The sequence below is a fragment of the Helianthus annuus genome, chromosome 15 (assembly GCF_002127325.2).
Source record: "Helianthus annuus cultivar XRQ/B chromosome 15, HanXRQr2.0-SUNRISE, whole genome shotgun sequence".
NCBI lineage: Eukaryota > Viridiplantae > Streptophyta > Magnoliopsida > Asterales > Asteraceae > Helianthus > Helianthus annuus.
In genome coordinates, this window is record NC_035447.2 from 62557322 (window position 1) to 62701500 (window position 144179).

The 144179-nt window shown below is 37.5% G+C and overlaps 2 protein-coding genes across 2 annotated transcripts; both read left to right on the top strand.

Annotated features, from left to right (window-relative positions):
• Positions 1–12880: 12880 nt before the first annotated feature.
• LOC110942772 lies at positions 12881–89287 on the top strand. The gene is made up of 15 exons (XM_035984344.1): positions 12881–13013; positions 25637–25885; positions 29227–29657; positions 29761–29820; positions 31148–31439; positions 47479–47891; positions 47995–48054; positions 49383–49674; positions 57148–57578; positions 57682–57741; positions 59077–59448; positions 65241–65528; positions 86957–87396; positions 87784–87933; positions 88819–89287. Exons 1-15 carry the CDS (start codon positions 12881–12883, stop codon positions 89285–89287), a joined length of 4140 nt encoding a protein of 1379 aa, XP_035840237.1.
• A 50650-nt stretch (positions 89288–139937) lies between these two features.
• On the top strand, positions 139938–140630 carry LOC110942773. The gene has a single exon (XM_022184538.1). It carries the CDS (start codon positions 139938–139940, stop codon positions 140628–140630), a length of 693 nt encoding a protein of 230 aa, XP_022040230.1.
• The last annotated feature ends 3549 nt before the right edge of the window (positions 140631–144179 follow it).

Below are 144179 nucleotides of genomic sequence, written 5' to 3' on the forward strand. Positions count from 1 at the left end.
AACGTTCGGTATCGCACCAAAATTACGACGACCCTACTCCCTACTACATAGGTCAGTTTAATCCAGCTGACTACATACAGGAACCTTCAGGTTTTGTTCCATTAGGGCCACAAGATCACTTCTCCGAAGACCATATGGATGAAGATACTGATCCAACTGAACCTGCCCGTGGTACGCCCACGCATCCGATAGAAGTCTCTGATGGGTCATCTTTCCATGGCACACCCTATCAAGGACCAGACAGTTTCCAAGCGATGTTTGACCGACATGAGTGGTACTACACGCCACCTCAACAGGAATCTCAACAACCGCGACATCCACAGGATCCCTCTGAGGATTCACGCTTTGAGGCAGTCACGCCACCACCTCCGCCACCGGCGCAACCAGTAATACCTGATCCGCCAAGGCGTAGGAGGACGAATGCTCGTATGTCTACACGAGGAGGAGGGGGTATCCACTTCAGCACTCCTCGACATTCTAGTAGTAGCCACTATCCGCCACTACAAGAAGAAGGACCTTCAAGTCCTATACAGGAGGCGAACTCCGCACCAGCTGCACGAAATTCGCCACCATTTGGGTATGACCAACCCATACCTGCTTACACGGGTCCAACAGCTTACAACCCGTTCGAACCATCACAAGCACAATACAACTACGGCTATGAGCGCGACCCATATGTGGTGTCGGCAAGATATAATGCGCGCTACCCTGACGGAGCACATGGAAACATGTGACCACCGGACTACTCAGCTCATGGGTATCCAATACCTCCCAGACCTCCAGTTCCGCATCAAGCGCCACAACCACGTTTCTCTCCTCCTGAACAGGAAGAAATACTCCATCGACTAGATCGTGTGGAGAGAGAGTTCGAAGAAGAGAAAAAGAGCCACCGAGGATTTCTCAAAGGCTTGGCGAACCTACTAAAGGGCAAAAAGAAGAAACGTGACCATTAGCCCTTAATAGTTGTACAATGTAATTTCTACTTTGAAATAAGTCCCTGCGTGGACACTTATCGTATTTCAGTCCCTACGTGGACTTATCTTTAGTCCTTGCATGGACATCTATCTTGTATTAGTCCCTGCGTGGACTTGTCACTTATTTTTAAACCTCTATGGAGGTATGTACTATTTGAAAAACCCGTTTAGGGCAATATGTAATTGTATTTGAGATTTTGGAATGTATGTTATGAGTTTTGTTTTAATATGTATAAATAAATCAAAACCATTCCTTTTATATTGATCTGCCTAGATAAAGAATCTTAAAAGGTGAAACCTAGCTTGGTGTCTTTTAAGATCCAGTCAAGATGGTACGACCTAATTGAAAAGATTCTGATTCCCTGTTAACCTCTGTACGCATGTTAACAATCATGGCAGATGTGATTCGTTAAAATCACGCACGTCATTCTTATACATTAATCCTTTAAGGATTTCAAAACCCCACTAAATGATTTATAAATCGTGGGTTAAATCACCAATGAAGGTGATCAATATTATTAAAACATCCATTAGTGATGTAGTGCCTACGGGCCAGTATTATAAAAACATCCATTAGTGATGTAGTGCCTACGGGCCAACCTTATTAAAACATCCATTAGAGATGTAGTGCCTACGGGCCAACCTTATAAAACATCCATTAGTGATGTAGTGCCTACGGGCCAGTATTATAAAAACATCCATTAGTGATGTAGTGCCTACAGGCCAGTATTATTAAAACATCCATTAGAGATGTAGTGCCTACGGGCCAACCTTATTAAAACATCCATTAGAGATGTAGTGCCTACGGGCCAACCATATTAAAACATCCATTAGAGGTGTAGTGCCTATGGGCCGTAATAATTGTCTTATAAAGACAAAAGGCAGTGGTAGTCTATGACTCTCTGTCAGAAAGAGATAAAATAACTACGGTTCAAATCTCTATGCCTTTGATTCTCAGAAATCTCGGCAAAAAAAAAATTATAAAACATCCTCGTGATTAGGCTTTATGCCGCCAATACTATTTATATAGCTGAAATAGGATATATTCAAATCCTAATATGTAATGAAGTAATAAGTTAACCAAATACGGTCTCTGTACCATGGTTGACAAATTGTCATAAAAGACAATTATATAATAATCTCCTAAATAAAATTTTGTTATCTTCTGTAACAGATTCAAGTTACAATGGCGGATCCCAACGGAGAGAATAGCCATACTAATGATAATGACTACGACAATACGCCAGTACAATTGACAGGCGCACAACTGAAGGCTCTGATTGACAATGCTGTTCAGGCAGCTCTTGATCGTCAATATACTGAGTCCCAAGGCAGAACCGTGTCAAAAGCCACCCTCTAAACCAAAGACACACTCCAAACCACCCTCTCAGCCCAAGAAAGATGACGACAAACACTCGTCCACTGAGAACAGCGTTCCATCGCGATAGAGAATATACTGATGCATCAAATGCTAAGGGTTGCACCTACAAATACTTTGTATCTTGTAAGCCCCGGGAATTTACAGGGGAGAAAGGTGCTGTTGATTGTATCACCTGGCTAGATGAGATGGACACTATTGTGGACATCAGCGGGTGTGCAGCGAGGGATGTGGTGAAGTATGTGTCCCAGTCTTTTAAAGGCGAGGCCCTGGCATGGTGGAGGGCGTTGGTACAGGCATCTGGTAAGTCTGCTTTGTACAAGATGACATGGGAGGAATTTATTGCTCTCATTAAGGAAAACTACTGCCCTCAGCATGAGGTTGAGAAGATCGAGGCTGACTTTGTGTCACTGGTGATGACGAACCTGGACTGCCAGGCATATTTGACGAGTTTCAATACAATGTCTCGTCTGGTCCCGTACCTTGTGACCCCAGAACCTCGAAGAATCGCCCGTTTTATTGGGGGCTTGGAGCCCGCAATAAAGGCGAGTGTAAAGGCCTCTCGGCCGACGACCTTCAGGTCAGTTACTGACCTCTCCTTGTCTCTCACCTTAGACGCTGCCCGTCTGAGGACACTAAGGAACAAGGAGGCTGAGAAGAGAAAACGTGAGGTTGATACCTCACGAAGATCAGGGAAGAAGCACCGTGGAAGCGGTGAAGGCAAAAGAGGGTCGGAGGCAAAGAAGGATGGGCAAACTGGTGAAAGGCCCAACTGCAAGATCTGCAAGAAACCCCACTCTGGGAAATGCAGATTTGCATCAAACTCACAGTCGCAATCAAAGACTCCTTCCTGTGGACTATGCAAGTCCAAGGATCATAAGACTGTGGAGTGCAAGAAAATCAAGGATGCAACCTGCTATGGTTGTAATGAAAAAGGGCACATCAAGAGTAACTGCCCAAAGTATGCCAAGAAGGCAGAAGAGACGAAAGAAGTCAAATGCGAGAGTTTTTCGCATGGATGCAAAGGAAGCGGTCCAGAACGACAATGTGCTTACAGGTACTTTCCTCGTAAATAATATATTTGCAAGAGTACTATTCGATTCTGGCGCCGATAAATCCTTTGTAGACCAGAAATTTTGTCAACTACTAAATATGCCTATCAAAACCCTCGATATGAAATACGAAGTAGAGTTAGCAGACGGCACGATAGAAACCGTCTCAACTGTTCTAGAAGGATGCGAAATGTCCATTAGGAACCATTCTTTTCCTTTATCTCTACTTCCCTTCAAATTAGCGGGTTTTGACATTGTGCTAGGCATGGACTGGTTATCCCATAACCAGGCCCAAATCATTTGCGGCAAAAGGCAGATAGTTTTAAAGACACCGAGTGGTGAATCGCTTACCATTCGAGGAGATACGCAGTACGGGTTACCCGAGGACGTATCTATGCTCAAAGCTTCAAGGTGTTTAAACAGAGGCTGTGTAATTTACATGGCCCAGGTGATAATAGAAGAACCTAAGCCGAAGATCGAGGATCTTCCTGTCATTTCTGAATATCCCGAGGTTTTTCCTGAAGAACTACCTTGTTTGCCACCAGATAGACAAGTGGAGTTCAGAATAGACATAATTCCTGGAGCAACTCCGATAGCAAGAGCACCTTACAGATTAGCTCCAACGGAAATGAAAGAACTGAGGACCCAGTTGGATGAACTGCTGGCGAAAGGTTTTATCAGACCTAGTTCATCTCCCTAGGGAGCACCAGTCCTATTTGTAAAGAAGAAGGACGGATCGGTGCGGTTGTGCATCGACTACCGAGAGCTAAATAAAGTTACCATAAAGAACAGATATCCTTTGCCGAGGATCGATGATCTGTTCGATCAGCTGCAAGGAGCGAGCTACTTCTCAAAGATCGACTTAAGGTCGGGCTATCATCAACTAAGGGTCAGAGATGAGGATGTACATAAGACAGCATTTAGGACTCGCTATGGTCATTACGAGTTCCTAGTGATGCCTTTTGGGCTCACAAATGCACCGGCTACGTTCATGGATCTCATGAATCGCGTCTGCAAGCCGTATTTGGACAAATTTGTCATAGTCTTCATCGACGATATCCTTATATATTCCAAGAACCAAGCAGACCACGAGAAGCATCTTCGTTGCATTCTCGAATTACTACAACATGAGAAACTCTATGCCAAGTTCTCGAAGTGTGAGTTTTGGCTACGAGAGGTTCAGTTTTTGGGTCACGTGGTGAGTGAGCGTGGTATCCAAGTGGATCCCGCTAAGGTAGAGGCGGTCATGAACTGGCAGGAGCCAAGGACGCCTACCGAAATCCGTAGCTTCCTGGGGTTAGCAGGATACTACCGGAGGTTTATTGAAAATTTTTCAAGGATTGCTGCGCCCTTGACTTCCTTGACCAAGAAGAAAGAAAAGTACATTTGGGGCCCAAAGCAACAAGAGTCCTTCGAAATCCTGAAGCAAAAGCTAAGCAACGCACCTGTGCTAACATTACCGGAAGGTACAGAGGAATTCGTGGTTTACTGCGATGCATCACACACGGGCATGGGGTGTGTTCTTATGCAGAAGGGCAAGGTGATTGCCTATGCTTCAAGGCAATTAAAGGTGCATGAAAAGAATTACACCACCCATGATTTGGAGTTGGGTGCCGTTGTATTTGCACTGAAATTATGGAGGCATTACCTTTATGGTATTAAATTTGTGATTTATTCTGATCACAAGAGCCTCCAGCACTTGTTCAACCAGAAAGAGTTGAACATGAGGCAACGCCGTTGGATGGAAACCCTGAATGACTATGACTGTGAGATCAGGTATCATCCCGGCAAGGCGAATGTAGTCGCCGATGCCTTGAGCAGAAAGGAAAGGGTAAAACCTATTCGAATCAATGCCAAGAGCATTGAGGTCAAGAACAATTTAATTGAAAGGATTTTGGCTGCACAGCGAGAGGCTGTGTTGGAAGCTAATTATCCTAATGAAAAGTTAGGAGTAACTGAGGAGCAGTTGACTCCTAGCAAGGATGGAATCCTTAGATTGAACGGACGTATATGACTCCTAGCGAGATGTTGTTCTCCAGGAAGCCCATAGTTCCAAATACTCAGTCCATCCTGGTGCAGACAAAATGTACCAAGACTTAAAGGCAAATTATTGGTGGATAGGCTTGAAAAAGTCTGTAGCCGCCCACGTAGCAAAGTGCTTGACTTGTGCTCAAGTCAAAGCCGAGCACCAAAAGCCGTCTGGCTTGCTACAACAGCCTGAACTTCCCGAGTGGAAGTGGGAATGCGTAACTATGGACTTCATAACCAAGTTACCCAAAACCAGGAAAGGAAACGATACAATATGGGTCATAGTTGATAGGCTGACGAAATCAGCTCATTTTCTACCCATCAAGGAGACATATAGCTCCGATATGTTAGCCCAACTTTATGTTGATAAGATTGTAGCCTTACACGGCATACCTGTGACTATTATCTCGGATAGGGATACCAGGTACACGTCTCACTTCTGGAAGAGTTTCCAGCAATCTTTGGGCACGCGTTTAAACTTTAGTACGGCTTACCATCCACAGACGGACGGTCAAAGTGAGCGTACTATCCAAACGCTAGAAGATATGCTTCGTGCATGTGCAATCGATTTAGGCGGTAACTGGGATAAGAATCTACCCCTAATCGAATTCTCTTACAATAATAGCTACCACACCAGCATAAAGGCTGCGTCTTTCGAGACATTATATGGTAGGAAATGCAGATCGCCTGTTTGTTGGGCGGAAGTAGGAGAGGTCCAATTATCAGGACCAGAGATTGTTTTCCAGACGACGGACAAGATTGTCCAGATCCGGGAACGTCTCAAGGCTGCCCGCGATAGGCAGAAAAGCTACGCTGATCCAAAACGTAAGGATCTTCACTTCGAAGTAGGTGAAAAAGTGTTGCTTAAGGTATCACCCTGGAAGGGGGTAATGCGTTTCGGCAAGAAAGGCAAACTGAGTCCGAGATACATAGGACCTTTTGAGGTCATTGAACGGGTCGGGTCAGTCGCCTATAAGTTGAACTTGCCTGAAGAGCTCAATGGAATTCACAATGTGTTCCACATCTGCAATCTCAAAAAGTGCTTCGCCGATGAATCGTTGGTGATTCCACACACAGATGTGCATATAGATGAGAGCTTAAAGTTTATAGAAAAACCTTTGTCGATTGAAGATCGACAGGTGAAGAAACTTCGAAGAAAGCACGTACCGATTGTAAAGGTAAAATGGGATGCTCGTAGAGGTCCCGAATATACGTGGGAAGTCGAAGAAACAATGAAAGAAAAGTACCCCTATTTATTTGAGTAAATCTAGGGTCGAGATTTATTTTAAGGGGGTGAGGATGTAACACCTCGAATTTTTGTGTCCAATGATGTGTTAACACGTGTCATTTGATTACACGTGGCATCCATAATAAATAAAGGACTAATTTTGACAAACCTTGAAAGTATATAAATTCGAGGATTATAAATGTCAACAAGGGTAAATATACTATACAATAACCCTGAATAAATGCTTGTACCTTCAAACGAATAAATCATAAATCGTACGGAAGCGAAACGCGGAAGAAAGTGAGAGATTACGAACTACAGGGGTTAACTGTGTCAACATGTTTAATTATACCTCTGAGTGACCCTTTAACGTTCCCAAGGCTTCGTAACAGTATTATACGCTCACTAGAATATACTGTATAAATTCCGCGAAGTTCCGTTTTAAAACGAGAAAGTTATACTCGAATTCGTATGAGAAGGGTTAAAAGCGTCAACAGTGAAAGTTAAGGCTTTCCAAATAATTAATAAACTAACCGGGGACTTAATAATGCGGGTAAATAACACGAGGCCCCTATCGGTAAATAACCGAGGGCCAAACCGCAAAGTTACCCCTTCAAACCCGAAAGGTCAGGTAAATCATTACGAAAGATTTCGTTATTAATTACCGGATTCTGATAATCATTACAAAAGATTTGAAATTTCTGGAAATCTGACCTCTCGCGACCCGCGTTGTGTTATGGGATAAGTTGAGGCGGGCCGCGAGCCTCCTCTATTACGCGTCTGTTATTTGAATCCCAGGCGACCCGCATTAAAATGGCATGGAACTTCCATGCGGGTCGCGTAAAGTGCCCAGATGCAGAAACTTTGTAGTTTCTTGCCTTTTGAGCATTGTGAACGATCAAACCTCAATAAATGAGGCATGGGCACCCTACACTTGACCCATATCACTTAGGGACACCTGCCCATGATCCATGATCAAATGTAGACTGAGTTGTGATGACCTTAGGTGCTTTCTTTGGCTATAAATAGCAAACTTATGTGCATAACATTCACACAACTCAAACATACATCTCTGATCATTCTAAGGAGCTCCCAAGCACCCTTCTCTGTTCTATAAGCAAGAACACACTTCTGTAAGTCGTTCACAACCATTTTGGTCTTACATTTCCATAGTTTTAGCCTATAAACACAACCGTCGTAACTAACGGTTGTCATTACAATAACTTGCAAATGGTTCAGTCTTATGACGGATCAAAAGTAGTTTTGAGTAGGTAATTATGTGGGTAATAAACCTCTAAAAGGGTTCCCCCTGATCACCACTCTAACTATGTCAAATATCGAGTCAAACGTGCGGTTAAAAAGTCAACAGAAAGCTATTTTAGCAATTTATGCATAATCTGTAATGTATATGCTATGAAACCTGTTTTGACACTCATAAAATATGATATTAAGTATATAAACTTGTTTGCGCTCGTTTGAATTGATCATTTGCTATATTGAACCGGTTCGGAGCCGAATGTCGCAAAACTTTGACTTTTGCATTGACTTCAGTTCTGACCCGTTTTAGTGAGGTATAGACATACCTTAGGACTCTCTTAGGACCAGGTTACATGATGGTATAAACCTCTGTAATCAGTTCATGAGTTATCCGAGTCTTTTACGTATTTCCGTCATTCGCCTAAAAGTTGACCGTAACGGCCTTTTTAAAATAAAACGAGTATTTCGGACATGTGAACCGACCATAACCTTGCTTATTAAATTATAAGCATGTCCTTAAAGTTTCACGTCAATCCGAGGTCTAGAATGAGAGTTATGCTAGAAAGCGCAATTTAAGTAAACTTTAGTAATTAACGGCGCAATTAGCATAACGACCATCTAAACCAAGATTTCGTCACAAAAACTTTTACCCACTGTATTAAAATAATATTTTGGGAATTTTAAAGATTTTTAATAATTTTTACCTTGCTCATAACCTGCGGTTATGGCTACGGTTCGGTAAATACCGAATATGCCCTTTTCGGCCAAAACATGAGTTCTACAAGGTCTTTTGACCCGATTCCAGTTGCTACTGATTTTAAATAATAAATAAAGTATTTTAAGCTTTATAAGCTGTTCGGGAAACTCAGATTTCCTGTAGAACTCGAAAAGCCCTTTAAAAGTCTTTAAAATGACCGAAAAACCCCTACGGGGCGTAATATTAACTTAAACTCGTTACGGGCATCACGGAAGGTATCCTACTGATACCACAACCTCTTTAAGGCATATTGACTTAGGAAATAAGCGTACGACTCTCATAGTTAACCGTTTCGCCTATTGCGCGCACGGTTCGGCTTATGAAACAAGTTTTCATAAATTAGCCGATACGGGTCAAATTATATTATTTGAACCCCAAAATCCAGAGTGTGAACCTTGAACCCATGTAAAACAAGTCTCTGAACTTGTTTGGGGCAGAATCACATTCCATTCTCGGTTTTCGCCTTTTCGCGCGATTAAACCATATCTATATATATCGGAACCAACCGGTCTGGGCTACGGCCATTATAAAGACTCGTTAGGATTCTAAGAGGTTAATTAAAACCTTCGTTCCAGATTAGGAGCCCCAGTAAAAGCTATCGGTGATTTAATCCAATTAAGGAAATATACTTGCAAAGGTAAATACTTTAACTTATTTCCCCTATATGGGCTTGGGTTACGGTATATTAATACCGCTTGATTAAGCATTGTATTCTTCCATCGCTTAGGTGGTTAATTAAATAATATGATCGGCTCATTTAAACAGTTTTGTTTCTTATAAGCCTTTGGGGGGTTTAATGACCGTTGTCCCGGATATCCTTGGCATCATTTTACGAAATGGCCACGACCATCGACATCCCGGTGTAGGCGTACACCCGGTATAAAGTGTCGACATTAAATTAAAAGACGTAGCCGTTGGTTTTTATACTACGGTTTTACGCAATGTGGTGTGTCTATAAATCTTTAACCCGGCACGACCCGGGCTACTGAACGCATAAAAGAACATGTAAAACGTTCACAAGATTTTATTATAATTTTCCCAAGTTATAAAAGAGTTTGTGCCTTGTGCATTCAAATCAATTTTAATAAACATTTTCAAATGTGTCAGTTGAATGTATTTACCAGTGTAAACTGACGTATTTTCCCCAAAAAGATTAAGTGCAGGTACTAGACGAAATTGGCTGGTATTAGCTGCCTAAGCATCACGAATAGTCTCGCAAACTCGATGCCGTATCTGAATGAACAATATTTATTTATTTTGATCCGCTGTGGATATATTCAACTTCTGTAATACATTTGATATTACAACCAGAGGTTGAAGTTTATATATTTATCTTAAGCTTCCGCTGTGCATTATATAATTGTGTGGTTTGACTATATTGTTGCCAACATCATCACGGTAATCCCCCACCGGGCCCACCGGTGAGACACGTGGAAATCGGGGTGTGACAGTCGTGGCCCGCGACAGGCTTGCTAGACCTGGTCGCGCCCTGCGAGAGCCTCAGATATTTGTTTTTGTTTGATTTTTATAAATATAAAGGTATTTTAAGGCCGTTTCTCGTATACGGGGTATATTTTAAGATGCTTAGGGTCTTTTCTAGGGTGTATTAGGAGGGTTGTTATAGCATTCGTGATTGTCACCGAAGCTTCTTGGACCTGGAAGCCAAAGTGAAGGAAAACAAGAAAGTAGTTGTGCATTCAGACAACACCGATCTCTTCACCCCTAGGGTCGAGATCCCAAAACCATCTCCATTCCTTGGCAAAAGAGAAGCACGAGCGATTGATGACTTCGTATGGGAGATAGAACAATACTTGGGTGGAGTGCAAATCAAGGACGATGCCACCAAAATCAAGACGGCCAGCATATACCTAAAAGACACGGCAGCACTATGGTGGAGACGTCGATACACGAACATCACCAACGGTATATGCACTATTAACACTTGGGATGAAATTGTCCAAGAACTAAAGAAACAATTTTACCTGGTCAATGCTGAGCACGAAGCTAGGAGCAAACTGAGAAAGCTCAAGTATACCGGAACCCTCAAGGACTATGTCAAAGAATTCACAACACTTGTCCTTGAAATCCCCGATCTATCGGAAAAGGATTCCCTTTTCTACTTTCTCGACGGGTTACAATATTGGGCTAGAACAGAAATGGATCGTCTCAACGTTCAAGATTTTGCTACTTCCATCGCCGTAGCTGAAGGCTTGATTGATCTTAAAGAAAAACTCCCTAATAAACCCGTAGTCATAGAGCCTGATGACAACATAGGTGGGGGGAGCAAAACTAAGTTACACCCGGAGGATTGAAGGACAAAGACCCCCACGAAAAAATAACCAACTCACAAGGAGAGGATGCTTCATTTGCGAGGGGACACACGATGCCCGTGATTGCCCAAAGAAGTCTAACTTAACGGCCCTCATCAGGACCAAGGATGATGAAGTCGAAGGTAGCGGGGAGGCTCGTTTAGGAGCATTGCAACTTCAAGTCCTTAATGCTTTAAGGACACAACAAACAAAGCCTTAAAAATAGCCCAGCATCTCCAGAGTAAGACCATGAAAAGTTATGCAGATGAGGAACCGAAAGGCCTTCGATTCATAACACTCGAGATTAATGGGCAACTTGCAAAAGCCTTAGTTGATACCGGAGCCAGTCACAATTTCATCACTAGGGACGAGGCCAAAAGACTTGGTTTACGGATTGGCACACAAGAGAGACTGATGATGAAGGCTGTTGATGGAGACCCCAAAGCAATCGAAGGAGTCACCTATAATGCTAAAGCTAAGGTCGGGACATGGAACGGCAAGATCACTTTCTCGATCGTTCCCATGGACGACTACAAGATCGTGCTCGGGATGGCCTTCTTCCGAAGGTCCAATGCCATTCCAGCAGCTTTTCTCAATACCATGTACATCATCAAGGGCAAAGAAGTTGACACGGCACCCATAGAGACGCATACAAAGTACCAGGGCAAATCCTTATCCGCCATGCAGATCGTGAGAACAAAGCATAGGTCACCCAAGTATCACGACGAGGGCGTCATAAATTTAGGTGGGGGAGAATGTCATGATCCGCCTAAATACACAAATTTTTTCGCGAGTTCTGGAAAGTTCTGAAACACTAAAGATGTGTCTAGGGCTGCCCGGAAGTTTCCGGAACAGCCTACAAGTTGCTGGAACATCTTGGCACCATCGGAAGACTTTAGATCAGCCAAGAACACTCTAGAATGACCATGAAAACACTTAGAAGTCATGGATATTTTGAAGAGTTAAATGCCCAGATAGTCCCTGTGGTTTGGCCTTTTTCATCTTTAGTCCCTAACTTTCTAAAATTACCTCTATAGTCCCCAACTTTTCAATTTTCGTTCCCGGATAGTCCCTGGCGTGGATGGGAGTTAGTTTTTGGTGTTAAGTGAGTGTGAAATTACCTAAATACCCTTTATATTAAAAACTAATAAATAAAACATTTAAAGATAAATTTAAACTTAAGTAGGCCCCACCTAAATCACCACCCACCTCTTCTTCATCCCAACACCACCTGCAACCATCCACCTTCACCATCATCTTCAACCAAGATCAATTGGCCCCATCGGAACTAAATATTTGCAATCTCTCCAGAGAATCCATCACCTGCAACTTCATGGCCCTTGTGCAGGGTCTAGATCTCCTTCGTTGTTGTGGTGTCGTTTGTTGCTCTTTTGGCTCTTACAGTGTTCTATTTCAATTATTGTTATGCAAGGCGTGGTGATGAATCGGCTAAGGTAATTGATCTGAACTGACAGCTAATGATTATTGTTATTCATATACAAGATTGATATACGGTGGTGAAGCTATGTCTTTGGGTGATGCTTGAGGTCAATTGTGATTATCTGAAAACACTTTGTATTAGAGTACCTTACCTTACCTTGTTACATTGAGTGAGTTTGACTTTATTGATTTTGGAGCAATGGAGTTGTTTTTCCTTATTTGTTTATTTAAGCCTATATGATAAGAACAAGAAATATAACATAAAATTGGTCAGGTTATATGTGCAACCGTGGTGAGGATTTCAAGAAGACGACAGCACTTTGGAAGTTCGAAACCGAACCAGAGGCAGAGCGATTTGGACTTTGTGTATGTGTTTAGAGAGTTGGGGTGGTGATTCTCACTGGAGTATCGCCGGAAAAACGATCCCGGTGACCATAATTAGGATGAAGAAGACATGATGGTGGATGGGCATGATTTGTTACACTGTTTGTGGGTTACAGTTAGAACGGTGATGGTGGCAGTGGATGAGGTTGAAGATGATGGTGGAGGTGGGTGGTTGCAGGGGTGTTGGGCTGAAGAAGAGGTGAGTGGTAAATTAGGTGGGGCCCACATGTATTTTTTAATCTTTGATGTTATGTTTTATTTGTTAATTTTTAATAGCAGGGTCATTATAGTCATTTCACACAACCTTAACTGAGAAAACTAACCCTCATTCGCACCAGGGACTATCCGGGAACGAAAACTGAAAAGTTGGTGACTATAGAGGTAATTTTAGAAAGTTAGGGACTAAAGGTGAAAAAATGCCAAACCATAGGGACTATTTGGGCATTTAACTCTATTTTGAAGGAACTCTCTAGAATTCAGCTCATAAATATCCTAGATACTTGTATGGAATTCTCTAGTTAAGAATTCTCTAGAACTAGTATGAACTAGTATAAATAGGTGATGAAGGTCTCATTTTGAGATCACCCAACACTTTAGCAAGTTTGTATACTTGTACTCATAGCTCACTCTTGTAAACCTTATTGTAATCAATACTAAGTTGTTTCTTTGTAAGCAACACTTGCAATCATCACTTGATTCCCACAAAACCTTATCATCGTTGGGCACAAAAGCTTAACTTAGATCAAGTCTAAGTCCCTACACGTGAGTCAGAAGTTACTCCGTGACATAAGGATGTTACATCTACCCTCCTCAGACCCTACCTTAGCTTTGCTATTGGTGAGATTTAATGAGTATGATGATGATGATGATTTTAAATTGAAAGGTCGGCAACCTTTCTGATTTGACAAAAGTCACCCCAACTTTTCTAAATTGACAAAATTCACCCCTCAAATTTATAACTTGATAAAAATCAACTTTTAACTGGAGAAAAATGACCCTCCTACTTTCTAACTTGACAAAAAAGACCCATATACTTTCTAACTTCTCTTTAACTCTCAAACTTTTGGCATATAACCCATTGTATCCTCAAACCTTGCTGTAAGGTCAAAGTTTATAACTAGATAAAATCAAACTTTTAACTGGACAAAAATGATCCTCCTACTTTCTAACTTGATAAAAAAGGCCCCTGTACTTTCTAACTTCTCTTTAACTCTCAAACTTTTGACATATAACCCATTCTATCCTCAAACCTTGCTGTAATGTCAAAGGTAACCCTCTAACGTTGTAAATGTCACTTTGATCCCCTTAAGTTTCTAAAGTTTCGAGCTTACCGTAAAACTAATTTCTTACGTTTTACTTTTTATGGACGTGTCGGTATAAGTTCGAGTTTGTCTACGCGATAACGTACTTTTTGTATGAAAATGAGTCGGGTCAATTACAAAATGTTTTTATGTACATTTTGCGTAAATTTTGTTTGAAAAAAAAATCAGGTAAAATGTAATACGGTTTGATTCAACCGTATAAATTTGAGTTATCATGCGTTTTGATGTAAATTTAGTTCGGAAATGAGTCTGGTCGATTGTAGTTTATACGTTATCATTTCGCATATGAAGCCGCCATAACGCGACGGGTAAAAAACTAGTATATAATATATATAACACACGCGCTCATAGATACATTACCTTGCTGATCGAAACAGACACTCATATCCGGCTTCCCAAGCCGGATGTTGTATGTAGTGACCATCTTCTAGCGGAAACTGATATCGAAACACTCGGCAGCCTCATGCAGGATCTTCCAGAAGGCTACAATAATTATAGGTTCAGGCTCGCAAACATAATTGCTCTATTTAGCAGAATAAACATTGACAAAATAATGAAAAAAATTACCTGGATCTCCACCAGAGGTTGGTACCGACCTCCAGAATCCGCGTCTCTGTTCATTAAGCTCGGTGGAAGTTAAGAATCCCTTATGTTTCCAAGGCTTTGGTGCAACAACGGTGTTACCACCTGCACACGTAAATTCGATTTCGATCATGAACTACAACTTAATGCTTTCTGTTTAATACTTACCATATTCATCATCATTTGTTGACCTCCCTGTGAGTTTCTTGAAAGCCTTCTTCACTGATTTCATCATCTTCGTTGATGAATAGAAAGAGTCTAAAGTTCAGCGTATTTACTATATACTTTCCAACATGATATAACAAAGTTCAATTAATTATAACATTCAAGGATTTTCAACTCTATAACATAGTTCATTTCATTCTAGCTTTCAAGGATTTTCAACACAAGAAAAACCAGCAAATTCTACAAGTATTGTAAACAAATAAACGAAATAGGTCATCAGAATAGCAGTTGTTCAATATAAAACCCTAGTTTAACTGACATGTTACTGCAAAATATCGAATGGAAGATACCTTTAGCGATGAACGATGAAGTTGATGAGAGAGAGAGGGGTTCACCGGGGTGTAGTGAGGAACATGCAAGAAAGAATATAATATTTTGAATTTACACAATCATGTCATTGGTGTGGTGTGGGATCAAAATGTAAATGACCAAATTGCCACTAATGAAATGATCGTAAATGAGCCTCTTGAGGGTGAGGTGTGAGGAGGGCATAATAGGAAATTTTTGGCAATTTATCTAAAACGTGTTAAGATATTTTGTTGATTAATTTGGGCAATTTGTTTTTCTAGACCAAGCAGAGTCCATTATGGTCATAACATGTCTTGACCTAAGCTATTTTTGACCCGCTCAATTTAGGAGGCTTAGCCTTTTCTAATCATGATCGTAAGTTGAATAATGATCATAATTTAATTATTATTGATAACTAGTTAGCATATTTCTAATAACGTTTGGCTTAAGTCTATGGTTGGCAATTTAACATTACGACATTACGTTAAAACACGTTTGGCTTAATTTAGGGCGCCATAAAACAGTTACGCGTGCTATCAAGATATATATGAGTTGTTTGGATATATATTTTTCTTAAAAAATGATTAAAATTTACAAAGTAGTTGTTAACGAGAACAGTTCACACTTTGAATAACGTACTCCTAATGATAAAATAACTTGGCATTAATAGTTATATATATATAGGGTAAGGATAGTGTAAAAAGGGCCTAAAGTGTGAGAAGTGTATTATAACACTATATATAACACTATATAACACCATATAAACACCATATAACACTATGTAACACCATATAACACAATATAACACTGTGTAACACTATATATCACTATATAACAATATATAACACTATACATCTATCTTAGACATGCTATCAGACAAACTATAGTGTTATATTTGTTATATAATGTTACATAGTGTTACATAGTGTTATATGGTATTATATGGTGTTATATATTGTTATATGGTGTTTATATGGTGTTATATAGTATTATATATAGTGTTATAATACACTTCTCACACTTTGGGCACTTTTTACATGATCCTCTACCTATATATATATATATATATATATATATATATATACTAATTCATAATAGTGATCTTTTTTTTTGTCTTTTTGTGATTTTGTCCTTTTTTTCATGTAAACTTTAACAATCTATACTTTCTATAAAAGAAGAAATCCAATAACATAAGAAAAGCTGAGGTGTTAGCAGGAGAGGCTGTCCAACAATGCTTTTCTTATGTCATTATTACATCATAAAGCCTAATATAAAATATCATTTAAAATTTTGTCTAAACATCTGCTCTCAAACTTCAACATATGTTAAAACCACTGCCCATTCAAAATTTAAAATCCTGCCCATTCAAAATTTAAAATCCTGGCTCCAAATTCAAAATTCAAACTACATATGAATCTGGCTCCCTATAAATAACATGTATTAGTTTGTTGCTCTACATTCAAATTTCAATATCATTGTTCCAGTATCATTGTCTGCGAGCGTATCTCTCTCTCTCAAATGCATAACTCTCATGATTAAGCATGTTAATTTCCGATTATCCTTCCAATATCATTGTTCCAGTATCATTGTTCCAATATTGTTGTTCCAACATCGTTGTTTCATTGAAGCTGTGTTTCACACATCTTTCAGACTAATCAGAGTTGTTTAAGATTCAAACAATCAGTTACAGGTTATTTTAGGTTTGTGGATTCTTTTAAACTGTTGATATATCTCTCTTACTCAAATGCATAGCTCTCATGATTAAGCCGGTTAATCTTCGATTATAGTTCTTTGTTCCAATATTATTGTTCCAACATCGTTATTTCATTGAAGCTCTGTTTCACAAACCAACTTTAAATCTATTTATACTTTCTCTTTTTATAGAAAGTATAGATAGATAGATTGTTACAGGATGCCAAATTTGTATATTCAGTCTGTTCATCTGCGATTATAGCTTTTTGTACTTCACGTTGATAATATTTTTGACAATATTAGGTTTGTGCATTCTTTTAAACTGTTGATATATGTTGATAATATTTATTTTAAGCTGTTGATAAATTTCAGCTTTGTTTTTCCAAGTTGAGCTGTGGGGAGTTCTTCTGCACTGTTTTTGAAGTCTGAAGTGCAGAAAGTGGAGTACTTCATGAAGCGTCGATGTTGTTCCAGGTTTTCTTGTATTTATTATCACTGATGATGTCCATTTTATATATTAGTTCTTCAATCAACCTAATCATCTATAACAACCCTCTTGAATTTTTCCGACACCCTAAAATATTTTAAAATATCCCAAAATGTCCTAAAATACACCCCGTATGTGAAAACCGAGCCCAAATACCTTTATTTTTATAAAAATTAATTAAAAACAAAAATTTTATGGGCGCTCGCGGGGCGCGTAGCCTTTGGCTACTGGTTACGCGGGCCGTGACAGCTACAAGATCAGGCGACTCCCGGTGCTGCCACGTGTCATCATCGTGCGGAGCTAGTGCGATGACTGGGCCAGGCTAGGGCCTACCCAGTCTACTACGCGGGCCGCGTAGCCCGTGGTCTCACCTTACGCGGGCCGCGAGGAAACCCGATTTTAGCTCCTATATAATGGGAGCTCGGGCCTTCAGTTTCCGCCGCTCAATTTCTCACTTTCTCTCTCGAATTACTATATAGTAGGCACTATACTCGGGTATAATATCCCCCTAAATAACGAAGTTCTGCTCCGTTGTAAGTATCATAACCCTGGATACGTATTAGATACGGTGCCCGATTGATCTAGGGTTCTGTAACGGCTGTCGTGGTTCTGCCCGACGTAGTCGTTGGAATGCCGTCTCGGGGAGGGTATTACTAATGTTAAAATGGGTTATTATACTAACATGTGTGCATTTGTGTAAATTATAGATAATCACCAGGAAACCCTTACAGAAAACATAAGACAGCAATGTGAGTAATCTCCTTTTTGTAAACTGCTTTTACAAAACCATAAATATTATACAATGTGATTAAGCAGTGATTGAGTCTTTGTAGTCTTCAATTACTGCCGGTATGTTGGAGTTTTGTATACAAAATGTGGAACACGATACCATTGGACGAAGAGTTAGCCAATGTGTAATATGACCCACAAGTCAGGATTGACAGTACTGAATGAGTAATTGTGTAGACATAAACATTGTAATCGCTCTCAATACTGTAAATGATAAAACTCTTCTTGATTAAACTGGGATTCACTCACCAGTATTTCCCATTGAAAAATATTTTTAAACGCGTTTCAGGTAACACAATGTGAAAGCCAATTAGAAGCCAGCTGGACAGCACTAAAGGCTTGGAAAAAGTGGTTATAAAAGTTACCTAAATAAAAGAAGATTAAGTGACAGGTACTGTACGTAATTGACTGGGAGCTCAGGGCGTTAATAAGGAATCTTGCAAGTTCTAAACGTCTAAAGTCTGTTGAACAGTGTTTATTTTTCTGTTTTAAAGATCCGCCTATGGACCCATATACAACCGTTGTGTAATACTTTATTATACTTTCGAATCGGTTTGTATTATTATTACTTTAGACTTCCGTTGTGCATTGAACTGTGATAATTTGACTTTGATGATATCAACTACATCACGATACTCCCACCGGGCCCACCGGTAATACGTGGAAATATCGGGTTGTGACAGTTATTCCCTATAAATCAGTTTGTAATAAAAACTTGGGTTTTATCCCAATATAATTATTTATATAAAATGTGGTGTTTTACTCTGATAAAATATTTCCTAACTACGGTCCTGATGTAATTTCCGCTGCCAAATTGATAAACACCGATACGCCTACACTAAGTTCGGCGGCCGCCCGTTCCCGGGACAGAGAGGGGGCGGGGGTTGCGACAGAAGGTGGTATCAGAGCTAAGCCACTGATTCAGCCATAGAAGTGTTCTGTTGACACCAAAATTTATCTAAATGTTGGGAAATAAATTATGAAAAAATACGTGCATAATTGTTTTTTATTGTTATGTGTTATTTAACTATTTGTTAGTTTACAGTATGAGCGACCAAGGACCATCCGACGCGTATCGTCAATTGTCCGATTCGCTTAGAAGCGAAGGTGCCTCTTCACAGCCTGCCCTCTCAGGGTACTCTGCTGATAATGAAGAAGGAATATTCGTGTTTAAGGCTCAGTTTGAAGAGCCATTCCCTTAGAAAAGAGAGGATGGTTCAGTAGGGGAGCATATGAGCGTAGGAAGCGAATGAAAAAGTTGCAAGAACAACGAGTGCTAGCAGCTGCTAAAAGAGAAACTGATGCCCATACCCAAGACATGCTCAATAGGGGTATAGCCAACATCCATATCTTAGCAACCACAGCAGCCGATCCTAACCTGGAACAACTGATAGCACCCCAACCATTACAGCCCATGGAAAATAGAAAACAACCCTGAAAATCAAGTAGAAATGCATGATTTCAACCTGGAAGAGATACCTAGGGTACCAGCACCTAATCCTTAGACCTAGATTATGACCCATGGTGGGATGACAATAGGGACTATGTGCAACGTTACCCGATATAAGAAGACATGCCCATGCCGAATCTAGGGAGCTTACCTAGGTTTGGACCCTCTAGATCCATACTATGATAACGATGTAATTCATTAGGGAAATTTTAGAGAATCCTTACCCATACCAGGCACCCACACCCCCATACCCTGAACCCATGCCCAAATTCCAAACCCAGTGCTAGAACCTGCACCCCCAATGAGTGCAGAAAATGTGCAAGAGCTCCGAACTTTCGGAGAAGAAATTTTAGAGAGTAGCGAGAGGAATGAGACAGGTAGGAGAGCGTCTCGTCTGGAAGTACGACGAGCGCAATATGGATTTCTGGATGAATCCATATCCGTGAAGGTGATGGTGGAGATGGTAATAATAATAAATAATAATAATAATAATAACAATAATAATAATAATATATAATATATAATATATAATATATAATAATATATAATATGTGTGTATGAAAAAAACTACTACGGGATGCCTACTACTAGTAGTGTAATTTTTATTTCAGTTGTATTGTAATTTTAATTTTCAGTTCTGGCTTGTACTAGATGCATATTATATAAAATAGAGTAAGTCGCATGATCGACGCTTTTGACCAAAATGCGTGTCATATGATTGGCTATATTAAATATTATTTTGTGATATTAATACGTGATAAATGTTTAAAATTCAGAATGGACAACGAGGTGAACAGGAAAACCAGAATGATAACAACCCGAATAACGATAATTTGAATAATGAGAATCCGAACAACAATAACAATGGAAACCAAGTGGATAATAGTGCCATCCAACACATAATAGCACAAGGAATTATAGATGCAATGCCATTTATTATTCAAACTGTTAAGGAAGCGGATAATAAAAGTAAACATAGCAGTAGCTACCAACTGAACCTGAACATAGTGTGAACAATGGACCTTTACTTCAAGCGCCCATTCCCAAAAGAAGAAGAACCATGCCTTATGGTTGTTCTTACAAAGAATTCTGGTCCTGCAAACCAATAGAATTCTCGGGCAATGAAGGACCCATTGCAACTCTACGCTGGATAGAAAAGACTGAGGCTGTCTTAAAAATAAGCAAGTGTGCGGAAGAGGATAAGATAATGTTTGCTTCCAATTTGTTTAAGAACTCAGCCTTAGAATGGTGGAACGCTATCCTTCAGTCTAGGGGAAGTGATAGAATTTACAATATGGAATGGGAGGAATTTAAAAATATGGTAGAAAGGAAATTCTGCCCTCCCAATAAAAAGGAACAGATAGCAAATAAGTTCCTAAACCTTAGAATGACTGGAGTGGATAGTAAGGGTTATACTACTACATTCTTTGAATATGCTAGAATAGTGCCAACCCTTGCATCACCAGAACCAGTATTAATCTCCCGTTACATCTGGGGATTAATCGGGGAGATTAGGCATGTAGTCAAGGCAGCTAGACCTCAAACCATAGAAGAAGCTGTAGAACTATCCAACACCTTGACAGATGAGTTAGTGCGTACACGGGAAGAGGATCAAAGGAAGAACCTAGCGCAAAGGCTTACCCAGGAATTTCATTCTGGAAATTCCAACCGTGGGAAAAATGTAGGTTCTACCTCTGCACCTTATTGCAAATATTGCAAAAGGAAGCATTCTGGAAGATGCTCCATATACTGCAATTTCTGCAAAATATCTGGACACAAAGAGGAAGACTGCAGGGGGAAAGCCAACAACAGGATATGCTACAACTGCGGAGAACAAGGCCACATCAAGCCAAACTATCCGAAACTAACTCCAGCTACAAACAGCAAGAACACTAAAAAGCTAGAGCATTTGTTTTGACGGCAGATGAAGCTAAGATGATTCCGGACGTGATAGCCAGTACGTTTTTAGTTAATGATGTTTTTGCCAAAGTATTATTTGACTCTGGTGCGAACCAAAGTTTTATAATACTTCGTTTTGCAAACTTCTTAATCAATCATTAACTAAACTCCCACAAGAGTGTCGAGTAGAGACAGCAAATGGAGAAACCGTTCGGATTTCTGAAATCTTGTAGGGAGCAAGAATGGAAATTTTAAACCAAAAGTTTATTGCAATCCTTTACCCAATGAATCTGGCAAGATTGGATGTTGTATTAGGGATGGATTGGTTAATAGCACATAAAGCCAGTATTTTATGTGATCAAAAGTCAATTCAAGTAGATTCACCAAGGGGTGAAAAGATCACAATTAAAGGAGATAAACCATCTAGATCCACAATATTCAACTCTGTCATGAAAACCGCAAGCTATATAAGAAAAAGGATCATTAGTGTATTTGATTTCTATAATCACTAACACTAAAGGAAGAGAATTGAAAGATATTCCAGTAGTATCCCAGTTTTCAGATGTGTTTCCAGAAGAATTGCCAGGATTACCGCCAGACAGAGAAGTCGAATTCAGAATCCATCTGCTACCAGGGACAGCACCAATTGCCAAGGCACCTTACCGTTTGGCACCAGCTGAAATGCAGGAACTGAAGAAACAATTAGACGAATTGTTGGAGAAAGGATTCATACAACTAAGTTCATCGCCGTGGGGAGCGCCAATTTTACTTGTTAAAAAGAAAGACGGGTCAATGCGAATGTGCATCGATTACCGTGAACTGAACAAGGTCATGATTAAGAATCGGTATCCATTAACAAGGATCGATGATCTGTTCGATCAATTGCAAGGAGCTTGATTTTTCTCAAAAATCGATTTAAGGTCAGGATATCATCAATTAAAGGTAGAGGAAGAGGACATTCCTAAGACCGCAGTTAGGACAAGGTATGGCCATTATGAATTTACTGTCACGCCATTTGGTTTAACCAATGCCCCAGCTGCATTTATGGACATGATGAACCGAATATGTAAGTGTTGGTGCATACGTTTGTTGACTTCGTCTTCGTTCGAGTCTTAGATTAATACTGAAAGATCAAGGCACGTTGTACGAGAAAACTGTCGAAATTAGGCTAGAAGTTAATTCCACATGAAATTACCAACAGGTAATTTCGCACGAAATTACCAGGTAATTTCGCTTGGAATGTTAATTTCGCATGAAGTGTAATTTCGCATGAGTCATGTTCAAGCGAAATTACCTGTCTATATATGTGTCTTGTCTTGTCATTTGGTACGAAATTACCAAGGTGTATTCCGGTAGCAAAGCTCTGCCGAAGTGTCTCCGTGCTGTAAATCTTTGTCAGATCAATAAACAAGACAGTTAATAGTGAATACTAGTTAAACGAAGACCGAATCAATGAATTCCGCCTCTGATTCTGTCTAAAAACTCTTCTGAAACGACTCGTTAAGATCGTTTCATGAACCTACATGTGGTATCAGAGCTCAGGAGGAAGAGTTCTTACTGTTTAGCTCGTTTTTCGCTGGAAAATTCTGATTTCTACACCTTCTTTTTCAAAATTAATCAAGTTTTCACGGTTAAAATGGACTGATTTTCACATATTATGTGTGAAACATTGAATTAACAAATCCTTAAAAGAATCAGACCTAAAATCGGCCTAGAACTTGATTAATTTGACAAAATTCAGTTCGACATGATGACATCAGCATAATTTCGCACGGAATTAGGACCTAATTTCGCACCAAATCGTCATTTCGCTTGAAAGTTCTCATACGAAATTACTAATTCCACACGAAATTAGCTAATTTTGCATCAAGTTGTATTTTCGTTTGAGTAATTTCACACGAAATTATAATTCCGTGTGAAAAGGTCACTTAATTTCATACGAAATTACCTATTTCGTTTGAAACCACGTATTTTCGTTTGGGAATTTCACACGAAATTACCTATTTCGTTTGAAAATCTTAATTTCGTTTGAACTAATTTCATGGGAAGTTGTCGTGTAGGTTATTTTGTTTGAACAGGGTAATTCCGCAAGAAAGTTGATTTCGTTTGAAAGTGACTCATATTGTGAAATTTGTTTAACATATGGAAAAAATGTTTGTTGAAAAAGAATATGATTATCTTGAAAGATTAAATAGTGGATGTGGTTGGTGTAGAGGAAGTATATATGAACAAGATGATAAGAAGGTTTGGATTATCTGACTTAAAGATTTTTTGTGTAAAAAGAATGAGACATTAGATGAGTTGGAAAGCAGATTTAATTATTTACTGGACAAATTGAAAACGTTTGATATTAGGTTGTCAGATGCTGAAAAAATATCAAAGTTTGCAGATGCGTTACCTGTGGAATAGAATGATATTTTGAAAAATATAAAAACAGATTCTGGGTTCTCAAAATTCCATTCATATGAGTTCATCAAGAAGCTTAAAACTCACAGTTATGAAATTATAAGAAGAAGAAAGATTTGATGGATGAAATTAAAAAGAATCTAGATGAAATGAGTTTGGATGTGATTATTGAAATAAATGATAGAATCAGAGTATGTTGTGCAGCAAAACATTTTTTTCAAATACGATATTAAGAGGGGTTGTTATATTGATGAAAATATGAATCCTCTTAATTTTGTAAATGTTTTTCTTGCAGGTACACTCAAGAAAAAGTCAATTCAAGAAGAATCAAGTTCTGAATCTGTGTGTTCTAATGTGATAAATTTGAAGCTTACAATGTCAAACTCTTGAAGGATGTGGAGAGTTTTACATTGGAAATCAAAAATTTGAAGGATAAGAAGAAAGATGATGACAAACAGATTCTTGAAATGCGTGTAAATTGTGAAAAATTGGAATTTGAAAATGTCAAACTCTTGAAGGAGGTTGAATGTCTGACATTGGAAAATAAAATTTTAAAAGAAAAGAAAAAGAATTTGAAAACAAAATAAAATCTTCAGAAAATGAAGATTTTTGGATAAAACTTGAGAATAAAAATTTAAAAGAAAATGAATCAAAATTTCAAGATCAAATAAAAGTTTTTGAAAATGAAAAACTTGTTTTTGAAAAGAATAAAGTTGAAAATGAAAAAGCAATAAATTCTCATCTTGAGAAAATCTCTCAGCTTGAAAATGAAGCTGAGAGTGTAAGAAATAAAATTGAAGAGCTTGAAAAGAAATTGAAAGGTTTTGTGACCTCGTCAGAATTTCTGAATCATCTTTGTCCAAAACCGATCAATGCAATTCCAATAAGTGACAATGTCACAAATTATGACAAAGTCATAATTGAGGATTGTGATGATAAAACTGATGATGAAAATGAGAAAAAGAAAATATTTTTGAAATTAAAAGAAAAATTTCAAGAAACTGTTTTACATTCTACTGAAAAGGTGAATGCTCAATGCAAAAACCTGTAAAGAAGAATGTGGAACAAAAACAAAATGTTAAAAAGCCAAAAAATCTTCAAAATTACAATAAAAACTCATCAGTTCAGTCATCCAATCATTATAAAAAATCCCAAAAGTTGAAAATCAAAACTCACAAAAAGTTGGTAATAAGTGGTGCAGGTTTGACCACGGTGCTCAAAAACCAAATCCAGCTTACAAGAGAAGAGATGACTACCACAAAGCCAAACAATGTTATGATTTAAGTGTGTGGTATGGAGGAGAAGAATGGTATGATAACAGAGTATGTTACACATGTGGTTTCCAAGGACATATTGCTGTTAACTGCCAAAGTCAGAGATTTGAGACGAGAAGATGCTTTGAATGCCATATCAAAGGTCACATTGCCAGAGATTGCCCAATGAGATCAAAGGGAAGATCGAGGACTGAATCTCATAAAAAGGCAAAGAAATCAGTCAAAGTCGAAGAAAAGCCCCAAAGAACATAAAGTTCTAGAACAGAAAGTAAAGCTTTCACAAGGGCAGAAAGACAGACTGAGGAAGAAAAGGAAGAAAGCGAGGGAGTATCTCGAAAAGATTTTGTCCTCAGATACAATCAGAAAATCAGATAACAGTTCTGATAAATTGTTTTGCTCTCCAAAGAATGTTCAGTCAAGCAAAATGAATTCATCAGATACAAATCTGAGGACAAACGGGATATTGAAGAAGAAAATGTGGTTAATCAAAAGAATAACAAAACAAAGAAAGTGAGATTTTCACTTCCTGGCGATGAATTTGTTTCTTCGGAAACAAAGGAGCTAGTTGTTAGCAATGAATCTGACTCATCAAAGTCAGACAAGCCACATTCGGGCAATGAATCTGGTTCGTCAAAGCAAGAAGAGCCATCTGTTGAAGTAAAAGGTGATAATTCCGTTAAGACAATGGATGATGCAAGTTTTCCATCATTGTCAAACAGAAAATTAAAACAAAAAGTTGAAATGAAACCGAGTGATGCCCACTCAAAAACACCCAAGGTTCGTCAGGCTTGGGTGGATCTATTCAAATGAAAAACCTGACTTGCCGGAACTCCCAGGTTGGTAATTGGGGAGTAGGAATCGACATCTTTCTTGAGAAATTCAAAGGTTGGTAACTGTGATATTTCGATCTTCAAGTGATCAATTAGGGACATTAAGTTGTACTTGATTTTCTACAAGTGATTGTGTTGTTAATCCCTAAAATAGTTAAAATTGTTCCAAGTGGTTGAAAGAACAATGTGATGAATTAACCCCTATCCTACAAGTGGTAACAACAAAACTAATATTTTCCGGAAAAACCATTTTGATTAAAACAAACTTAAGTGTTTTGAAATCATAATGGGAAAATAGTTTGTTGTAAGGGGGAGTTCTGATTGTTTATGTCGAGTGAATGGCGAATTGAAGCAATTCACAGCAGTTGTCAGTTTCTTGTACAGTTTGTTTTCAAATTTTCCCAGAAAATCAAAATTGAAATATATTTTGATTTTAGGGAGAGTAAAAATTTAAGAAAAAATTCAAAAATTTGAAAAATGTAAAAAAAAATTAAAAAAAATTAAAAAAAATTAAAAAAAATTAAAAAAGATTAAAAATTCAAAATGAGTTTTGTTGTGAAAAGGAAAAATGATAGTTAATCAGTTAGACAGTTGCAGTATGCTAAAGAAATGTAAACTCTTAAAGCATTAAGCAGTCTCGCTGATGATATGCCGATAGGTTCTTATACATTTAGTAAGTTTGATCGGGATATAAACCTAAATAATTACTTGCTTATTTCGTGGGTAACATCTCTCGGATATATAGGTAACCCCTGAAATCCTGTTTGAAAGACTCTATTTCTGACATACTAGGTCTTTGTATGTGATAATATCTGGGGTATTATACCAGGACTTCTGATTTTGCGGGAGCAATAGCCTAGTCCTTGTATAATACTTTGCAAATAGCTTTAATCTTAAAGCTCGCCCTTAGTGCAAAAATGATGAAACATTGAAAAATGCTAATCATGTGCTGTTGAAATAAAAGATCTCCTAAAGGGGACCCAACTAAAGTCGAGCCATCATCTCTCTGCACGAACGGAAGTTTTGACCTGAGCTCTCATCGTTTCGCATCTACCCCTTAACAGATATCATTAGTGTGCTCTCACTTGTAAGACTGAATATAGTTGTCTGGATACGGGAGTATATTCAGAGATGGTACACGCGTATAAGTTAAGATCTTAAAACACTAAAATGCGTATCCTGAACAAATTGAAATTTGTGTGAAAATTTAAGAGGATCAGTATATCGGCAATCTAAGCGAATTGTTTAATTCTGAATATGAAATCAAAAGCTTAACGGTACTTGTAACTTGTCAATAGTTGATATGATTCCCTAACACAAACTCATAAAAATATTGCTTGTATATATTTCTTTACAGCTTTCATTAAATTCAAAAATCCAAAAAGATTGTCTTTTAGCATTAAAATTTTGAAAAATTCAAAAAGATTTTCGACAACTGATGTTGAAGAGCTAATTTTCAAAATTTCGAAAGCTGAACATGATGAACAGGTTTGGGAGTGTGTGTTGAATAAAGAGAGTTGTTTTGAGAAAGAAGTTAGATTAGTTAATCAAGGTCATTAATTTGAACTTGATGTAACTATTATGATTGAGTGGTTTCTACCAGTAAGTTTTTCTTATTGATTTAAGTAAAAACTTATGTTTTGGGTAGAATTTATGCAGGAAATATTGAAAAAAGCAAGGTTTCAATTCCTGATGATTAATTCCAGGTTTTCGATTCTTAGCTACAGTTAAAGAGTTCCAGACTACGATCCCAGGTGAGTGAGAGGGGGAGTCTGAAGATGAAGAAGCTAGGTTTCTGATCCTGTTGCTACGAAGAGCCAGGAGATGTTTTCAGAATCTGTAGTGGTCTTAAACAGAGTTAAAGCCAGGGTTTGATCTCAAGGCGATAGCTAATTCCAGACAGCGATCCCAACTTAATGAAAAGGGGAGTCTGACGAGGTTAGAGCCAGAGATGGATCCTGGAACATGCTGAGAAAGAAAGAAGACCGATCAAGACCGAAGAGTTGACATGCTGAAGACTCGCCCTGAAGACTCGTCAACATCCGAGGGGGAGTCTGTTGGTGCATACGTCTGTCGACTTCGTCTTCGTTCCAGTCTTAGATTAATACTGAAAGATCAAGGCACGTTGTACGAGAAAACTGTCGAAATTAGGCTAGAAGTTAATTCCACATGAAATTACCAACAGGTAATTTCGCTTGGAATGTTAATTTCGCATGAAGTGTAATTTCGCATGAGTCATGTTCAAGTGAAATTACCTGTCTATATATGTGTCTTGTCTTGTCATTTGGTACGAAATTACCAAGGTGTATTCCGGTAGCAAAGCTCTGCCGAAGTGTCTCCGTGCTGTAAATCTTTGTCAGATCAATAAACAAGACAGTTAATAGTGAATACTAGCTAAACGAAGACCGAATCAATGAATTCCGCCTCTGATTCTATCTAAGAACTCTTCTGAACGACTCGTTAAGATCGTTTCATGATCCTACATGTGGTATCAGAGCTCAGGAGGAAGAGTTCTTACTGTTTAGCTCGTTTTCGCTGGAAAATTCTGATTTCTACACCTTCTTTTTCAAAATTAATCAAGTTTTCATGGTTAAAATGGACTGATTTTCACATATTATGTGTGAAACATTGAATTAACAAATCCTTAAAAGAATCAGACCTAAAATCGGCCCAGAACTTGATTAATTTGACAAAATTCAGTTCGACATGATGACATCAGCATAATTTCGCATGGAATTAGGACCTAATTTCGCACCAAATCGTTATTTCGCTTGAAAGTTCTCATACGAAATTACTAATTCCATACCAAATTAGCTAATTTTGCATCAAGTTGTATTTTCGTTTGAGTAATTTCACACGAAATTATAATTCCGTGTGAAAAGGTCACTTAATTTCATACGAAATTACCTATTTCGTTTGAAACCACGTATTTTCGTTTGAAAGTTCATACGAAATTAGTTAATTTCGTGCGAAACCATATTTCGTTTGGGAATTTCACACGAAATTACCTATTTCGTTTGAAAATCTTAATTTCGTTTGTACTAATTTCGTGGGAAGTTGTCGTGTAGGTTATTTTGTTTGAACAGGGTAATTCCGCAAGAAAGTTGATTTCGTTTGAAAGTGACTCATATTGTGAAATTTGTTTAACTTATGGAAAAAATGTTTGTTGAAAAAGAATATGATTATCTTGAAAGATTAAATAGTGGATGTGGTTGGTGTAGAGGAAGTATATATGAACAAGATGATAAGAAGGTTTGGATTATCCGACTTAAAGATTTTTTGTGTAAAAAGAATGAGACATTAGATGAGTTGGAAAGCAGATTTAATTATTTACTGGACAAATTGAAAACGTTTGATATTAGGTTGTCAGATGCTGAAAAAATATCAAAGTTTGCAGATGCGTTACCTGCGGAATGGAATGATATTTTGAAAAATATAAAAACAGATTCTGGGTTCTCAAAATTCCATTCATATGAGTTCATCAAGAAGCTTAAAACTCACAGTTATGAAAATTATAAGAAGAAGAAAGATTTGATGGATGAAATTAAAAAGAATCTATATGAAATGAGTTTGGATGTGATTATTGAAATAAATGATAGAATCAGAGTATGTTGTGTAGCAAAACATTTTTTCAAATACGATATTAAGAGGGGTTGTTATATTGATGAAAATATGAATCCTCTTAATTTTGTAAATGTTTTTCTTGCAGGTACACTCAAGAAAAAGTCAATTCAAGAAGAATCAAGTTCTGAATCTGTGTGTTCTAAATGTGATAAATCTGAAGCTTACAATGTCAAACTCTTGAAGGATGTGGAGAGTTTTACATTGGAAATCAAAAATTTGAAGGATAAGAAGAAAGATGATGACAAACAGATTCTTGAAATGCGTGTAAATTGCGAAAAATTGGAATTTGAAAATGTCAAACTCTTGAAGGAGGTTGAAAGTCTGACATTGGAAAATAAAATTTTAAAAGAAAAAGAAAAAGAATTTGAAAACAAAATAAAATCTTCAGAAAATGAAGATTTTTGGATAAAACTTGAGAATAAAAATTTAAAAGAAAATGAATAAAATTTCAAGATCAAATAAAAGTTTTTGAAAATGAAAAACTTGTTTTTGAAAAGAATAAAGTTGAAAATGAAAAAGCAATAAATTCTCATCTTGAGAATATCTCTCAGCTTGAAATGAAGCTGAGAGTGTAAGAAATAAAATTGAAGAGCTTGAAAAGAAAATGAAAGGTTTTGTGACCTCGTCAGAATTCCTGAATCATCTTTGTCCAAAACCGATCAATGCAATTCCAATAAGTGACAATGTCACAAATTATGACAAAGTCATAATTGAGGATTGTGATGATAAAACTGATGATGAAAATGAGAAAAAGAAAATATTTTTGAAATTAAAAGAAAAATTTCAAGAAACTGTTTTACATTCTACTGAAAAAGGTGAATGCTCAATGCAAAAACCTGTAAAGAAGAATGTGGAACAAAAACAAAATGTTAAAAAGCCAAAAAATCTTCAAAATTACAATAAAAACTCATCAGTTCAGTCATCCAATCATAATAAAAAAATCCCAAAAAGTTGAAAATCAAAACTCACAAAAAGTTGGTAATAAGTGGTGCAGGTTTGACCACGGTGCTCAAAAACCAAATCCAGCTTACAAGAGAAGTGATGACTACCACAAAGCCAAACAATGTTATGATTTAAGTGTGTGGTATGGAGGAGAAGAATGGTATGATAACAGAGTATGTTACACATGTGGTTTCCAAGGACATATTGCTGTTAACTGCCAAAGTCAGAGACTTGAGACGAGAAGATGCTTTGAATGCCATATCAAAGGTCACATTGCCAGAGATTGCCCAATGAGATCAAAGGGAAGATCGAGGACTGAATCTCATAAAAAGGCAAAGAAATCAGTCAAAGTCGAAGAAAAGCCCAAAGAACATAAAGTTCTAGAACAGAAAGTAAAGCTTTCACAAGGGCAGAAAGACAGACTGAGGAAGAAAAGGAATAAAGCGAGGGAGTATCTCGAAAAGATTTTGTCCTCAGATACAATCAGAAAATCAGATAACAGTTCTGATAAATTGTTTTGCTCTCCAAAGAATGTTCAGTCAAGCAAAATGAATTCATCAGATACAAATCTGAGGACAAACGGGATATTGAAGAAAGAAAATGTGGTTAATCAAAAGAATAACAAAACAAAGAAAGTGAGATTTTCACTTCCTGGCGATGAATTTGTTTCTTCGGAAACAAAGGAGCTAGTTGTTAGCAATGAATCTGACTCATCAAAGTCAGACAAGCCACATTCGGGCAATGAATCTGGTTCGTCAAAGCAAGAAGAGCCATCTGTTGAAGTAAAAGGTGATAATTCCGTTAAGACAATGGATGATGCAAGTTTTTCATCATTGTCAAACGGAAAATTAAAACAAAAAGTTGAAATGAAACCGAGTGATGCCCACTAAAAAACACCCAAGGTTCGTCAGGCTTGGGTGGATCTATTCAAATGAAAAACCTGACTTGCCGGAACTCCCAGGTTGGTAATTGGGGAGTAGGAATCGGCATCTTTCTTGAGAAATTCAAAGGTTGGTAACTGTGATATTTCGATCTTCAAGTGATCAATTAGGGACATTAAGTTGTACTTGATTTTCTACAAGTGATTGTGTTGATAATCCCTAAAATTGTTAAAATTGTTCCAAGTGGTTGAAAGAACAATGTGATGAATTAACCCCTATCCTACAAGTGGTAACAACAAAACTAATTATTTCCGGAAAAACCATTTTGATTAAAACAAACTTAAGTGTTTTGAAATCATAATAGGAAAATAGTTTGTTGTAAGGGGGAGTTCTGATTGTTTATGTCGAGTGAATGGCGAATTGAAGCAATTCACAGCAGTTGTCAGTTTCTTGTACAGTTTGTTTTCAAATTTTCCCAGAAAATCAAAATTAAAATATATTTTGATTTTAGGGGGAGTAAAAATTTAAAAGAAATTCAAAAATTTGAAAAATGTAAAAAAAAATTAAAAAAAATTAAAAAAGATTAAAAATTCAAAATGAGTTTTGTTGTGAAAAAGGGAAAATGATAGTTAATCAGTTAGACAGTTGCAGTATGCTAAAGAAATGTAAACTCTTAAAGCATTAAGCGGTCTCGCTGATGATATGCCGATAGGTTTTTATACATTTAGTAAGTTTGATCGGGATATAAACCTAAATAATTACTTGCTTATTTCGTGGGTAACATCTCTCGGATATATAGGTAACCCCTGAAATCCTGTTTGAAACACTCTATTTCTGACATACTAGGTCTTTGTATGTGATAATATCTGGGGTATTATACCAGGACTTCTGATTTTGCGGGAGCAATAGCCTAGTCCTTGTATAATACTTTGCAAATAGCTTTAATCTTAAAGCTCGCCCTTAGTGCAAAAATGATGAAACATTGAAAAATGCTAATCATGTGCTGTTGAAATAAAAGATCTCCTAAAGGGGACCCAACTAAAGTCGAGCCATCATCTCTCTGCACGAACGGAAGTTCTGACCTGAGCTCTCATCGTTTCGCATCTACCCCTTAACAGATATCATTAGTGTGCTCTCACTTGTAAGACTGAATATAGTTGTCTGGATACGGGAGTATATTCAGAGATGGTACACGCGTATAAGTTAAGTTCTTAAAACACTAAATGCGTATCCTGAACAAATTGAAATTTGTGTGAAAATTTAAGAGGATCAGTATATCGGCAATCTAAGCGAATTGTTTAATTCTGAATATGAAATCAAAAGCTTAACGGTACTTGTAACTTGCCAATAGTTGATATGATTCCCTAACACAAACTCATAAAAATATTGCTTGTATATATTTTTTACAGCTTTCATTAAATTCAAAAATCCAAAAAGATTGTCTTTTAGCATTAAAATTTTGAAAAAATTCAAAAAGATTTTCGACAACTGATGTTGAAGAGCTGATTTTCAAAATTCCGAAAGCTGAACATGATGAACAGGTTTGGGAGTGTGTGTTGAATAAAGAGAGTTGTTTTGAGAAAGAAGTTAGAATAGTTAATCAAGGTCATTAATTTGAACTTGATGTAAGTATTATGATTGAGTGGTTTCTACCAGTAAGTTTTTCTTATTCATTTAAGTAAAAACTTATGTTTTGGGTAGAATTTATGTAGGAAATATTGAAAAAGCAAGGTTTCAATTCCTGATGATTAATTCCAGGTTTTCGATTCTTAGCTACAGTTAAAGAGTTCCAGACTATGATCCCAGGTGAGTGAGAGGGGGAGTCTGAAGATGAAGAAGCTAGGTTTCTAATCCTGTTGCTACGATGAGCCAGGAGATGTTTTCAGAATCTGTAGTGGTCTTAAACAGAGTTAAAGCCAGGGTTTGATCTCAAGGCGATAGCTAATTCCAGACAGCGATCCCAACTTAATGAAAAGGGGAGTCTGACGAGGTTAGAGCCAGAGATGGATCCTGGAACATGCTGAGAAAGAAAGAAGACCGATCAAGACCGAAGAGTTGACATGCTGAAGAGTCGCACTGAAAACTCGTCAACATCCGAGGGGGAGTCTGTTGGTGCATACGTCTGTCGACTTCGTCTTCGTTCGAGTCTTAGATTAATACTGAAAGATCAAGGCACGTTGTACGAGAAAACTGTCGAAATTAGGCTAGAAGTTAATTCCACATGAAATTACCAACAGGTAATTTCGCTTGGAATGTTAATTTCGCATGAAGTGTAATTTCGCATGAGTCATGTTCAAGCGAAATTACCTGTCTATATATGTGTCTTGTCATGTCATTTGGTACGAAATTACCAAGGTGTATTCCGGTAGCAAAGCTCTGCCGAAGTGTCTCCGTGCTGTAAATCTTTGTCAGATCAATAAACAAGACAGTTAATAGTGAATACTAGCTAAACGAAGACCGAATCAATGAATTCCGCCTCTGATTCTGTCTTAGAACTCTTCTGAACGACTCGTTAAGATCGTTTCATGATCCTACATGTGGTATCAGAGCTCAGGAGGAAGAGTTCTTACTGTTTAGCTCGTTTTCGCTGGAAAAATTCTGATTTCTACACCTTCTTTTTCAAAATTAATCAAGTTTTCACAGTTAAAATGGACTGATTTTCACATATTATGTGTGAAACATTGAATTAACAAATCCTTAAAAGAATCAGACCTAAAATCGGCCTAGAACTTGATTAATTTGACAAAATTCAGTTCGACATGATGACATCAGCATAATTTCGCACGGAATTAGGACCTAATTTCGCACCAAATCGTTATTTCGCTTGAAAGTTCTCATACGAAATTACTAATTCCACACGAAATTAGCTAATTTTGCATCAAGTTGTATTTTCGTTTGAGTAATTTCACACGAAATTATAATTCCGTGTGAAAAGGTCACTTAATTTCATACGAAATTACCTATTTCGTTTGAAACCACGTATTTTCGTTTGAAAGTTCATACGAAATTAGTTAATTTCGTGCGAAACCATATTTCGTTTGGGAATTTCACACGAAATTACCTATTTCGTTTGAAAATCTTAAATTCGTTTGAACTAATTTCGTGGAAAGTTGTCGTGTAGGTTATTTTGTTTGAACAGGGTTAATTCCGCAAGAAAGTTGATTTCGTTTGAAAGTGACTCATATTGTGAAATTTGTTTAACATATGGAAAAAATGTTTGTTGAAAAGAATATGATTATCTTGAAAGATTAAATAGTGGATGTGTGTCACACCCCGACCACGTAAAACATCAAATCGTGGCGGAAACGTCGGGGAGTGTTGTAACAGAATTATTGTTCCACAACCAAGGTAATTTACATAATATTTTATTCATCACCCAAGGGTGGAATACATTGTTTCAAACGAGAACCCACAAGTTACATTGTCTTAAAATAAAAAGAATCAAAGTACATAACAAGTTTTAACTAGTCTAGATCCATTTTATCGTCACTAAGGCCCAAGTCCATCCTAGTGTATCACGATCATCCTATGCATTTGCTCCTGAAACACATGTGAAAATAGGTACGTCAGCATAAAAATGCCTGTGAGATACATAGGTTTTGTGAAAATAGGATCCATGACTTAGGTTTTAAAAAAAGTTTAATGAAATGTAGTCATGAACCTTGTTGATTGTATTGTTTGTAAATCATTTGAAAAACGATGGTAGATATGTATTTTTGAAAGAATAATGTATGGTTAAATGAATAACCAAGTAAAATAAGTTGTATAAAACAAGTTGTTTGTAAAACAATGTATTGTGAAAAATATGTTATATAGCTAAACTGAAATGATTTAAACAACGCTGCGATGCGTAATATCATACAAACACTTATATATAGGAAGTACCAGCGGCGTATCCACCATGTTTATATCATATTACACACGTCTCGTTACTTAAATCACTTACCCAAACAAACCACCAATGTAAATATGTTTATGTTTAACCAAATGTCAAAATGTTTATGCGAAAAACCATGTCTAACGTCAAGTGTAAATCATGTAATGTGTGTAATAATGTCAAAATGTCTATGTCAATGTCAATCATGTCATGTGTAAACAAAATGTCATGTATGGTAGTGAAATATGTATCAACTAAACCATAGGTGAAAAAATGCACAAAACAAAGTATTGAAGTAAAACTCAGTTTAAATCAACGTTATGTTTTGTGGAGATGCATGCTATACTGAATACAAACATTTATGCGGTATTGTGGAAAATGCATACATTCAAGCCTTGTGACTGTGGTGATAAACCTTTAAACAAATTAAAGGTCTATCGGTTTTTATGTTTAAATCGAATTCGGTCATTCCTTTCATCCAAACATACCCAGGACGTCACGAACGGGAGTTGTCAATTCCTATGGTACCACTACCTACTAACGAGCGGCGTGATCAAAGTTAATGAATGTATATTGTCCCACTTAAACAAACCAAATGTCATACCCAAAATATAAACATGTGAAAACAATGCACTAAGTATGTAATCAAATGTACACACATAGCGTGAAATATCATGTAAAACAAATGTACTAAGTATGATGAACATACATAGCATGAAAACGTCATGTAAAACAAGTGTACTAAGTATGATGAACATACATAGCATGAAAATGTCATGTAAAACAAGTGTACTAAGTATGATGAACATACATAGCATGAAAATGTCATGTAAAACAAGTGTACTAAGTATGATGAACATACATAGCATGAAATGTCATGTTAAACAATGTACTAATGAACATAGCAAGTATATAATGTGAAAACATGAAAGCATGAAAGTAACAAGTAGGCACATGTGTTTCACCCCAAAATGTTTGGAAAACAGTAAAAGAGGGGTACTATGTACTCACTTGAGATTGCTTAGAAGTCGTAGGATAACCACCAAGCAATGCTAGAAGATCACGGAATCAAGCGGCACCTATATAGGTATCTACATTAATAAACGGACCTATCGGAGGATCGGGTAGTACGAGGTTTCGTAAACCAAATAAGTGTGGGAACTTATGTAATATGGTCTAACAAAGCCTACGTACTAAAACGAAACCTATCCTAAGTGCTCTTGACCCGTTACGACCCGCTTAGGTAGCTTATGCTACTTTAACGCGTCGCTCGCGTAGAACGCGTTCGGAATGCCTAACTAGCCCTATGATAAACAAGATATGCCTTAACATGTTCAACATTGTTGTTAAATCAGTTTAGATACCAAAAATTATGTTACATAGGCTTAAAATGAATTTTGGCGTAGAAAGGGTATTTTGGTAATTTACCTAAGGCACATACGTTCCCGATCATACAACTAGTTAAACGATGTGACCATAAGGTATAACCTCGGAAGGTTATTCCTATACAATTATGGTCACTAAAGTGTTTGGTCGGATCCTAATGATCGACCAAAATGGGTCGGGTTCGTAAGCGTAAGCGATTGATTAGATCGCTTAACCTTACGACCCTTAGACAAGCACAAAACTAGTAGCGACGAGCTAAACATGCTAGAACATGTTTAGTGAAGTTAGAAAACAGGTTTGGTATTAAACAAACGGTTTTAATACCCTAGAGTAGTTTGGTTACAAAATACGCGAGAAAACGCATTTTGGCCGAAACTACGACTCGTCACTGAGCCTAGATAACGTGGTAATCAGTAGGTATAGTCACTAGGGACTATAACCATCGTGATTACGCTCACGTTATGAAGTCAAACGAACTTCGCGTTGACCATAAACTGGTCAATGCAGAAAGTCAAACACAGTTTGACTTAAACGCTAAAACGAACGAAAAACGCGAAAGAATACTTACAGAAGTCCCCGCAAATTGATTTCCGAGTATTTCTCAGGTATGAAGTGTTTATAACTCCAACTTAGAGAAAATCTCAGAATCAAGTGTGAAGGAAATGGGCAAGGCATGGGGGTATTTATAGATTTGGTAGAGCCGTTAAGATCGTTCCTCGTAATCCGAGCTTCAATCCTAGCCGTACACATCAAGCCCATAGTTTTAGAAAACCATGGGGGCACCTAAACTAGCCCATAGACTCAACAAAACCATGTGCAAGGGTGGGGTAACAGCTGGAAATGGCTGGAATGCAATTCTGCTGATCTGGGCATGGCTTACGGACCGTAAGCATACCCATACGGTCCGTAAGGACCCTGCAGACCAGTAGATTTTGCATTTTGGCAGTTTTGGTCCCTGTGCGCGTATAGTCGTATTCTGGCACTTCTAACACCCGTCAAACCCATTTTTGAGCTCTACAAGGATGTTAAAGTATAGGGAACATAAAAAATGCTCAAAAATATGTCGGATGTCGGTTCGTTTGGCCGTACGATTGCGTTGTTCGGTTAATTACGACGGAGTCGTAACGGACGCAAAAACGGTCCAAATTGCGCGACGAATGGATTTTTGACAAGCCAAACACTAAAACATAATATTTTAATGCTTACATAAATTTTTGGATGTCCGGAAGTATTCAGAACGTAAGTTATGCGCGAAAATGCAAACTTATGCACTTTTTGACACTTTTAGTCCCTGAATGACCCAAAAGTTTATTTTACCACACCGAACCCCTGAAAGCCTATTTCTAAGCTATGTAAAGGATATTTAAGGTGTGTTTAACTTATGATCATGTTCCGGAATGTTCGTTACAGTTCAAATCGGCATACTTTCGCAGTTTGTCAATTTTAGTCCCTGTAAGCGAATTAACTTGATTTTGCCATACCAAAGCCTTCAAAACTTATTTCTAAGTTATGTAAAGGTTATTTAAGGTATGTTAAGCATAATTGATGTTCCGGAGTATTTGTTGCTTTTAACTGATTACGTTTACGCACCAGTTTGTGTATAATTCTCCAGAAAGCGATATAGAGTTTGAAATCGAATAAAAGTCAAACATGAAAAACATCAAACATAAACAAACAAACATAGGGATCAAATAACTTTATTTCATTGATAATTGAACTGTTTACAATGATCACAAGCACAGATGTCACAGTCTCCCCTACTTGTGGAAATTTCGTCCCGAAATTTTGTTTAGAGGAAACTCGTGGGAAAAGATGTGGATATTTCGCCTTCATTTGATCTTCACGTTCCCAAGTAAACTCAGGTCCACGTTTAGATTCCCAGCGAACTTTAACCAACGGAATGCGCTTGCGTTTAAGCCATTTGACTTCACGATCCATAATTTCCACAGGTTTCTCAACAAAATGAGGTGTTTTATCGACACGGATTTCGTCAAGTGGTATATGGAGGTTCTCATCAGCTAAACACTTTCTGAGATTGGATACGTGGAAAGTTGGATGAACGTTTCCAAGTTCGGGAGGTAATGCAAGTCTGTAGGCTACCTTACCGATTCTTTCGACGATCTTGAATGGTCCAACGTATCTAGGTGCAAGTTTTCCTTTCTTTCCAAAATCTGATCACACCTTTCCAAGGTGAGACCTTAAGTAATACACGATCACCGACTTGGAATTCTAAGGGCTTGCGTCGTTGGTCCGCGTAACTCTTTTGACGGCTTCGAGCTACCTGTAAGTTATCACGAACTTTCTTAACCTTGTCAGTTGTCTTTAGAATGAGGTCAGGTCCAGTAAGCTGAGCCTCACCTATTTCATTCCAGCAGACTGGTGGAACGACATTTTCGACCATAGAGAGCCTCGAAAGGAGCCATGTTGATGCTGGAGTGATAACTATTGTTGTAGGAGAATTCAATCAATGGAAGATGTGAATCCCAACTACCACCAAAATCGATCACACAAGCTCTAAGCATATCCTCCAGAGTCTGGATTGTTCTTTCAGTTTGGCCATCTGTTTGTGGATGATATGCTGTGCTCAGATTGAGTTGGGTCCCCATAGCAGATTGCATGGTTCTCCAAAAACGAGAAGAGAAACAAGCATCTCTATCAGAAATAATGTTCAGGGGAACACCATGTCGAGATACGATTTCATCCACATAGATTTTAGCCAGATCTTCAACAGATAGATTCTCACGGATCGGCAGGAAATGCGCTGACTTTGTAAGACGATCAACAACTACCCAGATGGCATCATGACCTTTCTTAGTGCGCGGGAGTTTGGTAATGAGATCCATAGCAATGTTTTCCCATTTCCAAACTGGGATCTCAGGTTGTTCCAAAAGACCATAAGGATGCTGGTGTTCAGCCTTGACCTTGAGACACGTAAGGCATTTGGAAACGTACAAGGCAATGTCTTTCTTCATACCAGGCCACCAATACTGAGTACGAAGATCCTTATACATTTTATCTGAGCCAGGATGAATAGAATAACGAGACTTATGGGCTTCATCCATAAGAAAAGTGCGAAGATCATCTTGGCTTGGAACCCACAAACGGTCCATGAAATAATATGATCCATCTTCCTTCAGCACAAGATCAGGCTTAATGTGATAGGGTAATTCCTTACCCATCAAGTCTTGTGAAACACAAGCCTGTTGAGCCTGAGTAATGCGTGCTTGGATATCAGATCGAGCTTGAACAGCAGATTGAACACGAACACAATGAAGCATAGTACGTTCCTTACGACTTAATGCGTCAGCCACAACATTTGCTTTACCAGGATGGTAGCGAATTTCGCAATCATAGTTGTTTAGGAGTTCGACCCAACGTCTTTGCCTCATGTTGAGTTCTTTCTGATTGAAGATATGCTGAAGACTTTTGTGGTCAGTGAAAACCACGCATTTTGTACCGTACAAATAGTGTCTCCAGATTTTGAGAGCGAAGACAACTGCACCCGACTCAAGATCATGAGTGGTGTAGTTTCTCTCATGTATCTTCAATTGTCTAGATGCGTAGGCTATGACTTTATTCCTTTGCATCAGAACACAGCCAAGACCCAATTTCGACGCATCACAGTAGACAACAAAATCATCATTGCCTTCAGGCAAAGTTAGAATAGGTGCATCACAAAGCTTCTGCTTCAAGGTCTGAAATGCTTCTTCTTGCTTAGAACCCCATTCAAAGGGTTTATTCTTCTGAGTTAGAGCAGTTAGAGGAACTGCAATCTTTGAGAAGTTCTTGATGAAGCGGCGGTAATAACCCGCAAGACCAAGAAAAGAACGAACCTTAGTAGGAGTAGTAGGCGTGTCCCAATCCTTAATCGCACTGATCTTGGAGGGATCTACATGTATACCTTGTTCGTTGACAATATGACCCAAAAATTGAACTTCCTTAAGCCAAAATTCACACTTGGAGAACTTGGCAAAAAGTTGCTCTTTCTTTAGGAGTTCCAGAGTAAGACGAAGATGGCGCTCGTGATCAGCTTGCGTCTTAGAATAAATCAAGATGTCATCAATAAAAACGATGATGAACTTATCCAAATAAGGCTTACAAACCCTATTCATTAAGTCCATGAAAACAGCAGGAGCATTGGTCAAACCAAATGGCATGATTGTGAACTCATAATGCCCATATCGAGTGCGGAATGCTGTCTTGGGAATATCCTCTTCATGCACACGAAGTTGATGATACCCAGAACGAAGGTCAATCTTCGAGAAGCAAGTAGCACCCTGTAACTGGTCAAAGAGATCATCAATGCGAGGTAGGGGATATCGATTTTTGATGGTAAGCTTATTCAGCTCACGATAATTGATACACATTCTGAAGGATCCATCCTTCTTCTTGACAAAAACGACGGGATCACCCCAAGGTGAAAAGCTAGGATGAATAAAACCTTTGTCAGAAAGCTCTTGAAGCTGCTTAGACAGTTCTTGCATCTCAGATGGTGCAAGACGATATGGAGCTCTAGCAATAGGATTTGCACCAGGTACAAGATCAATACGGAACTCGACTTGGCGTGCTGGGGGTAGACCAGGTAACTCTTCAGGAAACAGCTCCGGATAATCCCGAACAACAGGGATATCTTGAATAGACTTACCTTGGTCTTTATCTGCCGTAACATGTGCCAGGAAGGCCACATAGTTCTTTCGCAGATACTTCCGAGCTTGAAAACAAGACATAAGCTTGAGGCTACCAGCAGGTTTTTCACCACGAACCTGTAGTATCTCACCTGACGAAAGCGGCACACGAACGATCTTCTCAAAACAAACTACCTCTGCGCGATGCTTGGCTAACCAATCCATACCCACAATAATGTCGAAGCTTCCAAGTTGCATAGGCGTGAGGTCAATAGGAAAAAGGTGGTTGTCAAGGTTCAACTGGCAGTTGCGAAGAACAGAATCAAGGACAATGAGTTCACCACTCGCAACTTCAACAGTCAAAGGCTTACCTAGTTTCGTTCTAGACACACGAAGCAAGGGCTCAAAAGATAACGACACAAAACTCTTATCGGCCCCTGAATAAAAAAGAACAGATGCAGGTTGATTATTAACTAAGAACGTACCGTTCACCACCTCGTTTTCTGCTTGCGCCTCAACAGCATTCATATTAAAAGCTCGTCCACGAGCCTGAGCCTGAACTGGATTTGCATTAACCAGCCTTGGACACTGGTTTTGATAATGGGTCAGGTCTCCGCAATTAAAGCACGAGCCAGGAGGATAGTGAGGTCGTGCAGCTTGTGCTTGCTGTTGAACAGGTAGTTGAGCTCCCTGTTGGGCTGGATTTCTAGCAGAACGACAAACCTCTGCAAGATGACCTGATTTTCCACAGTTGGTACAGAAACGACACGGGAGTTGCTGTTGATGGTGACTATTGCACCTATTGCACAAAGGTGCATTCCCTTCATACCGCTTCTTTGCGGGAGGCTGCGCTGGCTGATTAGGAGCCGCTTGGTTCTGTTGGGCAGTGATGATAAAATTTTGGGAAGCCTTTCGCTTCCTGGAGCCCTTTGATGAGCCAGAATCCTTCCCCTTCTTACCTTTCTTGTTATCCCCTTTGTCAGACGCCTGATTCTTGCCCTTGTCACCCTTCCTATGCAATTTACCCTTTCTGATCTGCGATTCTGTCAACGTTGCAGATAGTTCGATTGCCTGACGAACAGTGGTAGGTTTACTACCAGTAACGATGTCTTGCACAGAGTCAGGTAGACCATCGATGTATCTTTCGATAGCCTTATCAAGTGGGGTGACCATTGTTGGGCATAACAAACTCAACTCTTCATATCTATCAGTATACGCCCGGTGCTCACCACTAACCTGTTTCAGATAGTCAAACTCCCTTTCCAACTTTCGTAGCTCATGACGAGGACAAAACTCACTCATCATGAGAGTCCTCAATTCAGCCCATGTTTGCGCCAAAGCGACTTCAGCACCTCGATCTCTCACAACCCCGTTCCACCATGTTAACGCCCTCTTCTGAAAAACACTTGAAGCAAACTCAACTTTGCGATTATCAGGACACTGAACATGACGAAAAGTATTCTCAATGCTCTCAAACCACTGAAGGAGCCCAGTTGCCCCCTCAGTACCACTGAACTTGAGTGGTTTAGCCGAATTGAAGCTCTTGAAGTTACAAGGAGCGTTCTGATTGATGTTGGCTTAGTTAAACTGAGCATAAGATTTGGGAACGCAGCAGCCATATGCTGTGCGATGATTTCTGCCAGTTCGGCATTGGGTAGCTGATTTTCGCGTCGAGGAGGCATGCTAAAAAGAGGAAAACATGAGAGGAAACGAGTGAGATGATTAGATGAAAAGAACGAGACGAAACAAAATCAGCAAAGCAAGGATGGTGGTCATTTGTCCGTATCACAAAGCAAACAAACAACACACAGTGACTAATCAAAGTAAATGGGCTCATAAATAATGCTTAGCGAAGACATGCTCGCCTATAAGTGAACACTCACCCCAGGAGTTCCCAGGTAAGAGTGACTGGTCCGATTATGTGGATTTGTACGAACACTCTAGCCTTAGACAGAAAACCCAGGGTACAGGCATTCACTCTTCCAGTTTGCACGTGTTCACACTATTTAGAACCCAAAACTTTGACGAGATTTTGAAAACTTGGAAGGCACAAGGCCAAAAGAATCATTTAAAAACAAATGATAAAGTTTCAAAGTCAAATTGAAAAACCAAAAAGGGTTCGAAACCATATAATAAATCATTTGAAAACAGAAGATTGTTTTTCAAAAATCGTTTTTAGAAGACTGGGTTCTTGTTTTGGTGATCATCTAAGGATAGGTGAAATGCATGTTTTAAGATCTAAACACAAGATAACTTGTGTTGGGGTCCTAGAAAGGTTATAGTCTAGGTCAAAGCATTACTAATAACCTAATTCCCTATAACCATTGGCTCTGATACCAACTCTTCTGTCACACCCCGACCACGTAAAACATCAAATCGTGGCGGAAACGTCGGGGAGTGTTGTAACAGAATTATTGTTCCACAACCAAGGTAATTTAAATAATATTTTATTCATCACCCAAGGGTGGAATACATTGTTTCAAACGAGAACCCACAAGTTACATTGTCTTAAAATAAAAAGAAACAACGTACATAACAAGTTTTAACTAGTCTAGATCCATTTTATCGTCACTAAGGCCCAAGTCCATCCTAGTGTATCACGATCATCCTATGCATTTGCTCCTGAAACACATGTGAAAATAGGTACGTCAGCATAAAAATGCCTGTGAGATACATAGGTTTTGTGAAAATAGGATCCATGACTTAGGTTTTAAAAAAAAGTTTAATGAAATGTAGTCATGAACCTTGTTGATTGTATTGTTTGTAAATCATTTGAAAAACGATGGTAGATATGTATTTTTGAAAGAATAATGTATGGTTAAATGAATAACCAAGTAAAATAAGTTGTATAAAACAAGTTGTTTGTAAAACAATGTATTGTGAAAAATATGTTATATAGCTAAACTGAAATGATTTAAACAACGCTGCGATGCGTAATATCATACAAACACTTATATATAGGAAGTACCAGCGGCGTATCCACCATGTTTGTATCATATTACACACGCCTCGTTACTTAAATCACTTACCCAAACAAACCACCAATGTAAATATGTTTATGTTTAACCAAATGTCAAAATGTTTATGCGAAAAACCATGTCTAACGTCAAGTGTAAATCATGTAATGTGTGTAATAATGTCAAAATGTCTATGTCAATGTCAATCATGTCATGTGTAAACAAAATGTCATGTATGGTAAGTGAAATATGTATCAACTAAACCATAGGTGAAAAAAAATGCACAAAACAAAGTATTGAAGTAAAACTCAGTTTAAATCAACGTTATGTTTTATTGAGATGCATGCTATACTGAATACAAACATTTATGCGGTATTGTGAAAATGCATACATTCAAGCCTTGTGACAGTGGTGATAAACCTTTAAACAAATTAAAGGTCTATCGGTTTTTATGTTTAAATCGAATTCGGTCATTCCTTTCATCCAAACATACCCAGGACATCAGGAACGGGAGTTGTCAATTCCTATGGTACCACTACCTACTAACGAGCGGCGTGATCAAAGTTAATGAATGTATATTGTCCCACTTAAACAAACCAAATGTCATACCCAAAATATAAACATGTGAAAACAATGCACTAAGTATGTAATCAAATGTACACACATAGCGTGAAATATCATGTAAAACAAATGTACTAAGTATGATGAACATACATAGCATGAAAACGTCATGTAAAACAAGTGTACTAAGTATGATGAACATACATAGCATGAAAATTTCATGTAAAACAAGTGTACTAAGTATGATGAACATACATAGCATGAAAATGTCATGTAAAACAAGTGTACTAAGTATGATGAACATACATAGCATGAAAATGTCATGTTAAACAATGTACTAATGAACATAGCAAGTATATAATGCGAAAACATGAAAGCATGAAAGTAACAAGTAGGCACATGTGTTTCACCCCAAAATGTTTGGAAAACAGTAAAAGAGGGGTACTATGTAATCACTTGAGATTGCTTAGAAGTCGTAGGATAACCACCAAGCAATGCTAGAAGATCACGGAATCAAGCGACACCTATATAGGTATCTACATTAATAAACGGACTTATCGGAGGATCGGGTAGTACGAGGTTTCGTAAACCAAATAAGTGTGGGAACTTATGTAATATGGTCTAACAAAGCCTACGTACTAAAACGAAACCGATCCTAAGTGCTCTTGACCCGTTACGACCCGCTTAGGTAGCTTATGCTACTTTAACGCGTCGCTCGCGTAAAACGCGTTCGGAATGCCTAACTAGCCCTATGATAAACAAGATATGCCTTAACATGTTCAATATTGTTGTTAAATCAGTTTAGATACCAAAAATTATGTTACATAGGCTTAAAATGAATTTTGGCGTAGAAAGGGTATTTTGGTAATTTACCTAAGGCACATACGTTACCTATCATACAACTAGTTAAACGATGTGACCATAAGGTATAACCTCGGAAGGTTATTCCCTATACAATTATGGTCACCTAAAGTGTTTGGTCGGATCCTAATGATCGACCAAATGGGTCGGGTTCGTAAGCGTAAGCGATTGATTAGATCGCTTACCTTACGACCCTTAGACAAGCACAAAACTAGTAGCGACGAGCTAAACATGCTAGAACATGTTTAGTGAAGTTAGAAAACAGGTTTGGTATTAAAACAAACGGTTTTAATACCCTAGAGTAGTTTGGTTACAAAATACGCGAGAAAACGCATTTTGGCCGAAACTACGACTCGTCACTGAGCCTAGATAACGTGGTAATCAGTAGGTATAGTCACTAGGGACTATAACCATCGTGATTACTCTCACGTTATGAAGTTCAAACGAACTTCGCGTTGACCATAAACTGGTCAATGCAGAAAGTCAAACACAGTTTGACTTAAACGCTAAAACGAACGAAAAACGCGAAAGAATACTTACAGAAGGTCCCCGCAAGATTGATTTCCGAGTATTTCTCAGGTATGAAGTGTTTATAACTCCAATTAGAGAAAATCTCAGAATCAAGTGTGAGGGAAATGGGCAAGGCATCGGGGGTATTTATAGATTTGGTAGAGCCGTTAAGATCGTTCCTCGTAATCCGAGATTCAATCCTAGCCGTACACATCAAGCCCATAGTTTTAGAAAACCATGGGGGCCCCTAAACCAACCCATAGACTCAACAAAACCATGTGCAAGGGTGGGTAACAGCTGGAAATGGCTGGAATGCAATTCTGCTGATCTGGGCATGGCTTACGGACCGTAAGCATACCCATACGGCCCGTAAGGACCCTGCAGACCAACAGATTTTGCATTTTGGCAATTTTGGTCCCTGTGCGCGTATAGTCGTATTCTGGCACTTCTAACACCCGTCAAACCCATTTTTGAGCTCTACAAGGATGTTAAAGTATAGAGAACATAAAACATGCTCAAAAATATGTCGGATGTCGGTTCGTTTGGCCGTACGATTGCGTTGTTCGGTTAATTACGACGGAAGTCGTAACGGACGCAAAAACGGTCCAAATTGCGCGACGAATGGATTTTTGACAAGCCAAACACTAAAACATAATATTTTAATGCTTACATAAATTTTTGGATGTCTGGAAGTATTCAGAACGCAAGTTATGCGCGAAAATGCAAACTTATGCACTTTTTGACAGTTTTAGTCCCTGAATGACCCAAAAGTTTATTTTAGCACACCGAACCCATCAAAGCCTATTTCTAAGCTATGTAAAGGATATTTAAGGTGTGTTTAACTTATGATCGTGTTTCGGAATGTTCGTTACAGTTCAAATCGGCATACTTTCGCAGTTTGTCAATTTTAGTCCCTGTAAGCGAATTAACTTGATTTTGCCATACCAAAGCCTTCAAAACTTATTTCTAAGTTATGTAAAGGTTATTTAAGGTATGTTAAGCATAAATTGATGTTCCGGAGTATTTGTCACTTTTAACTGATTACGTTTACGCACCAGTTTGTGTATAATTCTCCAGAAAGCGATATAGAGTTTGAAATCGAATAAAAGTCAAAACATGAAAAACATCAAACATAAACAAACAAACATAGGGATCAAATAACTTTATTTCATTGATAATTGAACTGTTTACAATGATCACAAGCACAGATGTCACAATGTGGTTGGTGTAGAGGAAGTATATATGAACAAGATGATAAGAAGGTTTGGATTATCCGACTTAAAGATTTTTTGTGTAAAAAGAATGAGACATTAGATGAGTTGGAAAGCAGATTTAATTATTTACTGGACAAATTGAAAACGTTTGATATTAGGTTGTCAGATGCTGAAAAAATATCAAAGTTTGCAGATGCGTTACCTGCGGAATGGAATGACATTTTGAAAAATATAAAAACAGATTCTGGGTTCTCAAAATTCCATTCATATGAGTTCATCAAGAAGCTTAAAACTCACAGTTATGAAAATTATAAGAAGAAGAAAGATTTGATGGATGAAATTAAAAAGAATCTAGATGAAATGAGTTTGGATGTGATTATTGAAATAAATGATAGAATCAGAGTATGTTGTGCAGCAAAACATTTTTTCAAATACGATATTCAGTGGGGTTGTTATATTGATGAAAATATGAATCCTCTTAATTTTGTAAATGTTTTTCTTGCAGGTACACTCAAGAAAAAGTCAATTCAAGAAGAATCAAGTTCTGAATCTGTGTGTTCTAAATGTGATAAATCTGAAGCTTACAATGTCAAACTCTTGAAGGATGTGGAGAGTTTTACATTGGAAATCAAAAATTTGAAGGATAAGAAGAAAGATGATGACAAACAGATTCTTGAAATGCGTGTAAATTGTGAAAAATTGGAATTTGAAAATGTCAAACTCTTGAAGGAGGTTGAAAGTCTAACATTGGAAAATAAAATTTTAAAAGAAAAAGAAAAAGAATTTGAAAACAAAATAAAATCTTCAGAAAATGAAAATTTTTGGATAAAACTTGAGAAAAAAAATTTAAAAGAAAATGAATCAAAATTTCAAGATCAAATAAAAGTTTTTGAAAAGGAAAAACTTGTTTTTGAAAAGAATAAAGTTTAAAATGAAAAAGCAATAAATTCTCATCTTGAGAAAATCTCTCAGCTTGAAAATGAAGCTAAGAGTGTAAGAAATAAAATTGAAGAGCTTGAAAAGAAATTGAAAGGTTTTGTGACCTCGTCAGAATTTCTGAATCATCTTTGTCCAAAACCGATCAATGCAATTCCAATAAGTGACAATGTCACAAATTATGACAAAGTCATAATTGAGAATTGTGATGATAAAGCAGATGATGAAAATGAGAAAAAGAAAATATTTTTGAAATTAAAAGAAAAATTTCAAGAAACTGTTTTACATTCTACTGAAAAAGGTGAATGCTCAATGCAAAAACCTGTAAAGAAGAATGTGGAACAAAAACAAAATGTTAAAAAGCCAAAAAATCTTCAAAATTACAATAAAAACTCATCAGTTCAGTCATCCAATCATTATAAAAAATCCCAAAAAGTTGAAAATCAAAACTCACAAAAAGTTGGTAATAAGTGGTGCAGGTTTGACCACGGTGCTCAAAAACCAAATCCAGCTTACAAGAGAAGTGATGACTACCACAAAGCCAAACAATGTTATGATTTAAGTGTGTGGTATGGAGGAGAAGAATGGTATGATAACAGAGTATGTTACACATGTGGTTTCCAAGGACATATTGCTGTTAACTGCCAAAGTCAGAGATTTGAGACGAGAAGATGCTTTGAATGCCATATCAAAGGTCAGATTGCCAGAGATTGCCCAATGAGATCAAAGGGAAGATCGAGGACTGAATCTCATAAAAAGGCAAAGAAATCAGTCAAAGTCGAAGAAAAGCCCAAAGAACATAAAGTTCTAGAACAGAAAGTAAAGCTTTCACAAGGGCAGAAAGACAGACTGAGGAAGAAAAGGAAGAAAGCGAGGGAGTATCTCGAAAAGATTTTGTCCTCAGATACAATCAGAAAATCAGATAACAGTTCTGATAAATTGTTTTGCTCTCCAAAGAATGTTCAGTCAAGCAAAATGAATTCATCAGATACAAATCTGAGGACAAACGGGATATTGAAGAAAGAAAATGTGGTTAATCAAAAGAATAACAAAACAAAGAAAGTGAGATTTTCACTTCCTGGCGATGAATTTGTTTCTTCGGAAACAAAGGAGCTAGTTGTTAGCAATGAATCTGACTCATCAAAGTCAGACAAGCCACATTCGGGCAATGAATCTGGTTCGTCAAAGCAAGAAGAGCCATCTGTTGAAGTAAAAGGTGATAATTCCGTTAAGACAATGGATGATGCAAGTTTTCCATCATTGTCAAATGGAAAATTAAAACAAAAAGTTGAAATGAAACCGAGTGATGCCCACTCAAAAACACCCAAGGTTCGTCAGGCTTGGGTGGATCTATTCAAATGAAAAACCTGACTTGCCGGAACTCACAGGTTGGTAATTGGGGAGTAGGAATCGGCATCTTTCTTGAGAAATTCAAAGGTTGGTAACTGTGATATTTCGATCTTCAAGTGATCAATTAGGGACATTAAGTTGTACTTGATTTTCTACAAGTGATTGTGTTGATAATCCCTAAAATAGTTAAAATTGTTCCAAGTGGTTGAAAGAACAATGTGATGAATTAACCCCTATCCTACAAGTGGTAAAAACAAAACTAATATTTTCCGGAAAAACCATTTTGATTAAAACAAACTTAAGTGTTTTGAAATCATAATGGGAAAATAGTTTGTTGTAAGGGGGAGTTCTGATTGTTTATGTCGAGTGAATGGCGAATTGAAGCAATTCACAGCAGTTGTCAGTTTCTTGTACAGTTTGTTTTCAAATTTTCCCAGAAAATCAAAATTGAAATATATTTTGATTTTAGGGGGAGTAAAAATTTTAAAAAAATTCAAAAATTTGAAAAATGTAAAAAAAAATTAAAAAAATTAAAAAAGATTAAAAATTCAAAATGAGTTTTGTTGTGAAAAAGGGAAAACGATAGTTAATCAGTTAGACAGTTGCAGTATGCTAAAGAAATGTAAACTCTTAAAGCATTGAGCAGTCTCGCTGATGATATGCCGATAGGTTTTTATACATTTAGTAAGTTTGATCGGGATATAAACCTAAATAATTACTTGCTTATTTCGTGGGTAACATCTCTCGGATATATAGGTAACCCCTGAAATCCTGTTTGAAAGACTCTATTTCTGACATACTAGGTCTTTGTATGTGATAATATCTGGGGTATTATACCAGGACTTCTGATTTTGCGGGAGCAATAGCCTAGTCCTTGTATAATACTTTGCAAATAGCTTTAATCTTAAAGCTCGCCCTTAGTGCAAAAATGATGAAACATTGAAAAATGCTAATCATGTGCTGTTGAAATAAAAGATCTCCTAAAGGGGACCCAACTAAAGTCGAGCCATCATCTCTCTGCACGAACGGAAGTTCTGACCTGAGCTCTCATCATTTCGCATCTACCCCTTAATAGATATCATTAGTGTGCTCTCACATGTAAGACTGAATATAGTTGTCTGGATACGGGAGTATATTCAGAGATGGTACACGCGTATAAGTTAAGATCTTAAAACACTAAATGCGTATCCTGAACAAATTGAAATTTGTGTGAAAATTTAAGAGGATCAGTATATCGGCAATCTAAGCGAATTGTTTAATTCTGAATATGAAATCAAAAGCTTAACGGTACTTGTAACTTGTCAATAGTTGATATGATTCCCTAACACAAACTCATAAAAATATTGCTTGTATATATTTCTTTACAGCTTTCATTAAATTCAAAAATCCAAAAAGATTGTCTTTTAGCATTAAAAAATCCAAAAAGATTTTCGACAACTGATGTTGAAGAGCTGATTTTCAAAATTCCGAAAGCTGAACATGATGAACAGGTTTGGGAGTGTGTGTTGAATAAAGAGAGTTGTTTTGAGAAAGAAGTTAGATTAGTTAATCAAGGTCATTAATTTGAACTTGATGTAACTATTATGATTGAGTGGTTTCTACCCGTAAGTTTTTCTTATTGATTTAAGTAAAAACTTATGTTTTGGGTAGAATTTATGCAGGAAATATTGAAAAAGCAAGGTTTCAATTCCTGATGATTAATTCCAGGTTTTCGATTCTTAGCTACAGTTAAAGAGTTCCAGACTACGATCCCAGGTGAGTGAGAGGGGGAGTCTGAAGATGAAGAAGCTAGGTTTCTGATCCTGTTGCTACGATGAGCCAGGAGATGTTTTCAGAATTTGTAGTGGTCTTAAACAGAGTTAAAGCCTGGGTTTGATCTCAAGGCGATAGCTAATTCCAGACAGTGATCCCAACTTAATGAAAAGGGGAGTCTGACGAGGTTAGAGCCAGAGATGGATCCTGGAACATGCTGAGAAAAAAAGAAGACCGATCAAGACCGAAGAGTTGACATGCTGAAGACTCGCACTGAAAACTCGTCAACATCCGAGGGGGAGTCTGTTGGTGCATACGTCTGTCGACTTCGTCTTCGTTCGAGTCTTAGATTAATACTGAAAGATCAAGGCACGTTGTACGAGAAAATTGTCGAAATTAGGCTAGAAGTTAATTCCACATGAAACTACCAACAGGTAATTTCGCTTGGAATGTTAATTTCGCATGAAGTGTAATTTCGCATGAGTCATGTTCAAGCGAAATTACCTGTCTATATATGTGTCTTGTCATGTCATTTGGTACGAAATTACCAAGGTGTATTCCGGTAGCAAAGCTCTGCCGAAGTGTCTCCGTGCTGTAAATCTTTGTCAGATCAATAAACAAGACAGTTAATAGTGAATACTAGCTAAACGAAGACCGAATCAATGAATTCCGCCTCTGATTCTGTCTAAGAACTCTTCTGAACGACTCGTTAAGATCGTTTCATGATCCTACATGTGGTATCAGAGCTCAGGAGGAAGAGTTCTTACTGTTTAACTCGTTTTCGCTGGAAAATTCTGATTTCTACACCTTCTTTTTCAAAATTAATCAAGTTTTCATGGTTAAAATGGATGATTTTCACATATTATGTGTGAAACATTGAATTAACAAATCCTTAAAAGAATCAGACCTAAAATCGGCCTAGAACTTGATTAATTTGACAAAATTCAGTTCGACATGATGACATCAGCATAATTTCGCACGGAATTAGGACCTAATTTCGCACCAAATCGTTATTTCGCTTGAAAGTTCTCATACGAAATTACTAATTCCACACGAAATTAGCTAATTTTGCATCAAGTTGTATTTTCGTTTGAGTAATTTCACACGAAATTATAATTCCGTGTGAAAAGGTCACTTAATTTCATACGAAATTACCTATTTCGTTTGAAACCACGTATTTTCGTTTGAAAGTTCATACGAAATTAGTTAATTTCGTGCGAAACCATATTTCGTTTGGGAATTTCACACGAAATTACCTATTTCGTTTGAAAATCTTAATTTCGTTTGAACTAATTTCGTGGGAAGTTGTCGTGTAGGTTATTTTGTTTGAACAGGGTAATTCCGCAAGAAAGTTGATTTCGTTTGAAAGTGACTCATATTGTGAAATTTGTTTAACATATGGAAAAAATGTTTGTTGAAAAAGAATATGATTATCTTGAAAGATTAAATAGTGGATGTGTGTCACACCTCGACCACGTAAAACATCAAATCGTGGCGGAAACGTCGGGGAGTGTTGTAACAGAATTATTGTTCCACAACCAAGGTAATTTAAATAATATTTTATTCATCACCCAAGGGTGGAATACATTGTTTCAAACGAGAACCCACAAGTTACATTGTCTTAAAATAAAAAGAATCAAAGTACATAACAAGTTTTAACTAGTCTAGATCCATTTTATCGTCACTAAGGCCCAAGTCCATCCTAGTGTATCACGATCATCCTATGCATTTGCTCCTGAAATACATGTGAAAATAGGTACGTCAGCATAAAAATGCCTGTGAGATACATAGGTTTTGTGAAAATAGGATCCATGACTTAGGTTTTAAAAAAAAGTTTAATGAAATGTAGTCATGAACCTTGTTGATTGTATTGTTTGTAAATCATTTGAAAAACGATGGTAGATATGTATTTTTGAAAGAATAATGTATGGTTAAATGAATAACCAAGTAAAATAAGTTGTATAAAACAAGTTGTTTGTAAAACAATGTATTGTGAAAAATATGTTATATAGCTAAACTGAAATGATTTAAACAACGCTGCGATGCGTAATATCATACAAACACTTATATATAGGAAGTACCAGCGGCGTATCCACCATGTTTGTATCATATTACACACGCCTCGTTACTTAAATCACTTACCCAAACAAACCACCAATGTAAATATGTTTATGTTTAACCAAATGTCAAAATGTTTATGCGAAAAACCATGTCTAACGTCAAGTGTAAATCATGTAATGTGTGTAATAATGTCAAAATGTCTATGTCAATGTCAATCATGTCATGTGTAAACAAAATGTCATGTATGGTAAGTAAAATATGTATCAGCTAAACCATAGGTGAAAAAAAATGCACAAAACAAAGTATTGAAGTAAAACTCAGTTTAAATCAACGTTATGTTTTGTGGAGATGCATGCTATACTGAATACAAACATTTATGCGGTATTGTGAAAATGTATACATTCAAGCCTTGTGACTGTGGTGATAAACCTTTAAACAAATTAAAGGTCTATCGGTTTTTATGTTTAAATCGAATTCGGTCATTCCTTTCATCCAAACATACCCAGGACGTCAGGAACGGGAGTTGTCAATTCCTATGGTACCACTACCTACTAACGAGCGGCGTGATCAAAGTTAATGAATGTATATTGTCCCACTTAAACAAACCAAATGTCATACCCAAAATATAAACATGTGAAAACAATGCACTAAGTATGTAATCAAATGTACACACATAGCGTGAAATATCATGTAAAACAAATGTACTAAGTATGATGAACATACATAGCATGAAAACGTCATGTAAAACAAGTGTACTAAGTATGATGAACATACATAGCATGAAAATTTCATGTAAAACAAGTGTACTAAGTATGATGAACATACATAGCATGAAAATGTCATGTAAAACAAGTGTACTAAGTATGATGAACATACATAGCATGAAAATGTCATGTTAAACAATGTACTAATGAACATAGCAAGTATATAATGTGAAAACATGAAAGCATGAAAGTAACAAGTAGGCACATGTGTTTCACCCCAAAATGTTTGGAAAACAGTAAAAGAGGGGTACTATGTACTCACTTGAGATTGCTTAGAAGTCGTAGGATAACCACCAAGCAATGCTAGAAGATCACGGAATCAAGCGGCACCTATATAGGTATCTACATTAATAAACGGACCTATCGGAGGATCGGGTAGTACGAGGTTTCGTAAACCAAATAAGGGTGGGAACTTATGTAATATGGTCTAACAAAGCCTACGTACTAAAACGAAACCTATCCTAAGTGCTCTTGACCCGTTACGACCCGCTTAGGTAGCTTATGCTACTTTAACGCGTCGCTCGCGTAAAACGCGTTCGGAATGCCTAACTAGCCCTATGATAAACAAGATATGCCTTAACATGTTCAATATTGTTGTTAAATCAGTTTAGATACCAAAAATTATGTTACATAGGCTTAAAATGAATTTTGGCGTAGAAAGGGTATTTTGGTAATTTACCTAAGGCACATACGTTACCTATCATACAACTAGTTAAACGATGTGACCATAAGGTATAACCTCGGAAGGTTATTCCCTATACAATTATGGTCACCTAAAGTGTTTGGTCGGATCCTAATGATCGACCAAATGGGTCGGGTTCGTAAGTGTAAGCGATTGATTAGATCGCTTACCTTACGACCCTTAGACAAGCACAAAACCAGTAGCGACGAGCTAAACATGCTAGAACATGTTTAGTGAAGTTAGAAAACAGGTTTGGTATTAAAACAAACGGTTTTAATACCCTAGAGTAGTTTGGTTACAAAATACGCGAGAAAACGCATTTTGGCCGAAACTACGACTCGTCACTGAGCCTAGATAACGTGGTAATCAGTAGGTATAGTCACTAGGGACTATAACCATCGTGATTACGCTCACGTTATGAAGTTCAAACGAACTTCGCGTTGACCATAAACTGGTCAATGCAGAAAGTCAAACACAGTTGACTTAAACGCTAAAACGAACGAAAAACGCGAAAGAATACTTACAGAAGGTCCCCGCAAGATTGATTTCCGAGTATTTCTCAGGTATGAAGTGTTTATAATTCCAACTTAGAGAAAATCTCAGAATCAAGTGTGAGGGAAATGGGCAAGGCATGGGGGGTATTTATAGATTTGGTAGAGCCGTTAAGATCGTTCCTCGTAATCCGAGATTCAATCCTAGCCCATACACATCAAGCCCATAGTTTTTGAAAACCATGGGGGCCCCTAAACCAGCCCATAGACTCAACAAAACCATGTGCAAGGGTGGGTAACAGCTGGAAATGGCTGGAATGCAATTCTGCTGATCTAGGCATGGCTTACGGACCGTAAGCATACCCATACGGTCCGTAAGGACCCTGCAGACCAGCAGATTTTGCATTTTGGCAGTTTTGGTCCCTGTGCGCGTATAGTCGTATTCTGGCACTTCTAACACTCGTCAAACCCATTTTTGAGCTCTACAAGGATGTTAAAGTATAGGGAACATAAAACATGCTCAAAAATATGTCGGATGTCGGTTCGTTTGGCCGTACGATTGCGTTGTTCGGTTAATTACGACGGAAGTCGTAACGGACGCAAAAACGGTCCAAATTGCGCGACGAATGGATTTTTGACAAGCCAAACACTAAAACATAATATTTTAATGCTTACATAAATTTTTGGATGCCTGGAAGTATTCAGAACGCAAGTTATGCGCGAAAATGCAAACTTATGCACTTTTTGACACTTTTAGTTCCTGAATGACCCAAAAGTTTATTTTAGCACACCGAACCCCTCAAAGCCTTTTTCTAAGCTATGTAAAGGATATTTAAGGTGTGTTTAACTTATGATCATGTTTCGGAATGTTCGTTACAGTTCAAATCGGCATACTTTCGCAGTTTGTCAATTTTAGTCCCTATAAGCGAATTAACTTGATTTTGCCATACCAAAGCCTTCAAAACTTATTTCTAAGTTATGTAAAGGTTATTTAAGGTATGTTAAGCATAAATTGATGTTCCGAAGTATTTGTCGCTTTTAACTGATTACGTTTACGCACCAGTTTGTGTATAATTCTCCAGAAAGCGATATAGAGTTTGAAATCGAATAAAAGTCAAAACATGAAAAACATCAAACATAAACAAACAAACATAGGGTGATAATTGAACTGTTTACAATGATCACAAGCACAGATGTCACAATGTGGTTGGTGTAGAGGAAGTATATATGAACAAGATGTACTAATTCCACACGAAATAAGCTAATTTTGCATCAAGTTGTATTTTCGTTTGAGTAATTTCACACGAAATTATAATTCCGTGTGAAAAGGTCACTTAATTTCATACGAAATTACCTATTTCGTTTGAAACCACGTATTTTCGTTTGAAAGTTCATACGAAATTAGTTAATTTCGTGCGAAACCATATTTCGTTTGGGAATTTCACACGAAATTACCTATTTCGTTTGAAAATCTTAATTTCGTTTGAACTAATTTCGTGGGAAGTTGTCGTGTAGGTTATTTTGTTTGAACAGGGTAATTCCGCAAGAAGGTTGATTTCGTTTGAAAGTGACTCATATTGTGAAATTTGTTTAACATATGGAAAAAATGTTTGTTGAAAAAGAATATGATTATCTTGAAAGATTAAATAGTGGATATGGTTGGTGTAGAGGAAGTATATATGAACAAGATGATAAGAAGGTTTGGATTATCCGACTTAAAGATTTTTTGTGTAAAAAGAATGAGACATTAGATGAGTTGGAAAGCAGATTTAATTATTTACTGGACAAATTGAAAACGTTTGATATTAGGTTGTCAGATGCTGAAAAAATATCAAAGTTTGCAGATGCGTTACCTGCGGAATGGAATGATATTTTGAAAAATATAAAAACAGATTCTGGGTTCTCAAAATTCCATTCATATGAGTTCATCAAGAAGCTTAAAACTCACAGTTGTGAAAATTATAAGAAGAAGAAAGATTTGATGGATGAAATTAAAAAGAATCTAGATGAAATGAGTTTGGATGTGATTATTGAAATAAATGATAGAATCAGAGTATGTTGTGCAGCAAAACATTTTTTCAAATACGATATTAAGAGGGGTTGTTATATTGATGAAAATATGAATCCTCTTAATTTTGTAAATGTTTTTCTTGCAGGTACACTCAAGAAAAAGTCAATTCAAGAAGAATCAAGTTCTGAATCTGTGTGTTCTAAATGTGATAAATCTGAAGCTTACAATGTCAAACTCTTGAAGGATGTGGAGAGTTTTACATTGGAAATCAAAAATTTGAAGGATAAGAAGAAAGATGATGACAAACAGATTCTTGAAATGCGTGTAAATTGTGAAAAATTGGAATTTGAAAATGTCAAACTCTTGAAGGAGGTTGAAAGTCTGACATTGGAAAATAAAATTTTAAAAGAAAAAGAAAAAGAAAAAGAATTTGAAAACAAAATAAAATCTTCAGAAAATGAAGATTTTTGGATAAAACTTGAGAATAAAAATTTAAAAGAAAATGAATCAAAATTTCAAGATCAAATAAAAGTTTTTGAAAATGAAAAACTTGTTTTTGAAAAGAATAAAGTTGAAAATGAAAAAGCAATAAATTCTCATCTTGAGAAAATCTCTCAGCTTGAAAATGAAGCTGAGAGTGTAAGAAATAAAATTGAAGAGCTTGAAAAGAAATTGAAAGGTTTTGTGACCTCGTCAGAATTTCTGATTCATCTTTGTCCAAAACCGATCAATGCAATTCCAATAAGTGACAATGTCACAAATTATGACAAAGTCATAATTGAGAATTGTGATGATAAAACTGATGATGAAAATGAGAAAAAGAAAATATTTTTGAAATTAAAAGAAAAATTTCAAGAAACTGTTTTACATTCTACTGAAAAAGGTGAATGCTCAATGCAAAAACCTGTAAAGAAGAATGTGGAACAAAAACAAAATGTTAAAAAGCCAAAAAAATCTTCAAAATTACAATAAAAACTCATCAGTTCAGTCATCCAATCATTATAAAAAATCCCAAAAAGTTGAAAATCAAAACTCACAAAAAGTTGGTAATAAGTGGTGCAAGTTTGACCACGGTGCTCAAAAACCAAATCCAGCTTACAAGAGAAGTGATGACTACCACAAAGCCAAACAATGTTATGATTTAAGTGTGTGGTATGGAGGAGAAGAATGGTATGATAACAGAGTATGTTACACATGTGGTTTCCAAGGACATATTGCTGTTAACTGCCAAAGTCAGAGATTTGAGACGAGAAGATGCTTTGAATGCCATATCAAAGGTCACATTGCCAGAGATTGCCCAATGAGATCAAAGGGAAGATCGAGGACTGAATCTCATAAAAAGGCAAAGAAATCAGTCAAAGTCGAAGAAAAGCCCAAAGAACATAAAGTTCTAGAACAGAAAGTAAAGCTTTCACAAGGGCAGAAAGACAGACTGAGGAAGAAAAGGAAGAAAACGAGGGAGTATCTCGAAAAGATTTTGTCCTCAGATACAATCAGAAAATCAGATAACAGTTCTGATAAATTGTTTTGCTCTCCAAAGAATGTTCAGTCAAGCAAAATGAATTCATCAGATACAAATCTGAGGACAAACGGGATATTGAAGAAAGAAAATATGGTTAATCAAAAGAATAACAAAACAAAGAAAGTGAGATTTTCACTTCCTGGCGATGAATTTGTTTCTTCGGAAACAAAGGAGCTAGTTGTTAGCAATGAATCTGACTCATCAAAGTCAGACAAGCCACATTCGGGCAATGAATCTGGTTCGTCAAAGCAAGAAGAGCCATCTGTTGAAGTAAAAGGTGATAATTCCGTTAAGACAATGGATAATGCAAGTTTTCCATCATTGTCAAACGGAAAATTAAAACAAAAAGTTGAAATGAAACCGAGTGATGCCCACTCAAAAACACCCAAGGTTCGTCAGGCTTGGGTGGATCTATTCAAATGAAAAACCTGACTTGCCGGAACTCCCAGGTTGGTAATTGGGGAGTAGGTAGGGTTGTAAACGAACCGAACGTTCAACAAACAGTTCGTGAACCGTTCGGCGGGAAGTTCGTTTATGTTCGTTCGTTTAATAAACGAACAAACATGAACAAGAAATTTTGTTCGATTAGTTAAATGAACGAACATGAACAGAGGTCTTGTTCGTTCGATTGTGTTCGTGAACATTCGGTAAGGTGTTCGTGAACATTCGTTTTTGTTTGTATGTTTTTATTTTAATTAAAGATTTTTGTACTTTCATATATTTTATCTATACTTTTTATATTATTAATGTTTTATTAGTTTTATTACCCTAACAATTAAAGTAGGAAACCCTCTTTCACCTTGTTTATGCACCATTTCCCCTTCCTTTCTCCTTATTTACCAGCGAATACGATCAACCTTCATTCCACAATAAGAGATTCAATTTCCAGTGCTACTCTCTAGGCCATCTACCTTTATGCTTCGTCGCGTTCACCAAATTCGTTTGTGTTCGTGTGTGTTCGTGAACCGTTCGCGGACACGCCTATTTCCTTAATGAACGAACACGAACGTAAAATCTCGTTCCGAAAGTGTTCATGAACCGTTCGTGAACACATTTATTTCCTTAACGAACGAACACGAACAAGGCCTTGTTCATGTTCGTTCGGTTCATTTACAGCCCTAGGAGTAGGAATCGGCATCTTTCTTGAGAAATTCAAAGGTTGGTAACTGTGATATTTCGATCTTCAAGTGATCAATTAGGGACATTAAGTTGTACTTGATTTTCTACAAGTGATTGTGTTGATAATCCCTAAAATAGTTAAAATTGTTCCAAGTGGTTGAAAGAACAATGTGATGAGTTAACCCCTATCCTACAAGTGGTAACAACAAAACTAATATTTTCCAGAAAAACCATTTTGATTAAAACAAACTTAAGTGTTTTGAAATCATAATGGGAAAATAGTTTGTTGTAAGGGGGAGTTCTGATTGTTTATGTCGAGTGAATGGCGAATTGAAGCAATTCACAGCAGTTGTCAGTTTCTTGTACAGTTTGTTTTCAAATTTTCCCAGAAAATCAAAATGGAAATATATTTTGATTTTAGGGGGAGTAAAAATTTAAAAAAAATTCAAAAATTTGAAAAATGTAAAAAAAAAATTAAAAAAAATTAAAAAAGATTAAAAATTCAAAATGAGTTTGTTGTGAAAAAGGGAAAATGATAGTTAATCAGTTAGAAAGTTGCAGTATGCTAAAGAAATGTAAACTCTTAAAGCATTAAGCAGTCTCGCTGATGATATGCCGATAGGTTTTTATACATTTAGTATGTTTGATCGGATATAAACCTAAATAATTACTTGCTTATTTCGTGGGTAACATCTCTCGGATATATAGGTAACCCCTGAAATCCTGTTTGAAAGACTCTATTTCTGACATACTAGGTCTTTGTATGTGATAATATCTGGGGTATTATACCAGGACTTCTGATTTTGCGGGAGCAATAGCCTAGTCCTTGTATAATACTTTGCAAATAGCTTTATTCTTAAAGCTCGCCCTTAGTGCAAAAATGATGAAACATTGAAAAATGCTAATCATGTGCTGTTGAAATAAAAGATCTCCTAAAGGGGACCCACCTAAAGTCGAGCCATCATCTCTCTGCACGAACGGAAGTTCTGACCAGAGCTCTCATCGTTTCGCATCTACCCCTTAACAGATATCATTAGTGTGCTCTCACTTGTAAGACTGAATATAGTTGTCTGGATACGGGAGTATATTCATAGATGGTACACGCGTATAAGTTAAGATCTTAAAACACTAAATGCGTATCCTGAACAAATTGAAATTTGTGTGAAAATTTAAGAGGATCAGTATATCGGCAATCTAAGCGAATTGTTTAATTCTGAATATGAAATCAAAAGCTTAACGGTACTTGTAACTTGTCAATAGTTGATATGATTCCCTAACACAAACTCATAAAAATATTGCTTGTATATATTTCTTTACAGCTTTCATTAAATTAAAAAATCCAAAAAGATTGTCTTTTAGCATTAAAATTTTGAAAAATTCAAAAAGATTTTCGACAACTGATGTTGAAGAGCTGATTTTCAAAATTCCGAAAGCTGAACATGATGAACAGGTTTGGGAGTGTGTGTTGAATAAAGAGAGTTGTTTTGAGAAAGAAGTTAGATTAGTTAATCAAGGTCATTAATTTGAACTTGATGTAACTATTATGATTGAGTGGTTTCTACCAGTAATTTTTTCTTATTGATTTAAGTAAAAACTTATGTTTTGGGTAGAATTTATGCAGGAAATATTGAAAAAGCAAGGTTTCAATTCCTGATGATTAATTCCAGGTTTTCGATTCTTAGCTACAGTTAAAGAGTTCCAGACTACGATCCCAGGTGAGTAAGAGGGGGAGTCTAAAGATGAAGAAGCTAGATTTCTGATCCTGTTGCTACGAAGAGCCAGGAGATGTTTTCAGAATCTGTAGTGGTCTTAAACAGAGTTAAAGCCAGGGTTTGATCTCAAGGCGATAGCTAATTTCAGACAGCGATCCCAACTTAATGAAAAGGGGAGTCTGACGAGGTTAGAGCCAGAGATGGATCCTGGAACATGCTGAGAAAGAAAGAAGACCGATCAAGACCGAAGAGTTGACATGCTAAAGACTCGCTTTGAAAACTCGTCAACATCCGAGGGGGAGTCTGTTGGTGCATACGTCTGTCGACTTCATCTTCGTTCGAGTCTTAGATTAATACTGAAAGATCAAGGCACGTTGTACGAGAAAACTGTCGAATTTAGGCTAGAAGTTAATTCCACATGAAATTACCAACAGGTAATTTCGCTTGGAATGTTAATTTCGCATGAAGTGTAGTTTCGCATGAGTCATGTTCAAGCGAAATTACCTGTCTATATATGTGTCTTGTCTTGTCATTTGGTACGAAATTACCAAGGTGTATTCCGGTAGAAAAGCTCTGCCGAAGTGTCTCCGTGCTGTAAATCTTTGTCAGGTCAATAAACAAGACAGTTAATAGTGAATACTAGCTAAACGAAGACCGAATCAATGAATTCCGCCTCTGATTCTGTCTAAGAACTCTTCTGAACGACTCGTTAAGATCGTTTCATGATCCTACATGTGGCATCAGAGCTCAGGAGGAAGAGTTCTTACTGTTTAGCTCGTTTTCGCTAGAAAATTCTGATTTCTACACCTTCTTTTTCAAAATTAATCAAGTTTTCACGATTAAAAAGGACTGATTTTCACATATTATGTGTGAAACATTGAATTAACAAATCCTTAAAAGAATCAGACCTAAAATCGGCCTAGAACTTGATTAATTTGACAAAATTCAGTTCGACATGATGACATCAGCATAATTTCGCACGGAATTAGGACCTAATTTCGCACCAAATCGTTATTTCGCTTGAAAGTTCTCATACGAAATTACTAATTCCACACGAAATTAGCTAATTTTGCATCAAGTTGTATTTTCGTTTGAGTAATTTCACACGAAATTATAATTCCGTGTGAAAAGGTCACTTAATTTCATACGAAATTACCTATTTCGTTTGAAACCACGTATTTTCGTTTGAAAGTTCATACGAAATTAGTTAATTTCGTGCGAAACCATATTTCGTTTGGGAATTTCACACGAAATTACCTATTTCGTTTGAAAATCTTAATTTCGTTTGAACTAATTTCGTGGGAAGTTGTCGTGTAGGTTATTTTGTTTGAACAGGGTAATTCCGCAAGAAAGTTGATTTCGTTTGAAAGTGACTCATATTGTGAAATTTGTTTAACATATGGAAAAAATGTTTGTTGAAAAAGAATATGATTATCTTGAAAGATTAAATAGTGGATATGGTTGGTGTAGAGGAAGTATATATGAACAAGATGATAAGAAGGTTTGGATTATCCGACTTAAAGATTTTTTGTGTAAAAAGAATGAGACATTAGATGAGTTGGAAAGCAGATTTAATTATTTACTGGACAAATTGAAAACGTTTGATATTAGGTTGTCAGATGCTGAAAAAATATCAAAGTTTGCAGATGCGTTACCTGCGGAATGGAATGATATTTTGAAAAATATAAAAACAGATTCTGGGTTCTCAAAATTCCATTCATATGAGTTCATCAAGAAGCTTAAAACTCACAGTTATGAAAATTAAAGAAGAAGAAAGATTTGATGGATGAAATTAAAAAGAATCTAGATGAAATGAGTTTGGATGTGATTATTGAAATAAATGATAGAATCAGAGTATGTTGTGCAGCAAAACATTTTTTCAAATACGATATTAAGAGGGGTTGTTATATTGATGAAAATATGAATCCCCTTAATTTTGTAAATGTTTTTCTTGCATGTACACTCAAGAAAAAGTCAATTCAAGAAGAATCAAGTTCTGAATCTGTGTGTTCTAAATGTGATAAATCTGAAGCTTACAATGTCAAACTCTTGAAGGATGTGGAGAGTTTTACATTGGAAATCAAAAATTTGAAGGATAAGAAGAAAGATGATGACAAACAGATTCTTGAAATGCGTGTAAATTGTGAAAAATTGGAATTTGAAAATGTCAAACTCTTGAAGGAGGTTGAAAGTCTGACATTGGAAAATAAAATTTTAAAAGAAAAAGAAAAAGAAAAAGAATTTGAAAACAAAATAAAATCTTCAGAAAATGAAGATTTTTGGATAAAACTTGAGAATAAAAATTTAAAAGAAAATGAATCAAAATTTCAAGATCAAATAAAAGTTTTTGAAAATGAAAAACTTGTTTTTGAAAAGAATAAAGTTGAAAATGAAAAAGCAATAAATTCTCATCTTGAGAAAATCTCTCAGCTTGAAAATGAAGCTGAGAGTGTAAGAAATAAAATTGAAGAGCTTGAAAAGAAATTGAAAGGTTTTGGGACCTCGTCAGAATTTCTGAATCATCTTTGTCCAAAACCGATCAATGCAATTCCAATAAGTGACAATGTCACAAATTATGACAAAGTCATAATTGAGGATTGTGATGATAAAACTGATGATGAAAATGAGAAAAAGAAAATATTTTTGAAATTAAAAGAAAAATTTCAAGAAACTGTTTTACATTCTACTGAAAAAGGTGAATGCTCAATGCAAAAACCTGTAAAGAAGAATGTGGAACAAAAACAAAATGTTAAAAAGCCAAAAAATCTTCAAAATTACAATAAAAACTCATCAGTTCAGTCATCCAATCATTATAAAAAATCCCAAAAAGTTGAAAATCAAAACTCACAAAAAGTTGGTAATAAGTGGTGCAGGTTTGACCACGGTGCTCAAAAACCAAATCCAGCTTACAAGAGAAGTGATGACTACCACAAAGCCAAACAATGTTATGATTTAAGTGTGTGGTATGGAGGAGAAGAATGGTATGATAACAGAGTATGTTACACATTCGGTTTCCAAGGACATATTTCTGTTAACTGCCAAAGTCAGAGATTTGAGACGAGAAGATGCTTTGAATGCCATATCAAAGGTCACATTGCCAGAGATTGCCCAATGAGATCAAAGGGAAGATCGAGGACTGAATCTCATAAAAAGGCAAAGAAATCAGTGAAAGTCGAAGAAAAGCCCAAAGAACATAAAGTTCTAGAACAGAAAGTAAAGCTTTCACAAGGGCAGAAAGACAGACTGAGGAAGAAAAGGAAGAAAGCGAGGGAGTATCTCGAAAAGATTTTGTCCTCAGATACAATCAGAAAATCAGATAACAGTTCTGATAAATTGTTTTGCTCTCCAAAGAATGTTCAGTCAAGCAAAATGAATTCATCAGATACAAATCTGAGGACAAACGGGATATTGAAGAAAGAAAATGTGGTTAATCAAAAGAATAACAAAACAAAGAAAGTGAGATTTTCACTTCCTGGCGATGAATTTGTTTCTCCGGAAACAAAGGAGCTAGTTGTTAGCAATGAATCTGACTCATCAAAGTCAGACAAGCCACATTCGGGCAATGAATCTGGTTCGTCAAAGCAAGAAGAGCCATCTGTTGAAGTAAAAGGTGATAATTCCGTTAAGACAATGGATGATGCAAGTTTTCCATCATTGTCAAACGGAAAATTAAAACAAAAAGTTGAAATGAAACCGAGTGATGCCCACTCAAAAACCCCCAAGGTTCGTCAGGCTTGGGTGGATCTATTCAAATGAAAAACCTGACTTGCCGGAACTCCCAGGTTGGTAATTGGGGAGTAGGACTCGGCATCTTTCTTGAGAAATTCAAAGGTTGGTAACTGTGATATTTCGATCTTCAAGTGATCAATTAGGGACATTAAGCTGTACTTGATTTTCTACAAGTGATTGTTTTGATAATCCCTAAAATAGTTAAAATTGTTCCAAGTGGTTGAAAGAACAATGTGATGAATTAACCCCTATCCTACAAGTGGTAACAACAAAACTAATATTTTCCGGAAAAACCATTTTGATTAAAACAAACTTAAGTGTTTTGAAATCATAATGGGAAAATAGTTTGTTGTAAGGGGGAGTTCTGATTGTTTATGTCGAGTGAATGGCGAATTGAAGCAATTCACAGCAGTTATTAGTTTCTTGTACAGTTTGTTTTCAAATTTTCCCAGAAAATCAAAATTGAAATATATTTTGATTTTAGGGGGAGTAAAAATTTAAAAAAAATTCAAAAATTTGAAAAATGTAAAAAATTAAAAATTAAAAAAAATAAAAAAAAATTAAAAATTCAATATGAGTTTTGTTGTGAAAAAGGGAAAATGATAGTTAATCAGTTAGACAGTTGCAGTATGCTAAAGAAATGTAAACTCTTAAAGCATTAAGTAGTCTCGCTGATGATATGCCGATAGGTTTTTATACATTTAGTAAGTTTGATCGGGATATAAACCTAAATAATTACTTGCTTATTTCGTGGGTAACATCTCTCGGATATATAGGTAACCCCTGAAATCCTGTTTGAAAGACTCTATTTCTGACATACTAGGTCTTTGTATGTGATAATATCTGGGGTATTATACCAGGACTTCTGATTTTGCGGGAGCAATAGCCTAGTCCTTGTATAATACTTTGCAAATAGTTTTAATCTTAAAGCTCGCCCTTAGTGCAAAAATGATGAAACATTGAAAAATGCTAATCATGTGCTGTTGAAATAAAAGATCTCCTAAAGGGGACCCACCTAAAGTCGAGCCATCATCTCTCTGCACGAACGGAAGTTCTGACCTGAGCTCTCATCGTTTCGCATCTACCCCTTAACAGATATCATTAGTGTGCTCTCACTTGTAAGACTGAATATAGTTGTCTGGATACGGGAGTATATTCATAGATGGTACACGCGTATAAGTTAAGATCTTAAAACACTAAATGCGTATCCTGAACAAATTGAAATTTGTGTGAAAATTTAAGAGGATCAGTATATCGGCAATCTAAGCGAATTGTTTAATTCTGAATATGAAATCAAAAGCTTAAGGGTACTTGTAACTTGTCAATAGTTGATATGATTCCCTAACACAAACTCATAAAAATATTGCTTGTATATATTTCTTTACAGCTTTCATTAAATTCAAAAATCCAAAAAGATTGTCTTTTAGCATTAAAATTTTGAAAAATTCAAAAAGATTTTCGACAACTGATGTTGAAGAGCTGATTTTCAAAATTCCGAAAGCTGAACATGATGAACAGGTTTGGGAGTGTGTGTTGAATAAAGAGAGTTGTTTTGAGAAAGAAGTTAGATTAGTTAATCAAGGTCATTAATTTGAACTTGATGTAACTATTATGATTGAGTGGTTTCTACCAGTAAGTTTTTCTTATTGATTTAAGTAAAAACTTATGTTTTGGGTAGAATTTATGCAGGAAATATTGAAAAAGCAAGGTTTCAATTCCTGATGATTAATTCCAGGTTTTCGATTCCTAGCTACAGTTAAAGAGTTCCAGACTACGATCCCAGGTGAGTGAGAGGGGGAGTCTCAAGATGAAGAAGCTAGGTTTCTGATCCTGTTGCTACGAAGAGCCAGGAGATGTTTTCAGAATCTGTAGTGGTCTTAAACAGAGTTAAAGCCAGGGTTTGATCTCAAGGCGATAGCTAATTCCAGACAGCGATCCCAACTTAATGAAAAGGGGAGTCTGACGAGGTTAGAGCCAGAGATGGATCCTGGAACATGCTGAGAAAGAAAGAAGACCGATCAAGACCGAAGAGTTGACATGCTGAAGACTCGCACTGAAGACTCGTCAACATCCGAGGGGGAGTCTGTTGGTGCATACGTCTGTCGACTTCGTCTTCTTTCGAGTCTTAGATTAATACTGAAAGATCAAGGCACGTTGTACGAGAAAACTGTCGAAATTAGGCTAGAAGTTAATTCCACATGAAATTACCAACAGGTAATTTCGCTTGGAATGTTAATTTCGCATGAAGTGTAATTTCGCATGAGTCATGTTCAAGCGAAATTACCTGTCTATATATGTGTCTTGTCTTGTCATTTGGTACGAAATTACCAAGGTGTATTCCGGTAGCAAAGCTCTGCCGAAGTGTCTCCGTGCTGTAAATCTTTGTCAGATCAATAAACAAGACAGTTAATAGTGAATACTAGCTAAACGAAGACCGAATCAATGAATTCTGCCTCTGATTCTGTCTAAGAACTCTTCTGAACGACTCGTTAAGATCGTTTGACGATCCTACAGTAAGCCATATTTGGATAAATTCATAATTGTCTTCATAGATAATATTCTCATTTACTTTAAGAGTAAAGAAGAACATGCACAGCATTTGCACGCACTTCTAAGTTTATTGAGAAAGGAAAAGCTTTATGCTAAGTTTTCAAAGTGCGAGTTTTGGTTAGAACAGGTACAGTTTCTTGGACACTTAGTTGATCATAAAGGAATTCATGTGGATCCCACTAAGATCGAGGCAATTACTTAATGGAAAACCCCTGAATCACCAACCGAGGTTAGAAGTTTCTTGGGATTGGCCGGTTATTATAGAAGATTTATTCGAGATTTTTCTAGAATAGCCATTCCCTTAACAAAGTTAACCTGTAAATCTATTAAGTTTGAATGGGGACCAAAACAGGAAGAAGCATTTAGAACCTTTAAGCAAAGATTAACCAACGCACCCATACTAGCGTTACCAGAAGGAACTGAAGACTTTGTAGTCTATTGTGATGCTTCTAAGTTAGGTTATGGATATGTGTTGATGCAACGTCAAAAGGTTATAGCTTACGCATCTAGACAACTTAAGAATCATGAAGAGAATTATTCAACCCATAATTTGGAGTTAGGAGCCATAATTTTTGCCCTTAAAATTTGGAGACATTACCTTTATGGTAGTAAGTTTACCATTTTTACTGATCATAAGAGTTTAAGGTATGTTTTCGGGCAAAAGGAGTTAAATATGAGACAAAGACGCTGGATGGAGATACTTAGTGATTATGATTGTAATATCCAATATCATGCAGGAAAGGCAAATGTAGTGGCTGATGCTTTAAGCCGAAAGTATCATGAAAAGCCAAAAAGGGTACGTTCACTTAAGTTAAATCTACAGGTAGATTTAAATGAACAAATTAGAGAAGCTCAAGAATCAGTAATCAAGGAAGATACTGAAAAGTTAAAAAGGAATGATTAAAGAATTAGAACAAGGGACAGATGGAATTTGGAGATTCCATAAGAAAAGAATGTGGATACCTAAATTAGGAAACCTGCGTCATCGTATATTAGAAGAAGCCCATAAGTCTAAGTATACGATGCATCCAGGAAGCGATAAAATTTATCAGGATTTTAGAAAGAATTTCTGGTGGATAGGAATGAAAAAGGACATAGCAGCTTATATTTCTAAGTGTTTAACCTGTTCACAAGTCAAAGCTGAACATCAGAAACCCTCAGGATTGCTGCAACAGTTAGAAATGCCCGTATGGAAATGGGAATTAATAACAATGGATCTTGTTACCAAATTATCCAAAACAAGGAAAGGCAATGATACAATCTGGGTGATTGTAGACAGGCTAACTAAGTCAGCTCATTTCCTACCCATGAAGGAAACTTTTAGTATGGAACAGTTAGCTAAATTATATGTAAATGAAATAGTTTCATTACATGGAATTCCTTTATCAATTGTTTCTGATAGGGATAGCCGTTTTACCTCTCATTTTTGGGCAAGTTTCCAAGAAGCCATGGGAACCAAGCTCAATCTAAGCACAGCTTATCAACCTCAAACGGACGGACAAAGCGAAAGGACAATTCAGACAATGGAGGACATGCTTAGAGCTTGTGTAATTGATTTCGGAGGTAATTGGGACGATCACTTACCATGAATAGAATTTTCTTATAATAACAGTTACCACACAAGTATCAACGTTGCACCATTCGAAACACTTTATGGACAAACGTGCCGAACCCCAGTCTGTTGGGCAGAAATTGGGGAAAAGCAACTATCTGGACCTAAGATAGTGCAAGAAACAACCGATAAGATCATTCAAGTCAAGGAACGACTGAAAGCAGCACGTGATCAACAAAAGAGCTATGCTGACAACAGGCGAAAGCCATTGGAATTTCAGGTAGGAGATAAAGTATTATTAAAAGTCTCTCCTTGGAAAGGAGTAGTTAGATTCATCAAAATGGGAAAGCAAAGTCCCAGGTATGTTGGACCTTTTGAGATTATTAGAAGAATAGGACCTGTAGCCTATCTGCTACAACTGCCAGAGGAAATGGCAGGGATACATGACGTATTTCATGTATCTAATCTCAAGAAATGCTTAGCCGATGAATCACTGGTAGTACCTCTTAAGGATATAGAGGTAAATGAACAACTTAAATTTGTAGAAAGACCTCTACAGATTGAAGACAGGAAAATTAAGAACCTCAAGCACAAGAGATTAGTTCTGGTCAAAGTGAAATGTGACTCCAAAAGAGGACCAGAATACACATGGGAGCTTGAATCAGAAATGCAAAGGAAATACCCGCACTTATTCCAGTAGATCTCGAGGACGAGCTCTAAAATAAGGAGGGGAGGATATAACAACCCTCCTGAATTTTTCTGACACCCTAAAATATTTTAAAATATCCCAAAATGTCCTAAAATACACCCCGTATGTGAAAACCGAGCCCAAATACCTTTATTTTTATAAAAATTAATTAAAAACTGTAGGATCGTATTGCTGACCCGAACGAGTCGTTCAGAGGTAATCTCTTGCATTTCAGATGCGGAATAATAAGAAATACAAGTAGAAGTAGCTTGTTCTCCTTTCTAACAGCTTGTTTTATTGATATCAAACGTTTTACAGCTCGATCGTCACACCGGCAAAGCTTCGGAGTGGAATTTCACATACATGTTCTGAGGATCGCCCTAACAACACCTATATATAGTGGTTTGGGTCCGCTTATGTGACACATGTCCATAAGAGCGGACCAGGTATGTCCACAAAAGTGGTCCACACTTGACAAATAAGCGGTCCAGACACCCTAAGACCCTATGAGCGATCCTAGCCTATAAAACCTATACAGACTCCCGTTTTCTCGTATTTCGCGCCCTATGCTATACAATACGATATAAGACCTGATCCTAGACACTTAGACGTAATCAACAGATGTAGTGCACTAACAGACTCCCCCTCAGATGTTGATGGAGTCGCCAACACACCTTGACTGTAAAACTGTGTCTTCACTTCTGCAGTCTAGATCAGTCTCTGGGCTTTCTCTTTCCCTCTATCTTTAGACTCCTCCTCTCGATTTCAGGATCTTTGTCTGATCTTCACAGGCTTTCAGAATCAAATAATCTGGCTCTAAAAATACTTTAATTCTCTTGATCAGATCTCTTGATTCCTTAAATTCATTAGCATCAACAATAAACGTGACTCTAATCATTCTTTCAGGATCGATCAGCCTGACTCTAACAGATCTTCAGGAATCGAAACTTGGCTACCTGTACACTCTCAACCCCAAAATAAGACTTCTTTCATACCAACACTTGACTCCCCTCAACTATCTATGATGAACCACTTAAAGAAGGTTAGATTTAACGAAAACCGTTAGATTTACACAATCACTCCCCCTCAAATTCTGTTCATTATGTTTAGCACTCGGAATTTTGAAAATCAGTTTTTCAACATCAGTTGTTGAAAATCTTTTAGACTTTTTCAAAAAATATGCTAAAACACACACAAAATCTTTTTGGATTTTCTGGGAGATATTATCTGACACCACTTGAAAATACAAACATATAGAAATGTAATATTTACAATCAATATTTTTGTGAGTTCGTGCAAGAGGATCATATCAGCTAATGAGACAAATCACCAACACCGTTAAGCTAGATTTCATTTTAAGTTTTAAACAATTTACCTAGATTGTCAGTATGTTTGTCCTCTTAAATTCTCAACACAAATTTCAATCGATTCGAGATACGATATTAATGTTTTAGAGACTTAAACTTAATTGTGTATCACTCCACTTGAATATACTCCTGTATCCAGATCCCAAATATTCAGTCTTACAGGTGAGTATACCACAGCTGATATCTGTAAAGGGGTTAGGTGCGAAACCGTGAGAGCTCAGGTCAGAACTTCCGTTCAGCAGAGAGATGACGGCTCGACTTTTGGTGGGTCCCCTTTAGAGGATCTTTTTGCATTTCAACAGCAGCGACTATCAATTTTATTGTTTCATCAGCATGCTGAGGGCGAAGCTTATGTTTCAAAGCTTTAGCAGAAAGTATTATCCGGAGACTAGGTCAGTACTTCCATACAGCAGAAGTCCCGGGATAATACCCCAGATATCACTGAGTATAAAGACCTAGTATCTCAGAATATGGGACCTTTCAAACAAGATTTCGGGGGTTACCCATATATTCAAGAATAGTTACCCACGAATCAAGCAAGTTTGAATTTAGGTTTATATCTCGTTTCAATTTACTAAATGTGCGAAAATCTACTAACACATCCGCAGTAAGATAGTTTAACACTTTTTAGACTTTTCAATTCTTTAGCGTGCCGTGATAGTCCACTGATGTACTATCATTTCTTCTTTTTCGCAACAAAACTCATTTTAGAATTTTATCATGTTTTTGGCTTTTTCAAATTTTCAAATGTTTTTGGATTTTCATTTTCTGAAATTTCCTTACTCCCCCTAAAATGCAAACACATTTTAAAGAAAATTTGAAAACTTCTAGACTCTAAACTTCACTAGAAACATAAAAAAAACGAACTGTACAGAATTTTGACAACTGACACTGAATCACATCAAATCGCCATTCACTAGGCATAAACAATCTGAACTCCCCCTATCACAAACCATTTTCTCATTTAGATTTCAAAACACTTAAGTTTGTTTTAATCAAAATGATTTTTTCCGGAAAATGAATTTGTGTTGATAACAACCACTTGTAGGTCTATCTTTTAAAAACGGGGATGTGGTTCATCATCTTGTCTATCTTTTGCCATGAATAGTAAATCAAGTACAATTTAATGTCCCTGATTTACCATTTTTCATTTAAGAACCTTCTGTACCACTTGTGAATGTAACCTCTTCAAAGTATACAAACATCTCAAAATTTAACCACAAATACCACTTGTGGGATCACGATTACCACTTGTAGATACCCAATCAAGATGCCACCACTTATAGGAATGTTACGTCTACATCACCACTTTATCAATCAGGATGCCGATTCCTGCTTCGCAACTACCAACCTGGAAGCTCCGGCGTAGTCCTTCAACCTGCAAAACATTCAAACATTAATCACAATCATTCAAACAAATACGTCAAAAACTAGAATGATGCCGATTCCTGATCCACAATATAAACTTGGGATCTCCGGCATAGTCCTTTGACTATCATGGGAAGCAGACTTCCAACCAAGTCTTCTCAGACTTGATGGCTTTCAGTTCTTGAGCTGTAGGGTTGTATGTTGCCTTTTTAGTAGCATAAAAATCTTTAACCCCTTTAGCTCTCCCACTCAACATCTTCCCAAATATCTTCTTAACATTCCCGTTGAATGTTTTCTCGACATCAAATTCATTCTTTTCTTTGTAAAACTGATTAGAAATCTCAGTTTTTCCCACTTTCTTCTTTACTTCCTCAAACTTCAATGATGGAAAATCCTCATCATTCACTGAAATCTTCTTCTTCATCTGTGGCTCTTCTGGCTTTGTGGAACCAGATTCATCGCCGACATTTACTTCACTTTTCTTCGCAACCCACACCTGGTTGTCTTTTCCTTTATTTTTGTAAAAATTCTTTGAACACTCACCGACCTCGAATTTCAAATTTTCAAAAATTTTAGCTCCATTGGTTAGTGTGTCAACATCAATAACTTTCTCTTTTAACTTCTGAGAAACTCCCTGTTTTGATTGTGCATTTTTTGAGCAATTCCATGCAATGTGACCAGCTTCATTGCATTTGTAACAGGTTCTAGTTTCTCTTAGATAACATATATCATCTCCATTCTTCTTTCTCTCAGCAAGAAACTCTTTATTAGACTGTCTCCAGAATGGTTTCTGTTGTTCCTCCTCAGCACTTCCACCTGACACAAATTCAGATTTTATTTTAGAATTTTTCATATTTTTATCATTTTCTGGTGGAATAAAACCAAGTCCTTTCTTTTTGTAGCTACAATTCTGACTAGGTTTCTTTGGAAAACCAGGACCAGAGTTGTAACCTTTTTTCTTGTTTAAACGTTGCTGAACTCTAGAAGTATATTTTTTAGATTTTTCAAAACTTTTCAAAACTTTTAATTCTGGAATATTCACCTCTATAAGTTTGAAAGTTTTGTTTATTAGTTCCGTTTTAATACTCATTATTGGGAACTCCTTATTGTAATATAATTTGTCCGAACCATTCAAAGTATACACAATTTCGAATGTTTCATCATTCAAATCTGCCTTTGACAATAAAAATTCTTTACTATAAGACCGTTTTTCCGACGAATTTTGACTGTTGACTGACGACTTTGACTCTCCAGACCCAGATTTCAACTCAGACTCCTCATCAGTATCCAACACCTGATCTACCACCTTTTTGATTAGAACAGACTCATGATCAGTATCAGACGAGGTAAACGTGACATCAATGTTGTCTGGTAAAACGTCAGTTGTGTCGGTTTTTAACTTTATATTGACTGCTTTCTCAAGTTGCTCCTCATTTGGTTTCCTAGGAGAATACCCATCCCAAATTGGAGGCGGACACTTGTTATAGCTAACAGTCGGTTTCTTACCACAGTCTTTCTTCTTCTTTGGCTTCTCGTCTTGAAAAGCTTCCAAACCTGCAACAGTTAGGTAAACACGATCAATGAGATAATCAGAAGTAGTATAGCTTAACAATAATCGTCTAATTCTCTCATTTTCGATCTTTTCAGTTTCCAACTCTTGCTTCCATTTGGCACTCTCTTCAATGTAGAAATTTATAGCTTTTTGCTTTGACATCAAAGTTGCATTCATCATTGTCAGCGCCTGTTCTCTTTCTGAGTTTGTCGTTTGGAGACCAGTTACTGTTTTGTTCAACACGTCGTACGATTCCTTCACATAATTGAGATTGAACAGTAACTGCTCCTTCTTTTTCTCGTACTCAGCTATGATGTCATCTTTTGATGCACAATTCTTACAAGCTTCCAAGCACTTCTCACATGGCTTGACGACTTCAACAATCTTCTCCACTTCGATTGTTTTAATAACTTCTACCACTTTTTCTACCTCAATCACCTTTCCTTCTTCTTTCACAACCTCAGTAATCTTCTCAGCAACATTCTCAGCGTTTTAAATATCACCTTCAGATTCAGCTTGTTGTTCCCTAGCAGCTTGTTTCTCTATCAGTTTCTCCATTTGTTCTGCAAAGTAGAAATGAAAACTTTTAGGAGAAAGATGAGATTTAGCAACATTCATATGTTTTTCTTCCTCAACATCACTGCTACTATCAACTGGTGATTGATCAAACTGTACAGATTTTTCAGAATCATCATCAGAAACACCAGAATCAGACGGTGTTTTATCAAACTCAACTGCTTTTTCTGAAACAATTTCATTCTGTACACTCTCATCGGAACTTGATAAACTCTCATCTAAACCCTGTAAAACTTCATCTGAACTTTCAGAAACATCCCCAGAATGTTCTGAAAGTTTATCAATACTGTCTGAACTTTCAGATGACACAGACTTTTCATCTTCACTAGACACACTCACACCAATCGATTTCATCCAAGTAGCAAACAAATCTGGCTCTCGGACGATTTTGCCAATGAAGGCTTTAAACTCTCCCTTCTTATCCACAAACATGTCCCAACTGAAACCTTCTGGTAGTTTTTCATCATCTTGATCGATAAGCGTGCTGCTGTGGCTTCAGATGATATGTAATCACTCCAGCTGAAATCTACCAAACATGCTCTCTTGGGATCTTCAATCTTTCTCCCATGAGCTGTCTGTGGTTCTTGGGATTGGCCGACTTGCTGATAGATAGCTTTACGATAGTAGTCATCTTTCCCGAATGGATTCTGTGCTCCGCTAGCTTCTCTTCCTTTGCACTCCCGCTTGAAATGGCCTTTTTCCCTGCATCGAAAACAAGTAACTTTAGATTTATCAAAACCTAAAGTAGATACATGAGCATCAAGAAAGTCATTTCTCCCGGTAATGGTTTTGAATTTCTCAGCTCGACGAAGAACACTTGCAAGACACCATTTGATATCCATTAGTTCCATTTCCTCAGCGTCTATTTGATCGTAATCCTCTTTGGTGAGCATAGGATTTCCGATCCGACCAGCAACAAGACCTTCATAAGATAACAGAACAGAACCCAGAAGTGCCATATGGTCTTTTGCAGTGTCTTTAGAGAAGCTTTGACCTTCTGGAAGGTTGAGAGCTATGTTGCACTGAATTATGTATCCATTTCCGGTTTTTGTACTCTGAGACTGAAAACTAGTGTTAGTCTCTTTCGGATTCACACTTGGAAACGAAGAAAACCCGCTGCTACTCTTATTTGAACCCTGATCAGCTTTTTCTGATGAATCTCCAGCACTGAAAGCGGTTTGAATCTTTGGACTTCTTTCAGCTTCAGAAACTGGAATACTACCTTTATAATACATCTTTACATGTTGTTGACCACTCGGGTTATTCATCCTGGCTATCTTTTGTTGTTCCAAATCCTGTCCCTCTAACTTCTCAATAAACTGTCTGATTGTCAGTCTGTCATAAACACCCGTGTTTTTCAGTATCATCAAATATGTTCCCCACTCTTTCTGAGGTAACGCATCAGCCAACTTATCAACATATTCTTCACGAGCTTTATCAACACCCAACATCGACAATGATCGCACTAAATGACAGTATCTCTCGATCAACTTCTTAGTGTCCTCTCCTGGCAAACTACAGAACACATCAAATTCTTTCTTAAGCAATGCCTTCTTGCTTTTGATCATACTTTCACTACCCTCGAATTTTACTTTAAGAGCATCCCAAATTGACTTAGCAGTTTTGTCGTGCTGTAGCAAAATGAATATGTCTTCTTTAATCGCCTGCTGTAACAGACTGATCATCATTTTCTCTGCTCTGTACATTGCACGTTCTTGTTCTGAGAATTTGGATATTTGTTTAACAACTTGCAATTCTGTTCGAGGCAATGTGTACTTTTCCAATATGCATTCCCACGATCTGAGATGATTTGCCTGAACCCAGTTTTCAAAACGATCCTTCCACCCGTAATATTCTTCAATACTCATCAGTTTAGGGGGTTTCTGGGTGGTTCCCGTCTCGTTTTCAAGATTCATGGCTTGAGCAATCGCGGCTGGTGATGACGGTGTTGCAAACGCATTGTAGAACTAAGAATCCATACTGACTTATAAGCGGACAAACAGATGACAGATAAGCGGTTCAGATAAGTGTTCGTTCGAGCGAACCAGCTTCACTCGACCGAATAAGCGGATCAGAGAGCAAGGTGTCAAATAAGCGGTCCAAGTACTGTCCGTTCGAGTGGTTCAAGCTTGTTCGAATGAGCGGTCCAGAAAGTAATATTTGGAGCGGTCCAGAAGTAAAATTGTACACTAGAGCGGTTCAAACTTATCAATTTGGAGCGGTTCAACCTTAAATGTGTACGGATGAGCGATCCAAAATGTGATCTAAAAGCGGTTCATGATGACGTCACTATGAGCGGTCCACATTACGAACATGATTTAACCCATAAAAACTTCGAATTTTGACTTCAAACTTTCCAGGATTTGTCTCGATACTATTGTGCACAAGCTGTGAAAATTTGAGCGAATTCCGACCGTGAAATCTTCCCGAATCAGAAAAAGAAGGTGTAGAAGTAAGAAGAAATGATGATAAACAGCTACAATCTGCAGAAAACCTCCTCCCAAGCTCTGATACCACTTGTAGGATCGTATTGCTGACCCGAACGAGTCATTCAGAGGTAATCTCTTGCGTTTCAGATGCGGAATAATAAGAAATACAAGTAGAAGTAGCTTGTTCTCCTTTCTAACAGCTTGATTTATTGATATCAAACGTTTTACAGCTCGATCGTCACACCGGCAAAGCTTCGGCGTGGAATTTCACATACATGTTCTGAGGATCGCCCTAACAACACCTATATATAGTGGTTTGGGTCCGCTTATGTGACACATGTCCATAAGAGCGGACCAGGTATGTCCACAAAAGCGGTCCACACTTGACAAATAAGCGGTCCAGACACCCTAAGACCCTATGAGCGATCCTAGCCTATAAAACCTATGCAGACTCCCGTTTTCTCGTATTTCGCGCCCTATGCTATACAATACGATATGAGACCTGATCCTAGACACTTAGACGTAATCAACAGATGTAGTGCACTAACAAAAACAAAATTTTATGGGCGCTACTTGTTACGCGGGCCGCAACAGCTACAAGATCAGGCGACTCCCGGTGCTGCCACGTGTTATCATCGTGGCAGAGCTAGTGCGATGACTGGGCCAGGCTAGGGCCTACCCAGTCTATTACGCGTGCCGCATAGCCCGTGGTCTCACCTTACTCGGGCCGCGAGAAACCCGATTTAAGTTCCTATATAATGGGAGCTCGGGCCTTCAGTTTCCGTCGCTCAATTCTCACTTTCTCTCTCGAATTACTATATAGTAGGCACTATACTCGGGTATAATATCCCCCTAAATAACGAAGTTCTTCTCCTTTGTAAGTATCATAACCCCTGGATACGTATTAGATACGCTGTCCGATTGATCTAGGGTTCCGTAACGGCTGTCGTGGTTCTGCCCGACGTAGTCGTTGGAATGCCATCTCGGGGAGGGTATTACTAATGTTAAAATGGGTTATTATACTAACACGTGTGCATTTGTGTAAATTATAGATAATCACAAGGAAACCCTTACAGAAAACATAAGACAGCAATGTAAGTAATCTCCTTTTTGTAAACTGCTTTTAGAAAACCTTAAATATTTTACAATGTGATTAAGCAGTGATTGAGTCTTTGTAGTCTTCAATTACTGCCGGTATGTTGGGGTTTTGTATACAAAACGAGTTGACGCCAACCCGCGCGTTGCGGCGGAACGTTGGTTATACACAATCAAATAACCTTTGATTGCTAATTTCGATTTTTTGAATATCGTTGAAGATGAAGAGGTTGCTTAATAGCTTTATTAATTTTGAAGCGATTTACATAACTAAAAACCCTTACCAATAATTTAACTCACACAATAATAATCAAATATCAGCATTCAAATGGTTTTTTATATACAAAGTGTTATAACACTTGAGTTTGAATATATTATTGAATATATAAAATTAAAGTTGATGGTTTACACCTAAAAATTAAAACTTCATATAAATGAACGAAAACAATACTTAAAGTAATTTTATAAAACTGAGATAACTTATTTCCATATAGAATCTCTAAAATATTTACTTCTAACTACAGTTTTACATCCTAGTAAATGACGTAAATTTTTGAATTACAATATTACAATGTATGGTTATAAGTTATATTATAACCATGTAGATATTTATATGTGTTACCTCCTAGTTATAAATTATGTTAACATTTTACATCCAAGAAAAATATAAGTTAACTTTTTTAAAATTAATGTATTAATTTTTGAAAATACATCAAAATTAATCACCTAATAGACTAAACAATAAAAGATATTTCCCCTGGTTTTTATTTTGCCAAACAAAACCATCTTTCCCACTCAAAACTCTCTTATGGTTCACCACCTTTTCACCTTCACCCATTCCTCCGTAAAGGTTATTGGGAATGAAAAGGAATTACTTTATATGAAATATAAATTGCAGCTGCTTGTTTTGCATTCACTATTACATACTTCAAATACTAATTATTATTTTTTCTTATTTTGCTAAATGTAAGTTTTTTTTTATTAATGATTCATATAAAATAATTTGAGTATGCATATACATAAACATCATAGGCTGTTTTGGTCTATCCATTAAAAAAAATACTAATTTTGTTATTTATGTAAAAAAAATTGAAGTAAAAGAAATATAAATTTTGACCAAATTTTAATTTATTAAATATGGATTTCATATGGTATTACTTAAATTATTAATTTAAGATTGATAAAAATATAAGTTAGAGAATCACTAACATGAATAAATCACTAATTAATAGTTATTTAATAAATTGGAAGTCATCCAATGAGACAAGGAGTGAGAAACAAATAAATATTTTCAAGAAAACACCACTTTGGTAAATAATTTTTTAACAACACAATTTTGGTAAATATTTTTTCCACCAACACTAGTTTAGGAAAAAACTCCCCTTCACGCCCCATCTATAGCAATATCCCGTGCCGATCTTCCACCAATTTCGCCCTCTTCAACATCTCCGCTTCGACGCAGCCCGTGCCAACAGCAAGTCGGTCTTTTTTTCTTTCGATTTAGATGATGTTGTGCGACTTTTTGATCTGACTCAGATCGTTTATACTTTGGATTTGATTACTGCTTTTTATACGATTGAAATGTCGGAGTATTACAAAAGGAAAATTCCACCGGTTATAAGACTTACGTTGCTTCGCATATGGTTCACAACGGAAAAAGCTTGGGCCACTTTGCAATTTGACGTGTTCGTTCCTATATTTAAGTTAATTTTTGTATAGCAACATAATAAATATTATGTAATCTAATCCAATATGCAATAAATAGATTGTATACGATTTGTTATATTAAATGAGTTATATTCGGTTTTTAATAAACCAAGCATGATCAGGAACGGAATACAATTTGCAGTTTTGCCGATTGTGTTTGGGGGTTAGCGACAACACAGAGGTATCGATCGGTTTTTCTTTCTTGATGCTTTGATACCAGTCTGATGGTCCAGGATACAGGATCATTGATGATTAAACAATGATTCAAATGTAAACTATCTATTGAGTGTATTGTAATTCCAAAGCGAATATATACGTGAATACAAAACTGACGCGTTCGTTGAAAGAAGCGGTGCAGCCCTAGATTAAACAGACACGTTGATTAAACAACCATTGTCTTAATGGTGCACCCTATTTTAAAGAGACATGTTTGATTAAACAAACCATTGTGTCGGTGCCATTAATTATACGAAACGGTGGCAGGCATATATTGGAAACAGTTTGAAAAGGTATGTGTGTGCATGGCACCCTAAGTTAGTAATTGTATAAGAGTATAATGTGGAACACGTTACCATTGGACGAAGAGTTAGCCAATGTGTAATATGACCCACCAGTCAGGATTGACAGTATTGAATGAGTAATTGTGTAGACATAAACATTGTAATCGCTCTCAATACTGTAAATGATAAAACTTTTCTTGATTAAACTGGGATTAACTCACCAGTATTTCCCACTGACAAAATATTTTTAAACGCCTTTCAGGTAACACAATATGAAATCCAATTAGAAGCCAGCTGGACAGCACTGAAGGCTTGGAAAAAGTGGCTATAAAAGTTACCTAAATAAAAGAAGATGTTTTATTTCAATAAAATGGGGTTATTGTAAAACCTCGTAAAATCACGTCCAATGATGTATTGACACGTGTAAATAACCCTAATAAAGTCAAACGTTGAATTTAGGAGACTAATTTTTTCGAAAAATCGAAAACTTTTAAAGTGAAAGGACTAAAAGTGTCAACGTGCTTAGTATAAGCCTTCGAATGACGTCACACGGTGTTCCTATTCACATATAAGCCACTTGTTGATCAAGAGTAGTCGTTTGCGTAATTAATTGAAAGTTTGCGCGATGAAGGGTTAAAAGCGTCAACATGTTAATTCTTACATCTGATTGACCTTTTAACAAACCGGGAGCTTCATGATATTTGATTATACTCTTGGGAATGCCAATTATTGGCCGTCTAAGGCTTTTATGCCTTTAAGTTACGTTACGCGCAACTTTGCAAGTTTAAAGGGTTAAAAGCGTCAATATGTTTAATTATACCTCTGAATGACCTTTTTGCAAACCCGAAGCATCGTGATGCTTAATAATACTCTCAAGAATTCCTAATATGGATTAGATAAGGCTTCGATGCTATTAAATGATGATATGCGCAAGTTTACGCATTAGAGGGACTATTGCGTCAAACTGCAGAAGTCTGCCGATTCGTATGGTATCGAACCTTCCGGAATATGATCATAAGTTAAACATGCCCTAAATATCCTTTACATAGCTTAGAAATAATCTTAGAGGTGTTTGGTGCGAAAAAATAAACTTATTTGATCAACATGGACTAAAAGCGTCAAAAAGTGCATAAGTTTGCATTTTCGCGCATATCTTACGTTCTGAACATATTTGGACATCCAAACATTTATGTAATCATTAAAATATTTTATTTTAGTGATTAGCATGATAAAATTCCATTCGTCGTGTAATTTAGATCGTTTTTCACGTTCGTTCGTGTTTCGTCGTAATTAACCGAATAACGTGATCGTACGACCAAACGAACTGACATCCGACATGTTTTTGAGCATGTTTTATGTTCCCTATACTATAAATTTATTTTGGAGCCTTGAAATGAGGTTAACGGGCCTTAAACGTGTCAAAAATGGCATTTAGCATGTGCAGGGACTGTTTCTGTAAATTATTAAACTTTTGCTGATATGGGGATAGGTGGCGGGCCACGTAAGATTGCCATGACTCTTACGCGGGGCGCGAGATCTTGTTAGATCAGAAAAACCATTTTTTTTGAAACAGCAGCCTAGTTCTGGGTTTATGGACATTGTTTTATCAAACTAGGAGCTGGTTTTTAGGCACCCATAGATTGCTAAATCAGTGGGTATTACATGTACGGCCAAGATTCAAGCTCATTTAATGAGGAACGATCCTAACGGTTGTCCGAAATCTATATAAACCCATGATTTTTCATTCTCAACTTGCATAATCTGCTCTTGCTATCATTCTAAGAGGATCCGGATCAACTTGGGAACCTCCTTCAGTCCTAAGGACCACTCGTAAGTGTTCCTTTCGTGCTTAGTTAAATTGTTTGGCTCTTAAAGCCGAAAAGTCAAGCATTCGCGATAAACGCTTTGACTTTTAAACGATCGAGCCATTGTTCGCAACGAACATGGCTACGTGATTGTAATAAGGTAGGTATTAAACCCTCAAAAGGGCACCTCCTAATTACCACGTTTGCTTAGTAAATTGTCGGGTCAAAGTAATTAAAATAAAAGTCAAACAAGTCGATTTTTAAATAAAATTCATAACTAATAATGTAAAGGCAATAAAATCAGTTTTGTCACTTTAATAACTTGGTAAGTATTAATTGAACATTTCTAGGCATGTTCAACCCGACAATTCTAAGTTTAGGCTCGGTTCGGAACCGAAAGTCGCAAAAGTAGACTTTTGCTTTGACTTTCAGTCCTGACCCGATTTAACTTAGTTTAGTTATGCCTTAGGATTCCTTTAGGACCACATTATATGTTACTATAAACCTCCAAGGTTATACAACATGGTTCCATAGAAATCCTAGTTCATTGCATATTTCCGTTAAATACTTAAAAGTTGACCATTATGCCCTTTTGATATAAAACGAGATTTTTGAAAATGTGAGAGGACAGAAACCTTTATTACTGATTTATAAAATGTCCTAAAAATTTGACATCAGTTTGAGGTCTAAATTAGGAGTTATGCTCAATATCGTAAATTGAAGCCTTTTATTAATTAAACAACATTTTTGGCATAAAACCTATTTAAACCCAAATTTTGACACCAAAATTTCTACCCACTGATGTAAGATAATATTTAGGGATTTTTAGAAATTTTTGTTAAATTTTAAACTGATCATAACATAGAGTTCTTGCATAGACTTTGTAATTGACGATAATGCCCTTTTCGCTAATAAAATGAGTTTTACACATCCTTTACATACCAAACCTTTTTCTACTGATTTTATATATTAAATAAGTTCTTTTAAACAAGTAAAGGCTGATCAAAATCTCAAATTTCCTTAACCAACCCGAATATCGTCAAATACCGACCTTTTATGCGATTTAGGCGCATAGTATGGTTTAAAACCATATTTGGCACCTAAGGCTTGTTACCTACTGATGTTATGAATCAATTTTTATACTTAAACAGTAAGAAAAATTTTTAAACTCAGAATTCCAAATTTGTCCCTTAAAACATATGTGAAATGACCAAAATGCCCTTTTGGTGCATAGTTTGGTCATAAAAGATAAATTTCACATATATATGATATCTTACTGATATAACTTGCAAAAATAAATATTCTTACTGATCATTTTAGACCAGAACCTCAGATTGTTATTTAACCTCTTTTATAATCTTTAAAATGACCAAAATACCCCTACGGGGTTTAAATTGATTTTAAATTCATTTTGGGCATAATGGAAGGTATCCTACTGATACCCCAACATATTAAAAGCATATTAACTTGTGGAACTTGATCATGATTCATTGGTTACCCGTCATGCATTTTCCCGTTCGGTACAGTTTATGTAACTAGTTTGCATAAATTAACCGAAACGGGTCAAACCTTATCATTTTTACTTCAAAATCCAGAATGTGTTTAGTTTACCCATATTATACAAGTCTTCATACTTGTCGGGTCTAAATCACATTCTAATCCGGTCTTCGCTTAATCTTGCGTTTCGAAACGTAAACCTTTCCTTAAAACTAACCGGTCTAAGTTACAACTTAAATAAGACCCGTCAAAAATCTAATAGGTTAATAAAACCTTCGTTCCAGATTTGAAGCCCCAGTAGAGGTACTTGTGCTTGCTGATTTGAATATACGACTGAGAATAAAATTACATTTTAGCTCAGGTAAATACTTTTAACTTATTTTCCCTATACGGGCTTGGGTTACAGTATTATAATAATACCGCTTGGTCGGGTATCGAATGTTTAATCGATTAGTGGTTAAATTATTGAGGTAACCCGTTTTAATCTGTCTTATTTGAAACAAAGCCTTTGGGGGTTAATGACCATGTCCCGGATATCCTTGGCATCATTTATTAAGAAATGACCACGTCTTAATCACGGGGTGTAGGCATACACCTGACAGTTGCGTAGGAAAAACAGTATCTCACTCTCTTGTGGGCCTATACTTGTGGTGTGTCTGTTAATCTTGACTCGGTTTCTATATCGGGCACTGAATGTATAACGAACATATAAATCTGTATACAAGATTATTTTAATATAATTATCCCAAGTTATAAAAGGATATTTGTGGCTTGTGCATTTAAATCAATTTTCATAAATGTTTTCAAAAGAGTCAGTTAATTGTATTTACCAGTGTAAACTAATGTATTTTCCAAAAAGATTAAGTGACAGGTACTGTACGTAATTGTTGGGAGCTCAGGGCGTTAATAAGGAATCTTGCAAGTTCTAAACGTCTAAAGTCTGTTAAACAGTGTTTATTTTTCTGTTTTAAAGATCCGCCTGTGGATCTATATACAACCGTTGTGTAATACTTTATTATACTTTCGAATCGGTTTGTATTATTATTACTTTAGACTTCCGCTGTGCATTGAACTGTGATAATTTAACTTTGATGATATCAACTACGTCACGATACTCCCCACCGGGCCCACCGGTAATACGTGGAAATATCAGGGTGTAACAGGTTGGTATCAGAGCCAACATTGAGTGAATTAAACACTAGCCTTTTTTTTGTGTTTAATCTCAATGACATAGTAGCACATTCCTTGACTTCCGAGTCTAGACATGAACTAGGAATGATCTCATCCCTGTTATATGTATACATTGTTTTCGATATTTATGCATCTCAGGATCGTATCGCCGAGCAAAGCTGCCATTGGTGGAAACTCTCCAAACCTGAAGTCTTAGAATGTTAAGCTTCGTACTACAGCTCGAATAAGCGTATGACCAGCATGGAGAAAGGACCTTTTTGACCCATACCCAAAAGTCTAACCAGTTGAAACCATTAACCATATTTCAAATTCTGTACCCAAGACTTTTGAAACTTCAAATGAGAAGCCAACATCGGAGGAGTTCATACCAGCTGTCCCTGAAGCTCCCGCTCCAAAGATAATACCTATGGACCCAAAGGACCCATATTTCTTACCTCCAAGTCTTGGAATCCCAAACTTGGAATTATACCTGTCCTGACCTTATTCGTGGTCCGTATTATTCATTAACCATATAATCCTTGGATTCCACTTTTGCAAACATTCCTAATATAGAAGATTTGGACTACCCACAAAAACCTTCAGTATTTGTACCGCACACAGAGAACCAAGGAGAAAATTTCTAGAAATAAAGTGAAGAAGAAACTCTTTTTTTTTTGTTGCATTTCATTTCTTTAATAGTCCTTATAAGGACATATTTATCTTTTAGTCCCTATGTGGACAAATTCTTGTTTAAAATTCCCGTTTAGGGCATCTATGTATTTTTTTCCATTTAATGGAATGTTTGAATTTAAAGTTTCGTTTGTCCTTATATGTATGAATATAACATATAAAATAAATCAAAATATCATTCCTTTTTGCAATTGATCTGCCATTGAATATTGAAAGAAAATCTTGAAGGTATAACCTAGCCTATATGTCATTTAGACATGGCCTAGATGGTAAAACCTTTTTAAGATTTAAACCCATGTTAACATCTGAAAACATGTTAGCACTTCTGGCAAATGTGATTCGATAAAATCACACAAGTCATCCTTATATTGGATTCTTCCAATTTCTTATCTAGCCTAGTGATTTAGAAATCATGGCTCAATTCATCAGATAAGATGATCATATCATAAACATCCCTTAGTGATGAAATGCCTACGGGCTATATCTATTGTCCTAAAAGACAAAAGACAGTTGTAGCCTTTAACTCTCTATCAAGAAAGGTAATGAACTGTGTTCAAACCTTAATGCCTCGATCCTATAAGGTCATGGCTTATAAATTCAAAACTGTCCTCGTGATAAGGCCTTTTGTGCCATTTCAATATCCTTAATAGTTTATAACTGGGATAAAATATAATAAAAATTTAAATAAATTAAATTAACCAATATGGCTTAAAATTTCCATGGTTAATGAATTGCCATAAATGACAATTCCATAATAGACTTCTGAATAAATCATTATCAATATTTATAAAGCAATCAAGCTACATGGCTGGATCAGATGAGGTTAACAACCACCTAAGGGAGAATAATGATATTACCAGAGTTAATATAGCTGGTGCAGAACTGCAGGCATTAATAGATAATGCCGTTACTCGAGCTCTGGACAGACAGTATAATGAATCAAGTGGTACACGCACCAAGACCCAGTCTGTACCTCATACAAATCCACCTTCCCAAACGCATGTATCTCATAAGGACGATTCTCATCACTCATCAAATCAGAGGAGTGTTCCGTATAAACAGGTTATGCTTAATCAAGAGCCACGTGTTAAAACCTGTTCATATAAATATTTTGTCTCCTGCAAGCCCAGAGATTTCATAGGAGAAAAGGGAGCCATCAATTGCATGACGTGGCTCGATGAGATGGACACCGTTGTTGATATTAGTGGATGGGTAGAGCAAGACATTGTGAAGTTTGTTTCACAATCTTTTAAAGGAAAAGCTCTAGCTTGGTGGAGGTCACTAATCCAAGCTACAGGGAAGATCCCGTTGTACAACTTGACTTGGGATCAGTTTGTTGCTCTTATCAAAGAAAATTTTTGTCCTCAACATGAATTTGAGAAAATTGAGACTGATTTCTTGATATTGGTCATGAAGAACTTAGATTGTCAGACATATCTTACAAGTTTCAATACCATGTCTCGATTGGTTCCTTACTTGATCACACCGGAACCGAAGCGTATAGCTCGTTTTATTGGGGGTCTAGCCCCAGAAATCAAGGCAAGTGTGAAAGCATCGAGACATACCACGTTCAGGTCAGCGACAGATCTGTCACTATCTCTCACACTTGATGTGGTCAGAAACAAGGTTGCCAAAGCTTCTGATGATGGAAAGCGTAAGAGGGAGGATGAGAATTCTCATCGCTCTGATAAGAAGAAAAAGGGGAACTCGGATCATAAGAAGAGTTCCGAGTTTAAGAAGGACAACCAACAGTCGGGTGAAAAGACCACGTGCAAAACCTGTAGGAAATACCACCTCGGGAAATGCAGATTTGAATCTCAACCTCTACCTTGTGGGATCTGCAAGTCTAAGGAACATAAAACCTTGGATTGCAAGAAGTTGAAAGATGCAACCTGTTATGGTTGCAACGAGAAGGGGCATATCAAGACTAACTGCCCTAAGAATCAGAAAAAGCCTGAAGAGGCCAAGAAAACAAATGCGTGAGTCTTCCAGATGAACACCCAGGAGGCAGTACAGAAAGATAACATCATAACAGGTACCTTTCCTTATCAATGATGTTTATGCGGGAATTTGTTTGATTCTGGCGCAGATAAGTCTATTGTGGACAATAAATGTTGTAAACTGTTGTATCCGCCTGTTAGGACTCTAGACATATAACGCGAGGTAGAACTGGCCGATGATACTTTAGAGACTACTTCAACAATTTTAGATGGATGCTTTATATCCATTAGGAATCACTCTTTTCCAAATCCTTATGGCAAGCTTTCAAGCTATCCAAAATCATCAATATGATCAAGACAGATGTGACATTTTGATCCTCTGTCAAAAAGGTGATGGACTAGGTCCAAACCTTAAATGCCATTGATGGTCTTTTTATGGCCTAGGCTAAATATAATTGATATTCATTAGGAATGTTGGTACTATATTAGCCTGTATGATACCATGGTTTACGTTAGGTGATCAGGATGATGAATAGCTGTTGTAGTGCAACTAAGTAATTGTTTCATTTGGTGTTAGGGACCAAGTCTCGAGTATGACAAACTCGGATAAGACAACCGTAGATCGCATCATTGATGATGCGACACATGCTAATGATGCTACAATTGTGAACCTCAGAATTAACAAAGATGTTCTCCAAGCTATGATTGACGCAGCGTTGGAAAGGCTGTGAGAAAGGTCGTGAAAAAGTTCAAAGAACCCAATGCTACTTGCTCCAAATCCCAATTAAAACCACACTTCCTTACTCACGAGAAGGATCTTGTTTATGCCTCGGATGCGAATAATGAACTAAAAAGGAAAAGGGAGAAAGATAACTCCCATACTTCTAAGAAAAAGGGTAAGCTTGAGCTTAAGGAGGACAAACAAAAGTCCAACAAGAAACCTGTATGCAAGACCTATAAGAAGTGCCATCTAGGGAAGTGCATGTTCGAATCAAAATCCCAATCGCAGCCTAGGGCTTGTGGGATCTGCAAATCAAGTGAGCATAAAACGTTGGATTGCAAGGACATAAAGGATGCAGTCTGCTTCGGCTGTAACGAGAAAGGCCACATCAAGACTACATGCCCTAAATCTGTCAAGGGAGGTACGGCTAAGGATAGAAAGCCTAAGAATGAAAGCGTTTAAACTCTCCTGGTGGATGCCAGAGGTAGTTCATATCAATAATGACACCAGGTCATTCCTTATCATTTATCAGTAGTATAAATGCTAAGAGTTCTGTTTTGATTCGGATACCAATAAATCCTTCATAAATTGTAAGTATAGCAAACTTTTAAAATCTTCCATAAGAATCTCAAAGATTAAGTGTAAGGTAAAACTTACAGACGAAAATCATTGGAACCATTTCTTTTGTACCTGTCAGAAATCTTCAGTCATAAAATTCTAAGAGTACTCTCTCTCCAAATGGAGTACGTCGGTATATGTTAGTTTGATATCTCTTTGATTTTTATCAATTGCGAATACCAGACTATATGATGAAAGTGCCATATGAGGATTGGTGTATCTTAATATGTTCCATAGATTGCTTCCATGCCTGATCAGTATGGAGGTTTAATGCATGGAACCACTGAGATATTCCAATGGTCATATTGTATTAGAGTCATCTAATGGTATTCAAAGAAGATATCCAGAAGGGAAATGTCCAAATAAGTGTCACTGAATAAGGTATCCATGGATTTGTAAAGTAAATGTGTCACTTATCTGACACAGGCAATGATAGATGAACCGAAGTTTGAGATTTAGGATATCTTTGTAATCTCCTTGTGTCTTGATTGTCTTCTCCAAAGAAGTACCCTGTTTACCTCTGAAGACTAGTAGAGTTAAGATTAATACCTCGCTTAGAGTTGCATCTATTGAAAAGCCCCATATCGGTTAGTACCAACGGAATGGGATAACTAAGAGTCAATCAGAAAAGCTTCTAGAGAGGATTTCATAAAAGCCTAAATCATAATTCTGGGAGCTCCAGTATTATTAAATTAGAAAGACGGTTCATTTTGCTTATGCATTGATTACTGCAACCCTATTTAGGCAACAATTAAGAATCGCCATCAGCTGCCCAGCATCGTCGATTTGTTCAACTAACTGTAAGGATTAGCTATTCCTTAAGATTGGTTTTAGGCAGTAGTTGGAATAACCATCTCACCTTAAATAAGTTATTTTATAACTAATAGTCGATATATAAGTATCAAGGCTGCTCCTTTGGAGACCTTGTATAGATGGAATGTCAAACGTCCGTTTGATGGACGGGACTTTGGTAAGTCCAATTATCAGGTTCTGAAAGTTTCCTTGGAAACAACGCATAAGATCATACAAATTCGTAATCGTCTGAAAGTTGCCAGTAATCGGCGGAAAATCAAGGATTGATGAAAGTCGCAACCCTCTTAAGTCCTTAATAAGGAATAAGGTTCAATTGAAGGTATCACCCTCAGAAGGGTGTGCTGAATTTTTAATTTATCGGGCTAGTTAAGTTCTGATATATAGAATCATTCTAGGAAATTGAATATATCAAGATTGGTAACCTATAAGCTAAAACTTACCCGAGGAGCTTGATGGAAATCAATGTGACCCACACTAGTGATTCAAGGATATGTTTCGCCGATAAGTAAAGAAGCATTATCACATAATGATATGCAGATTCATGGTTGTTTAGAAACCCGTATCTATTAAAGATCGACAAGTTAAGAAGCTCTGAAAGAAAGTATGTACCTATTATATAGGTCAACTGAGATGCCCTTAGGGGCCAAATATGCTATGGAGGTTAAGTCCATGATACGTCAGAAAGTACTTCCATTATTTTAGTAAATCTCGAGGTCGAGATTTCTTTTAAGGGGGTGAGGATGTAACACCTCGTAAAATCACGTCCAATGATGTATTGACACGTGTAAATAACCCTAATAAAGTCAAACGTTGAATTTAAGGGACTAATTTTTTCGAAAAAATCGAAAACTTTTAATGCGAAAGGACTAAAAGTGTCAACGTGCTTAGTATAAGCCTTCGAATGACGTTACACGGTGTTCCTATTCACATATAAGCCACTTGTTGATCAAGAGTAGTCGTTTGCGTAATTAATTGAAAGTTTGCGCGATGAAGGGTTAAAAGCGTCAACATGTTAATTCTTACCTCTGAGTGACCTTTTAACAAACTGGGAGCTTCATGATATTTGATTATACTCTCAGGAATGCTAATTATTGGCCGTCTAAGGCTTTTATGCCTTTAAGTGACGTTACGCGCAACTTTGCAAGTTTAAGGGGTTAAACGCGTCAATATGTTTAATTATACCTCTGAATGACCTTTTTACGAACCCGAAGCATCATGATGTTTAATAATACTCTCAAGAATGCCTAATATGGATTAGATAAGGCTTCGATGCTATTAAATGATGATATGCGCAAGTTTACGCATTAGAGGGACTATTGCGTCAAACTGCAGAAGTCTGCCGATTCGTATGGTATCGAACCTTCCGGAATATGATCGTAAGTTAAACATGCCCTAAATATCCTTTACATAACTTAGAAATAAGCTTAGAGGTGTTTGGTGCGCAAAAATAAACTTATTTGATCAACAGGGACTAAAAGCGTCAAAAAGTGCATAAGTTTGCATTTTCGCGCATATCTTACGTTCTGAACATATCTGGACATCCAAACATTTATGTAATCATTAATATTTTTTATTTTAGTGATTGGCATGATAAAATTCCATTCGTCGTGTAATTTGGATCGTTTTTCGTGTCCGTTCGTGTTTCGTCGTAATTAACCGAATAACGTGATCGTACGACCAAACGAACTGACATCCGACATGTTTTTGAGTATGTTTTATATTCCCTATACTATAAATTCATTTTGGAGCCTTGAAATGAGGTTAACGGGCCTTAAACGTGTCAAAAATGGCATTTAGCATGTGCAGGGACTGTTTCTGTAAATTATTAAACTTTTGATGATATGGGGATAGGTGGCGGGCCGCGTAAGATTGCCCTGACTCTTACGCGGGGCGCGAGAGCCTGTTAGATTAGCAAAACCATTTTTTTGAAATAGCAGCCTAGTTCTGGGTTTATGGACATTGTTTTATCAAACTAGGAGCTGGTTTTTAGGCACCCATAGATTGCTAAATCAGTGGGTATTACATGTACGGCCAAGATTCAAGCTCCTTTAATGAGGAACGATCCTAACGGTTGTCCGAAATCTATATAAACCCCATGATTTTTCATTCTCAACTTGCACAATCTGCTCTTGCTCTCATTCTAAGAGGATCCTGATCAACTTGGGAACCTCCTTCAGTCCTAAGGAGCACTCGTAAGTGTTCCTTTCGTGCTTAGTTAAATTGTTTGGCTCTTAAAGCCGAAAAGTCAAGCGTTCACGATAAACGCTTTGACTTTTAAATGATCGAGCCATTGTTCGCAACGAACATGGCTACGTGATCGTAATTAGGACCACATTATATGTTAGTATAACCCTCCAAGGTTATACAACATGGTTCCATAGAAATCCTAGTTGATTGCATATTTCCGTTAAATACTTAAAAGTTGACCATTATGCCCTTTTGATATTAAAACAAGATTTTTGAAAATGTGAGAGGACAGAAACCTTTATTACTGATTTATAAACATGTCCTAAAAATTTGACATCAGTTTGAGGTTTAAATTAGGAGTTATGCTCAATATCGTAAATTGAAGCCCTTTTATTAATTAAACAACATTTTTGGCATAAAGCCTATGTAAACCCAAATTTTGACACCAAACTTTCTACCCACTGATGTAAGATAATATTTAGGGATTTTTGGAAATTTTTGTTAAATTTTAAACTGATCATAACATAGAGTTCTTGCATAGACTCGGTAATTGACGATAATGCCCTTTTCGCCAATAAAATGAGTTTTACACATCCTTTACATACCAAACCTTTTTCTACTGATTTTATATATTAAATAAGTTATTTTAAACAAGTAAAGGCTGATCAAAATCTCAGATTTCCTTAACCAACCCGAATATCGTCAAATACCGACTTTTACGCGATGTAGGCGCATAGTATGGTTTAAAACCATATTTGGCACCTAAGGCTTGTTACCTACTGATGTTATAAATAAATTTTTATACTTAAACAGTAAGTAAAAGTTTTAAACTCAGAATTCCAAATTTGACCCTTAAAACATATGTGAAATGACCAAAATGCCCTTTCGGTGCATAGTTTGGTCATAAAAGATAAATTTCACATATATATGATATCTTACTGATATAACTTGCAAAAATAAATATTCTTACTGATCATTTTAGACCAGAACCTCAGATTGTTATTTAACCTCTTTTATAATCTTTAAAATGATCAAAATACTCCTACGGGGTTTAAATTGATTTTAAATTCGTTTTGGGCATAATGCAAGGTATCCTACTGATAGCCCAACATATTAAAAGCATATTAACTTGTGGAACTTGCTCATGATTCATTGGTTACCCGTCATGCATTTTCGCGTTTGGTACAGTTTATGTAACTAGTTTGCATAAATTAACCGAAACGGGTCAAACCTTATCATTTTTACTTCAAAATCCAGAATATGTTTAGTTTACCCATATTATACAAATCTTCATACTTGTCGGGTCTAAATCACATTCTAATCCGGTCTTCGCTTAATCTTGTGTTTCGAACCGTAAACCTTTCCTTAAAACTAACCGGTCTAAGTTACAACTTAAATAAGACCCGTTAGGAATCTAATAGGTTAATAAAACCTTTGTTCCAGATTGAGAGCCCCAGTAGAGGTACTTGTGCTTGCTAATTTGAATATACGGCTGAGAATAAAATTACATTTTAGCTCAGGTAAATACTTTTCACTTATTTTCCCCATGCGGGCTTGAGTTACGGTATTATAATAAGACCGCTTGGTCGGGTATCGAATGTTTAATCGATTAGTGGTTAAATTATTGAGGTAACCCGTTTTAATTTGTCTTGTTTGAAACAAAGCCTTTGGGGGTTCATGACCATGTCCCGGATATCCTTGGCATCATTTATTAAGAAATAACCACGTCTTAAGCACGAGGTGTAGGCATACACCTGACATTTGCGTAGGAAAAACGGTATCTCACTCTCTTGTGGGCCTATACTTGTGGTGTGTCTGTTAATCTTAACTCGGTTTCTATATCAGGCCCTGAATGTATATGTTCTTAAATCTGTATACAAGATTATTTTTATATAATTGTCCCAAGTTATAAAAGGATATTTGTGCCTTGAGCATTTAAATCAATTTTCATAAATGTTTTCAAAAGAGTCAGTTAATTGTATTTACCAATGTAAACTGACGTATTTTCCAAAAAGATTAAGTGACAGGTACTTTACGTAATTGGCTGGGAGCTCAGGGCGTTAATAAGAAATCTTGCAAGTTCTAAACGTCTAAAGTCTGTTGAACAGTGTTTATTTTTCTGTTTTAAGGATCCGCCTGTGGATCCATATACAACTGTTGTGTAATACTTTATTATACTTTCGAATCGGTTTGTATTATTATTAATTTAGACTTCCACTGTGCATTGAACTATGATAATTTGACTTTGATGATATCAACTACGTCATGATACTTCCCACCGGGCCCACCGGTAATACGTGGAAATATCAGGGTGTGACAGTTATTCCCTATAAATCAGTTTGTAATAAAAACTTGGGTTTTATCCCAATATAATTATTTATATAAAATGTGGTGTTTTACTCTGATAAAATATTTCCTAACTATGGTCCTGATGTAATTTCCGCTGCCAAATTGATAAACACCGATACCACGGACACTGAGTTTGCGGCCGCTCGTTCCCGGGACAGATAGGGGGCGGGGGATGCGACATCATCGGCCTTTTATAGTGTTTAAAATGTACACATTTTTGCCTCTTGGATTAGTTTAATGGTGCGGTGAAATTAAGTCTGACCTTTGGGCTGTTAGCTATTTCACTATATAGTATGATTGTCAGTTCAGAAGCTTTTCATCACGTTGTACTACCATTATATCCTTCTTTTATATGAGACTTGAAGAAATATACAAGTTAAAAATGTCATCATACTCTTCTGTAGGTTCTTATGATTTAAAGTATCGCTTTATCAAGCAAGTTAAGGATCAAGTATATGCGGATAGGGCTACTGTTCAATAGCTGAAGAGGTGTTTTGATGGACTGCATCTTGGTCTGTTTACGAGAGGCCAAGTGTCCAGAAACCTGATGGTGATGTCTTTCTGCACTTCAGACTCCAAAAACAGTGCAGAAGCTTTTCATCACGTTTTACTACCATTATATCTGTTAGTGCACTACATCTGTTGATTACGTCTAGGTGTCTAGGATCAGGTCTTATATCGTATTGTATAGCATAGGGCACGAAATACGAGAAAACAGGAGTCTGTATAGGTTTTATATGTTAGGGTCGCTCATAGGGTCATAGAAGTCTTGGGTCGCTTATTAGTCATGTGTGGGTCGCTTATATGAACTTGTCTGGTTCGCTCTTACGGACATGTGTCAGATGAGCGGACCTAGTGGCCTATATATAGTTGTTGTCTGAGCGATCCTAAGTGGTCAGAAGTTGAATTCCACGCCGAAGCTCTGCCGGTGTGACGATCGAGCTGTAAAACGTTTGATATCAATAAAACGGGCAGTTAGAAAGGAGAACAAGCTACTTCAACTTGTATTTCTTATTATTCCGCATCTGAAACACAAGTGATAACCTCTGAACGACTCGTTCGGGTCAACAAACGATCCTACAAGTGGTATCAGAGCTTGGGAGGAGGTTTTCTGCAGATTGTAGTTGTTTTTCATCGTTTCTTCTCACTTCTACACCTTATTTTCTCATTTCCGGGAAATTTCACGGTTGAATTTCGTTCAAAACTCACAGACTGTGTATAATCATACTTAGACAAACCCTTGAAAGATTCAGGCCGAAATACAGCTTAAAAACAGATCAAAACATGTTCGATATGTGGATCGCTCGAAGTGACATCATCGTGAATCGTTCTTAGATCACGTTTTGGACCGCTTATTCGTACAATTTTTGTTCTGGTTCGCTCCAAATTTGCAGTTGGACCGCTCGTAAGACAGTTTCTGGACCGCTCGAATGTACATTTCTGGACCGCTCCAAAGACATCTTGGATCGCTCATTTGGATCATCTTGGACCGCTCTTAAGACATTTATTTCTCTGGATCGCTCATTCGAACAACTTTGGTCCGCTCAAACGAACAACTTTGGTCCGCTCGAACGATCTTTAAGTTTGGACCGCTCCAAAGGACATTTCTGGTTCGCTGTTCTGTCATCTTCATTGAAAAACGTGTTAAGACAGTATGGATTCCGAGTTTTACAACGCGTTTGCTACATCGACTACTCCAGCCGCAATTGCTCAAGCAATGAATTTGGAAAATGAGACGGGAACGACTCAAAAGCCTCCTAGATTGATGAGCATTGAGGAGTATTATGGGTGGAAGGATCGGTTTGAAAACTGGGTTCAGGCAAATCATCTTAGATCGTGGGAGTGCATATTGAAGAAGTACACTTTGCCTAGAACAGAGTTGCAAGTTGTTAAAGAGATATCTGAGTTTACTGAGCAAGAACGAGCAATGTATAGAGCCGAGAAAATGATGATCAGTTTGTTGCAGCAGGCTATAAAGGAAGATATATTCATCCTGTTACAGCACGACAAAACTGCTAAGTCAATATGGGATGCTCTTAAGGTTAAATTCGAGGGAAGTGAAAACATGATCAAGAGCAAGAAAGCACTGTTAAAGAAAGAATTCGATCTATTTAGTAGTTTGCCAGGAGAGGATACTAAAAAACTAATCGAGAGATACTGTCACTTGGTGCGATCGTTATCGATGTTGGGAGTTGAAAAAGGTCGTGAGGAATGGGTGGATAAATTGGCTGACGCGTTACCTCAAAAAGAGTGGGGAACATATTTGATGATTTTAAAGAATACTGGTGTGTATGATGGGCTGACTATTTCACAATTCATTGAGAAAATAGAGAGTCAGGATCTTGAGCAGCAAAAGATTGCTAGAATGAATAGTCCAAGTGGTCAACAGGATGTTAAGATGTACTACCGGGGTAGTGTTCTAGTTACTGAATCTGAAAGAAATCCGAAGATACAAACTGCTTTCAGTGCTGGTGATTCATCTGAAAAAGCTGATCAGGGTTCGAACAAGAGTAGCAGCGGGTTTTCATCGTTTCCGAGTGTGAATCCGAAAGAGACTAACACTAGTTTTCAGTCTCAGAGTACAAAAACCGGAAATGGATACATAATTCAGTGCAACATAGCTCTCAACCTTCCAGAAGGTCAAAGCTTCTCTGAAGACACTGCTAAATACCACATGGCACTTTTAGGTTCAGTTCTGTTATCCTATGAAGGTCTTGTTGCTGGTCGGATCGGAAATCCTATGCTCACCAAAGAGGATTACGATCAAATAGATGCCGAGGAAATGGAACTAATGGATATCAAATGGTGTCTTGCGAGTGTTCTTCGTCGAGCTGAGAAATTCAAAACCATTACCGGGAGAAATGACTTTCTAGATGCTCATGTATCTACTTTAGGTTTTGATAAATCTAAAGTTACTTGTTTTCGATGCAGGGAGAAAGGCCATTTCAAGCGGGAGTGCAAAGGAAGAGAAGCTAGCGGAGCACAAAATCCATTCGGGAAAGATGACTACTATCGCAAAGCTATCTATCAGCAAGTCGGCCAGTCCCAAGAACCTCAAACAGCTCATGGGAGAAAGATTGAAGATCCCAAAAGAGCATGTTTGGTAGATTTCAGCTGGAGTAATTACATATCATCTGAAGCCACAGCAGCACGCATTTTCGATCAAGATGATGAGAAACTACCAGAAGGTTTCAGTTGGGATATGTTTGTGGATAAAAAGGGAGAGTTCAAAGCTTTCATTGCCAAGATCGTCCGAGAGCCAGATTTGTTTGCTACTTGGAGAGACTGTGAAAAGTGAAGATGTAAAGTCTGTGTCATGTGATGAAAGTTCAGACAGTACTGATAAACTTTCAGAACATTCTAGGAGTGTTTCAGAAAGTTCAGATGAAGGTTTACAAGGCTCAGATGAAGATTTACAGAGTTTTGATGAAAATGTACAAAATGAAAATGTTCCAGAAAAGGATGTTGTTTTTGATAAAACACCGACTGATTCTGATGTATCGGATGGTGATTCTGATAAGTCTGTGAAATTTGATACAATCACCAGATCACAGTAGCAGTGATGATGAGGAAGAAAAACATATAAATATTGCAAAAACTCATCTATCTCCTGAAAGTTTTCATTTTTATTTTGCAGAAAGAATGGAGAAATTGAAGGAGAAACGAACTGCTAAAGAACAACAATCCGAATCTAAAGGTGATACTCAAAACAATGATAATGTTGCTGAGAAGATTACTGAGGTTGTGAAAGAAGAAGAAAAGGTGGTTGAAGTTGTTAAAACAATCGAAGTTGAAAAGATTGTTGAAGTCGTCAAGCCGTGTGAGAAGTGCTTGGAAGGTTGCAAGGATTGTGCAGCTAAAGACGACATCATAGCTGAGTATGAGAAGAAGAAGGAGCAGTTACTGTTCAACCTCAACTATGTGAAAGAATCTTACGATGTTTTGAATAAAACAGTGACTGGTCTTCAAAAGACAAACTCAGAGAGAGAACAAGCACTGACGATGTTGAATGCAGTTTTAATGACAAAACAAAAAGCAATAAACTTCTACATCGAAGAGAGTGCTAAGTGGAAGCAAGAGTTGGAGACAGAAAAAATAGAGAATGAGAGAATTAGATGCTTATTGCAAAGTTATTCTAGTTCTGATTATCTCATTGACCGTATTTACCCAACTGTTGCAGGTATGGAAGCTTTCAAAGATGAGAAGCTAAAAGACAAGAAAGACTGTGGTAAGAAATCGATTGTTAGTTACAACAAATGTCCGCCTCCAATTTGGGATGGTTATTCACCTAGGAGACCAAATGAGGAGCAATTGGAAAAAGCAGTCAATATAAAGCTTAAAACCGACACAACTTATGGTTTACCAGATAACATAGATATCACGTATACCTCATCCGATACTGATCATGAGTCTGTTCTAATCAAAAAGGTGGTCGATCAGGTGTTGGATACTGATGAGGAGTCTGAGTTGAAATCTGGGTCTGGAAAGTCAAAGTCGTCAGTCAACAGTCAAAATTCGTCGGAAAAACAGTCTTATAGTAAAGAATTTTATTGTCAAAGGCAGATTTGAATGAGGAAACATTCGAAGTTGTGTATACTTTGAATGGTTCAGACAAATTATATTACAATAAGGAGTTTCCAATAATGAGTATTAAAACGGAACTAATAAACAAAACTTTCAAACTTATAGAGGTGAATATTCCAGAATTAAAAGTTTTGAAAAGTTTTGAAAAATCTAAAAAATATACTTCTAGAGTTCAGCAACGTTTAAACAAGAAAAAAGGTTACAACTCTGGTCCTGGTTTTCCAAAGAAACCTAATCAGAATCGTAGCTACAAAAAGAAAGGTCTTGGTTTTATTCCACCAGAAAATGATAAAAATATGAAAAATTCTAAAACAAAATCTGAATTTGTTTAAGGGGAAGTGCTGAGGAGGAACAGCAGAAACCGTTCTGGAGACAGTCTAATAAAGAGTTTCTTGCTGAGAGAAATAAGACTGGAGCTAATATATGTTATCTAAGAGAGACTAGAACCTGTTATAGATGCAATGAAGCTGGTCACATTGCATGGAATTGCTCAAAAAGTGTTCAATCAAAACAGGAAGTTTCTCAGAAGTTGAAAGAGAAAGTTGTTGATGTTGACACACCAACCAATAGACCTAAAATTTTTGAGAATTCAAAATTCGAGGTTGGTGAGTGTTCAAAGAATAGGTATGAGAAGAAAGGAAAAGACAACCAGGTGTGGGTTGCGAAGAAAGGTGAAGTGAATGTCGGCGATGAATCTGGTTCCACAAAGCCAGAAGAGCCACAGGTTGAAAAGAAGATTTCAGTGAATGATGAGGAGTTTCCATCATTGAAGTTTGAAGAAGTGAAAAAGAAAGTTGGAAAAACTGATATTTCAAATCAGTTCTACAAAGAAAAGAATGATTTTGATGTCGAGAAAACATTCAACGGGAATGTTAAAAAGATATTTGGGAAAATGTTGAGTGGGAGAGCTAAAGGGGTTAAAGATTTTTATGCCACGAAAAAGGCGACATACAACCCTACAGCTCAAGAGCTGAAAGCCACAAGTCTGAAAAGACTTGGATGGAAGTTTGTTTCCCATGATAGTCGAAGGACTACGCCGGAGATCCCAAGTTTATATCGTGGATCAGGACTCGGCATCTTTCTAATGTTTGAAGAGATTGTTTGAAAGATTTTGAATAATGTTGTTAATGTTTTGCAGGAGAAAGGACTACGCCGGAGCTTCCAGGTTGGTAATTGCGAAGCAGGAATCGGCATCCTGATTGGTAAAATGGTGATGTAGACGTAACATTCCTACAAGTGGTAATCTTGATCCCACAAGTGGTATTTGTGGTTAAATTTTGAGATGTTTGTATACTTTGAAAAGGTTACATTTACAAGTGGTACAGAAGGTTCTTAAATGAAAATGATAAATCAGGGACATTAAATTGTACTTGATTTATTATCCATGGCAAAAGATAGACAAAATGATGAACCACATCCCCGTTTTTAAAAAGATAGACCTACAAGTGGTTGTTATCAACACAAATTCATTTTCCGGAAAAGTCATTTTGATTAAAACAAACTTAAGTGTTTTGAAATCTAAATGAGAAAATGTTTTGTGATAGGGGGAGTTCAGATTGTTTATGCCTAGTGAATGGCGATTTGATGTGATTCAGTGTCAGTTGTCAAGTTTTTTTTTGTACAGTTTGTTTTGCATTTTATGTTTCTAGTGGGTCAAGAGTCTAGAAGTTTTCAAATTTTTCTTTAAAATGTGTTTGCATTTTAGGGGGAGTAGGGAAATTTCAGAAAATCCAAAAACATTTGAAAAAGCCAAAAACATTTGAAAATTTAAAAATGAGTTTTGTTGCGAAAAAGAGGAAATGATAGTACATCAGTGGACTATCACGGCACGCTAAAGAATTGAAAAGTCTAAAAAGTGTTAAACAATCTTACTGCGGATGTGTCAGTAGATTTTCGCACATTTAGTAAATTGAAACGAGATATAAGCCTAATTCAAACTTGCTTGATTCGTGGGTAACTATTCTTGGATATATGGGTAACCCCCGAAATCTTGTTTGAAATGTCCCATATTCTGAGATACTAGGTCTTTATGCTCAGTGATATCTGGGGTATTATCCCGGGACTTCTGCTGTATGGAAATACTGACCTAGTCCCCGAATAATACTTTCTGCAAATGCTTGAAAAAGCACCGCCCTCAGCAATCTGATTAAACAATAAAATTGATAGTCATTGCTGTTGTAATTCAAAAGATCCTCTAAAGGGGACCCACCAAAAGTCGAGCCGTCATCTCTCTGCTGAACGGAAGTTCTGACCTGAGCTCTCACGGTTTCGCACCTAACCCCTTTACAGATATCAGTTGTGGTATACTCACATGTAAGACTGAATATTTGGGATCTGGATACAGGAGTATATTCAAGTGGAGTGATACACAATTAAGTTTAAGTCTCGAAAACATTAATATCGTATCTCGAATCGATTGAAATTTGTGTTGAGAATTTAAGAGGACAAACATACTGACAATCTAGGTAAATTGTTTAAAGTTTAAAAATGAAATCAAGCTTAACGGTGTTGGTGATTTGTCTCATAAACTGATATGATCCTCTTGCACGAACTCACAAAAATATTGTTTGTGAATATTATATTTCTGTATGTTTTTTTGTTTACTAGGAGTGTCAGGTAATATCTCTCAGAAAATTTAAAAAGATTTTGTGTGTGTTTTAGCATAATTTTTGGAAAAAGTCAAAAAGATTTTCGACAACTGATGTATTTCAAAATTCCGAGTGCTAAACATGATGAACAGCATTTGAGGGGGAGTGTTTGTGTAAACCTAACTGTTTTCGTTAAATCTAACCTTCTTTAAGTGGTTCATCATAGATAGTTAAGAGAGAGTCATGTGATGGTACAAAATTGTTTGAAATATTTGTGAAAGAAATTTATTTCGGGGTTGAGATTGTACAGGTAGCCAAGTTTCGATTCCTGAAGATCTGTTAGAGCCAGGCTGATCGATCCTGAAAGAATGAGTAGAGACAGATTCTGATCCTGAAGATCACGTTGATTGTTGATGCTAATGAATTTAAGGAATCAAGAGATCTGATCAAGAGAATTAAAGTGTTGTTAGAGCCAGGTTATTCGATTCTGAAAGCCTGTGAAGATCAGACAACGATCCTGAAGATGTTACTGAAGAACAAAAGAATGCCAGTAAATCGAGAGGGGGAGTCTGAAGATTGAAAGAAGAGAAAAGCCCAGAGACTGATCTAGTCTGAAGATGTGAAGACACAGTTTTACAGTCAAGGTGTGTTGGCGACTCCATCAACATTTGAGGGGGAGTCTGTTAGTGCACTACATCTGTTGATTACGTCTAGGTGTCTAGGATCAGGTCTTATATCGTATTGTATAGCATAGGGCACGAAATACGAGAAAACAGGAGTCTGTATAGGTTTTATATGTTAGGGTCGCTCATAGGGTCATAGAAGTCTTGGGTCGCTTATTAGTCATGTGTGGGTCGCTTATATGAACTTGTCTGGTTCGCTCTTACGACATGTGTCAGATGAGCGGACCTAGTGGCCTATATATAGTTGTTGTCTGAGCGATCCTAAGTGGTCAGAAGTTGAATTCCACGCCGAAGCTCTGCCGGTGTGACGATCGAGCTGTAAAACGTTTGATATCAATAAAACGAGCAGTTAGAAAGGAGAACAAGCTACTTCTACTTGTATTTCTTATTATTCCGCATCTGAAACACAAGTGATAACCTCTGAACGACTCGTTCGGGTCAACAAACGATCCTACAATATCCTTCTTTTATATCAGACTTGAAGAAATATACAAGTTAAAAATGTTATCATATGCTTCTGTAGGTTCTTATGATTTAAAGTATCGCTTTATCAAGCAAGTTGAGGATCAAGTATATGAGGATAGGGCTACTGTTCAAGAGCTGAAGATTATTAAATTTCGTTGTTCAGTTCTCAATGAAATTGTTGATCTATGTAAATTTTAATTCTATTAATCTTTGTAGAGCATTTTATTGTAAATGTTGAGTTGCTTCTGTTGCTAACATCTGTTATTCCCAACAGTAGTTATCAAAGAATTGTCAACTATTAACATAATAGAAGTTCTGAACATTCTTAAAAAATAGGTATTTTGAAAAAATTTGACAAAAATCTTTAAAAGTCTGTTGAAAACAGCTGTTTTTAAAACATCTGTTTGGCAAAAGATTCATCCACTGTTTAAGGGTATTGTCTGTTCTCATTATTTCTGTTTTTTGTAATGACTGTTGAGTTGCTACTGTTGCCAACATCTGTTATTCCCAACAGCAGTTTCCAAAGAATTGTCAACGATTAACACAATATAAGTTCTGAACATCTGTTATTGCTCAACAGATCTTTGTAAAATGTCTTCAGAACATCAACACTCCATTCTTAAAAAATAGCTATTTTTTTTAAATATTGGAAAAAAATCTCAAAAATAGCTATTTTTGGAAATATTGGAAAACTCCATCAACAATGCTTTTTTAAGTCAAAATTTGTCCTTTCATTTTCTTGATATTTAATTTTATAGTTTTCCGATGAAAATTTATTTTTTAAATGTTTTGCATTAAATGGCTGGTGATATTTAATATCAATTTATTTGTTTATATTAAATTAAAAGTCAGATGAAAACAACTGTTTTCCAAACCTGTGTTTGACTAAGGATTGCTGACTTACTATTGTTGCATAAGATCTGTTGTTGGCCAACAGTGGTTTCCAAACACTGCTGAAGGGTATTGTCTGTTCTCATAGGTTCTGTTTAATCTAAGGACTACTGAGTTACTAATGTTGCCTAACATCTGTTGTTGGTCAACAGTGGTTTCCAAACACTGCTGAAGGGTATTGTCTGTTCTCATAGGTTCTGTTTAATCTAAGGACTGCTGAGTTACTAATGTTGCATAACATCTGTTGTTGGCCAACAGTGGTTTTCAAACAACTGTCATCCATTATCAGAGCAGAGGTTCTGACGTGGACAGATGTTAGCCATCAGATCTTTGTAACTTCTGACAAGTCAGCATTCACTTTTTCACTTTATAAACCCCAGTTTAATCCCTAAACAGAGGTTTTACTTTCGTCTCGAGTTTAAAATTCATCAGAGCGGTTTAAACCTTCTTCTTCAACACTTCTTCGTCAACCTCTCGCAACTTTCAATTCCGGTCATGACTTTGATGATGAAAAATTCGCATAACTACCTAGCTATTTTTGAGAAAACCAAGAACAATACTCTCTATCATTCAATGATTGATGTTCTTACATCATCAAAATATAAGGTCATTCTTACCGCCGACACACCCATTTACCAAGAGACGCTTTGCGATTTTTGGGCAAATGCGAATATTGAAGAACAAAACAATGTGGCTGCAAGTATAACTTCAAAAGTCGGAGGTGAATCGGTTGCTATTACCCCCAGTACCATATCAACAACATTTGAGGTAAACGACTTGGCAGGTAAGACCTCTTTGCCGAAAAACGAGATTTAAACATACTTGATTGGGAGGGGATATGATGGACAGTTGAATCAGGCAACTATGTTTAAACGTAATTTTCCACCACCAATGAAATTCCTGTTCCATACTCTCATATGCTGTCTCTCAAACAAAAGTACTTCTTTTAATGAAATACCTATGAAAATTCAGTCATTGGGGTATACAATTTTGACAAATACTGATTTTAACTACTCCCATGCACTCTTTGTTGATTTGGTTGAAAATTTAAAAAACATTAAAAAGGGGAAAACTGCTGCTATTAAAAAGGGAAAATTGCTACTATTAAAAAGGGGAAAACTGCTGGTTTTCTCACGTTTCCTAGACTATTAAGCTACTACCTGCAAAAACATGTTTCTCAAAAAGCTTTTGAAAAAGGTAAAGCTATTAAAATGAATAGTCTAACATCTGAAACATTTACTCGCCTTATGGCTAAAGAGTCGGATGTTTCCAAAACTGAAGCAGACGGGAATGAGGAAATTTTAGATGAGTCCACAACTGCTCCTCAAACCTCTGTTGCTGAGCCCACTGCTCTTGGTGATCACAGCACTACAACCGCTGCTGTGAAACCCCCACCAACAAAATTCAAAAAGACCAAAATAAAATCCAAAAAGCCCACCGAAACCAGCAAAACGGGTCCTCTGGAAGATGAGATCCCATAGGTTAACCATGTAACAACACAGATGTCACTACAAACCACTGTTGCTACTTCCTCACAACATGTGGAAAGATCTCAACCCATAAACCAAACTCCTCATGATTCCTCACAAAAGGAACATGTTGTATTCACAGGAACACCACAATATGATGTCATACCCTCATATGAGAGTATACTTAAAAGCCCTTCTCCCGGGGCAATGTCTCTTTCGACAGCAATCCCTTCATCTTCTATTCCACCAAAGTTTGTAACACTGCTTCAAGCTATTGACATTCAGACACATAGCAGTCCCTCTCATGAACACTTTACTAAGAGTTTAACTTCAACAATAGCTGTGTCTGAACCTGTTCAATTAGCTAACCCAGAAACAGTTGAGGAGGCTATACCTCTTGAATTTTAGCAAATTCTTGATGGTATTTTAATTGGAGCAGCTACTACAAATGTCAAATCCACTGATTTACATTTGGACAGTAGTTTCATTAGTCAGACTCCCTTGAAGGCAACCACTGCTGTGTCTACCAAGGTATCTACTGGTGAGTTCAAGTTAACCACTGGTGAGATTACTAAGGTAACCACTGATGCAGAGGGAAGTTGTAACACCCATCTTATTATCACTTGAATTTAATAAAATTCCATACGATTTATATAAAAAAATGTCTAAATTAAAACATAGTTACCAAAACAAAGTTTTAAGTAATCAAAACTAGTCAACAACCAACTAGCTAGAACATTCATGACCGGATTAGTGAATTGTTTACATTCAAAAGAAATAGACACATAGTTTATCAAAGTTATGAAATCGCGGAAGCTTCAAAAGTTGTGTTCGGTTCTTCAAAAACTTGCTTGACCGCCATCCGTATTCTAGCAATACCTGAAACTGGAAATATTTAACAGAAATTAGTATTAGAATTCTTGGAATTATTGCTTAATCGAAACTGCTCTTAGAAATGGATTCGATTAGCTATAATATGCAAAATTTAACAAAACTTTCCAGGCTCTACCGTAACTTACGGTATCTACCGCAAGTTACGGTATCTACCGTAAGTTACGGTAGTCTTTTGATGATTCTGGTCTACCGTAAATCAGTAGTAAACCATCGTAAAACTTCTTATCCCTACCGTAAATTACGGTGGATACCGTAATTAACGGTAGTCACTGCAAGTTTATGTTTTGACTGTTTTATTGGTTTTGCCCCGAACCCAATTCTCGGATTTCTCATTCTAGCAACCAACATACTGATTTCTTGTATGCTAATATGTCTTTTATGAACAATAACAAAGACCAAGTAACCATACTACCATGCATTAACCACGTATCATTGATTATTCGACCCGTTTGGCTCATCTAAGGAATCCTCCATTATGATGACTACCAACGAGATCTAACAAATCCTTTACCTATTATTCAATATAGCGAACATTATCGCTTTAATTCAACTCAACTTTTATTCTACAATTCAACTACACATATGCTAATTATCAAAATTACCCAATGTAACAAATCAAGTTACATACCTTTAGTGCACGCCCTTCAAACGCAAGTCGCCACCGGCTTGTCCGCTTGGAGCTCCGGTATCCTTTCCTATAGAGTTCAACCAAGACATGTTTAGAACTCTTTTCAATTCATAGTTCGCATATTTTGCCTAAACTTCACAATCACGCGGTTTAACTCAAATTTTCAGATTTAAGCCTTCTTTGAGGCATTTATGCGAACACTTTAAGGGCAGAATTTTATATCATTTATATTCTAGTTCTTGGCTTGTCTCTTAGCCTAGTTTAGCATAAATTGAGCTATCATATATAGAATTAAACATCGTATTTTTTCAGAATTCAGTTTCTATGAATCAATTTACACTAGAATAGCCTTCTAAACCCTAGTGTTCATCATTTTCTCACAAAACCCATGAACCACCTTCAATGTGTTCATGAAATTTCCTGAATTTAGACATGATTTCACATACTGTTGTCTAGGTTTTGCTCCTAGACACTATATCATTCCTATTCTACCCAAGTAACGAACATGCATCATCAAATTTCTGGTTTTCCCAAATTCATGAGAATTTCAAGTAGAGAATTCTCATCAAATTTTACATACCTTATAACCCTCTTGCAATGAGGATCACGAATCTCAACTCGGATTTCGTTTTGGATCAGATTTGAACCTTCAATTTATAAGATTAGTGAATATTAGGGTTTTGGAGAAGCTTGGTCGCCCCCCCTGCTTCTGGTCGATCCTCTGTACTCAATTTTTTTGAGTTTATGTTTTAAGAAAAAGTTTTTATTATAACTATTTTCAAGTTTAACACTTTTAGTCCCTCTAGTTTCTTTTATTTTATTTCAATATCTTTAACTACTCATAAGTGATAAACTAACTAGGTTAGTGTCATTACTAAATAGATTATTTTACTGATTTATTTGCAACTTAATTGCAAATTTAAGAATTTGTATTTTCGGGTTGTTACAAGTCCACCCCCTTAAAAGGGTTTCGTCCCCGAAACCAGAGCACGTACCGAATAATGTGGGTAGAGACGTCGCATCTCCTCTTCGGACTCCCACGTAGTATCCGAACCTTTCCTATGCTCCCACTTGATCTTAACTTGATCGATTTGTTTATTTCGCAAGTGCTTAACCTTTCGATCTAAAATCTCCAACGGCCTTACCACATAATTCAGGCTATCATCCACCTCGATGTCGTCGTAATGGATATAGGCCGTTTCCTCCGCTAGACATTTTCGTAGCTGTGACACATGAAATGTGCCATGTATTCCGCTCAACTCTTCCGGTAGCTCGAGGCGATAAGCCACCTTGCCAACCCGTTCGATGAATTTAAACGGCCCGATAAACCTCGGGCTTAGTTTCCCCCTTTTTCTGAATCTGATCACACCCTTCCATGGGGAAACCTTCAACATAACCATGTCGCCTACTTGAAATTCAACCGGCCTCTGTCTTTTATCGGCATATGATTTCTGCCTATCTTGAGCTGCTTTCAAATGGGCTCGTACTACTTCAATTTTCTCATTGGTAGCCTGGATTATGTCTGTATGTGCCAATTCACGTGGTCCCACTTCACCCCAACACACCAGGGTTCTACATTTTCTGCCATATAGCATCTCGTAAGGTGCCATGCCGATACTCGATTGATAACTATTGTTATAGGAAAATTCGGCCAAAGGTAGATAAATATCCCAACTTCCACCGAAGTCGATGATACATGCCCGCAACATATCCTCCAGCGTCTGTATTGTTCTTTCACTCTGCCCATCCGTCTGAGGATGGTAGGCGGTGCTAATGAAGAGTTTCGTTCCCATCTGTTCTTGAAAATTTTCTCCAAAAATTTGAAGTAAACCGGGTATCTCTGTCGGACACGATGGATACCGGTACTCCATGGCATGCTATTATCTCATTAGTGTAAACTTCTGACATCTTTTCTGACGTATAAGTCTCACGAATCAGAATGAAGTGAGCACTTTTCATCAATCTATCCACCACTACCCATATGGCATCGAAACCGCGGTTTGTCTTTGGTAGTTTCGTTAATAGGTCCATCGTAATATGTTCCCATTTCCAAACCGGGATCTCCAAAGGTTACAGTTTCCCATAAGGTTTCTGGTGTTCTGCCTTGACTTGTAAGCAAGTCAAGCACTTCTCCACATATTTCACTGCATCCCTCTTCATTCCGGGCCACCAATAGTTTTGTTTCAGATCATTATACATCTTGGTCGCACCCGGATGGATAGAGTATCGGGATTTATGAGATTCATCAAGTAAAAGTGTCTTCACCCCACAAATATTTGGAACCCATATTCTCCCGGATCGAGTCTTCAACCCGGTAGCTCCATCCGACAAATCCTTTATCTGGCCGATTATTCTTTCCTTCTTCTAGTTCTCCTCTTTTAATGCTTCAACTTGCGCTTCTCGGATACGTTCAAGTATACCCGAGGTCACCACAAGTTGCATGGACCTTACTCGTATTGGGACATAGTCCGCTTTTCTGCTCAGAGCATCTGCCACCACATTTGCCCTTCCGGGGTGGTAGTGTATTTCGCAGTCGTAATCCTTCACCGTTTCTAGCCATCGTCTCTGGCGCATATTTAACTCCTTCGGATCGAAGAAGTATTTTAGGATTTTATGATCGGTGAATATGGTGCACTTTACCCCATACAAATAGTGCCTCCATATTTTTAACGCAAATACCACCGCAGCTAATTCAAGATCATGCGTTGGATATTTCTTTTCGTGTACTTTCAATTGCCTCGAGGCATAAGCTATGACTTTGCCCCGTTGCATCAAAACGCATCCAAGCCCTGATAATGACGCATCAGAATAGACTACCAAGTCTTCGACTCCGTCCGGCAACGTTAATACTGGAGCTTGGGTTAATCTCTCTTTTAGCGCTTGAAACGCCCTTTCTTGTTCAACACCCCAAATGAACTTTTCCTCCTTCCGAGTTAACTTTGTTAGTGGCGACGCAATCTTGGAGAAATCTTGAATGAATCTCCTATAGTATCCCGCAAGCCCTAAGAAGCTTCTAATTTCCGAAGGGTTCTTCGGGGGATCCCATTTCGACACGGCCTCAACTTTTGATGGATCCACCAATATTCCATCGGCACTTATTATGTGGCCGAGGAATTGCACCTCTCGTAACCAAAAGGCGCACTTCGAGAATTTCGCATATAACCTTTCTCATCTAAGTGTCTCCAACACCTCTTGTAAGTGGTGTGCATGCTCAGCTTCACTTTTCGAATACACCAAAATATCATCGATGAACACGATGACCGACTTGTCCAACATTGGCTTGCAAACCCGGTTCATGAGGTCCATGAAAGCCGCAGGTGCATTTGTCAGCCCAAATGACATTACGAGGAAATCGTAATGTCCATATCGCGTGCAAAAAGCCGTCTTCGGTACATCTTCTTCCTTGACCTTTAGTTGGTGATACCCTGATCTAAGGTCAATCTTTGAAAACCAATTCGCACCTTGTTAGTGATCGAATAAATCATCTATTCGATTCCGTGAGTTTGTTTAACTCCCGGTAATCGATATACATGCGCATGCTTCTGTCCTTCTTTTTCACGAATAGTACCGGTGCGCCCTAAGGAGACATACTCCGTCTTATGAATCCTTTGTCAAGCAAGTCTTGAATCTGGGACATCAACTCTTGTAATTCCGACGGCGCGAGTCGGTATGGTGCTTTAGCTACGGGTTTCGCGCCCGGAATTAATTCGATTCCGAACTCTACTTCCTGTTCTGGCGGTATTCCCGGTAAATCTTCCGGAAACACATCTTCGTAGTCTCTTACTACCGGTACATCTTCAATCATCAGTGACTCTTTCTCAGGCTCATTTGCGTATATCATAAATGCCTTGCATCCTTGCTTCATAAGCTTGTGAGCTTCATAAGCTTGTGAGCTTTCAACATTGAACATTATCGCTTTAATTCAACTCAACTTTTATTCTACAATTCAACTACACATATGCTAATTATCAAAATTACCTAATGTAACGAATCAAGTTACATACCTTTAGTGCACGCCCTTCAAACGCAAGTCGCCACCGGCTTGTCCGCTTGGAGCTCCGATATCCTTTCCTATAGAGTTCAACCAAGACATGTTCAGAACTCTTTTCAATTCATAGTTCGCATATTTTGCCTAAACTTCACAATCACGCGGTTTAACTCAAATTTTCAGATTTAAGCCTTCTTCGAGGCATTTATGCGAACACTTTAAGGGCATAATTTTATATCATTTATATTCTAGTTCTTGGCTTGTCTCTTAGCCTAGTTTAGCATAAATTGAGCTATCATATATAGAATTGAACATCGTATTTTTCAGAATTCAGTTTCTATGAATCAATTTACACTAGAATAGCCTTCTAAACCCTAGTGTTCATCATTTTCTCACAAAACCCATGAACCACCTTCAATGTGTTCATGAAATTTCCTGAATTTAGACATGATTTCACATACTGTTGTCTAGGTTTTGCTCCTAGACACTACATCATTTCTATTCTACCCAAGTAATGAACATGCATCATCAAATTTCAGGTTTTCCCAAATTCATGAGAATTTCAAGTAGAGAATTCTCATCAAATTTTACATACCTTATAACCCTCTTGCAATGAGGATCACGAATCTCAACTCGGATTTCATTTTGGATCAGATTTGAACCTTCAATTTATAAGATTAGTGAATATTAGGGTTTTGGAGAAGCTTGGTCGCCTCCCCTGCTTCTGGTCGATCCTCTGTACTCAATTTTTTTGAGTTTATGTTTTAAGAAAAAGTTTTTATTAAAACTATTTTCAAGTTTAACACTTTTGGTCCCTCTAGTTTCTTTTATTTTATTTCAATGTCTTTAACTACTCATAAGTGATAAACTAACTAGGTTAGTGTCATTACTAAGTAGATTATTTTACTAATTTATTTGTAACTTAATTGAAAATTTAAGAATTTGTATTTTCGGGATGTTACAGAAGTCCCCAGAACCAAGAACAAGGGGCATCTGCTAATGAAAATTTAGAGATACCTCCTCTTTTAAAAGCAGATACAACCACCTCTGGTGGGAATTCAGATGATCCTATTAAGTTAGGTGATGGATTAAAATACCAGAATTTGACGGAGAGGATATCCAACTTGGAAACAACTGTTGCTGATATGAAAGATCAATTGAATCAGTTGGTGGATGCTTTCAAAAGTCGACCTTCTCATCAGCAGTTATGCCAAGAGCTTTAAATTCGGTACAACCCATTCTTGCAGCTCAAAAGGAACTGGCTGAGATTCAACTTAATTCCCACATGAAGCTAATTAGAGTTATGGGGTTGAAGCAAGATACAAAGACAAACAGGCTGACATCAAGGGTATAAAAGAATGCACTGCAAAGTTAACTGGTACTACCCCTGCACCTGTGTTTGAAAAAGATGATAAAGATGATGCTGAAAAGAGGGAAAATGATTCCATGAAAAAATTTGGCAAACTAACACCAAGGAATCAGCCAAAACAAAATACAAAGCCTACCAAGCAAACTTCTGCAAAATCTCCTGGAAACTCTGATACTGGTAAGAAAAATGGAATTGATGATACCGTTAACAAACAGACAGATAAGGGGATTGAACGAAAGCAGAAGAGGAAGCATACAAAAGAGGAAGATGAAGTGCTCAACATTGGAACGTCAAATAGAAGAAAATCACACAAACACAACGAATCTCCTATTGTTATGTTTCCTAAACCAATATCACCACCAGAAAAACCAACCACTATTGCGAAACTTAAAAGCACTTCTGAACCTAAAAGCCAGATTCTGATACACCTAAAACAAAACTCTCACCAGAAGAACCACCTGTCAAAAAGCAGAATACAAAATCCTCATCACCACTACCAACCTCCACTGAAACAATTGTTGATGCAACAAATGTTTCAACACATGTTAAGACAACAGCGGTTGAGACACCAGTTGTTTCAATAGTTGTTAGTCAATCCATTGATTCTACCCAATTTCAATTCCCATCACAATCAACCCTTACACTCATAGCACCTTTTTCTTCCCTAACTCCTCCTTCTTCAAAATCTGTTTACACAAGAAAAAGAAAATTCATGGTGCATGAAGAAGAGAAGGAAGAAAAAGATATACCCGCACCAATTCCGTTATCAGCTACTCCATTCATTCAAACTTCACCCAAACCATTCGTCCCACCTCCATCAACAAAGATTAACCCATTGGCAGATGAAATGACTCAATTTTACACAGAGGATGATCCATCCAAAAGAACCTTCCCATCTCTTCATGGATTTGAAACTCCAAAAGAATATTTATGAATATCTGAAGCTAAAGGGCAAACAAGCAGAAGATAAGGCAAAAGAAGAGTGTAAAGGGCTAGGAGACATTAAGTTATCAGCTCGCATGCAACATTGGCTTGGTGAAGTCATGAAGTTGGAAGATTTTGCTAGAGACCTGAGAAAGAATATGTCAAATCTGTCACCAAATGCTGAGCTACAAAAGACATTAAGGAATGATTTCTTGAACACTATCATGGATACCAAGCCCTACGAAGCCTACAGGTCTGATTTCAAAGACTGGCCCCTTGAAGCTCTTAATGAGGAAGTTAATAGAATTGAAAAGATGAATAAAGATCCTGAAATGCAAAAATCTGCTCCCAACTGGAAACAATACAAGAGGATTGAAGTGGATGAAGTGTTGAAGTACAAGAGAATGAAGGCAGAACTTGTAGCAGCTAAGTTTGGGACTGCTAGACAAATTGGAAAATGGTCTAGGCAGTATATTGATCAAGCTTACAATAAGTTAGAAGAGCGAAGAAAGATAGATCCATCCCTTCCTAAAAAGCCAGTATACAAAGATGAAACCACTGTTAGACGTCGGCAGACCATTACTTCTAAAAAGCTGTTCTCATCAGCAGATGTATCCATCACTGTCTTAAACCAAAGAAAAAGACATTAACTGATGAATGAGGAAGATGAAAATAGGTATGCTGAGTACAGAAAAGAGTTTATCAGAAATCAGTTACGATATGGATTGGATGATGCGTCGTTGCAATTACAAGCTCAATTTGGTCAAGCACTTCAGTAGTTGGCAAGCAGGCCTCAATCGCCAAACTCCTCTCAAATAAAACTTCTCCCAAGAAACCCATCAGATCCAAAAATAGTAAAGTGGAAGTCTGACAAACAGACCCATGAATTGACTTTGATCAAGTCTGATGGTAGTGTTGAAAAGATATTAAGGGAGAATGCACTTGGTCTGAATCCAGTTGACCTCCAAGATCTTTTTAACCTTCAGCTTGATAGGGATGAAGATGATACTGATTCCTTGGATTTTGAGCTCCAATTCAAAGGGCAAATCTGGAAAATGTTGATGAGAGAATAAAGATCTGCTGATTTCTAAAGTCTGTTGATTCCCTGATTTAGTTTTGCTGAAAGTTGTTGAGGCAGGTGATTATGTGTTTGTAGTTAACGTTTGTTGAACCTTAAGTTGTATTCAAATTCTATTAAGTACCTATGTCTATAAACAGTTTATATTGTCTTTTTTGGGTAAACAGTTAAATTGTATGTAACTGATATATTAACCGATAATCTATGTTTATAGTTGTCTTTTAGCTATAATAGATAACACGTTTTGGTACAATATCTATACACGTATCTATATGTTTTATTATATGTGTTATGCATGGTTGTCTAAGAAACGACCCGTGTTTGCAGCTCTCATTTTTAATGAGAGTACTAAATTCTTTGTTAATAACATTATTCTCTTAACATCTGTTTACTAACTTTTGTAATTTCTGTTGACTGACCTTTTTAACATGGGTTGACTAACATCTGATACTTTCTATCTATCCATCTGGCAAGCTCTGTTGGAGATAATGGATAACAGTTTTTAGGAAAGTCTGTTGGAAAGGAACAGAGGTTTTTAACAGTTAATAGACAACAGTGGTTTGTTATCAACATAATGGAATTGCTGTTGAATAAACCTATTGACCATTAGTTTATATCAATTTTGTAACTCTTCACTAATTATTTTTTTACTCTCTGTCAATATGTGTTATGCATAGTTTTCTAAGAAATGACCCGTGTTTACACACAGGTCTTACCGCTAGTATTTTATAATAATAAAAATAATGGATACCTCATGGTATCCACCCATTGGTTTACAAAATTCATTAATTAATTCAAACACTAAAAAATAGTAGTAAAACCTCATCTCATAAACTTATTTGGTAAATTATAGATGGTTAATCTTTGTTTTTTTTTAATTATTTTTCCACAAAACTTAAATGCCTTTATTTTTTTTGTTAGTTTTGTTTTACGTTTTTTTTTTTGAATTTGTCGTCGTTTAGTTGCTACTTAGCAGGCTTTTTGCTGGTTACATTTGCTCTCTCAAGTTTTTTTACCCCCTCGCCTACCTAATACGGGTCAGTATAAATTCAACTTCGTATACGTTTTACGTCACGTGAGCCACTTGGTGTTAGAAATTCGCGTTTATGTTTTACCTTTTTTCTCGGATTTGGTCGTCGTTCGATTGCTACTTAACATGGATTTACGCCATCCCTGCAACGTTGGTAGCATGGTTTTAAAAATCCTCACCGCAACGTGGGAAGGACTAGTTTAGATTAATGTTAAATTATCCGTTTTTCTCACATATCACTTTATCATTAGGGTTTTTAGGGTGAAGGGGGTGCACCCCTAATTAGGTGAGTGAAATTTTTTTTTAACCCAATCATACGTTGCCATGTCATTTCCCCTCTATAACTCCCCTCTTGTCCAAAAACGTACGGGGTGCACCCCTCTTAGGGGAGTTGTTTTTTTATTAAAAAAAAAACAAAACAAAAACAAAAAATTGATTGGTTGTTACAAGCCATGGGGCCCACCATCTCTCTCTCTCTTGTTCGGTGACTAATCCCCCCAACCACCTCACCGATTTGCTGTCCCGCATGGTTGGCGGTGTCTTACCGCTCGGCAAATGTTGTCACCGAAGGGGTCCCCGAAGGGTGCCCCGATCACCCTTATACAATATACATAACATAAAAATATATAGTCACTATTTTAACATCTAATTCTAACAAGAAGTCGAAGGTTTGAATCTCGTAGTAGACAGTGATGTTGAACTAGAAGTAGATTAGTTTGTTGTTAACAAAACAAACAAAATTATAACATATATAAAAGTGTTGCATATCCTTATACTCTTACTAATAACATTTACGGTTTTTACACACGTAACCGATGGCGGTAAGGATCTGAGCCCCGATGGGTTTACAATCAAGTTCGTGAAGCGTTTTTGGGAGTTGTTAAAACCTAGGATTATGAAGATGATGCAATCAGTTTTATGTGTCGGGCAAGCTTAATCATGGATGCAATTCATCTTTCTTTTCCCTAATCCCCAAAGTCCAAGATCCTTAATGTTTGGAAGACTCTAGTCCCATTTCTCTCATTGCAGTTGAGTATAGAATCATTGCCAAGACTCCGGCGAATCGTCTCAAAGGGGTTATGAACTCGGTGTCTTCACCTACGCAATCGGCGTTTGTGGACAAAAGGAATATTTCCGACAGGCCTCTTATTGTTAGTGAAGTTGTTGCTTGGGTTAAAAGACAAAAGTTGGAGATTTTCATCTTCGAAGTGGACTTTGATTAGGCATACGATTTGGTAAATTGGGAGTTCCTTTTGAAAAATCTCAAAATGATGGGTTTCCCAAGAGGTGGAGAAGTTGGATACGCTCTTGTCTTTTGACAAGCAAGGCGTCGGTTTTGATTAACGATTCCCCGTCGAAAGAATTCTATCTCAAAAGAGGTCTTCGCCAAGGAGACCCGCTTTCTACATTTTTGTTTGTTCTTGTGCTAGAGGTCCTTGAAGTCTTTATGAAAAAAAGGTGAGAGTGGGGTTGTTTGAGGCATTCAACTTCCAAATGGCGAGCCGGTTTTGACACATCTTTGCTATGCGGATGACAGGTAGTCGGGTATTGTTTTTGGAAACGTGGTCTAAAAGGAATGTGCAGAATCTTAGGTAGCATTGTTTCTTGTTTATTGAAGAAAAACGACCAAGTAGAAGAAGATTGATAGCAAATGTGGGGCTAGCCCACTTGGTAGAGACTCTTTTCTCTTAAGGGGAGGTCTTGGGATCAATCCCAAGCAATGAGTACTTTAGAATTAAATTTAGTGTAAATTAGGGGTGAGTAATCATTGTTATTAAAAAATATAGAAGAAGATTGATAATGTAAGAACAATAAATTATTAACAAAATTACGTCAAGAATAAGGGGGGAGTGGGTGGTCATCACTTGCAAAAATTCAATCACTCACAACACCCAATCAAGTTGCGCCATATCATCAACCATTATTTCATCACTCACAACCTTTTTTAGTGCCAATGGTCATCACTCACAACAACCAACAATAAACCCTCACACTCTCTCACATCCATTTATCACTCACAGCCCATCACTCGTTGATTTTATCACGCCAAACCTTCATCACTCGTTGAAAATCTTGGTGGCGGTGGGAATCTCACCAAGTTCCACGCGTGGAACTTTTCATCACGGACAAAATAGCCCACCACCCCCAGTCCCCTAATAAATAGTTTACTTATTTCATCACTAGTAATAATTACTTGATATTTATCTCATCACTGGTAATAATTAGTTCTATACCCGTCCGGTGAACGAGCGTAGGTATAATTACATAAGAATAAAACGGGTTCACAGTCATACGAAAAATTCTTATTAAGCAAAGCTTAGATTATTACCATCTTTCATACCATCACCAAACATAACTTTAAATAGAAAATGAATAAGAAAGCTTTTACCTGGTCCAAATATTTTTATTAATACTAAGAAAATTGCATGTTTTAATTGAGCACACCCGTGTTAAAATGCACTAGCTTTGAATGTAATAGTAAAAACCTCATCAAGTTGGATGTAACCAATTGGTAAATTGGGATCACTTTTATCAATCATCCGATCTAAGACCACCTGTAGTGGGAGTTTTTTGACGTTTTCCCCTCAAAAAATGCCCAACCAAGCCCCGTAACCACCCCCGGGAGTTTTTTTTCAAAAAAAAAAAAAAATCCCCTAGGCGTTTGTTTAAAAAACGCTGGTCCCTTGTTTCTTTGGCCAATCAGATTGTTTCAAATCAAATATCATTAGTTTTAAATTAAAAAAAAACAAAAAAAATAATAATTGGGTAATGATTGGTTGGGGCATTATGGGGCTTTATTCCACTACGCTCATTTTAGAAAAACGCCCAATAAAGCTCCCTTGCTGACTGGACTGTCAGATGACGCAAAACACCCAAGGGTGAGGGCTTAAGAAAATCATTTTTCATACCATCGCGGAACCATCCCCATTTTCTTTTTGAATATCTTCAAAAGGTAATTCAAATGTACTTTTGTTCATCATTTCCTCTTTTGATGTATTCTACTTTCATGAAGAAACGCATGAGCAGGCTCCACATGCACTTCATTGTATTCTTCTACATAAAATACAAGATTCAAAGTAAATGATAACTTAAATGCTAGATATCATTTTTAAACATAAAATAAGTTTGATATACCCTCTTGCTAGCCATAACAATGTCTTGTGTTAATAGGGATGAGCAATTGGTATAAAATACCGTCCCGATCCTGATCTCGATCCCGAAATCCCGATCCTGAATTTTTTCGGCACCGGAAACGGTATCCATTTTTTGCCATATTCGGTATCGGTACGATACGGTATTGGTAAAATACCAAATTTTACCCTTAAAATACCGATACCGTACCGTACTGACATATTTCGGTATCGATACCAAGTTTACACAAAATTCGGGATCGGTATTTTTCAGGATTAGGACGGTATCGGTATTTGGTCATCCCTAGTTGATACTGGTCTAAAGACCACCCAATAACTCTCCTTTACACTTTAGAGGTCATTACCATTTACCGCATGCTTTCAATAAAAGTAAGGCGATGTTAATTTAATAAAAAAAAAAAGAACACTTAATGTACATTACACTAACCATTTCTGCGAGGCGGTTGCCTAGAAGTCCGATGACTGTAATCGCAGAAAGCCCAGGATGTTACAGTTTCTACCTACATTAAACTCAAGTTCAACATATTAACACCTACTAATATGTCAAACTAAATACCATTGAATTTCAATCTTTTATTTTTATCATTCAAATCAAGTTTCTTAGTTTGTTGATTGACTTGATTCTTACCTCTTCACAATATATATTTCCTCCACTTCTGATTTGCAATTATGCACCCAATGAGCCATAAATTACCATGATCGTTTATCCACCCTATATAATGAGAATCAATTATCTCTCCACAAATATGGCAACCAACCACATATCACTCCTCAATCAACGACAATCCTTGGTCTGATTTCCCGAACATAATTTTAGGCTTAATTCCATCTTTCATCTTGTATTTATATTCTGCATCTTCTTTGTTTTGACATGATCACTCAATTGAAGGTTGTCTCTACTTTGAATTATCATAATGAAAATTATTATGGTATCAGAGCAATCTTAAAAAAAAAATCACAACATATCAAAGAATCTAATGGCAGGAACAAAGAAGGTCGTGAACGAGGCTTCGGCTTTTCAAGCGCACGTTTCCGCAAAACAAACTTACAAACCGAAACACAAGAAGACCTCCGGTGAACCTGATGTGAGCCGATGTACCCTCTGTGGCAAAGACGGTCATGTCAAGGACGGTTGCTTCAAACTCATCAGGTATCCCGATTGGTGGCCAGGTAAGGGTAAGCAAGAGAGACCGAAGCCAAAGGCGGCTCTTGCAGAAGTTGAGGAAAGCCCGATACCGGGAATGACCGCTGTCCAGTACCAACAATTCATCCAGTTCTTTGGAAAGAAAGAAGGTGTGGATAAAGAAGACACTACACCTATGGCTAATATGGCAGGTAACATCGGCGAGGAAGGTGATTGGGTTGTCGATTCCGGTGCAACAGAACATATATCATATGATGAAGCCATACTCAAAAACAAAAGAAAAGGGAGATATGAACCACATGTCACTATACCAAATGGTGAAGCCGTAGCCGTAAAGGGTAGAGGAGATTACACTCTACCTAACGGAATGACGTTTAATGAAGTTCTCCATGTTCCTAATTTTAAATGCAACTTACTGTCAGTTAGTAGACTTTCACAAGATTTACAATGTGCCATAACATTCTTTCCAAAATTTTGTGTTATGTAGGGCTTGCATTCGAGGAAATTGATTGGAGTGGGTGATTGTCAAGGTGGTCTATACAGGATGGGAATGGTGAGAGCCAAGAGACAAGCAATGGTGACTACTTACAGCACATGGCATAAGAGATTGGGCCACCCATCCAACTCTAAGGTTCCTTATTTTCTCAAAAATGTCTCCATGAACTCTAAAGATTTTTGTGATTCTTGTGTTAAAGCAAAGTTTACAAGATTGCCGTTTCCCGTTAGTACCACAAAAACCCATGCTTGTTTCGATCTTATACATTGTGATGTATGGGGCAAATACCGAACCCCCTCCCTCACACGTGCAAACTATTTTTTGACCATCGTAGATGACTTTAGTCGTGCCGTTTGGGTGTTTCTCCTTAAACATAAGGATGAGGCAAGCACATACCTTTTGTATTTTCACAAAATGGTCCAAACTCAATTCGAGAAAAACATTAAAAGGGTAAGATGTGACAACGGAGGAGAATTCACATCGAACCGCATGCTCGAATTTTATGCAAATGAGGGAATAGTTCTCGAAACAACTTGCCCCCACACACCACAACAAAATGGTGTAGTTAAGCGGAAGCACCGGCATTTGTTAGAAACGGCACGAGCATTGAGATTTGAACAAAATTGCCAACAAGGTTTTGGGGTGAGTGTGTTTTAACGGCCACTCATGTCATTAACCGAATACCCTCCGCCGTCATCAACAACAAAACACCTTATGAGGTGTTGTACAATCAAGAACCCGATTATGACTTCATGAGGGTTTTTGGTTGTCTCGCCTATTACAAAAATACCGAAACCAAAGGAGAAAAACTCGAAGTGAGAGGGAGACCGGGAATCTTCTTGGGTTACCCACCAAGAACAAAGGGGTACAAAATATATGATACCCAACATCGTAAAATTGTCATCTCAAGAGACGTCAAATTTTTCGAAGACATCTTCCCTTTTGCAAATCTTAAGTTTGAAAAGGAGGAAATCATTGTCCCACCATCAAAGTGGGATTACTGTGAAGAAACTATAACCAACCAAAGCCCCCTTGATCATTCTTGGGATAACCAACCAGAAACCCAACAACCTCAGACACCCCCACATGCTAATGAGCCCACCTCTAATTCACAGCCCACACCGAGCCCACCTTCGAGTTCTGTTGAGCCCACTTCCGATTCACAGCCCACAACAAGCCCACATCTGAATCATGTTGAGCCCGATTTTGAAGTTGGTCTAGAAAACATTGAAGAAGAAACTGGGCCTGATCCCGAACACATGTCCGAGCCCAGACCAAAACGGACCAGGATCCAACCACGGCATCTTCAAGATTTCGACGTTCAACTCCCACCATCTATAGACCACACGCAACCCACTTCAAATCAAGAGTCCTCGACGGTACACCCTTTAGCGCATTATATTTCTTATGAAAAGTTTACTAATATGCATAAAGCTTTCTTGTCGGCCATTACCTCGCGTAATGAGCCAAAACACTATAAGCAGGCAGTGCAAGACCCACAATGGATAGAAGCTATGAAGCAAGAGATTAAAGCCCTTGAAGAAAACAAGACTTGGGTTCTTGAGAGTTTGCCGGAAGGTAAACAAGCGATCGACTCTAAGTGGGTGTACAAAATCAAATACAAGTTGAATGGGGACGTGGAAAGATACAAAGCGCGGCTCGTTGCTAAAGGTTATACACAAATGGAAGGGGTAGATTTCCACGAGACTTTTGCTTCGGTGGCAAAATTAGTGACGGTTCGAACACTTCTAACCGTTGCTGTCAAACAAAGATGGCATATGCATCAACTTGATGTAAACAACGCCTTCTTACATGGTGATTTGCACGAAGACGTCTACATGAAAATACCTCAAGGTTTTTCTAAACCGGGTGATAATAGAGTTTGTAAGCTAAGGAAGTCTCTTTATGGTCTCAAACAAGCCTTGAGGAATTGGTATCAAAAGTTTACCAACTCGCTCGTGGGAATTGGTTTCAAGCAAACAGGGGCAGACCACTCCTTATTCACCTTGAAAAGTGATGGTGTTTTTCTCGCTGCTCTAATTTATGTAGATGATGTCATTATTGTTGGCAATGATTTGAAAAGAATTGAAGAAGTCAAGGTTTTTCTCAATGACAAGTTCAGCATCAAAGATCTTGGCATTTTAAAGTTCTTTCTTGGTATTGAAGTGGCACGAATCAAGGAAGGAATGGTGCTTAGTCAACGAAAATACACCCTTGACATCCTCGAAGAAACAGGCATGACCGGTTGTCGCCCAAGTCCATTTCCAATGGAACAGAATTTGAAACTCGACAAATGTGATGAAGAGGCGCGGATTGATGCACATCAATACAGAAGAATGGTTGGGAAACTTCTTTATCTACAAGCCACAAGACCCGACATTACCTATGCAGTTAATATCTTGAGTCAATTCGTCAGCGACCCAAGACAAAGTCACGTGGAAGCTGCTAATCGTGTTCTACGGTACCTCAAAGCCACTCCAGGGCAAGGAATTCTCATACCGGAAGAAGGAGGCACTAATCTCACAGCATATTGTGACTCGGATTGGCTAGGATGCCCTTTCACCAGAAGGTCTAGGACCGGCTATCTCTTACTCCGGGGAGGAGCTCCCGTGTCATGGCGGTCCAAGAAGCAATCCGTTGTCTCGTGATCATTGGCAGAGGCAGAATATCGGGCAATGGCACATGCAGTGAGTGAAATTCTATGGATGCGATGGCTACTCGAGACACTCGAAATGCCTCCTACCGGACCTACTCCTTTATTTTGTGATAACCAGGCGGCACGCCACATAGCTAACAATCCCGTGTTCCATGAACGCACAAAACATGTCGAGATGGATTGTCATTTTGTCCGAGAGCGTGTCGAGTCTAAAGAAATAAACCCCGAGAAGATCGACACGAAAACACAAATTGCCGATATTCTAACAAAACCATTGGGAACTCATCAATTTCGTGCTCTACTTGACAAATTGGGCACTCGTGACCTTCATGCTCCATTTGAGAGGGAGTAATGAGAATCAATTATCTCTCCACAAATATGGCAACCAGTCAACCACATATCACTCCTCAATCAACGACAATCCTTGGTCTGATTTCCCGAACATAATTTTAGGCTTAATTCCATCTTTCATCTTGTATTTATATTCTGCATCTTCTTTGTTTTGACATGATCACTCAATAGAAGGTTGTCTCTACTTTGAATTATCATAATGAAAATTATTACTATATCACCAGTTTCATGCCAACCTTCATCGCCATGATTTTCTTTCGTTTGAATTTACTGGATCATTAATTAGGTGGCGCCCCTATATGTCTAACATGAGATTAATCCTTAGTCCTGATCTTTAACTCCACGCGCGGTGTAGGCTTTCCAACACACATCCTCTTGTTGATTGTCCACATCTAATTTGTTTTCAACAGTTTGCTCAATAGGAACTTTTAAGAGTCATAAAAGTAACAAACGAACATCCCTCCCTCATCCCTTTCATTATGAAAAAGAAGACAAAAATTAAATAAATAAGGCAAAGGACTAAAGTTTTTTAGTTTACATATAATTTGAAGGTTAACAAAAATAGATAGAGATATATATAGGGGTTAGTTTGAAGGTTAACAAAAACAGATAGACATATAATTTGATGGTTAACAAAAATAGATACCTTTATTGCTAAGGGTGGACGGGGTGTACGCAGTGAGTGGGTTCGGTGATGGTAGTCCTCGATCGGGAACACCGCCGTTATCAATGCGGGGACCCGAATCGGGGGGTGTATTAGGCATGGAGTCACCGCTTAATTTGCACGAGAAAAGAGGAACGGTCCTTTTTCAACGGTCCGATTCTTTAATAAAAAAAATTCACTTTTTTTAAACATATATAAATAACCATCTCATTCTCACCATTTTTTTATACTCAAACCATATCATTCTCACACATTTTTTAAACTCTCTAACCACACCCACTTCACTTTTTATTTTTTATACTCTCAAACCACACCCCCTTTACACCGAGCAATGGAGAACCAACCCCGCGAGGCCAAGAAAAAAACTAAGGGACGGGTCTCAAAACCGTCTCGAGATGGTTCGAGCGGTGCAAATGCTCAACCACAACCCCCTTTCGGATACACTTCATAACCCCCGTTTTTTTTCCAACAACCTACACACCCCTCGTTTTACAACACCCAACAACCCAATTTCGGCTATTTTCAAAATTTGTTATCAATGGACGCTCCTCCTCAATCCCCCGCCTTCGACCCATATGCTTTTCGTTCTCCACAAGTTCCTTCTACACGAGGAAATGTCGAACGTCCTCCACCTATTTACGACGACGAGGACGATGAGGTAGTGCCCGAAACTCAAAATTTGGGCGACGACGACGAGGAAGATGAATATAATGTGGATGAAGACGCGGGCAACGAAGAAGATGACGCTCGGGATAAAAAGGGGAAAATGGTGAGCGAAAAATGGACAAAGGACCAAGAAGAGGCGTTGGCGAAGGCGTGGGTACATTGTTCTACCAACAAAAAAAGGGCAATCAACAAAACCGCGAGAGTTTTTGGCGTAAGATTTTAGAGCATTTTAACAAAAGTGTCGGTGGAAGTAACCGGACCGTTCATCAAGTACGGTCTAAATGGAACCCGATGATGACGAAAATAAACTTTTTCAACGGCCTATACCAACAAGCGGTAAAAATTATATTTTTTTTAACATTGTATATTTTTAATTTTTTTTCTAAGTTCATACTTTTTTATTTTTTTTATTTTATAACATGTAGGAACGCACACGAGGAAGCGGATGTAAGGATCTCGACGTGATGAAAGTCGCGTTAAAAGAATTTAAAGATAAATTTCCGAACGGTTTTCAACACATCGAGGCGTGGGAGGTCGTTCGAAAACACGAGAAATGGGCCCAAGTCCCATTGATGGGTGAGGAAGGTGAAGGTTCGGCACATAAAAGAAAGCCCGGTGACGTGGACCCTTCGATACCGGATATGAACGAAGACCCCTCGCCACAAAGACCACAACGGCGAGACAAGCGTCAAGCGACATCGTCCGAGGGAAGCTCGGCCGAGTTGGCGGCACAATTCAAAGTGTACACCACCATGAAAGAAGCGAAGCAAGTGGTAGAATTGGAGGCGATCGAATTGAGGAAAAAAAGAGAGTCGGAGGCTCGCGAGCTCATATCGGAACAACGCGAGACGATGAAAAACTACAATTACGATCGAGATATGAAAACATTCCTTAAGCCGCACGACGATGTTCCGCCAAGTATGTTGCCGTTCATCCTCGCCCGAAAGCGAGAAATCGCTAACAAGTACGGGTGGCCATGCGATTTCTAAAATTTTAATTTTCTAGTTTTAATGTAATTTTTATTTTCTACTTTGAATGTGTTTTTTATTTTCTAGTTTGAATGTATTTTTTTAAATTTAATGAAATGTCTTTTATTTAATTTATAAACATCCATAATTTTACAAAAAAAAAAAATCGAACTCACCTAAGAGGGGAGTGCCGCCATCAAAAAGGGGTATTAGGGGAGTATTAGAGGGGAGTTGACGTGGCACTATTTGGTTGGTCATGTGTAAGAGAGGGGACTCACCTATTAGGTGAGCACCCCTTACACCCTAATGCTAATCTGTTACGGATCAATCTGAGAGGAGGAACTCTGCTTTTAACTCTGTTGCGGCTAGGGATTTTAATACCTTTATTGCTGATGCTAATTTGTTTGAATATGGTCTTAGAGGCAGGAAATTTACTTTTGTCTCGGGAGATAAATGCAGCCGTATTGACCGTGTTTTTGTGTGTTGGAGATTTTTAAATGAATGGCCCACGGCGGAATATAGGGCATTGGGTAGAGATAAATCGGATCATAATTCGTTAATTCTGAAGATTGTCTCGGAGAATTATGGTCCGAAGTCGTTTCGTTTTTTTAACTCGTGGCTCGATAAAGAGGACTTTGATGAGGTTGTGACTAAAGCTTAGGGTGATTTTGTGGGGTAGGGGATCCGGATGTATGTCTGCTACGTAAGTTTAAATATTTGCGACATGTCATTAATTCTAGGAAAAATGAGAAGAAAGAGTTAGAATCAGAGGAAGAGTCGGGGTTAAAGAAGGAGTTAGAGGAGTTGGATGCTGTAGTAGAGGAGAGGGACCTTATCGAAGTGGAGGAGTTGGTTTTGGAGGCGTCTAAAAAAAGATTATTAGAAAAACTTCAAAGCTAAAGATTTAAAGAAGAAGACAAGAAGTAGGTGGGCTATGTTCGGGGATGATAACACGAGGTACTTTCATGGCTTGATCAATAAGAGGCGTGTTTCTAATCATATTCCGGGTCTGCTGGTTAATGGTGAGTGGATGTCGAAACCAACGGAGGTTAAAAAGGAGGTGCTTAATTTTTTTAGGAGTAAATTTGTGGAGAGCATGGCGTCGAGGCTTGATACAAAACTACAATCGAGTCGGGGGTCTCACTGGAAGCAGCCTCTCTATTCCTACGAGGTAGAGGTAAGTGTCACGATCCGCCAAAATACACAACTTTTTTCGCGAGTTCCGGAAGGTTCCAGAACACTAAAGATGCGTCTAGGGCTGCCCGGAAGTTTCCGGAACAACCTACAAGTTGCTGGAACATCTTGGCACTATCGGAAGACTCTAGATCAGCCAAGAACACTCTAGACTCTTTTGTATTTCTATATTGTTTAGATCTTACATTTGTAAGATCATTTGAGATATTGGGGGGTAAACGTTTTGGTTTGGGTTAATAAGAGATTTGTCACCTTGTTTTGTCGCTATATCTTGCGTGTGTTGTGTTTACATCTTGTTGTTTGTTACATGATTTGGTCATCATACCATAATTTCATCAATCCGTCTACCGGACGGGTATTAAACTAATTATTACGGACATGATTTTATCCCAGCTTGATCCAAGGGTTGTGTTTATCCATTAAAGGTTTGACTTATAATTACTTGATGTATAATCACCTTGAGTGTACGTGTTTTTTTTTTCTTAATAGAGAAAATTCTCATAGCCAAATTCTCATATGGTTTTTAACATGTTAACTGTTGCTACTTAATTAGTATCTATCTGTCATCACCATGCTGGCAGTCTTAATTGCAGTTGTTCTGTAGACAACAACAGACTAAACCTGAAAAAAAGTAAATAGGAACCTTGACATTCCTTCGCTCCCCCTTAGCTTCTTCCTAATTGAGTAATTGGGGTTTAATATATTCATCTGGTTCACAAAAAAGGAACCTTGACATTCATTCGCTCCCAATAACACAGAAAGGAGCAATTTTTTAAACAACTACAGTTCTAAAAATAAATACGGCAACAAATAATAAAAAAATAAAAAAAGGCTAATAGTGACTAGTGGCTATAGACATAACGGAATTCGCTTGTAACAAATGTAAGACCAGTGTACATGGTCAACTCGGTCATGGTGACTCCTAGGACAGATCAGCATCAAAACTTGTGGATTCGCTTGTGACCATCTATCTAGACTGCTGCTGTTGGTCCAAGCAATGCACTTGCTGTCACTAGTGATGGAACCGTTTATTCATTTGGGATTGAAACCATTTATTTGTCTTGGCTATGGTGAGTAGCACAATAAACTTAACCATAGACCTGTACAGTAGTGGTTCAGAAGAAAAGACATCCATAGTCTTCGCATGTCTGCTGGTGATGGTTATGTGAGTCTAAACTCTAAACCTCCATTTTTTAATCCACAAAAATTTTCAAACCGAGAAAACCAAAACTATGAAATCCCCTAGTTTTCACAAATAAAATCATCATATCAGTAGCTATTTACTGTTTGCCTCCAATCTTTTATAGCATTAATCAAAACCTATAACTTTTATCGTAAAGGAAGATCCTAAACATACATTTTTTTTTTTCAATTTTAGCTTTATTTTAAATTCAAGTGTCTACCTTTTGAATTTAATTTCCATAATTATAAATTGGGTCTACATATTCACACACCCAACTGCCTATTTCCACACTCTTCAAGACGTCTCGTATAGGCCTATACGAGGCGTCTAGGGTTACTTTATCCGAGGGGACCAAGACACCTCGTATAGCCCTATACGAGGCGTCTTGAAGACTGATGTGACTATGTGTCTGGCATGTGACATAAAGCAATATGGGGCGTCTAGGGCTATACGAGGCGTCTCTGTTACATATAAACAGGAACTTGCAGTGCACTGTTGGTCCACCCGGGCATTCCTTCTTTTTCTTCTATTTCTTCGAAATACATCCCCTTGTTTGCATTAGTGTTCTTATCACTTTGAAGAGTTGAAATGTCATCATACTGGGACGGCAACTATGTATTTGGGCAGTATTCTAGCGACGCATGGGTGCCCGAAAACGTTCCGGTAACAGTTATTAGCTTAACTGTTTTAATTACTTGTTGTTTTAGTTAATTATTTACTAATGATGATACCGTTTTTGGAGGAGTCTGGCGTTCCTGATTCTAACGAGCAAGAGGAGGTTGTGTCTAGTGTACAAGGAAAACAAAACAGACCGTTTCTAGATTTGAACACGCATCCCCCTGTAGATGACTCATATCATGCTGGTCAACCAAGTTATCCGGCGCAACAAGGGTTTCTGGATTATGGATACGGGTGTGAAAATTTTTACGTGCAACAACATTATCCTGATGGATAAGGAGGAGACGGTGGTCATCAGCAATTCATTTTCCCGAGCGGTTCTTACGTTCAACAAAACTATTCGGACATTGGAGGATATGATGGATATGGTGGATATGGTGGTGAGGCACCCCCCATCTCGGACAATCCGTACTTAAAAAAGCAAGTATCAATTTTATTTTGTTACGTTAGATAGATTAATTGTTATTATTATTACTATTACTATTATTATTACTATTACTATTACTATATATTAATAAAGGAAATGAAATGAATAGTGATTTTAATATTATAATAATATATATTTTTTTAATACCTTTATTATTTTAATATTATATTTTATTTACCTTTTTAACTTTAATCTTTTTTTTTCATATCAGGTGTTGGGATAAGCTTGGTGTCAACCGGTATCGAACCAGTATTGGTATCGAAAATACCGGGACGGTCCTGTTCGGTATCACTATATGAAGGTAAAATCCGGCACTAATACAGAAAACGTCAAAAGTTGGTGCTGAATTGATATTGGAAATCTTTTGGTTCGGGAAATTCAGTGCTGCTACCCGGTACCATTTGCTCATCCCTGATCACGGTTACCGTACGAACAACGGTATCGTACAACTTTTTTTTGTTGATTTTCTTCAACTTTTATTTTTTTCTTTTTTTAGTTTCAGGGGTAGGGATGAGCTCGGTGCCAACCAATACAGAATCGGTACTGATACCGAAAATACCGGTTACGGTACCGGTATATAAAGGTAAAAAACGGTAGTGAACCGGTATCAGGAATGCCAAAATTCGGTACCGAATTGGTACTTAAGATCTTTCGGTTCGGCAAATTTGGTACCGGTACCCATAACAATTTGCTCATCTCTGACCACCGGTTTCATACGAACAACATCGTTACCATACAACTTTTTTGGTTGATTTTCTTTCGGTTATCTTTTAGTGTTTTTTTTCTACATTTTATTTTTATTCTTGTCAGCAGTTCCGTTCGCAACACGCTCGTAGTGATTTCATGTAAACATAGACTAAATAACAAAAGAAATTCACCGCAACGCGGCGAACTTCTTTAAACCTAGTTATTATTGTTGTTGTTGTTGTTGTTGTTGTTGTTGTTGTTGCTGTTGTTGTTGTTGCTGCTGCTGCTGTTGTTGCTGCTGCTGCTGTTGTTGTTGTTGTTGTTGTTGTTGTTGTTGTTGTCGATGTTACAGGTTTTCAACTCTCTAGATGAAATAAAGAAATGGATGCAAGAAATGGCAAATGCGGATGGTTTCGTTATCGTCACCCGTCGGTCAAAGAAAATCGGGGGAAGGACCGGGAGGGTATGGCTTGAATGTGACCGTGGTGGTGAGCACCACACTAAATCAACACTTAGAAAAGCCGGAAGCAAAAAAACCGGTTGCCCGTTTTACCTGTTGGCTGTGCGAGACCATCCGTATGAAACCTAGGAGATAAAAGAGGAAAAAATTGAACATAACCACGAACTTTGTGAGGACCTGTCGGCCCACGCGTTTGTGCGAAGGTTTACTCCAAGTGAAAAGAAACTGATTGAGCAGCTGACAGCTCAAAACATGGAGCCACGCAAAATTTTTCAAACGATAAGGAAACAGGACCCCGACAGGTTTCATGTTCAGAAAGACGTTCAAAACACTGTGGCGAAGATTAGAGCTGAACAAAGAGACAGATTGACTCCCATGCAGTCACTAGAAAACATGCTGATAAACAACGAATTTATTTACGAGACATGGGAGGAACCCGGAACAGAGCTTGTAACGGAGATCTTCTTTCTTCATCAATACTCGAGTGAAATGTGGCGTGCATTCCCCCACGTCTTGCTGATCGATTCGACGTACAAGACAAACATATACAATATGTCATTTGTCCAGATTGTTGGTATGCCGCCTACCAACCATTCGTTTTGTATCACGCATGCCGTTATCTGTAAAGAACGGAGTGATAACTTTGTGTGGGTGCTTGAGAGGATCAAGTCAATGTTGGATGAATGTATGGAGCCACGTGTGATTGTAACGGATAGAGACCTGGCCCTTATAGGCGCGTGTGCTAAAGTATTTCCAGACGCCTCCAGGCTTCTTTGCAGGTTTCATATACAACAGAATATTATGAAGCACTGCAACAGAATATTTCCAGACGCCTCCAGGCTTCTTTGCGGCCCCAGATACTTGGGAGCACGACAAGTCGAAGGGGAGGGTTTCATTTATTCGTGACCCATTGTACAGGTACGTACGTTTATTACAGTAATTATTGTGATTATGTGTATTGTTTATTAATTTCTGTTTCTGTATTTCGATAACACTGTTTGCAGGTATATCCACCATATGCTGCCTACTTCTATTACAGGGCGCGGCTACAGCCGTGAGTGGTGTATGACCACAGATCTTTTTTTCTTTTATTGTTTGTTGTACAAGAGGTCGTACGCACTACCACACGGTCTAGCCCAGTACTTCGCCTCCGCCTATCAACGGCAGGAGCGCGGATTTTTTTATGGCGGCGCGTACGTGACCGTCATTGCCCGTTCATTGGGCCTCGTACCGGAGCAGGACCCACATTTACGAACGCCGCCCGTCATGCTGACGCGGATGGTTTTTCAGTCGTTGTGGGGGATGGGACTGATTAAGAGGTTCGACGTCATTGGCCCGCGGTTTAAAACCCTCGTAGGGGGCTTATGAATAGAGTAGCCCCTACAAGAGCAGTTCAATCTAGTCTATCCTCCGCCAGATTCTGCTGCAGTGCTTGTGCCGGACCCTTCGGTGAATTTAGACGATCCAGCGATGCCACAGCCACCACCACCTCCCGGGGCACCTCAGTCTCCATGTCACGTTATTCCAGGTCATACCCCGGGAGCTGCAGTACATCCGGAGATACGAGCCGAGCTTGACAGGCTCAACGATTTGGTAGGTTGGTTGGTTCGGGCCGAGCAGGATAGACGAGAGAGAGAGAGGGGTTACCCCCGATACCGCTCCCAGCACCTCGAGCACCACATCAGCAGCAGCAGCCGCAGCAGGCAGATCCAGATTCGTAGCCTAATGCATAGACCAATTGTAGTTTTTATTTTTGTTATGGATGTACAAACTTATCTTATATATTTTTGTTATGGATGTACAAAAGTTATCTTATATATGTCATATTTACGTTTGTTTTCAGTTATTCGGTTACTTAATGATTGTTGTCTTAAATTGATATAATACGGAAACAATATATGTTTTGAATATAATACGGAAACAATATTTAAACGAGATAAAATTTTAATCGGAAGAATAATATTTAAAAAAGTAAAATGTCAAAAACAATATAATATTTAATCGATTGATTATATTTAAAGAGCCGATTTTGAAAATGGTAAAAAAATTTTATTGTGTAAAAAATAAAACTGTTTTTAAAAAACACAAAAATTTTCACTAAAAAACACCTCTAAAAACTATCAAAATAACCCCACCAAAACACCCCTTCTTTCAACCAAAAAAACACCCAACACCTGGACGCCTCGTATAGGTCTGAACGAGGCGTCTAGGCTTTCTTAAACTTTGTGCCTGACATTCCCTGAAGACCCCCTTGAATTCTGTGCCTAGACGCCTCGTATTGCCCTATACGAGACGTGTAGAGCACCAAAAGTGTCCAATTAGCCAGGAAAGGTGTCCGACTAGTTTATGCCTTATAAATTATGATTTCGTGTCTTTATTTTTGCAAAACTGTTTTCCAGGCTTGCGGCTAGCTGTGGTTGATTTTGTGTTGTGGGGTTCTACTTCAGTTGTGGTCAGCTATTTTTTCTTCTTATGCTTTATGTTGTTGATTGTTTGTGTATATCATGTACAAGGTAAGTGAATAAATACCAACAGGTACAATCAGTCCAAGAAAATCATTATACGTTAACCCGTTTGACTTGCTTAATATCAATTCACTATATTATACATATTACAGAGAGGCTACCGACATGAGTCAAAATAGCAACTTAAAATTTGTATAAGACAACCATATCATACATATTACAGAGAGGCTACCGACATGAGTCACAAGAACAATTACAAGGCATAATCGACAAAGAAGAACGAGGCATAGTTGACAAAAACATCATTTTGTGCTAAAAAAATTAGGAGTAAATTCCTTTTTGAGTCCTGTGTTTTAGTGGTTTTAACAATTTGAGTCCAAAATCAAAAAGTTTAACGCCCTGAGTCACTAGCCATTTATTTTATAACGTTTTGAGTCCAATTTTGTTCATTTTATAACGATTTGAGTCCAAAAAATTGGACTCAAAAGGTTAAAATTTAGACTCAAAATGACTCAAATGGTTAAAGAAAATGCTTATAGAGACTCAGGTCGTTAAACTTTTTACTTTTGAACTCAGCTAGTTAAAACTATTAAAACACATGAACTCAAAAAGTAATTTACCCAAAATGTAAAATCGAGGGTGGATGTTAATAACCTAATAACAATAGTTTATCCATTCTTATTTCTCCAAGGTGTATGCAACCCCTCCTACACATAATGCCACGTCAAAATAGCAGATCTGGTCATACGGGTCAGATTCAAACCGGAACATATAACCAGAAAAATTAAAAAAGAAAGGCTAAACTTCCTAAGATACATAGGATAAAATACAAAACAATCAGAAATGGTGTTATTTTTGAAATTGAACCTAGAATAACCTAGCTATAACCAAAAGATTTTGCGGTTAGATCGAAAATTGAAATTGAACCTAGAATAACCTACATTCAGTTCTTGAAACATATCCGGTGACTAAAGAGCATACCCATTAGGAAGTGATGAAACCAAATGGCTCTTGAAACTTGAGGGTCATCTTGTATTTATTAGCCGAGATTTATGACACTGATTACGGTTTCCATATTTTAGAGATTATAATTCTATTTATGTATTGATTATTGTTTCCATGTATAGTGCTAGGGTTATCCCTGATGTCTGTCGTTAGTGACATGCAAAAACCGAAATAAACTAGTAGCTAGAGTAAGTCGGATATCGAACCAGAGGAGGATTGTGGAAAGTGTTATGATGCTAAGTATTAATTAATTACTACTGAATTGGAAAATCGGTGTGATTGATTATAAGAATTATCTAAATTAACGAATAAAAATTGAGAAAAAGATTGAGTTGTAATAAACAATGATGAGAAAAGGTGATCACTCCGGGATTCAGATTGTGTGATTAACTAATAACTTAGCTGATTGTCATATTGGATACTATTGGTTAAACGATATAATTATCAACTATTCATGCAATGAATAATTATTCAACCAACAAAGTATAATCGGATTTAAACGTATTTATGTCTCTGTCTAACACAGGATTCGTTTGTCAAACGAATTATAAAAACGCAAGTAAAGACCGTCTGTCACACGGTTACAATCCGAACTCAATACATAAAACAATAAACCAAATTAGTAGTGTCTTACACAATCATTCACCCAGAGTGTCCACCAGAGATTTAGCCGCTCATCTCGGTTGGTTGATCTTCAAAGACTTGATACGAACCCGGTCGAAAAAAACCCTTCCTCCGTCTGCCGTCAAGATAATGATGATGTTATCGATATTCCTTAAACGTGATGATGATTGGTGATGTCGGCCCACTTGTAAAGTCCAAGCCCTTCTCCTCTTGGTCTCCGTTTCAAGTCCACGTGAATCCTAAAAGAAAGAAAACCCAATGATGTTATCGGCCCAATTCATGTTCACATGCCGCCTTCCACACAAAGTCCAATCATATGTGGCCCAATGGTCCACATGATGATGATGTCAATCAATTGAAAAGCCCCCTCAAAAGCTGCTCCTCCATTCACGTGAATGTTGACTGATTGTGCACGCGATTTCCCTCCAAACCTCAAAACCTCAATGGCGGCCTCTTTCAATTAATTCCCTCAAGTCTTTTGATGCTAGATGTGACGGCCCAATCCAAGTCTCCAGCCCACATGTGCCGCCACTTCCTTTTTTAATCAATATTGTTCCTCCCAATTTGTGAATATACATGGCTGCATCCAATTCGTCCCCAGAAGGAGGTGCACATGATGTTGTTGACTTTGAATTAATTCCTCCAATTGTGCATGTCTTCTGATCACATGATGCCTTAGGGTTTTAAACCCATTTAAACCTTCCATAGTGGAGTGGCCAAGGAGGCCTCAACATAAAATATGTGCGCTGACTATCTTCAAACCGTAGCCTACGGTTAAAACCGTAGGTTACGGTTTTCACATTCTGTTTCTTTGTTTATTCTTGGCCGTAGGTTACGAGGTGGAACAAACCATAAGCTACATATTAACTTTCACATAATGACACACCAGCCCCTGGACTTCATTGTTTCACGTTTCTTTCACATTTAAGCTATCTCTCGACCCGAACGATTCCCGTTTCATCACTACGCTCTCTACTTTTGCCATATTATGCGTTTTACCTGCAAATCCACAAACTTGCGTAGTCAACATATTCAAAGCGTATAATCAACTAAACGGCCATAAACATGCAATATAACACACTTTAACATCCGGGTTTCACACACTCCATCACATCCCCACACTTAACATTGATTGTCCTCAAGCAACCATTACAAACGTTACTCGCCTTATTAACAAATCACCATTAAATCCCTTACCGAATTGGCAATTTAAGGTCCCAAGTCATACCCGTCCCATAGACTGACATAATCGAGATTGACAATCTGACAAACAAATGATACGTGTTTAAAACAATTTAAGACTTGCCTAACTAAAACTAACATGCTTATGATACTACACACACGCCACACGCCCCTCACAATAATCACTCCTCTCAGCTTAATCAAGACTAGCGTGTAATGTGCTAGCATATATTTCGCTCAAAACCAAATATGCTACCTTGCAATCATAAGCTTGTATAGCAATCATACCTCCACTGTATCAAATAACGCAACACATATCAAAAGGACTTTCGGGTTTTGGGTTAAGGGTAAAGGTAAGGAATTGTTTTTGTCTTTTTATATTTATTTGGCGAACACAAAAGAATACCAAACCATGACAACTTTATTCACAATAACTACTAATAATTTGGGTATTTTCAACCCACTCGTATATTACGAACCTAATAATAATTTTTTTTCCTTCTTTTCTTCTTTTTTTCAAATTTTTCTTTTTTTTCAACAAATATCTAACACATAATTGTCATTCATGGTTGGTAGTCAAACGGGTCAAACGAGGTGTAACAAACGAAGGGTAAAAAGGCTCAACATGGTTAACTAAGGTGGGTGGATAAACAATCAACAAATAGAACAATGATAGGATCCTAATGCCTTTATCATCTATGTGTATACGCTAAACCACAGTCTTAGCACGTATCAAACCACACAAGTTCTAACACAAAGCAACATATGGCCTACACTCAACAATTGAACAATTATTGCAATTCAACTAACAACCTAGTAGGCTCAAATATCTCACCGAACAAAAGGAATATGGGTTACCGACATATAGCATGTGTAATTCCTAAAGCATGTTACCCCTAGTTAGGCATCTCTTTTTAACTATTTTCTAAAAACATGTCAGAAATACTCTCATGAAACTTAAAGGGACAACCATGACTAGAGATCTAAGTTAGTTTAATATCAGCAAGGAACCCATTAGCAATTGAAAATGTTGGTTTTCATGTAGTTCAAGCATACTTGAGACAAAAATTTTTCAAAATTTTTCAATTTTAGCCCAATTTCAACCACTTCAAGCATTTAAGATCATCAATCTTACCAACCCTCTCTCGAGTTACCGCATCCCCACACTTGGGATACATTGTCCCTAATGTATGGTGGACTTTATAATCTAGACTCGAGAGATACCACCCGTAAACCATGAACGGCTAACAACTAGACGACTCAACACAAAGAAACCACTCCCGACACAAAAAATTTCACACCACCAAATACACGAAAACAAATAAAACACAAGATAGATAAACACATGCACCTGATCAGAAAACAAGTGAGTGTCTGTGGCGGTGTAACTGTTGCGATCTAACCGGAACATACGCCCCTCATGGATTCTTTGAGATCTCACTGGGGATGTTGCCAAACATCCCAACATCCCCACACTTGATTCATTGCATCCGTGGAGATGGAACGTAGAAACCTGTCAAAACACAAACACACCAAAACGAAACCAAAATAAAGTACAAATTCTACATCCTCGGGCTGCCTCCCGAGAGCGCTAAGTTTAAAGGTCTTCAGCCAGACCGTACCTGATTTCCGCTACGGTGGTCTCAATGCACATTTACCCAAAACATTTCCAACGAATGCACGGAAATTTACATGCCATCTCGATAAATTCGTCAGTATAATTGGCATGTTCAGAAAGCACATGCGGGTTTCGCTGATCCACTTCACGAGATATACACCGATGTCTTGTAGCTCCACCCTTTTCATCTTCTTCCTCGAACCCTCTTCCCCACACTTGTTAATTGGAATGATTGATATGGGAAGAGGTTCGGTACACACATTCATCTCATCAGACTGCTCTGCCTCATCATCCTCACACACCATCTGATCCACCAGTGACTCTTCATCAGATAAAGGATTCATTGGTGTGGTATTATCCTCCACAACCTCATCCTCCATGTGAGAATAATCTCTAATATCAACAGGTAATGTTGAGAGACGCTCTTCTATTTCTATCTTCATTTTTAACTTCTGACACTTGGAAACTAGCCAGCTGATTCGATCTTCATCGGAAAGGTTGGGTGCTAATAAATACTGCTCGAGTTTGGACAAACTCGCTTCCAACATAGCAAGCTTTTTCTCCTCCTCGGTCTGATAAGTATAGACACCCTCGGGCTCAGGATATTCCTCGGGATGATACTGTCGGTATCCCTAATACGGTGTTGAGATGTATGCATAGATCATTTTTTTATTCCAATACTCTGGATTTTCCAAATACACCGCACACACATTATCATAATAAGAAGTATGATAACGACCACAACAGAAACATCGTCCATCCGTCCTTGGCTCATAATAAGCATCCTCGTCCCGATCCCATCCATCAGAGTAATAACCATCCTCCACCGTTGTATCAGAATCATAGAAATATGGTGGAGGGGAAGGATTATCATAGCAAGGCATCGGTGGTTCTTCCAATTTCGCTTTTTCCCGTCTAAATCGGGCCTCGTGGCAACCGATACACGGGTGAAGTGGTTCCCTGCACAAGATGTATCTAAGAGAGCTGCAGAATATTGTAAGATCTGTCATCCTGCACAAACACAAAAACACAAGCACCACGCATAAATCTGAACAAAACAAAACTGACACTATTTTTGATTTTTTTTATTTTTTTTTAACTAAAACTTAACACTAAACACTTTGCGCACGCCTCCCCGGCAACGGCGCCATTTTGATGTCTGTCGTTAGTGACATGCAAAAACCAAAATAAACTAGTAGCTAGAGTAAGTCGGATATCGAACCAGAGGAGGATTGTGGAAAGTGTTATGATGCTAAGTATTAATTAATTACTACTGAATTGGAAAATCGGTGTGATTGATTATAAGAATTATCTAAATTAACGAATAAAAATTGAGAAAAAGATTGAGTTGTAATAAACAATGATGAGAAAAGGTGATCACTCCGGGATTCAGATTGTGTGATTAACTAATAACTTAGCTGATTGTCATATTGGATACTATTGGTTAAACGATATAATTATCAACTATTCATGCAATGAATAATTATTCAACCAACAAAGTATAATCGGATTTAAACGTATTTATGTCTCTGTCTAACACAGGATTCGTTTGTCAAACGAATTATAAAAACGCAAGTAAAGACCGTCTGTCACACGGTTACAATCCGAACTCAATACATAAAACAATAAACCAAATTAGTAGTGTCTTACACAATCATTCACCCAGAGTGTCCACCAGAGATTTAGCCGCTCATCTCGGTTGGTTGATCTTCAAAGACTTGATACGAACCCGGTCGAAAAAAACCCTTCCTCCGTCTGCCGTAAAGATAATGATGATGTTATCGATATTCCTTAAACGTGATCATGATTGGTGATGTCGGCCCACTTGTAAAGTCCAAGCCCTTCTCCTCTTGGTCTCCGTTTCAAGTCCACGTGAATCCTAAAAGAAAGAAAACCCAATGATGTTATCGGCCCAATTCATGTTCATATGCCGCCTTCCACACAAAGTCCAATCATATGTGGCCCAATGGTCCACATGATGATGATGTCAATCAATTGAAAAGCCCCCTCAAAAGCTGCTCCTCCATTCACGTGAATGTTGACTGATTGTGCACGCGATTTCCCTCCAAACCTCAAAACCTCAATGGCGGCCTCTTTCAATTAATTCCCTCAAGTCTTTTGATGCTAGATGTGACGGCCCAATCCAAGTCTCCAGCCCACATGTGCCGCCACTTCCTTTTTTTAGTCAATATTGTTCCTCCCAATTTGTGAATATACATGGCTGCATCCAATTCGTCCCCAGAAGGAGGTGCACATGATGTTGTTAACTTTGAATTAATTCCTCCAATTGTGCATGTCTTCTGATCACATGATGGCTTAGGGTTTTAAACCCATTTAAACATTCCATAGTGGAGTGGCCAAGGAGGCCACAACATAAAATATGTGCGCTGACTATCTTCAAACCGTAGCCTACGGTTAAAACCGTAGGTTACGGTTTTCACATTCTGTTTCTTTGTTTATTCTTGGCCGTAGGTTACGAGGTGGAACGAACCATAAGCTACATATTAACTTTCACATAATGACACACCAGCCCCTGGACTTCATTGTTTCACGTTTCTTTCACATTTAAGCTATCTCTCGACCCGAACGATTCCCGTTTCATCACTACGCTCTCTACTTTTGCCATATTATGCGTTTTACCTGCAAATCCACAGACTTGCGTAGTCAACATATTTAAAGCGTATAATCAACTAAACGGCCATAAACATGCAATATAACACACTTTAACATCCGGGTTTCACACACTCCATCAATCCCCTATATAAAGGGATCATATGTATTGTTTTGAGGCATTCGAAAAATAATATAACAAACATTTTTATGGTATTAGAGCTTCGGCTCTTCTACCTTTGATCCTTTCCTGCTTTTCCTTCGTTCCCACAGTAGCTTCGGCTACCCTCTTTTCCTTTTTTTCGAAAAACCCTAGCACAGCCTATGGCCACCAACGGCAAGAAAGAAGACCAGATGTCTTCGTCTGATAAACCTTCCAAAACCTTGCACCCTGCGTATTCGGTCACTAATGTTCAATCCATGATACGTACCCTTGATGGTACTAAGGTCACCTATACCTCTTGGGTTAAACTTTTCCGTTTACATGTCGTCGCCTATCAAGTGCTCGATCATATTGACGAGACACCACCGCCTGCTGAAACAAACCCTGAGTTTCAGTCTTGGAAAGAACCAGATGCTTTAGTTCTTCAATGGATACTCAGCACCATATCAGATAACCTGCTGCCCCGTGTGATAGATAATACGACCACTACTCGACACGCATGGCTGAAACTGGAGAACATCTACCTGCGTAATAAGAAAGCAAGGGCTGGGGTGCTTGAAACTAAGTTCTGTAATCAGACCTTGGCCGCTTGCTCATCTTTAGACAACTATTGTGAGCAACTCAAAGACCTTGCCTATCAGTTAGAAGATGTGGATCACTTAGTTACTGAAGAAAGACTGGTCCTGCAACTTGTTCGAGGGCTACCCGCGGAGTTTGACACGACTGCTTCCCTGATAAACGCTAACGATGCTGATTGGGATCTTGCTAGGAGCATGTTGGAAGATGAGGTTATTAGACAGGAAGCCCGACAAAAGACCTCACAATCGGTCCTTGTTGCCACCACCCCACAATAAAACTCGCAAACCCAACACCCACCACACCCTTCAACCGGTTATAACCAGCAAACACCAAACTCCTACAACCAACAAATACCATAACAACCCTACTACAACCGACCCCGTGGCCATGGACGTGGCCGGGGACGTGGGAACCGGGGCCGCGGTTCAGGCCATGGTACCCCTAACCCATCATCCGGTTGGACCCCCAATAACCTCTCCTACCCATAATGGGCTTGGTGGAACACACCACCTTGCCCATACCCCACTTAACCTGCTGCACCCTTTTCACACCCCACGGCCCAAACCCCTTCAGTCCAGCACAAACACCAACCGGAAATTATACTCCTCAGGCCCATTATACCACAAACCAGCCCACGGGCTACAATCCCTTGTGTCCATCAGATCTGAATGCGACCTTCTCATCGATGCAGCTAAATTATGACCCAAACCAGCTTATGGATACTGGAGCTTCCTCCCATTCCACTGATGAGCAAGGTACAATTAAAACTCCCAACTCTTTTCCTATTTGTAGTAAAATCTTGGTCGGTAATGGCGCGTCTCTGCCCGTTCTAGGGTCTGGAACAGGCTACCTAACCTTACCCAACCGCACCTATATCCTACCCAATATCCTTTACTGCCCACAAATTATTAAAAAGTTAATTTCTGTTAGACGATTTACTCGTGATAACAGTGTTTCCATTGAATTTGACCCCTTTGCTTTTTCTTTGAAGGACCTTCGAACTGGGCGTCTCCTTTCCCACCACTATAGCACCAGGGATCTCTATCCAGTCACACCACCAAAACTTCCTCCACAGGCTGCCTTTATCGCTTCTTCATCTCATCCATGGCATGAACGTTTGGGACACCCCGACGCTCCAGTCTTGGATGTCTTTAGTCGCCATTTTAATTTTCCTTTACCTTGTAATAAAAACAAACTACCTAGTGTTTGTCACTCATGTTAGCTTTCTAATAGCAAACATTTATCTTTTTCTGCATCTAATTCATTTACATTTTCCCCATTTGATATTATTCATTGTGATCTTTGGACTTCACCAGTTTTAAGTAAATCAGGTTATAAATATTATATGGTGTTGATTGATAATTTTTCACACTTCATTTGGGTGTACCCTTTAAAATACAAATCCGAAACCTTTTCAACATTTATTAACTTTCACCGCCTAATTGCCACCCAATTCAATAGAAGCATAAAAACTTTTCAGTGTGACCTTGGCGGTGAGTTTGACAACAATGCCTTTAAAACCTTTGCCATCCAACACAGTCTATTATTTCGTTTCTCTTGCCCTCAAACCTCTTCCCAAAATTGTCATACCCCGATATTTCCACGTATTACCGGTAGGCCCGGTGGGGAGTATCGTGACGTAGTTGATATCATCATAGTCAAATAATCACAGTTCAATGCACAGCGGAAGTCTAAAGTAATTATATTACAAACTGATTCAAAAGTAATATCAAATATTACAACGGAATGTAAGATGGATCCACAGGCGGATCTTAAAACAAAAAGATAACATTGTTCAACAGACTTTAGGCATCTAGAACTTGCAAGATTCCCTATTAACGCCCTGAGCTCCCAGCCAATTACGTACAGTACCTGTCACTTAATCTTTTTGGAAAAATACATCAGTTTACACTGGTAAATACAATTAACTGACTCATTTTGAAAATGTTTTAGAAAATTGATTTGAATGCTCAAGGCACAAACATTCTTTTATAACTTGGGACAATTATTTAAAAATAATCTTGTATACAGTTTTACTTATTTGTCGTCCGTTAGTGCCGGTTAGAAGAGCCGGTTAAGATTAATTGACACGCCACAGGTATAATGCCCACAAGGTTGATTCCTTTAAGTGGATTACCAATTTTTACATATGCAACTGTCAGGTGTATGCCTACACCCCGTACTTAGGTCGTGGCTATTTCTTTGAATGATGCCAAGGATATCCGGGACATGATCATTTAACCCCCAAAGGCCATACACCAAATAATACAGATTAAAACAGGTTATGTAAATACATTAATCATAATCCGATTTAAATGACTACACACCCGACAAAGCGGTATTATTATAATACCATATCCCAAGACCGTATAGGGAAAATAAGTTAAAAGTATTTACCTGAGCAAGTATAAATCACAAACAGCAAGTGAACGTAGCTTTTATCAGGCTCCTAATCTGGAACGAAGGTTTTTAATAACCTATTAGATTCCTAACGGTTCTTAATTAAGCCTAGACTTAGACCAGTTAGTTTTAAAAAGAAGATACGGTTCAAAACGCACGATTAAGCGAAGACCGGATTAGAATGTGGTTTAGACCCGACAAGCTTGAATACTTGTTTAATATGGGTAAACAAAACACATTCTGGATTTTGAGATAAAAATGATAAAGTTTGACCCGTTTCGGCTAAATTATGCAAACTAGTTACATAAACCGCACCGAACGCGAAAAATGCATAACGGGTAATCAAATGAGTCATGAACAGGTTTCCTAAGTTAATATGCCTTAAATATGTTGTGATATCAGTAGGATACCTTCCATTATGCCCAAAATGAATTTAAACTCAAACTATGCCCCGTAGGGGTATTTTGGTCATTTTAAAGCTTTAAAAAGAGTTTAAATATAAATCTGAGTTTCAGTTCTGGTATAATCAGTAAAAATACTTAATTTAATAAGTTATATCAGTAAGGTATTGCATATATGTGAAATTTATCATTTATAACCAAACTATGCACCGAAAGGGCATTTTGGTAATTTCACATAAGCTTTAAAAGTCAAATCTGGAAATCTGAGTTAAAAACTTTTGCTTACTGTTAAAGTATACAAATTTACTAAAAATATCAGTAGGTATTTAGTCTTATATGTTTAAAATAGTTTTAACTCATACTATGCGTTTAAAATACGTAAAAAGGCGGTTTTAAGCGATTTCCGGGTTTTATAAGAAAAGCTAATATTTTTATCATTCCAGAAGGCTTAAAATATTTTATTTATCATATAAGATCAGTATAAAAAATTTTGGTATCAAAATGATTTGTAAAACTCATTTTATAGGCCAAAAGGGCAAAACCGACAATTACCGAATCAAAGCTAGAACCCTATGTTATGCTCAGCCTAAAAATAAAAAAAAAATCTTCAAAAATACCAAAATATTATATTATATCAGTGGGTAAAAAGTTTGGTATCAAAAATTGGGTTTAGATAGGCTTTATGCTAATTACGCCGTTTAATTAATAAAAAGCTTTCAATTTACGCTATTGAGCATAACTCTTAATCTAGACCTCAAACTGATGTCAAATTTTTAGGACATGTTTATAAATCAGTAATAAAGGTTTCTATCCTCTCACATTTTCAAAAATCTCGTTTTATGGTCAAAGGGCATAATGGTCAACATTTAGGCATATAACGGAAACATGCGTATGAATCGGATAACTAAGGATCCGAGTTGTATAACCTCAGAGGGTTATACTAACCTATGACATGGCCCTAAAGGAATCCTAAGGCATATCTAAACTAAGCTAAATCGGGTCAGAACTGAAAGTCAAAGCAAA

What these genes read in the sequence shown, in the direction of transcription:
- LOC110942773 (XM_022184538.1), top strand. Translation starts at nt 139,938, where the DNA reads ATGGCCACCAACGGCAAGAAAGAAGACCAGATGTCTTCGTCTGATAAA.
- LOC110942772 (XM_035984344.1), top strand. Translation starts at nt 12,881, where the DNA reads ATGGTGGATGGGCATGATTTGTTACACTGTTTGTGGGTTACAGTTAGA. An exon ending in TGAATCTGTGTGTTCTAAAT is followed by an intron (nt 48,055 to 49,382) that starts GTGATAAATCTG and finishes TGCTCTCCAAAG; the next exon opens with AATGTTCAGTCAAGCAAAAT. An exon ending in TGAATCTGTGTGTTCTAAAT is followed by an intron (nt 57,742 to 59,076) that starts GTGATAAATCTG and finishes TGCTCTCCAAAG; the next exon opens with AATGTTCAGTCAAGCAAAAT.